At 42.5% G+C, this 144,179-nt stretch overlaps 1 protein-coding gene across 5 annotated transcripts; it reads left to right on the forward strand.

Moving 5' to 3' along the window:
• The first annotated feature begins 2,372 nt into the window (after window positions 1–2,372).
• On the forward strand, window positions 2,373–100,279 carry LOC149281173 (mediator of RNA polymerase II transcription subunit 13-like). Of its 5 annotated transcripts, XM_089499707.1 has the most exons (31): window positions 2,373–2,695; window positions 19,067–19,304; window positions 37,020–37,104; window positions 40,562–40,645; window positions 54,857–55,002; window positions 55,976–56,170; window positions 56,834–57,019; window positions 58,877–59,042; window positions 59,941–60,045; window positions 61,106–61,831; window positions 64,285–64,507; window positions 65,661–65,766; window positions 66,073–66,197; window positions 67,271–67,370; window positions 73,332–73,552; window positions 74,849–75,054; window positions 79,667–80,613; window positions 80,920–81,099; window positions 81,537–81,760; window positions 82,540–82,732; window positions 83,435–83,885; window positions 84,363–84,582; window positions 85,751–85,939; window positions 86,306–86,529; window positions 86,671–86,813; window positions 87,415–87,573; window positions 87,752–87,928; window positions 93,248–93,399; window positions 96,177–96,338; window positions 97,094–97,206; window positions 98,223–100,279. In XM_089499707.1, exons 1-31 carry the CDS (start codon window positions 2,624–2,626, stop codon window positions 98,353–98,355), a joined length of 6,651 nt encoding a protein of 2,216 aa, XP_089355833.1. In that variant the 5' UTR covers window positions 2,373–2,623; the 3' UTR covers window positions 98,356–100,279. The 5 variants fall into 5 exon arrangements, 4 of the variants coding, with proteins under 4 accessions (XP_089355833.1, XP_089355835.1, XP_089355834.1 ...); XM_089499709.1 differs by lacking the exon at window positions 73,332–73,552 and having other exon boundaries at window positions 67,302–67,370; XM_089499708.1 differs by lacking the exon at window positions 40,562–40,645.
• The last annotated feature ends 43,900 nt before the right edge of the window (window positions 100,280–144,179 follow it).

The raw sequence follows: 144,179 nt of genomic DNA on the forward strand, positions 1-144,179 counted from the left end.
CTGGGTCCACATCTAACCAAAATAGATTCCATGAGCGTAATCTGCCCACCTTTGCCATAATGGAAATTTGGTACCCAGGACACTAATCCTCTTCAGACTGGAAAGAAAGATCAGAGCTTGATGATCATGTGCGGAAAGTGAGACCAGAAGAGGCTAAAATAGAGAGGGCTAGGTTGGAACAGCAGAAAAAATACTGAATATCAATAATAAGAAAAGTGAAGCAGATAGGAAGAGGAGTCATGATCTCAGGAGGATTTGTAAAAAGAAGAGCCAGAAAGCTCTAGAGTAGTGGTTCTCAACCTTTCTAATGCCGCAACCCTTTATTACAGTTCCTCATGTTGTGGTGGACCCCAATCACAAAATTATTTTCTGAGCGGTGTCTCAGTTCCTAAGACCCTTGGAAATATGTGGGCCTGAACAGACAGGCCAAAATAAAGCTGCTTTGGTCACTTTGGTGGTGTGCTGTTTAAATGACACACGCATCTTAAGAGGCCAGAAGCTGCGCCAAAGCCGTGCTCCACTCCTTAGGACTGGAGCGTGGCTTTGGCACAGCTTCTGGCCTCTTAGGATGCATGCATCATTTAAACAGCACACCACCAAAGTGACCAAAGCAGCTTTATTTTGGCCTGTCTGTTCAGGCCCATGTGTTTTCCGATGGTCTTAGGTGACCCCTATGAGGTGACCCTCAGGTTGAGAATCGCTGCTCTCGAAAATTTTGTTAAGAGTAATACAGTTGCTGGGAGGAGGACCAGGTGAGTTGTGTCGGAAAAGAATGTCAAAGGGGGTGACACAATGTTAGCTCAGATGGGAAATGTCAGAAATCTGTCTCACCGTTTGCCACAATCAATTCCTTTTTTGCCCAGGCTGCCTGGGTTTTTCCCCCTCCCTGGATCGATCTACTCTCTCTGCGCAAAGGAAGAACCTTGCATTGGTAACGTGCCATGCCAAAACCTTGTTAAACACACATATGTATTGTGTGTTTGTATTGCAAAAAACATGGGACTCTCCAACAGTTTCCCATATGGCTGTCAGTGATGATTTGCTGTCAATTGCTTTGCTCCAAGAGGAGCATTCTGCCTGCCACCACCTGCCTCTTTCTTGTGGGGTTGGGATGTGTGTGTTTGTGTGTCTCTCTGTGTGTAGGGGAACATAAGGCAAGCAATGTTTGTTTGGGGGAGGGGGTTGCACCAAAATCTCATCAATTCACCCACCCCATTGTTTGTGTGTGTGTATGTGTGTATATATATATATCTTTGTAGGGTTTGGGGGCTCTGCGGCCATGTTCTAGGAGAGTCTGTTTTTGAGGTTTTGCCAGCATCTGTGGCTGGCATCTCCAGAGAATGCTGGCATGGAAGAGAGTTGGGAAAGTCGAAGGCTTTCATGGCTGGCATTCATAGTTTTTTGTGGGTTTTTCGGGCTCTGTGGCCATGTTCTTGAAGAGTTTCTTCCTGCCTTTTCACCAACATCTGTAGCTGGCATCTTCAGAGAATGATGGCATGGAAGACAGTTGGGTGTATGTGTGTGTGTGTATATATATATATATATATATATATATCTACTGTGTGACTCCAGGTTGAGAGGGTCTTGGCCTTGCCATTCAGCAACAGAACAGTATACAGATTAACATGGAAATTGCTTCCTCTCAACCAATATATATACATACATACATACATATATATATATATATGCCCCACTCTCTTCCATGCCAGCATTCTCTGAAGATGCCAGCCACAGATGCTGGCGAAATGTCAGGAAGAAACTCTTCTAGGACATGGCCACAGAGACTGAAAAACCCACCCAAAGAACCCATATCAGGAATAAACCCTTCTAGAACAAGGCCCCAAGCCCCCCCCCCCCCATATCAGGAATAAACCATCCCAGACCCAGGCCTCAGGGCCCCCCAAAAGCCCCAAACAGAATGTGGTCCAACGCACCACGCCGAAATATTCCAATTGGAGAGCGCTTTAACTGCGGGGAATTCTGGGAAGTGTAGTTTGGCGAGGCATTTCGCCTTCTCCGTCACAGAGAGAGAGAGAGAGAGCTCTGAGGCCTCAATGAACTCCAACTCCCAGCATGCTTGAGCATTGAGCCAGGGCAGTCCCGAAGCTACGTTTCTCTCGTGGGTTTGCCGGGAACTGTGTGTCAGAGCAAGGCCTCAGTCAGAGCCCCAGTTTGAGTGCCTCGCTTCATCCCTTCAGGCCTCTTGCTGCTGCTGCTGCTCCCACGTGACGCGAGGCGGACCAATAGCGGGCGGCGTGGGCGGGGCTTCGGGCGGGCGCCATCGCTGTCAAGCCTAGCGGCGAGGCGGGCGAAAGGCAGGGCTGCGGGGAGGGAGGGAGGAGGAGGAGGAGGAGGAGGGGGCGGCGAAGGCAAGGACCGAACGCGGAATGCGGAGGGAGGCCGTTGCTTCCGCCCGCCCCTCGCGAGCCCCTCAGGCGACGACGGCGACGGCGAGGGCGAGGGCCGCTTCTGCCCGGAGCCCAACCGCCTCCCTTTCGGAAGAAGGAGAAGAAGAAGCCGAAGAAGCAGGGCTTGAGCCCCGGCCTCGCCCGCCTTTTCTGTGGCGGACTCGGACTGACTGGCCGCCGCCCTCCGCCTCAGACATGCCCCGCCGAGGAGGACCATGACGGCGGCGGCGGCGGCGGCGGCGAACGGGGCGAGCCTGGAGGACTGTCACTCCAACCTCTTCTCCTTGGTGAGCCACCCAGGGGCCTTGGGGGCTGCCTCCCGGCTCTTCTAGTTCGCCTCCGAGTCCCAACTTCTCTTCCCCTGCCCAGGCGAAGCCAGGACCGTCCCAAAGCCGCCTTGAGGCGGCCCTGGCTCAGGGCTTTGGAGTTTGCTGGGGCTCCCACAGAACTCCAGCTCCCAGGATGCCCTGGCGTTGAGGCCCTGGGCTGTTCAAAGGGGGTGCCTTGGGACATAGCCCTGTTAGTCTCTGGGAGCAGCCTCTTTGAGACTCGGTGGAAGGAAGAACTGGGCAGCAGGAGCTCCCCTAGACTTGGGGCTACTTCCTCAGGTGCATTTGGATGCAGTGAGAAGAATGGATCTTGTAGACCCTTTGAGACCCACTGGAAGAAAGAACTGGGCAGCAGGGGCTTTCCCAGGCTTCAGTCTCCTTCCTCCAAATGCACTGGGATATTCCCATAAGCAGAATGCTCTAGACAGCTCTTGCAGCCCCCTTTGAGCCTGGCTGCAAGGAAGAAGTTGGCAGCAGCAGCAGCAGCTGCGTTTGGTGGAGCAGACGCCAGGCACAGACCCATCTCTCTCTGCCATTGGGATGTGAGAAGGGCAATCCAGATGGCAGATCCTTTGTTGTGGAGGACCCGGAGCAGCCAGCTTCCAGGAGCCCTTGGCCCCCTTTGGCCCCCTCTCTCTCAGGCTCAGGGCGGGACGCAGGGCATATCCTGTTATGTCCAGTGTGGCACAACCATGGCAGAGTCTGCCTTGTATTATGGCCGGTGTGTTCTGGAGTATACGCTGGATTGTGGCTGGTATATTACAGAGCATGCCAGTGCATTATGGAGTACACTCTTTATTATGTCCAGTGTATTGCAGACTATGCGATGGATTATGCCCAGTGTATTCCGGAGTAGACACTGGATTATGTGAGGGGTATTATGGAATACACACTGGGCTACGTTCAGGTTATTAGGGAGCCTACACTGTATTGTGTCCAGTGTATTGCAGAGTATACACTTGTCATGTCCAGTGTATTGTGATTACAGACATAATAATTACAGAGTATACACTGCATTATGTCCGGTGTATTACAGAGTCCAGTATATTGCAGAGTACATGCTGTATTATGTCCGTTGTATTACACAGTATATGCTGTATTATGTCTGATGTATTATGCTCAGTGTATTATGAGCTATACACTGTATTATGTCTAGTGTATTGTGGAGTATACACTGTATTATGTCTGGTATATTACAGAGTATACGCTGTATTATGTCCAGTGTATTACAGAGTATACACTCTATGATATCCAGCGTCTTGTGTAGTATACACTTTATGATGTCCAGTGTATTGTGGAGTATACACTGTATTATGTTCAGTGTATTATAATTATGGACATAATAATTATGGAGTGTACACTATATTATGTCCAGTTTATTAGGGAGCGTACACTGCATTGTGTCCAGTGTATAATGAAGTATGTGCCGTATTTATATCCAGTGTATTATAGGGTATACACTGTGTTCTGTTCAGTGTATTACAGGTTATACACGGTATTATGTGCCCTGTATTATGTCCGTGTATTATGGTTATGGACATAATAATTATGGAGTATTATGTCCACTGCATCCAGGATGGCTTCTTTAGGTCCCCAGCTGGGTCCAAATGGGCACCAAAAAAGGCCATGGCTAACTCTTGGGGTGAGCCCTCCTCCCTTTTCTTGGTCTACAGAGATCAGAGGTTGGGAAAAACACCCCAGTGAGCTTAGCATCCATCCCCTCCCTCAAAAATAGGTGGTATTTTGCCCATGGAAGCTCTGTGAAGCAAACTTTTCTATGGAAATATTAATTCCCCCCCCCCCCCCTGCAATGTTTGATATTGACTTCCATCCTTCGAGGGAGAGCTAAATAGATGCTGCCCCAGATTATCTCTGAGTTGAATGTTGGCAGCCCTCCCTCAGCAAAGCCTTGGAGGAGTCTCCTGATCCCTCCTTGCATAGCTGTCCCTGCGAAGAAGAAGAAGAAGAAGAATCCACGCTGAACCTTTGAGAAAATGAAAGCCTGTGACTCACATCCTGGTTTGATCATTTTCTTCCCCCTCCTGTATGATTTTCATCCCCTCGATGAAGAAGCCAGTGGAGCTTTGAAAGCTGGCGTTGTGTATTTTATGCATGTTGGTTGGCCCCATAAATGGGGTTCTAATTTGTGGATTTGGGATGCCCTTGTACTTTGCTAGAGGGCCAACACTGCTAGAAGTTTCCAAGATCCCTTGGTTGGCTGCTGTCCCATGAGAGAGTGGATTCCCCAGGAATGCCTCTTCTCTCCCTCCCCCTTGCCAGCTCCTTGTCCTGTGCCTTTTCTTCAGACTTTCAGGGCAGGGGGGTCACTTGGATGGGCCAGGCCTTACATGCCTACATCCCTCATTCTAGGGGAGAGACCATCCAGGTTGCCCCTTGGGCACCAGCAAAGCCCCAGCTGCTTGCAAAGGAGCCAGGCTTGATTCTGGGGTAAGCAAGCCTCGTGAAAGGGAGGGCTGAGCCAGTGTCTGGCCTGCCACAGGGAGCAACTTGCTCAGCCCTTTTCTGAGGCTTGACCCCCTTCTCCTTTCCTTCACCCCCCTTCCCCCCTCCCGATCCCTACCTCTCTGGCCTACTGAGAGATTGTGCCCTATAGGGACTCACACAGGTGGAGCTGCCACTTTGCTGCCACCCCCAGCCACCATCTCTGCTTTCTCTTGCCAGAAAAAGAGGGTGATAAAAAGAAAGCAAACCCCAGCACTGCAGTCTCCCTTGCTATCTCAACTTGGAGCTCTGTTGATTTTTCTCCCTTCACAGACTGATCATGTACCCTGAGCAGGATTTACATGTGGCACACAATGGGGTAACTGTGGCAAGCAGCTCCCTTTGCCATGGCAGCTAAGGCAGCCTTGTGCCTCCCATCGTGGGCAGAGTATGTGTGTGAGGAGGTGTGGAACAAGACACCCCCCCTTTCCAGCTTTGGTATGAATTTCAGAAGCAGCAGCACCAAACTCCCCCCCCCCCTTTCATCTTAGGCTGGCAGTTGACAACTTCCATTCTTAGCTTTTTGTGGGTTTTTGGGGCTCTGTGGCCATGTTCTGGGAGAGTTTATTCCTGACATTTCACCAGCATCTGTGGCTGGCATCTTCAGAGAATGCTGGCATGGAAGTGAGTGGGGTATATATAATGGATCACTGATTAAATGGTCCCCCGGAGGCCTTGCCATTCAACACCAGACCAACACATAGATTAACATGTAAACCACTTCTTCTCAACCAAAGGTCACACGATATATATACCCCACTCACTTCCATGCCAGCGTTCTCTGAAGATGCCAGCTGCAGGTTCTGGCGAAACACCAGGAATAAACTCCTCCAGAATATGGCCCCAGAGCCTGAAAAACCCCACCAACAAACTATGGATGCTGGCCATGAAAGCTTTTGATGCGCAACTTTCATTCTGTACTTGGATTGCATGCCGCGCTTTGAATGGCGCTCTGTGGGTCAGCTATTCAGACTTACAGCTACCTAGGGATCTTTTCAAAGAAGGTCAACTGAACTTGAGGAAGACCAACAATGATTTTCTGACTAGATCCTCCATGCTTTCACTTTTCTCCTTCTCTGGCAGGCAGGCTGGGGTTGAAGCTTTGCCTTGTCAACCTCCTGTCGAGCGGGTTTATTTAGAGCATTGTTTTGTTTAGATCTGAAATGAAAAGGAATAGCGCAGGTTACACAAGTTCCAACCCAGTGTTGAGGAATTGGAGCCTCCAGAGCACTTGATTCTTTGTGGGGTAGGTTTGGTAAAGGAGTGACTTTTAATGCTGCTGGATCAAAATGAAAATGCACCCCTGCGTGATGCGTCCCAGCAACAGCGCCACAGACTGTTCCCCTTTGAATAAGAAAGTGGGATGGGGAGAATTAGAACAAAAGGCCTAGAGAGACATTGTGAGGGTCCCATGTTGCGTTTGGGTTTAGAAGGGGGTTGTGGAACTGAAGGTAGAAAGCTCCTCTAGAGAGAGAATTCAAAGCTGTAGTCTGTAGAATCAGTACGTTGAGAGATCTTGTAGCACCTCTGAGAGTCTTTTTGTTGAAATTTGTCCTCTCGCTAATTTCCCTACTTTTCTTTATCATTGCTGGGCTGCAGGTACAGCTCCTGATGCCTTGGTTAGACCGTGCTTTCCATTTGAAAAGTGATTGTGGTCACACACAGACTAATAGAAATGGAATGAATTTGGTCAGGACCTGAAGGATCAGCACTTAACTTCAGACTGGTAGATGTGTGTGCGTGTGCCAGGGTGCTTTTGGTATGAAGCCTGACTTACTAGCTTTTAAAACGGTTAATGATTTAATATAAAGCAGGCCAATTTATTTTAAAAAATGTTCTTGCTCCCAACTGCAGTGTTCCATGTTAGACTGAAACAGGATTTATGCTTAAACACAGTTCTGCAATGACCCATAGTTACAGAAAAGGCAGTTCATGGGATTGTTACAGTATTAAATATTTTGCACTTTTCTCTCTGTCTTTCTATTCATTCCAAGGCTCCTGCTTAAATTTCCAAAGTTTGCCGGCGCCACCCAAAAAGTTGCATGTGGGATTGCTGTGCATATATGCTGGAGGTGTTCGTTTTCTAATAAATGTTCAAATTGGAATAGCTTTCCAGAAACCTCTCTTTGAAGAAAACTCAGTGAGGGCTAATAAATGCTTTATGTTGTGTTCCTGGTGCAGACGCAGGGTTCTGTGTGATGGTTTGTTGTATCATTGATACATTCAAAGCCACTCACATAGGGGCAGCGAAGCATATCCTGTGGGGTATGAAACTGCTGCCATCCAGATGTTTTGTGCTTACCCCTGCTATACTCATATTACATACATATATTAAAGTGGGCTATCTGGGTATATGGTAAGGCCTATTGCGTCCTTGTTTTTTTGGCTTTAACCCAGTCTTTATATATTTCTACACAAATAGAAACTGAGACCCTGTACACAATTACTAAGATGCAAGCCCCGCTGAATAAATTGGGATTTGCTTATGAGTAACAGTGCATAGGGTTGTCCTGCATAGCCTTCAGATCTTGAAATAGCTGTTGCCAAGCCTACTGTAATATTCATTGTGGCCTAAACAAGGAAATGTTTTAATTTTATTTTTATTGCTTCTTTTATTAGCATCGCAGTAGTGTTACTCTGTAAAAGATTTGCCTTGATGGTAGCATTTCTGTCAAGATATTGGTGTACACATTCTTGATTTTTAAGAGAGGGTTAGACACTTGTATCTCAAGAGGCTTAAAAATCTTATTTGCTAGTATGCTTATCTGTTAGATGCCTCTGGCATCTGGAATTCCCCCGGGATGTAGCAGGTATTGAATAGCCTCAGTTCCCTTTTGTCATTCTTTCAACCACAACACTTGCTAGTTTTCTTTCTCTACTTTGCTCCCTTTTTTGCTGATAGTTTCGAGGCGTGGGTGCTGGCTCGCATTTCTTTTACCAGATTTATTTGATATAACAGATACTCTTTAACTCATTAACAAATTAAAATAAGATTTTTTTCTGGAAAGATATGCTGGGAAGCTGTGGCATCTTTGCTTCAGAATCCAGTTCTGAGCACTGGAGTGCATGTCACAACAGCTTCTTGGGTATTATGACCATTGTAGCAAGTAATGTTTGCCTTCAAGGCTTACCGCTAGTATTTTATACAGCTGATGCTTTACAGGTCATTTTTCTTGTACTGTCAGCCCTTCATATCTATTGTTTCTTTAGCCATGACTTTAGCCATCCATGGCTTGGCAATATTAAAAAAAGATACATGTTCCAGAAAGCAAACCTTGATTTTACCATTTTGTATAAGGGACAACATTTCACTGCGCCTTGAGGATCCACGGATTTTGGTATCCACAGGGCATCTGGGAACCAAAGGGCCCACTGTATGTAGCCTCAAAATGCATACCGAGGGACATCCCAGCATCCATTGGCTCTTGTGTGGAAAGCTTATGCAGTAGTAAGATCGGTTGGGTTTGTCTGTTTTGACATTATGCATGGGAATAAATGGGTCTTATGTGCACCTTGAAGCACCTAACCTTTGTTACATTGCTCTGTTGTCCTTTCTGTGACAGGTGGATGCTAGTCATCATTGTGCATTTCTTGGTACTGTTTCTGATGATGAGATGACTGCGAGTGTTTCAGAAGGTTGGCATACCCTAACAGTTGTGTAACAATGAGACATTTTGCTTCTCAGCATTTAGAAGGAAGTGGAGGTGTAGGAATTCTCTGGAGACTAAGCACTGAGCCAGTAGAATTACCAGTAGAAATCATTGGGATGAATCTGTATAATGAAAGGGTGGCTGTGAATGTAAAGAACTTGTTTGCGGACCTTGAGGTGTAGATGTAATGGAAGAACAACAACTGTGACTACTTACATAAAACTTGAGGGGAACTAATATCTCATTATAAATGGGGCCCGTATGGTGGTTTTGGAGAAATAATTGGGACAGATCCATGGATTTGGAAAGACGTCTGTGGAAGCTGGAAATGGTTTGTTATGATGAATGATCTAACTTTATTGGATTTTCAGTTGAAAATAAAATAAATCAGTTTAGTTAAGCCTGACACCACTGGAAATATAAATAGTACTCTCAGCTTACAGTAGTGGACATAAATGTCTGTACTAGGATACAACGTTTTATGTTTCCAGAAAGGAAGGCGGAATGATAGCTAATCCATAATCTTTTTGGCATTGTATGGTTCCTCTATGGAATAGTTGGGCTTTAAGTACTCTTGCTAGAGGTGTGGAGGCTTGCCAGGCCCTGCTTTTCATAGGTGCTGACTGGTTTGCCTTATAAATTTATTGTTTAAAAACCCTGTAAAGCTGCTATTAAGGGTAGAATCCTACATACTAGATAAAAACAGTATAAAACAAATCCATTATAACAGGAATGCCATAAAAGCAACAGAAATTAGCAGCGAAACTAGTAGCCCCCAAAGCCAAAGAAAGACATTTTTGTCTTGCTGTGTCTCCTAGCTTTATTAGAATTAGTATGCAGATGGTACTTACAATGAAGTCTTTGTATGTCAACTGCAAAAGTACATATATGTATGTGAAATTGCATTTATAACACAGCCCTATTAAGGCATTATGGAGTTAGGTAGAATAAACATATAAGGAGGGTTCCCAGTGTTTTGGCTAAGGCTGCTGGGGATTGCAGTCCAGCAACCTCTGGGTGGGGAGGGGGCTGGATGATTCTCATTCCACATCTACAACTCTTCTCAAGCCCTTGTAATGGGAAGATGCCATGCACCGAACCTGCAACCTTTCCCATGCAAACTGCTGAGCCGTGGCACTTCCCCTACTGCAGTCCTTTTGCTGTGTGTCCTCTTGCTTATCTTTCAAGGTGACATGTGCTGTTGGTATTATAAAGTTTGTGCAGTCTTTTTCTTTCTCTCCAAAAAACAGGGTAGATTGAGGACTAGGAAAGCATGCACAAATCCTTTTCCGCTTGTGTACAGTAAAAACGTTAAAATGCAAATAGAAATACTTTTCAGTGACTTCTTTAAATCCAGGGTAGAGAATCAAATGGCAAAGCCAGGAGTCCACAGATGCCCCTTGGTGGGTAACCATTCTTTCTTATTTGCCAGCTGTGAAACCTTGATTCACTGGACTTTGTAACAATGCAACGTATGCTTTAAAACAGATAGCAGTTTTATTTAACTCAATGAATTAATAAATAATGTGAACGCCATCTAAGCTAAAGTGAGCTCTTTAACTTTGTGATTGATTTCATGGTGTTTACTTTTTCACTTTCTTTCTTCTAAGCCTGATTTCGTTCTTCACCACAGATATATTGTGTAAGATTGCAAAATAATACATCTTTACATTTTGGGGTATTAAATTAATTATATGGGGAAAAGTCTTGTGGTACTCTGCGTGAAACGGGAGGTGACTAGATGCACTATAAGACCCTTTCCAAATCTACAATTATTAAAGATTGGCAGTGTTACATTTTCATTGGCTAGGGCTTACTTTTCCATACAGCCAATTTTTAAGTCTAGATCACTGAAACTCTTTGCCTAGAGGGTTTAGAAAAAAATAGCTGTTGGAGATTATTCAGTATTCCTGTACAAATTAGATTTTAAGAGACTTCAAGCCTCTTAAAACTGTCTCAGGTTTTTTTAAATGAATTACTCTTACTATTCAAAAGGGACATTGAAGTATGCTGTATGATGAAGTGTCTTAATGTTCAGTTGTTCTTAAAGACAAACTTGGGGTGAATCCACACTGCAGTTTGGCACCACTCTAACTGTCATAACAATATCCTACACAGTCCTGAGATTTGTAGTTTAGTGAGGCACCAGAGCTCTCTGGCAGACAAGGTGGAATACCTCACCAAACCTCAAATCGTAAGTTTCCACAGGATGAAGCCATGGCACTTAAAGTGGTGTCAGACTGTTTTCATTTTCCAGTGTGGATGCATCACTTGACTCCTCAGCACACTTTCATAAGGCTGTAGTACTGTAAACTTATCGAGGAGTAAGCTGTGCCGTACTGGTGGAACTACCTTTGCATTAGCAGACACAGGATCATGTTGTAAAACATATTAAACATTTGCTTAACAAAAGCTTTTCCTGTGGCTGTAATGAGGTTTTAGCATTTCTAACAACAAATTAAATTAGTCTGCAAAGAAATCTTTGGCCTGATACAGACAGGCCAAAATAAAGCTGCTTCGAGTCACTTTGGAGGTATGCTGTTTTTCAATGATACATGCGTCCTAAGAGTCCAGAAGCTGCACCAAAGTCATGCTCCAGTCCTAAGGACTGGAGTGCAGCTTTGGTGCAGCTTCCAGAGTCTTAGGACGCATGCATCATTGAAACACCATACCTCCAAAGTGACCTGAAGCAGCTTTATTTTGGCCTGTCTGGGGCCATACCATTTCAAATTGCTTGTCCCAGCCTTAAACCACTCTGTCAGAGGAAGGGGAATAAATCGCCAGCCTGGACTTGTATGTTCTTTACCTTCCTTAAATGTTTCTTTACCTTCCTTGCTTGATCTGCAAATCTTTACAGTCAGTATATGCTGAGAAGAATCTTAGCTGGTCATGCTCTCCTTCTCCCTTTTGTTTTTAGCCTGGAATGCTACTTGTTCCAATAGCTGAGATAATCCTGCTTCTGCCTGATCACAGTGACTTGCTCAGTTTTCTGTTTCCTCACACCTGTAGAATTATGCAGATGATCCAGACAACAGTAAACTCGATGGGCTGCTTGTGCCTTATCTATATCTTTTCATTCTCATCGAAAGGGACACTTATTTAATAAAACATTTTTTTTAAAGAAAGAGACACTTCATGCATTTGGGAGAGCCAATTGCTATGGTGCCCATGGGGAATGCATTTGTGGATTCCAGGGCAAAGCATTGGTTTGTATTACATGCAAACCATGTGCTTTATTGGGCCTTTAAACATAACCCTACAGAGGCCAAATACGCCCACAGCCACAGCAGAGAACATGCTCTCTGGACTCTGAGAAGTACAGTACTCTGTTGTTGTGGACTCACAGTCAGAGGTTGTAGCCCATGCAGGAAGACCCTTTGGACACCCACTTATGTTTTTCAGAACTGTCAGTACTGCAAAGGCCTTGTATGCTATCCTGTATATATGTTTATATTATTGCCTGCTGAAGTCACAGTCATAAATGTGCACTTTCTGGACATGATAGATCCAAGTTGGGAAATCCATGACCTTCCAGAGGTTGTTGGATTGTAACTCTCATTTGTTCTACCCAGCATAGCTGCAGTGAGGCTGAAAGAAAATGCAGTCCAAAAACACCTGGAAAAACCTCATATTCCCCATCTTTGTGATAGATGCGACTTCATTGCCTGCATCTGAGCTTGTAACCTCAAATATTCCCTAGCAGAAGGATTAAACTATAACTTTAATTGTTTGCTTTTCCCCAGTCCATGTTTAATTCTGAGAGCCAGTGCAGCACAGTGCTTTGGGCCTTGGTCTGCAACTCTGGAGATGAGGGTTTGAATCCCTGCTAGGTCATGGAAACCCACTGAGTGACCATAGGAAAATCACACTCTCTCAGACTCAAACGAAGGCAAAGACAAAAATGCTCCAAACAAATCTTGGCAAGAAAAAAAAATCCTGTTTATATTGTTTCTTGCTGAAGTCTTATTTAAAAACAAAACAAAAGTATGTTACAGAACCTGAAGAACCCAAACCCTGGCTTACAGAATTCACACACTTGGAGATAGTGTCTTCAACTTATAAAAGGCTGACCAAATCTTCAGTTGTTTTGGTGGCTGCTGGATTTTAGCTAGCTTTGAGAAATTGCTGCATGCTTTTGTAGCTGAGGTTGTGGTTAGTTCATGAGTTAGTTGTATTAGTGTGAAATTTACTTCCCTGATGTGACATTTTGGTATCCAGATAGCTATTTGAATCAATATTTCTTTGGAAATATTTCAGTTCTGTTGGAGGATTAAATAAAATGCTTCGGGTAATTATGGATGAAATTTTGAATGCCGGCTGCCTTGTAAAATAACTGCTTGGCTCTTATTCCCTGTGGGTTTTCTACTTCTCATTTTCATACCTATTTCCTGGCATACCAACCAGTTCTTGCTAGAATTCCAAATTTGACAACCATTTTGAACTTAAGTACTCTTACAAGCACTTACAGAGCACTGACAGATTATTTGTCATTATGCCAAACATGTTAAATACTTTGTCGCTTGAAAGGCATCTTGGTGCTAACAGGCACTTAAAGCACTTTGTCAGGTACACTGATAATTTAACAGACCCTGAAACACTTATTTGTGCTTGCTCTGGGGCTGAGCATTGCTTTCTAGAAATGGTAGGCAAACAGTTCTGTCATAGCAGTCCAGAAGCCAATGCTACTACATTTGGATTTTTTTGTTACTGTTTTGCAGCAACACAAGAGACCCCTTGCTTTCCCTTCTTCATCTTTTTCCTTCTGAAACAAAATACCACCAGTTTCAACACACCGTCTTGGATCCAGCGAACTATGAATGAAACGAGAAAGTGTATTATTAACTTCTGGTGAAATACAGGCACAGCTTGTACTCTGGTGCCACAGTGTATTGGGGTCATGTTGTGGTGTGAACAAAGAAGATGAAGCCTATAGCATATAATGTCTGGTGGGCCATAACATGATCTGGAAAAGTTCTTGTGCAAATGGAAGCACCTATCTATATTTTGGGCCACTTCTCTAATGCAATGCTCTTCTAGGTTGGAAACAGCCCTTACATGAGGAAAATAAGCAATCCACTATCTTCCGGGACATGATATTCAAGGGCTTTGTTGCTGTGAAACTGTAGGTACTCTTGAGTGAGACGGATACTTAGGGTGGTAATCCACCTTGTGGAGGTTCTGCCCTCATACTTAAGCACTGCCCATCTGATTCCAGGCAGCCTGTTGGGATTCAACTGGATCCTGGCAGTGCTTTGCTCTTCCTGCCCTTATGTGCAACTCTTAACTGGCAATAGTAAGTTATAAGGAGTCTGAGGTCCCCTCTTTCTGCTTCTGCTTAGCAGAATGGGACATCCAGGGAGCACTTATGTCAATGAACTGCCAACGCTCATGGATTTGAATTCCCTTTGTATAGCAACACAGTGGGATGTTGCTGGGATTCTACTTGCCCTTTCCATTTCTGCAGAGACTTTCCTTCCCCCAACCCTGGTGAGAGGATGGAACTGAGCAAGGGCACATGAAAGAAGAGTGTGAGAGATAGTAGTGCACAGGACATGGGTGGGTCATGGAGTGATCGCCACTCTCCCCATGCATTTGCTCCATATTTTTTGTCCGCAACATACATTATAAAACATTGGCCAGTATCCTATTAATGTCTTACATATGTGTGAGTCCCCTTATTAAAGCTGTTGAACTTTTTTGTCCCACGCAGAATGACCATTCAAGGTTGCAGAACCAGAGTTGCACATGTGGTGCCATTGCACATGCATTGCAATTTATGAATGAAATGACATTGCACACTCAGGATGTAGCCCTTGTGTGTGTAAAGTTATGCTCTGCCTCTTCAGTAAAGTGTCTTGGGTCACGGTCTTAGTCTTGTTACTAAGACACTTTGTGATCAATAACAATGTCTGCTTTTACTGCTGTATATAAACTTTATTATTTTTTTCACATATAAGGTTATGGCTTCTTTTTTAGTGTGATGATGAATTTCTTCACCTATTCCAGTTTCGTGACTTCAGCGTTGAGAATCGAATTATTGCAACTAAACGAAGGACTATATTTCTTTGTTGCCAATTTTGCACAATGTACACAAACCATTCTAAGCTCATTTGGTTGGTGAAAGTTAAATGGGACTCTGACTCTTAGAGCTGCGTTCTCTGGGAATTTAATAGGTTTCTTTCCAGTCAGATGGGACTTTCTTACTCTTTGTTACTTGACAAGGAAATGTTTAGGATAGTGTGCTTTTGCCCTTTGGCGTACCACCTGTCTCTTGGAAAAATGCCAGGGTTGTTGCTAAAACATTAAGGCTGGTTGGATTATATCTCTGTGTGCTGATGTGATTATGCTGCAGCCTGCAGTTAAGCAATGAGTGCTGTTGGATCACATTACAAATTACAAATACTGCCCCTTTCTTAGTACAGTGTCACACACAAATACAAATCTTACTGACACTGCATTTGACCTGAGAGTTGCCTTACCTACATCCATGATTTTTTAAAAATATTCTTTGTTAAAAACAGAAGTGTGTCTTCCACAACCCAGTCTTTGATTTCTTTAGAATGTTTTACTATGCCATTTTACCAGGCCTTTGCATGTAATGGGACTTGAGCATACACGGATTTTGGTATCCAAGGGGGGTCTTGAAACCAAACCCCATCAGATACTAAGGGCCCACTGTACTAATCCTGAGGTCTTTGAAGCTGATTTGATAGGCACTAGTATAGTTTCTCCCCTAGCCTTAAATCCTATAGGGATTTCCAACTTATGGTGACCCTAGCAAAAAACGTATCACAGGGTTTTCTTGGCAAGATTTCTTCAGAGTGGTTTTGCTTTTGCCTTCTTCAGAGGCGGAGAGAGTGTGACTTGACCAAGGTCAGACAGTGTGTTTCCATGGTTGAGCAGGGATTTGAACCCTGGTTTTCAAAGTCATAGTCGCATGCACTAGCTCGGACTCTTCCACTATTCCCCCCTCATCTATAATATGGCCTATAATGACGCATTCGGTGCACATGTGCATTTAAGACACTGGATATCTGGGGGCCCTGCAGTGTGTGTGTATAGAGATTTAGCCTTGAGCCTGGTACAATGGTATAATCACAGTTCAGTCATAAGTAAGCAATGATAAGGAATCCTAAGTAGTTTCATGTGCTTACCTCCTAGTATGTGTGCTTAAGATTATAGTCTCCGGCTCCCTCAGGTGAGGCATGTTGGCTCGCTCTCTATTTAGCACATAGCAAATGTATAAGCTTGCTTCATTTTTCAGTGCGTGGAACAAACCAGATGGAGGTCAAAATGCTATGCTTCCAAATTACCATAATGCATGGAATGTATGACATATTCAGAGGTGCAGCCAACTAACTCAACTTGGGTTAAAATTTACAGTAACATTTTAAAGGTGCTTTCATAGTGTGTGGTGGGGCCTGTCTGTTGGTTAGGAAGCCATTTTCTTTGTAAGCTATATGACCGCAGCTAGAGGACTGAATTTTTGGCATTCATATGGTATCTGTTAAAAGGAGATGCCATCAATAACATTCAGTGGAGGTGATTTAACTGGCTGCTATTAGACAGCTGTAGGCGTGTTTCATACTGCAGTTCTGGGAACCTCATAAAGTGAGAGAAAGGGGTTTTTAACCACAACGATGACTTGTGAAAATTATTTCATGAAGCAGTGTAATGACGTTAATTAAATCAATGAGTAACGTAATTATTTTATAAAATAATGCAATTTAATAAAATTAATTTGTCATATAATAATTGGATATAATACCAGACAGAGGGCTAAATCCCATTTTAGTCCCTGCTGAAGTAGGCCTATTGAAAATCAGTTGAACTTATAGAAGTTGCGACTATGTAGTTCTAGTGGCTCTATTCTATTTGGGACTAAAATTGGATTTTGCCTAGGAAGAAGGTGTAAGAAGTTGTAACTAACCATTTTGAGGAGACTGTCCCAAAGAACAGAGATCCAATGTCCAAAGTTCATACGTATTTGAACATCTATGTGTTTGCTAAGAACCTGGAATAGAAATGTTGAGTATTTGGTAGAAGTTATGAGAGGTTTTCTTGATGGGCTGAGCATCCAGAAAGGATGTAAGACATGAGAGGGAGGTCTTGTTTAATAGCCTTGTTTAAATTCATGTTCCTTTGCTTCTTTTACTCGCACATGCGAGACAGAAAGTCCCTTTATGCTCCTTTTTATATTGCTTCCATTTTATTGTTTCTTATGTATGCAGCTTGGTCTCCACCTGGGAAAGGAGGAAGCACCAGGTGCTTAGTTTATTAAGATGCCTCCAAATGTGAAGCTTCTGCTGACAAATGATTTCTTTCTCGTCTTTTATTTTCATAATATGTTGATGCCTCCAGTCCGGAAATCTGTTCTGAATCCTGCCTCCTTGCATGGTACTGTGCCTGCCTCTTCATTTGAAAGGTTGGGGTCCGATACCATGCCAGCTAAGGTGTAACAACCTCTGTTTTTCCCCATTGTGTTGTGTTGCAGTGTAGAACGGAACTTTCTGCGTTCACTATTGATAGCAGAAGTGCTCTCGTTTCTTTGGTTTAGGACTACTGTATTGTTTTAACTATTTGTTTTCACCCTGTCTTGGTAAAACAAGTGCGATTCAGTATAGTGGCAGTTAACAAAGCAGCTGCTTTCAAGATGTGGTTGTGCGCGCGCCCATATGTTGGCATGAGGAAGCAGCACCACTGGATGCACCAGTTTAATAAGTCCCATAATAAATTAGGATGACTGTGGTAGAGTTTCCACTCGCATTTCTTGTAGACTTGTCTGTGGAAATCGAATACAGATGCCTGCAATGTGAGCTCCGAAGTAAGCTGTTAGTTGCTGAAAGAGAATTACTTTTTGTTTTCCCTCATTTGCTTAATTAATTTTTAAATACTGTATGTATTTATCTATTCAAACTATTGACTGTGTAGGTTGTAATGATTAAGATTTGTAGCTCTGCCTTTCTGTAATGTGAACAGGCTGTGCTATAATCCTTTCTCTTTTTTTAATCTTGTGTTTGTCAGTAGCGGCTCCGTATTTGCATGGATTGAAGCAAAATCATCTGAAGCCACGCTGATTTAAAAGTATAATTTCAGAATAGGGCACATACTGAGCTAAAATGAACAATGTTTCTATTTTTCGACCCATCATTAACATAAAGAAAAATATCTTGAGATAAGAGAGGTTGAGTAAAGACCAAAAATTATGTTCCTTTTAAAAGCTTTATTTATGGAATCTTAAAACATGATGACAGTTGAAAATAAACCCCCAGTGTAGCCCCCATGCAACTATTAATATGATAACAAAAATAAGAAATAATAATGATAATGTTTATTTATAACACTCTTTTCACCAAGGGGTGGTACATCAGAACATATACAATCAAAAATGAATGATAAAACACAACAGCCTAAAATGCTAAATACTAAAATAATATACTAATATGCTAAAAACAAAATTCTCATCATAGAATCATAGAGTTGGAAGAGACCGCAAGGGCAATCTAGTCCAACCCCATTCTGCCATGCAGGAACTCTCAATCAAAGCACTCTGCTTAAAGACCTCCGAAGAAGGAGACTCCACCACAGTCTCAGAGGAAGGAGTGTGTTCCACTGTCAAACAGCCCTTACTCTCAGGAAGGTCCTCCTAATGTTGAGGTGGAATCTCTTTTCTTGTAGCTTGCATCCATTGCTCCAGGTCCTGTTCTCTGGAGCAGCAGAAAACAAGCTTGCTCCCTCCTCAGTATGACATCCCTTCAAGTATTTAAACAGGTCTATCATATCACCTCTTAACTTTCTCTTCTCCAGGCTAAACATCCCCAGCTCCCTAAGTCATTCCTCATAGGGCATGGTTTCCAGACCCTTCACCATCATTCGCTAACCATCTTGGACACCTTAGGCACACTCAGCATAAATTGGAAATGACTTGAAGGCACACAACAACAACAACAACAACAACCTGAGCACTGACAGTTTAAATAACAGAAATGATGGAGTGTATTCCTTAATTCTAAACTATTTGAGACACAGTCCATTCTCATTTTTTAAGTTTCATTGATGATGCTTCTATTTTCTATCTAAATTAAGATTTCAAAATTAGTAGGCAAATGTGCGTATCAGTCGGTTATAAAACCAAGTGGATTCAGTAATGTATTTTTATTTTGCTTGTTTCCTGCAGGCGGAACTCACAGGCATCAAGTGGCGCAGGTATAACTTTGAGGGCCATGGAGATTGTGGCCCTATTATTTCGGCCCCTGCGCAGGACGATCCGATTCTTCTGAGCTTCATCCGCTGTCTTCAGGCCAATCTGCTGTGTGTCTGGCGCCGGGATGTCAAACCAAATTGTAAGGAGTTATGGATATTCTGGTGGGGAGATGAGCCAAATTTAGTGGATGTGATACACCGTGAACTGCAGAGTAAGTATTTTTCTCTTCCCTCAGTCCCTCTTTTCCACTTCAATTTACACTGATTCTACATGAAAGGTTATTTTCCTGCATTTTGTGATCAATGTAATTTAATGACCATCCAGTTGCCCTCAGTAATTTTTAGTGCATTTCTTCTCTGAATTCCTGCTTTCTCTCTCTCTGTTTCTTTCACACTATATAGCAAATTCAGTCAGATTTCTGAGACAATGAGCATATTATAGACTTTATATCAGATTGCGCTGGATGAACTTGGGGTAATCCTGCCATTAGCAGTCAGCGTTCCTGGGCCAGTGGAATTTGCTGGGCTGGACGTTCTGCTTGGCGTTGTGGGGGCCCTCTGCTTGGCTGCATCCTAGGCTGTTGCATAGTACTACACCTGCTGTGTCCTTGTTGCAGTTTTTAGCATGCCTTCTTCGTTGACAACTTGTGCAGCTGGCCCTGGGCCTGTTTTGCACGGAGGCCTCTTCTTCTCTGCCTTCCTCCTTCTAAAATCATGTGGCTGATTTGAGCCCGCTATTTTTAATACTCATTTGTTTGAATGGACTCAGCAGTAGCACTGAGTGGAATCTGGGGATTGGTGAGGGTATGCTTGGATAATATGCCTTAGCTTCCTACTTTTTTCAGTTTTGGTGCTAATGTTTTATATGTATACCTTTGTAAAACTGTGTGAAGCAGGTGAATATTGCAGAGAAGAGTGCAAACCTCCTTGCTGGTGAAGGGATGGGGCAGTTTTGCTCACTCCAGTCTTATCAAAAAGGTCTTTCTTGACTCTCTCAGTGCTTGTATCTTTTGCAGTTTCCTTGAATCTCTTTATAGGAAGCTAGCCCCCCCTTCCCCCCTTGAGCTTTACTTTCCCTTTTTTAGTTTTCAACTTTTGCATCCTTTTCCTTCTTCACAGAGGGATATGGTTCACCTCAGTAGACCTATGGAATACCTGTTTTCACATCTCTGTTTAGCCAAAATAATGCTGCTTCATCCACTTTGCCCTGGGGACCAATTCAGAGTTCAGAAGCTCAGCTTATTTGCTGCCCCCAGGTTTTTTTGTGAAGTGGATGGCACTTCTTACTACACATCTGTTAACAGGAAATCTGTTTTCCTGTATGTAGACCACTAGTCGCTTATTATACTTATGAGTCATCCTCTGTTGGCTTACATTGCCTTGACACTTTAGCTGCTCAATAGTTTGGGCACCTGTGCCACTGCATTGAAGTCTCACTGTATACCAACTTGTCACCAAGCATTCATAGATGCTTCTCTAGATTCTGTGGCTGTTTCACACTTACCTGTTCAGTGGAAGTTCCTGAACCCTCCTAGGTTTAGCACTTACACAGATATTTGTTCTGACTGGTCTGCTTTTCAGATCCAGAAGATGTTGGGGCTGATGTTATTCACAACAGCTGTCACTTAATTTGCATGTTGGAGGATCCCCCCGCCCCCAGTACTATATTTCTCATTCTTACAGATTCTTCAAGCAATGCATTTTCACATCCTTCTGGAAGTCCAGCACTTTCTATACTGGAGAGTGCTCTTCTGTATATTCTTTTATGGAGTCTATATTCTGCTTTGGTCAGGCCCCACCTGGAATATTGTGTCCAGTTCTGGGCAACACAATTCAAAAAGGACATTGAGAAACTAGAGTGTGTCCAAAGGAGGGCGACTAAAATGGTGAAGGGTCTGGAAACCATGTCCTATGAGGAACGACTTAGGGAGTTGGGGATGTTTAGCCTGGAGAAAAGAAAGTTAAGAGGTGATATGATAGCCCTGTTTAAATATTTGAAGGGATGTCATATTGAGGAGGGAGCAAGCTCGTTTTCTGCTGCTCCAGAGAACAGGACCCGGAGTAATGGATGCAAGCTGCAGGAAAAGAGATTCCAGCTCAACATTAGGAGGAACTTCCTGATAGTAAGGGCTGTTCGACAGTGGAACAAACTCCCTCGGAGAGTGGTGGAGTCTCCTTCCTTGGAGGTCTTTAAACAGAGGCTGGATGGCCATCTGTCAGGGATGCTTTGATTGAGAGTTCCTGCATGGCAGGGGTTTGGACTGGATGGCCCTGGTGATCTCTTCCAACTCTACAATTCTGTGAGTCTGTGAATCCTGTTCCGTCCCCATCAACACTTTCCACCAGGTTGAGAAGCTCACTCACAACTCCACTGTGCTCTTAAGAAGAATTTTGACTCCGTAGAAATGTCCTCAAGCTACTTTCAGTCTTAAAATTATGCAGGGCATTTAACACTGTCCTGCAGGGCTAAGCTTTTCTGATAGCTGCTGCCAACATGGTCATAAGCAGGATGGCATGGTCTTCAGAATTTATTTAATTTGTGTCTTGCTTTTCTGGCAGAACTGAGCCTCAAGACAACCAACAGTGAAATTAAAACAGGTACAGACAACAACAACAAAATAACAAATACAAGACAACATACAAAAGATTAACATGTTAAAACAACAATCAGTTGATAGTATTTTAAACATGGTTGAGTTTAAAAACACATCAATTTACAAAAGTACGTCACCAATATTTAAAGCACATGTTCCTCTCAGCTAACAAGCCCCCCTCCAAAATCCTGACTGCATGTGCCTTCATGCTTGCTTCCTTTCTTTCTGGGTTGCCTTTTCCCTCTGTGACATATGCTGGTGAGCTTTGGTCTCTTTACTCAGATCCATCCCATTCAGTCCTTTGTAGGGTTAAAACAGTGGTCAAGCCAGATCTGCTGAATAGTGGCACATGAACCAAGACGCTGCCTCCCAGTGTTCTGGGATTCAGTGTTCTGCATTCTTTGTCAAGCGTGGCGTCCTCACTGCATGTAATGCATGTGCATTGAGCCTTGGCGTTTTACATCTGCAGAATGAGTGGCCACAGCTTTGCTCTGCTAGTCCCCTCTGAGGGCCCCCAGAAAATCTGGCCAGTGTTGGATTGTGCTTTGCTTGTTGGATCTTGTTGACCGTTGAACTGTGTTAATGGCTAGCCTGGGATCTATGCTGACTCGGTTAGGGCTATTGTATTTCTCAAAGGGAGAGGGGGGTCCCTTCCTGAACTGTCTTTGGCTGACATCTGATTGTGAAAAATTGAGTACTGGAAGTTTGAATTTGAGCAGATTTGTCCTTTAGAGCTCAGGATCTATGTAATGCTTCCTGGCCTAGCTTCCCATAAAGTCCTGCTTTTTGTGTAGAATGCCACAGGAGCCACAGAGAAGTCAGACAGAACTCTCACTGAATAGTTACCATTGTAGTCACACTATCTGCCCTTCTAGCTGCGGATGCGTCTTTGAAGGCGGCCTGTTTTGTCGGCCTGTTTAAAAACTGAGTGGGAAGGTTGCTTTTTAAGTGGGCACCTTCAGGGCTTAAGTGGTCCTCCTATAATAAATAATTTCATTTCCCATTTTTCATTTGTTACACCCCATATATAAAACACCCTTCTCAGGCAGATTATTATTCTGGTGAAATAGGTGTCGCATGTTGCAGTGGCTGGCTGGTTGTATTGCACTGGCTTGTGGTCATCAAAACGTAGAGCGGTTGCTTTCTTTCTTCCTTTTTTTAACCCTGGTCTGTAACATACCAGTGTTATGACTAGGTCTTTGCAAAACGCATGTCTTCACAAATCCCAGATTGTTGACTTGGCATGGAACCTGAGACTTCTCAGTGCAGGGATGATTTTGGTGTGCCTCTTGGCCTATTTTATGCAGGTAGTGATGTGTTCATGTATAATTAAAGCGATGGCTCCGAAGTGCTGCATCAAGCAATTCCAAGGATGTTTAATTTTTAATGAGGCACCTGTAGGGAGTGGAGGCACGGGTGACATTCCTACTTACCCAGCTAAGCTTTAATAATACGTTTTCTGTTCCCGAAATCTAGTTTGTTTGTTTTTGAGTGTAGTTTGCGGCTCGTGTTCAGCGATCAGGCAAAGGTGCTGCAGTTTTACCATTTCCTTTATTGCTATAAAAAGGTGTCTGTGGCTTATATGTGATGCTTTTAAGTAACCAAATTATACAACTTGCTGTTTCTGGGGTTAACAGTAAACTGAAAAAAAAACCCCAACATCTGTGGAGCTGCGTTTGTCATTGTCTTTGTATCTCTGCACTTCATATGCTGGAATGTAATTCTTCTCGAGGAAACGATCACAGCACCGGTTGGTTGCGATTTATGTAAGATAACACAAATTTGCTACTAAGCATGTCTCTTAGGAAAGAGGACATGGCCCTAAGTCTGCAGGGGTTGATCAGGGCCATTGAGGCCAGGATGACTTGGAGATGCTTCATTCACAGGGTTGCCACAGGTCAAGGTTGACGTGAGGGCAGATCATGATGATGAAGATGATAATAATGATAATAATAATAATGGTAATGATAATAGAAAGCAAGGTAAGGCTATCATCGTATTTTCTACTTTTGAAGGGCTGTAATAGGAATCTTGTTTATGGTATATCATACCTGTAGGTTTTTCTTCTGTTCTGTTTGTCTGAACATCCTTACTAAACTGAAAATAAAACCAAGTTACTGTTTTCAATATGATGTTGAGTTTCAACGCAACCATGTGAAAAATCCAATGTGAACTCTCACTTGGAGGTCCCAGAAGTCTGAGGGCAGGCTCACAAGACTCACCTTTTGCAGATCATTTATGTTATGACCTCCTTTAAACGCCTTCAACCTCTGCTTCATAGTTTGAATGCAGAATAAGCAGAATTATTCTACCATGGCAAAAGTCTCCGTTGTCTTGGTGGGCATTTCCTGGACATCTTATTTACTTGCCATCTGTAGCACAGTTTTTGTACATTCCGATACATGCATGTTTAACTTCCTCAGAAAATGAGAACAGGGCATTTACAAAGGAATTACTGCTGCCTGTTAAGAGGCACTAACTCATAAAAACTCCACCATGATATTTGAAATTGTTGACCTTAGACAGTGTGTGTCTTTGACTGTGCATGTATGTGTGTGCAGCACATTCCTTTGTCCTGGTTATAGTGCACTTCTGCAGCTGCCATCCATGTTGATCAGGATGGATTAATTTTAATCAAGGCAATTTAAATCACAAAGAAAAAAACTGCTGATTTAAATCATGTTTCTAACTTTCCAGTTAATATATTTCCTGATCAAGCATGCCTGTAATTGGCTGCTGTAACAATTCAACATGAATAAATAAGGGTACCTTCTGCATCAGTAAAGCTCTGTTTCGTCTTAATAAAGGTTTTACCTTACTGTGGCTTTTGGATTTATGCTATCAGTCCATTTATCCGCTAAACCTGAAACATGATCTATTCTGACTGGCAGCTGCACTCAGGTATGGGGTCTTTCCTAGTCCCATTGCCTGCAGTCTCTTTAACTGGACATGCTGGGAATTGAACCTGGGGTCTTCTGGTTGCAGAGTTGATACTTTGTCCCTGAGCTGTGGTCTCTGTCTAAAACTTATCTGTTGGTGAGTAAGCGAGCCTTTATATTATTCAGGAGCATAATCCAGAACCACTGGGTCTTGCATGCCTTTTCTTTTTAGCCACATAATGTATTCTTTCAAAGGAACAATTGCAAAATGAAGGTAACTCTCTTTACTGAAAAGTACACTAGGAAAGATTGATTAGCTTCCTTTTAAATGCCTTGAACTTTGCACAAGCAGGATCTGGTGTTTACTTAGGGTGTCTCTTCTATATGCTCTCTTGCTTGTATTGTTATATGTTCGGCTAGTCCCTGTAGTTCTGCTGGTGAAATACCGTTGGCGTCTCTTACAAAGGAGGCCTTCATGGGCCTCCCGCTTCAATCCTCTCACATAATCCTCATTAGCTTTCCTGGGCTCTGCCCTGTAGACTTTCATCCCAGCTCTCAGAGGGCATCAGATTTGATGATGCCACTCTGGATTTAATAGCATTTGCATGAAATCACGTTGTCTGAACTGCTTACTGAAGTGGTTACCAATGTTGTTGGTTAGTAAAGTGGAGGCATGTGTACCTGGATCATACATCTTTTTTCTCACCCTGACTTTCAGAACTGTTACTGTAGAAATCTTTCTCTCACTTTTACAGCCGTTCCCACAGTTCTGGGGCTCAAGTGTGACTTCTCAGTAGTTTTCTTTGGACTCAGACAGTGAGTCTGATGACAATACATCAGTTTCTCAGTTTGTGGAAACGTTTCATCTCTGGATTGCCAACTGAGGATCAAGTCATGTTAGAACTAGGAACTGAGAATAGTATCCATGTGATGATGATTCTTCTCGTGACTGCTTAGAAGATCACCTTATTTTATTTCCCCACCACCTTTTGCTTTCATATTTACCATGCCATGTGGCTGCATAGATTGTATCTTGGGCTCCAGTTTCAATCCCACTTAGCATGTTTCATGCTGTAGGCTTTGATACCCTCTGAGCAGAGGGTCCCAATGACCTATCTTGTGTTGGGTCAGAGTAAAGAGTGTTTGCTTTAACTGTGCCTACCTCACTTACAGCTATGTTTCTAGTGGTGCCAGTGTTTATATTAACTGTGGTCTTGTAAGTGGGTCCAGTGGAGATGCCAGCTGTAGTTGCCTCCTTAGTCTTGTTGACTCCTGCATCCATATTGCTTGAAATTATCACACTAGATATTTCAATATTTTGGAAACATTTGGTTTGATTATTCCCAGATCTGAGCTTCCCATATCTGGTGATTTTCATATCCTCTTTCACCGCAGCTGTCCTGTTTCCATTGTAGCACTCAAACACCTCTACTGGGGACAAAAGTAGGTCTTTTTCTGGTAATACTGTGCAAGGCCTTGTAAAATGTACATATTATACGTACTGCTTTATAAATAGACTAATGCTATTTAAGGGCAACCTACGTAGCATACATTACATGCCTGTGTCCTGATGCAAGACTGTGGGAAGTGGACTAGGATTCATTGTGCTTGTCAGACGAGCAACACTCAGTGTATGAGCCTGGTTTATAACAGGGATCACTGTGGGATTTGGAAAGTATGCTAAATATCATCTCCCATTCTCCAGCGATCAAACTCTGTCTACAAAAACATGTGTCCACAGTATATCAGTGCAGGGCATCAGTTCCAATGTTTGGTTGTGTTATAAACCAGAGTTATCCTAAGAGAACTGCAAATTCTCATTCACATCAATCTGTCAGTCTTGTGCTCTCTTCCTTGTATTTGGAAGTTGGAACTTCCTCCACTTAGAAGTGTGGTGACATTTTTCCTTTTATTGTCGTTTGACTCAATTGTTCATTCTTTATGAACTGCACACTTGGGTTTTGATGAATGTAGCCTGTAATGGCTGCTTCTAGAATAGTTTTAGATGGTGTATGTTACAGCGCATGCCCCTGCCTTTACAAAACAAATAGTTGGATCCCTTGTGTTATGTCAATTTACATACAGCCGAAAAAGGAGCAAATTCATCCCCACCATTTAAATTACATTCTCTCTGTTGCCTCCTAGGATCGGATTAACCTCCATTTTTAAGCCCCTCTTGTGCCAGGGCTAGAATAACAAATGTGATGTGAACTGACATCTGGGAAAACAGCGCTGAAGAAATTTCACCTACATTCTGAAATTTGGTTGTTATATGTAAAGGCCTGCTCCATTCAGGTTTCCTTTCTTCTACTGAAATCATTGCGCTATGTGCCAAACATGCATGCAGATGGGTGAAGTCAGTGAGAGTCTTTTGTTTTCTTTGTAAGAATCCTTGACTTGGGAATGTTAGAATAAACCTGATGCTGCAGCCCATGTGTCTTCACTAATGTCACAGACTAATATATATATTTGTATGTAAGTGTGTATGTGAGCGATCTTAGGGTTAGAAGAATGTCCTAAAATGAAACTTTTACATTATTGAGATGTTATCCTGAACGTGGTTGATTTCAAGAAACTGCAGGGTCTTTTTAACTTGATGTTTTATACAGTTGATATTGATTTTTGACTAAATACGAATAGCAAATGATAAGAGAAGACTCAGTATGCGTTTTCAAGGTTATTGGGACTGTTTTCAGTGTTTAATCAATCAATCTAAGGAAGTTATATTCCTGAAACATACACAGTTTGTATTTGACTCGGTGGAAACCGCTTCAGCCCCCCCCCCCCCCCGAAATCCTTTCTCAAAACATCAGCAGTGCCTCGGTGAGAAACCTTACTACAGTTGTAGTAAATATGATTGCGTAGCTGTCGCTACTGAAATAAATTGAAATTAGAGTACTTTTAACCACTTTTTCAAAATGTCATTCTGATACCTTCCAGACCCATCTGGTTACTGAGTCCAAAAGGTCTTCTGATGTTTGTTTTCTAGGTCAGTGACAGTGTGTAAGTGGCAAATCTTCATTGCCACTTGGCTTCTGATTCAGTTGTGACCCGATCTATTGGGAAGCTCATCCGCACTCTTGCTTTCTGTGTTGCAAAACAGATACTGTTTCCTCTCTCAGTGTCCCACAGGTAACTTTCATGCTTCCAGATACTTTTAAGCACACTGAGTTCTGTGGCGATGTTGCTGGAATTTTCTGTGCCTTGCTTTTCTGAATCTCTGCAAAAGGCCAAGATTAAGTGTGTCTGTGTAAATCATTTGATTTGAACAGATCCACATGAATAATGGCAATAGCAGTAGGTTGTTGGAGTAGCTTTTTGTGGCTTCATAATATGCTTAACAGTTTGTGTAAAAGGGCGTTTAAATTGGAAGCAGTGGCGTTGCTCAGATTATTGCAAGCATGAGAAACTCAAAAGAATCTTGTGAATGGGGGAGAAATGTGACCCTTTTGTTGGCATTCGGTTGCTCTGCAGAGGCTTGCATTGTAGGCAGAGCAGACTCTTGTCTTGCTGTGTTCAAGAGGCATTTCATTGATTTCTGTCAAGAAGAAAAGCTTTTTCTAAAGTCCTTCTCTTCAAGTCCTCTGGATTATTAAGATCTGTTAGTAGCAAGTTGCTCTTTCTTTGGGAAACTGACAACACTTAGACTTTACCAGTTCACTTGGCTTCTGATGAAGTGGAACAGTTGGGTCAGTAACACATTTTTATCTAGCATTTTCCAGTGTTTTGTGCACTTCCTGGAGTAACAAAAGCGCCTGAGACTTGTCCACTTCTTTCGCTGCACATTGACAAAAACAATGATGTTGCAAGAGTCATGGTCTAGGAATTCTTCCCAGTGATATCGTAACTTGTCACACTCCAAAGCCATTCATGCATCCTTAGAGGAAGCGCTCCTGGGCATTAACTTGCCTGTGCACCCGTTCATATTTGAATTTCCAACTTATGGCAACCCTAAGGTGACCTTATCACAGCATTTCCTTGGCAAAATTTTGTTCAGGGAGAATTGGCCACCATGGCCTTCCTCTGAGGCTGAGAGAGTGTGACTTGCCCAAGGCCACTCAGTGAGTTTACAAGGCTGAGCAGGGAGCCGAACATTGGTGTTCTGAAGTCCTAGGCTGCATCTGCACTGTAGAAACAATGCAGTTTGACACTACTTTAACAGCCATGGCTCCATCCTGTGGAATCCTGGGATCTGTAGTTTGGTGGGAGCACCAGTGATCTCTGACAGGGAAGGCTCCGTGTCTCAACTACAAGTTGTAGAATTTCTTAGCATTGAGCCACAGCAGTTAAAGTGATGTCAAACTGCATTATTTCTGCAGAACAGATTGGGTCCTGGACTGGTTAGGGCACCTCAAGGAGCTCAAATTATGGTTTTGGTTAGATCCTATTGTGTCTCATAAAAGTGAGTTGACGCCTCGTTTTGAAGCCCTTTCCCAATCCAGATTGGTTTTAACCTAGTTATTTCAAAAAAGATTTACATCTAGAGAGTAAAAGTTCCCTGAATGCTTGCTGCGAAAAATATACCATCCCTCTGGGCACATGCCATTAAATAAAGATGTGTTTGCTAGTGCACAGGAAAGAAAGGTTTTAAACAAACTGGCACACATGACAGACAAAAGAATTACTCTGATACTAATAAAAGAGCGCAGTGTGTAGGGCAGGGAGGCAGATAAGCTTTTAAAAGTCTTTTAAGCTAGACTTGCCCTATCCTTTGTGTCAAAATTGCCTTTTTCTTGGTTTTTTTATGAATGCACTATACATCTCCTTTTAAGTGAAAAGCTCTTCTTTTCAGATGACTCTTAATAAGCTTAAGAGGAGGGTTCTGAAATGTTCCTAATGTGTAGATGAACGCTATTTTAAGTCATCCCAAATCTAGTGAAGACAAAACTGAAATTACTGAATTATTAGATTAAATACAATCTGCAGAATTCATGCCCATTTTGTGCCTCCCATTTATTTGTGTACCTTTTCTTTTGGGTGAATCTACATAACAGGTTTGCATGAAATACACAGGGTTAGTATGACAAAAGACAATCAGATTTTATATTGTATTCTTGTTTCTTTTTCCTCCTCTGCCAAGCATACAATACCTGTCATTCTGTTGGTTTGTCCCAACTAGAGTGGACCCATTCAATCAGTTGTTGACAAGCAGGTAAATCCTATAGATTCAATGGTTCTACTCTAGAAAGGACTAACAATAGGATTTAAACCAGTATGAGACGCTTGTGTCTTAGGCTGTCATGCATATACATTTTGATAGCTGCTTTGCGTGATCGGATGAACTGCACAGATACAAGACTGTACTTCAGCTGTCTTTACAACTGCATCTGTAACTCACTTACCAAACATTCGAACCATGCTCTAGTGGTGCAGTGCCATTGGATCCCCCTGTTTCCACCAGAGTTGCCTACCTGCCATCTTTCTGCACTCTAAAATCTTGCCCTAGAGGGGTGAGGTACTCTCTATGGCAGGTTTTTGGTGTCATGGATGGTTGTGTGTGAGGCTTTTTCTGTTTTCCCCCTTGCCTTTATATCTCCATTCCTGTGCTAAGCAAGTTATTGTTCCACCTTCCCGATGGCAGTTTCTCTGAACAGACAACTAGATTTAAATAATGACTGCTGTTCAAGGGAGTGCTTGTGTTGAAATGTGAAAGTGCTACAGCAATCATACTTTTATGTGAAACAAAGTGCCCTCCCCCTTTTGCACGCAATCTAAATGGAATCCTCTTAAAACTTGCCGTTAGCTTTTCAGTAGCTCTTTCCAAACAGAAAGTTTGCTTGATTTAAATTTCATCAAGTGTGAAAGCTTTTTCAGTCGCTTGGTTAGGAACACGCATTGAGGAGGGGTATGTACATTTGAGTTAATATAGCATGATTCTAAGTATACTACAAGGCGATCCCTCGCCCACCTTTTCATAGTTTGAACTTTCATGCAGGGTTCTGACAGTGTAGTCCTCTGCATGTTTGCATTTTGTGAGGATAAGGATGTCTAGGACTTTTGGCTAAATGGCTGAATACTGTATGGATACATTATCCTTCATAGTACAGTGCTGACTTGGAGTTAACTGTCCACACAGCTGACTTGCCTGGTTTTCATTTCTCTGTATTAATGTGGTCTCAAGAATGGCATGCAAGTAGAGCGCATATTTCTTCTTGTACATGGAGTTAGGGATCAGCTAGCTAAAGTTTTGCCCGCGACACACTTACTTGGAAGGGACATTCCATTTACTTAAACAAAGGCGTGTAAGATTACTGCTAGGTTGTGGAAGATATTTTTTCTGCCTTTTCAGTGGGGTATTTAATCTGTATTTGCTGAACTGCATGCTTAAAAGCTCTCCTTGGGTAATAAATTTGATACAAGTAAAATATGCCACATATATCCTTGCCAAAAAAAAAGTGTCAGCAGTAGTTAAACTCTCATCTGCTTCATGTAGCACTGATGTGCAAGGGAGGAATTGGCTGAGTGGAGGAAGGAGATCTTCCTGTCTAGCAAAAGACATGGCAAACCTGATGACTGTTAGGCATTAGCACCTTAGTCATGATACTAGAAGTGTGACAGTCCAGAGGCATCCAGCACTCTGCATTGCTACCAGTTTAGCCATCTGCCTTAGAGTGCAAGGCCGGAGGGAGCTGTTCATGATCAGGATACAGTGGAACCTCGCCATAGGCGGGCGCGCCATACGCGGCCTTGAGCATACGTGCTCAAGCTGCGGCGCGTGCGTGGGGCGGAAGGGGCGGCGCGTCCCATTCAGTTGAATGGGTGTGCACGCGCCCGTTGCGCCCCGTGCACCTCCGCGCCGCCGTGCACGAGCCCCATTGTTTACAATGGGGCTCAAGCATAGGCGGAAATCGCCATACGCGGTGGGATCCGGAACGGATCCCCCGCGTATGGCGAGGTTCCACTGTATTTCCTTAGTTGTATATGAAGCCTGGAAATGGTATGAAAAAGGCCAAGTAAAATTAAGTTTATTAACCAGTGTTTCAGTAGATCTCAATTCACTGTTGTTTTGTGGTTTGTGCTAACTGTTATTGACATGATGCTTGAACTGAGAAACAACAGAGGTGTTGCGCTACCTCCAGAGGTCCTTTCAGTACAGAAATGAGAATGCCAAGCACATGGAAGTGAAAGCAATAAACTGGCAGCTGTGAATTACGGTACATTTGGAATCTCAGAAGCATGGTTTGTGGTGTTAACTTGTGGCCAAGTTCTGTACAATGTTAGAACTGAGATATTTCAATTAATGTGTACTAGAAAGCAGAATGCCATAAAATGCATACAGAATACCTTTCTGAAAGCTAATTCTTGATTACTTTTTTGGTTTAGTTACTCCACTGATTAAGTTTGGTTCAGATATCTGACGGTGAGTGTTTTATCTAGATGCAAGGTATTTGTTTTGTAGATAAGAAATTATTTCACAGATCCGGTGTTACACTTGGTCAGTAAAAATGTAGGTGTGTCTACCCAAGAGAATCAGTTTGACTGTGAGCAAAAGCAAGCTTTAGCCCCGGGGAAATGCAAAAGGATGAGATGCTTGCTGGCTGAGTTATCTGAAGCTAATGTGCAATGACATGGGCTGCATGGTCATCCAGAACAAAAATATCAGCTTAGGGCTACACCAGGACAGCAGAGATGGCAGTGTCAGTTCTGATTCCAATTAAGTCCTTGTAAAGATTGTTGCAGATAAAGCTTTCTGCTTGACCGTTAAGGTCTATATTTTATATATATGGCAAGGATGTAGTGTACATTGGGGAAAATAAGGTGAACTTTGCTCTTCACATTTGTTGTCAGTTGCTACACAATTGGCATGAATAGTATTGTAAGCAATACTTACAATGCCAGGTTAATGAGATAGAGTATCGTACTGGGCCTATTTTCACTAGGATATGTTGGTCCAGGGAACCATTCGTTTGGTCTAACTTGGTGTCATTACACACATGCTTCAAAAGAGGTGGCAAGATGGCTTGGAATAAATATTTTAGAATCCATATTTTAGAAATTATGGACACTTAGGTACAGAGGCCAGGAATTAGGGAACTTTGTGGAGTTTTCAAGTAGTTGGAAGCAGAAGAAAGATAACTGCTTCTTCAGGGTCTGTCAAAGTGGCATGCAATGAGCTTTAAGTGCACATCCCTTTCATTGCATTGCATTGCATTGCAATGCATACACATTTTGCATTGGGCATCTATACTTGAGTGTAAAACCTACCATGTGAACCTGTCCTACGGACCGTAAATCTAAACCACTGTTTATATGCGATGCAGTTTCTTATGCAGTCAAAACATAGAAGTTGATATCCTGACAGTACACCTCTGCCTGCAGATAGCATGTTATCGTTACATGCTGGTGACTACTTTAGATTATGTGCATTTTACCATGTGATACGGTAGAACAGGGCGGCTCTGTTCAGGGGTTTGCCTGAACATTTGGAGGGTTAAAAGTGTGGGTGATGTGGACACACATAAGGCCCAGCCCCAATGTCCTCATGTAACCAGCAGCATCAAAAACCATTGAGCTGAGTGTGCAAAAGTCTAAAGAGAGCCTAGCAACCACATTCATCTGATTGCAGTTGCAAAGCTCTTGTGATTGGAACCCTTATACTTTTACTTGTGAGGTTTTATCTTGCTTTGATTTTTATTTTTTCCTGCCATTACTGGTTGTGAGCAGTGTCCCTGAGGCTCCTGCCTGCTGAGTCTTAGTGGCTTCCACAATTTCTGGAGGCATTGGCCACACACTTCCTAACAGACCTTTAGCGCTCTGCGGATTTTAGAGTCTCAGCTTTCATCTTCTAAGGGAACGCTGCCAAATTCTGCATTGTGGCTTTTCTGTGCTTGTGCAGAATAATAACATGTGTGAAACTCTGATAGCACAGCAAATCTGTGTGTGTGCTGACCCTCTGTCAAAGAAATGCACCCCCCAAAAAAAACCCCACTTGTTTCCTTCTATTGACTCTCTCAGATTTTTTTGATTATGAAGTGATCTTACTTTATATTTTATTGGATGTCAGTAGATGCACTTTCCCACCTGTCATCGTACTAATCCTGAGTACTGCTTCAGAGAGTGAAAGATGTAGAAATGAAATCTGTTCTAGTGCAGCCAGGGGGATAAAAGCTCTTGCTCTTTCCACCCACAGGTCCTGGTTTATTTTCCTCATGAAAGGTATCTTGCTTATCTCTGAGCTTAATAGTACACGGCACACATTCCACTACTAGTGATCTGGTCTTTTGGTTGGTTTTTAAAAAGACACTGCTAGGCAGATGGTTTCAGGTTGTGGAAGACAGATTCTTACCTTTGGCCTGATACATGAAGAATGACAAAGAAACACAGAAACACATCAAGGGAAATAAATAGGAGAAGGCAGAGCCCCTTGAAATTTCTTTACCAGCTTAAACACTGAGAAATAGACCCCAAAACTTCCTTTTTGGGACCGATAATAGCAATGTGTGGAAATCATCTTCAGATGTGCCTTGCTTTTAACAACCAAGACAAATTAGCCTTAAAGGACAGTGTGTGACGTTCCCTCTGTATACTTGATGTGTGTACTCTGACGTGTGTACTTTGCTAGAGAGATGGCACAGTTTTGCACAACCACTTCTGCTGCTTCAGTGCTTGCCATACAGTTATTTGTGTTTGTTTGTGCAGATACTGAGCATTTTAGTTATTGCACTTTACATTGGTCCTATCTGCTATTCTTTTCAAGGAAAAGAAAAAATATATATCAGTAAAATAAAGCTGTGAATGAGCACCAATTCAGACTCCGGTGGATTAAATTGGCCAGCTGATTCTGGCTATATTTACATTATGCTTTCACATAATGTGGTTCCTTAAGAATAAAGAAGAACAAATGAAGGCGAATGAAGTGTGATGTGGTGCCCAGTGTCTTAGACTAGGAGGGCATTTACACTTATTTTTTTGTCCTGATGAGATGTGGATTGCCGCGCTGATGCATATTGAGTTTGTTGTTCCCATTATGTTTTGGGTTTGTGAATGTCTTTGAGTCATTTTAACCCTTGTGTTATTCACACGTGACATCGTTTTGGGTTAAAATGGAACTGCCTCTCTTCTTTTAGTGATACAGATAAATCCAAATCGATTTGGAACTCGGGACATTTGTGAAAAAACAAGGATTCAAACCGGATTCATCCCAGATTATTTTTGTAGTGTGAATGGGGCCAAGGAGAGAGGAGACAGGCTCTGATCGCTACCTAGCCATGAAACACATAGGGTGGCTTTAAGTAAGTCGCTGCCTCTCAGGCACTGGAAGAAGTTGGGATAAACCAGTAGTAAAAATAGAAACCATTCTGTCCTGATTATACTTAGATAGTGCCCCTTGGGAGAGTAGACTCATTGCTTCTAATAAAAGAGGCTATGTTTTGTTTCAAACAGTACAGGCAAAAATCTTGGATGCTTTCAGCATGTATGTTGTCCCTGTTATCTTTCCACAATCAACTGTTGGTCCTAAGTGCTGCAGAAGTGATGAAATATTACTTGGGTCCAGTTTTTCACCCCCTGCTGTATCTTAACAGTTCAACAGAAAGCACCCTCTCAGATGGCTGCGCATGAAAATGCATATTAGGTGTCATAAAAATGGATGGTTTTGTGTTAACACTGATAAAAGCAAGAGGAACAGATAAATAGAAATGGAGGCCTAGGATGATACAGAGCTGAAAGCAAGTGGAAAAAGCAAGCAGGAGGCATTGTTTTGAAGAGTTGCGCAGACAACATTTCAAGGGCAGCCAATTACTGCCAAACGTGAAAAATATTGGGGTAAATCAAGAGAATTGCGAGACTGCAGAACTCTGTTTTTAAATGGAGAGCCGGTTAAAGATAAATGAGACGGAGGAGAGCCTCCAACAGAAGCTTCGTAACACACCTATTAAGAAGCATTTTATTTTTGGTCTCAGGGAATGTTGCGCCTGTGGGTCATCTACAGATTTAAAAGCCTCTTTTAAATACATATTTAAAAGGCAATCTTGGGCCTGATACAGACAGCCAAAATAAAGCTGCTTTGAGTAACATTGGAGGTATGGTGTTTCAATGATACATGCATCCTAAGAGTCCAGAAGCCGCACCAAAGCCATGCTCCAGTCCTAAGGACTGGCATGCAGCTTTGGTGCAGCTTCCAGACTCTTAGGACGCATGCATCATTGAAACACCATACCTCCAGTATGACTCGAAGCAGCTTTATTTTGGCTGTCTGTATAGGGCGCTACCTTTCCAGTGTAGTGAAGTTCTCTCTTAAAGGTGAATATAGTTTTCCTCTCTGTACAGATTTGCTTGGGAGAATGCACATTACATTTGGCGCTCTATGGGAAAATGAAAGGCAGCAAAAAGGAGCTCTGCTGGTATCACTCTAAGCATGCCTAATGGATTGTGTTTCTGTGTTCTCTCGATCAGTCTGTAGAGTGCCCTTAGTGAGGGCTAAGTCTTCTGTAAAATGCTCCTTAAGATTATTGTTGCAAGTATAGAGCTGCTGGATGAGTGTTTTGTTGGTGGGAGAATGCTAATGAGGCCATTCCTTTTCAGCCAGTACAGCTGCTGGGGATTTCTTCCTATTGCTCCAATAGTGGTGATGGACAACTGCTCTGTCTTGTGGTGTAAAACGCTTTTCTTACGGACATGGGTTGTCAAATACTCGGTTGACGACTCTAACTATCCCATTGTACAAACAAGCTTGGGGAAGGAAAAAAAATACAGCCTTTGGCCAAGAAGGGTCCGCTGCTCAGAAGATCAGCAACGATGTAGACATATTTGTGCACGAACCTAAAAGCACAAAAGGTTGCTTTTGAACACTTTTTGCGGATTAAAAACGAACCCGTTAAATTTTGTACGTTTTAATGTAACGTGCATTTTTAGTACTGGCGACCTGATGGTGAAGTACTTCCTTTCCTCTCAACTATCTTACGCAACTGCGAAGCCTTGCGAGGACTATGGAGAGCCAAGTATCTGATGTGATGGCAACCCCATTTCCCCACTAAGGAATTAAAACCCAGATTTTACAGAGGCATCACAGACAACACAACAACAGACAATCACTTAATTAATTGCTTAAGTGTTGTGTTTAATTAGATAGTTAATGGACTTAATGCAGTTTTCCAGAACCAGTGTAGGACTGTGTTCCTTTTCTACTGTTTTGCATGTCACTTTCCGAGTAACATCGATAGGTCTGCATTTCCCACGAAATGTGTAACTTTAATCAAAAATGAAATGAAAGCTCCAGTACGTATCTATGATAAATTAATTTTCTGATATATTTAACACAGATGTTTGCCATCAAGTCTAATTTTTTAAGTAGACCTCTTTTATCCAGGAAGAAATTTAGTAGCTGCTTTGCTTAGCTAGCTTGATCAAAATGATATTTAAAGACGTCTCCTGTTATTTCGAGGATACAGTGCTTTAATTGTCTTGAATTATTCCCCCCTCCCTTGAATATTCTAACTTTTCCCTGTTTTTGCAGTGGTGGAAGAAGGACTTTGGGAGAATGGGCTTTCCTATGAGTGCAGAACCCTGCTTTTCAAGGCAATCCATAACCTGCTGGAAAGGTAAGAGCTCAGATGATGCTGTATATAGTGTTATATCTCTGCAGGGGTCTATTAATGTGTTTTTGGTTTACCTCTCACTAATTTCTTCCCCTCGTTCAAGCCTTCTGGTTTGTACAGAGGACTTGTTTTGAAGATGTGGAAGAGGAAGTATCTTCTCATTGCAGGGAGATATGGGAAAGGTCAGATGCAAGAGGAGAGCTTTCAAACCTTAGTATGTTATGAGAGAAGATATTGTCTCTCACCAAAGCCCTCTTAGATTGCTGAGGCTTTGGAAGAGGGGATTTTTGTGGTGCATGAGTGTGTTAGTCATTATGGGAGACTTTAGAATAGTGTTTGTGGGGCCATTTTTAGGGAAACATCACCGGACCCTCAACTTGTCTAACCCAGTAAATAACTTTCCCCACGGATCACTGTTGTATGTTGTATTCACAAAGACCTTAAAATCTACAATTGTGGTGCTGCAGGGACAACAGCAGAAGGAGAGATGAAGACATAGTTAAAGTCAGTGGTCTCACCGTACTAAGTTACCAAGTGAAGAACAGTGTATCTGTACAAACATTATCCTATACTGTGATATAGTCTTGGGGATGATAATACTCTGTGAGAGTGACTTGTATTACTTTCCTGAGCGTGACCTAACTGCTTCAATATCTTGTTTGTGGGGAGGGAAGGAGGAATTAGTTAAAAGAGTAGTATAAAATATTCTAGGCTGCCATTTCCATCCTTGCAGTCAGGAAAGATCAGCTGTATGCTCTTCTCTTGTAGACACTCTTTTTATTTCTTTGCTACTTGCAAAAGGGATATGAGATAGAAGCCACAAAAGGCATGAGCAAACACAGACCTAATATAATTAGGCGATTCTTGTTGAAAGGCTCTTTACAGGCTTTAGCTGTTAAGAACTTTCTCTTCAAGTTCCAATAACCAGGCAAATGTTATTGAAGGCTTGAAATCCAATAATATCAACCTTCCGGAATTCTTCTTGAGCATCTTAAACTCTGCTACTTAATTGCTCATACCATTGTGCCTCAAGTCATGTAAAGAGACAATAGTTGGCGTCACTGTACTAAATACAAAGAGATTAAAAGTAATATATTGAATTTTGTACTAAATGATTAGAACAAAGGTAACATTTTGAAACAAAAAAACAAAAACCAAATAAGATGTATGTTCCCAAAGAGCAAAATAAATCAGTTTAAAACAAAATGAGTTTATTGTTTTCTTAACTGTTGTTGTTAATTACCTACAGATTGACTTCAACTTATGTCAGCCCTAAGAATGAGACCTCCAAGTCACCCTATTGTCAACAGCCCTGCTCAGGTCTTGCAGACTCAGTGGTTCCAATTGGGAACCATTCTGTTTCTCCATAGTCTATTCGAATGGCAGCCTCTTGTCCTGAATACACCAGGACAATAAACTATAGTGGCACATCCAATTCATAGCTTTTCATGATCTATGTTGTCAAAGGCTTTGCTATGGTCTATAAAACACATGCTGATTTTCTGCTGGTGCGCTCTATTATCCAACATATGTTTGCAGTGTAGTCTCTAGTGCCTCTTTCTTTAATTAAACCAGCTTGTATCTCTGGAATTTCTTGCTCCAGATATGGTATTAGTCTTTGCTGTATAATTTTGAGCATGACTTTGCTTGCATAGGAAATTAATCTAGTGGCTCTGTGGTTACTGCAGTCTTTTGAGTCTCCTTTTTTGGGGTTAGGGATGTATATTGGTAGCTTCCAGTCTGCTGGCCATTACAGTGGACCCTTGTTATACGCTGGGGGTTGGTTCCAGGATCCCCCGTGTATAACAAAATCCGTGTATGCTCAAGTCCCATTAAATATAATGACATAGCAAAATGGTGTCCCATATAAAAATGGAAAATCAAGGTTTGATATTTGAAATTTATACTTTTTTTGAACATTTTCAAACCGTGTATTCTTGAATCCGTGTATAAGAAATCCGTGTATAAGAAGGGCCGACTGTATTTTGTTTTCTGTGTTAGTTGGCAGATTTTAGTTAGAACAATTAGTTAGGTGATCTGATTTTGTAGACTGCAGCAGTTCTATCGGTCTGCCATCTGTTCCTAGTGATTTATTCCTCCCAACTGTTCTGAGTGCAGCTTCTCAAAATTGTGGGTTCATTTTTGTACGATTATTCTTCCCATGTGTCAGTCATCCATTCATCTATTTTATATATCTCTTCTGTGTATTTCTTCTATTGTCTTTTTATTTTATCTTGGTCTGCTGATTGTGGAGCATCCCCGCCTTGGTTTAAATTTCCCTTTGATTTTACAGATCTTGCTGAAGAGGTCTCTTGTTCTTCCCTTTTTCGCTGTCGGCTTCTATTTCTCTGCAGTGATTATTATCGTAGTTTTTTATCCTTGAGCACTAATCATTGAACAGTTGCATTCATGGTTTTGACACTACTCCTGCCTCTCCTGGCCTTTTTTCTTTTCTTTTTTGGTTCTTGTTTGTTCTTACTGTTTGAAGTGTCTGTTATCCATAGATTCTTCTCTTTCTTTTTGACTAGAGATAGTGTCTTTCTATCAGTTTGTCCCTGGCTTCCGTCCATAGTTCATCTGTCAGTTAGGTTAAATAGTACAAATCAGAAAGGTCATTTCTGATCTGCACAAAATGTTTGTGCTCTTTCTCTTTTCTTCCCCTCTTTACTCTTTTTCTTGGCCTTTCTCTCCATCTACCTCAGTATTCATTCAGCCTTTCCCTCTGCTCATTCTCATTCTTCCCACTTATCAGACAGAAGCTCTCTCTTTCTGAATTGCTTAAATAGTTTAGTGGCATTCAATACACGGAGCTTCCTAGAAGCTCTGTAGGAGAAATGGATCTTCCAATCTTACTCTCAGCTTTGTTTCTAGTTAGGGTAGGCCTGGCACCCAGTGGTTTAAGATATTACTGCAGACTGCAAAAATATTTTGAGTATGGGTGGGAATAAGTGAATACTTCATTCCTCACCCTTCATATTTTTTAGCCCAGAAGGGACTTTATCCCACCAGAAGGGGACTGTTTCGTCAATACCAATAGCAAATAATAAAATAAAGGCACTCTACCATGCTTGTTAAAAATAAGTAAAATCTGTTTTTCTGAAACATTTTGCATCAATGAGGGCAATAATCTTGGACAAGGTTGGTTTGGAAATAAATCCCCTTGAGGATGACTACATCTCAGTTTCAACTTGATCCAATAAGTACTAGAGCACTGAAAGTGGAGAGAGACCAGTTATTTTAAGTAGTTCCACAGTCAGATAGCTTGGGGGCAGGATACAGGAAAGCAAATGAGGCACTAGGTTGCTGTCATTATTGCAAAAGAGCAGAACAGGCAAGGATGTGAAGAGCTTGGCATGTGAAATGTACAGTAGAAGCTTGGTACAGTGGAGATGATGGCCTATTAATATTTTCAGCACTTATGATTTGTGTGTATGTATGTGTGTGTCCTTTTTTTTCCCAGATGCCTAATGGAAAAGAACTTTGTAAGGATTGGGAAATGGTTCATCCGGCCATATGAGAAAAATGAAAAGCCCATTAACAAAAGGTAAGGATCCCATGTGCCTTGACATAAGCTGCCAGTGTTGATGGCACAATTCTGATTCTTAAATCATTACGGTATTTTTTTCTCTTCGTATATTGTATCATATATTCTGTTCCCTGGTAGCATGTAGCTGTTATTTGTATTCCCTGCTGGGAAGAAAGGTGTGAGCGTGTTCTGGATTCAGGGATTCTGTTAGCCTAGCATTTTACTATACATAGCGCTTGTTCAGTTTAAAAGCAGAGCTTTGCCCCTGAGACCGGCATTTCTCCGTTACCCTTTTGACTCCTGCATTGCATCCTTGGCAGTAAAAGCTGCAGCAACATACTTGGTGATTTTAACGTCCTTTGTTGAGAGAGGACTTTCCCACTAGTTTAGGAATGGTCAGGCAAAGCTTGTGGAGGCTTTTGATGCGCTGCTGAGCAGACACATGGTTCTGGAATATCAGAATATGTTCGCCAGAGGACTTTGGCGTGCGTTCATACTTGTTCCATTCTTTAGCTGATATGTCACTTCCTTAAGCAAGTTGATGCATATTTTTGTAAATGGCTGTAACATTTAGAGGTAGTTTAGTGTGGATGTGTGCTTTTTTTTTAACCATTAGTTTGAGAGCTGCTCTTTACCTTTGGCTGTTAAGACAATGTGAAACCTCCACTTTAGAATGAGAGAATGATGTGGCCCCAGGACTCCAAAAATGGCCATTACATTTCTTTTCCTTCTCTTGGTGGTAGTTATGTCCCCTCCTCATCTGTTATATGCCTGTGATTGTTGATATTTCCATGGATGGTGCAATAGCTGTTCTTTTTGCTCCTGTCTAACACAAGTGGGCCTAAATACCCCGAGGATCTCATCTGATTTTGAAAGCTAAGCAGGGTCAGCTCTAGTTATTACTTGCATGGAAAACAGTGTGGAACTTCACTGGGTGCTGTAGGCCAGATTTCAGAGGAAGGCAGTGGCAAACCATCTCAGTATTCCTTGCCTAAGAAAGCTGTATGATGTTCATACGGTTACCATAAGCTGACAGTTGACATCAAGCCACATACACACATGCAACCAAGTGGCTAAGTTTAGTAGAGATTTTCCTTTATAGAGATGTGAAACTCCAAAAATTTGGGTGAGTGTATTTTAGACGTTTTAGAATCCAGTTGAAGTAGGCCATATCAAGAAGCCAGCGAAAGATCTGTTCTAATTTCCTCAGTTGTTTTTATTCAGGGAGCCCTGACTATCACTGAGATACTGAATTACAAGCTTCACAAGCTTTGTGCTATTCCTACTAGGAGAAGTGAAACGTGTCCACAGTGTGCGGGGTTTATTCCCTTTCTAGAACTTCTCTCTTTGTCAGTATTATACAGAACTGCTCTAGTTGCCTTGACAGGAATGCCTCTGTTTACCCAAATATGTGAAGCATCTGAACATTGGCGATCCTAAGGGGAGGACTGGTTGTAAGCTCTGTTGTCCAGCTACTGAAGTTCTAGGAATGTTTAAGCTGCTTTCTTCCTTAGACACTCAAAGCTGGCAGAGTATATAAAGGATAAGCAGAATACCCCGATGTGCTGTTAATTAGATTTGTCAGGAGTCCCAGTTGTGCATCCTGCCACACTGTGTTGTCACTTGCTGTATCCATAATGAATTGTCTTAAGGGCATCAGTAAACACCGAGACGCTCCTTTTTAGTTTCTGAATGGCTATTCTAATATGGTTGCTTTGGCATGGCGACCTAAATTGTACACCGGGGGGGGGGGGGGGGACTTTGCTTTGAGAATAAGCATCTTCTCTTAAAAGTATAAAACAAAGGCCTGAATCCCATTAGTAGTCTTGCCTAATGTAAATCATTGACTCATTTGTGAAATAGTGACTCAACGCTTACATAAATCCCATTGATTCAGTGGGTTTACTCTAGTTAAGACTAACAAAAGGATTAGAACAAACATAGTGTAAAAGGCTCCTCTGGAACAAGCTGCAGAGCAAGGATATTGCCCCTTTAGTTCACTTTGGCTGCTTCCGCATTGCAGAAATAATCCAGTTTGACCCCATTTTAACTGCCATGGGGCTCAGTACTGTGGAATTCTGGGAATTTTAGTTTGTCGTGTCACCAGAGCTCCCTGCTACCATTTCATGCTTTGCATTGAGCCTCTATAGTTATGGCGTGACCTGCATGTTAGTGACATTCTCCTCCAGATCCTCAGATGACACGTCCCAGTGGCTTCATGGAGGGTAGTAAAAAGAGAGAAGAAAGCCTATCAAGTTGTTCCCTTTTTTTAATCTTAGGAAGGTCCACATGACGCCAACTTTATCACCTTTTTGATGCCAGGTTCAGATATTTCTCTGATATTTCTTATCACAAGAGGAAGGACTGTAGTTTTGAGCATTTTTTTGCTGCTGAAAGTTGCAAAATTCAGCCTGTGACCCTTCCAGGGAGGACTGCGAAAGACCCCTATCTAAAGAGCTGACCTAGGCTTGGTCCACTGCAGATACCTAAACAGTTATGCTTGGAGTCCTGCAAAAGATAACAGGCAAAGATAAATAGGGCGATTCCTGCTCCCACAGAGTAGCTTCTGGCATATTAGTGCAGTTGTCCATGGTGTACTGAGCAGTCAGCTCACTTACTTAGGGAACCATTTGAGCGTGTAATAAAACCCAGCCATGTCCTGATTACCATTAAATCATGTGAGTTGTAGAAAATGCAAACTCTGGCAAGTTAATTGCCTGATTTGAAGGAAGCCCTTTCTAAAGAAGAGGTGAATTACAGCATCATCTGAAGGTTTTTACAGCTTTGGCGGCTTTGATTTACACATTCAAGGGAACACCACAACACCATGTAGACGTTGCTGGCGCTTAGTATTAAATATTAATTGCTAAGGGTTTCAAAGAACGGGAACCTCAATCGGGGTTGCCTGTCTCAAGATAAACAAGATCATAGGTACCATCTTTTCTTTGTAGCGATAGTCGAGATATGAAAGCCTGAGGAAATTTGGCAGGGGGACACATTTTCAGTTTTTTACATTGAAAAAATTGGAAACTTTGAGGACTATAGGGAAAACAAAACCTCACTTTCTTTTTTTGAAACGATTCAAGTGTTTTTCTAAAAACAAGATTGGGGTGATCCTGAATGCCAAGAACATCGTAGTGTGAAGTTTATGGTTGTATAGTTAAAGGATGATCATTCCTATTCCTATTGTAGACATAGGCCCCTCTTAAGGCCACATATGGTCCATCCTTATGAGAGGAGCCTATTGAGATGCCTTCATTGCTCTAGGGATATAGCTTACCACCATCTTGGTAACTTTTGTTCTATTTGGTGGAGACAGTCACAGTAGAAGAAAGTACCCTGTATCCTGTCCACAATTAAAGTGTTATTTAAAAACACACACACACACCAAGCCTTTTTGCTCACATACCATATAGCTATATTACTTTTTGCTGTTGCTGCTCCTTCTCCTCCTTCTGGCCTCCTTCCCATTGTGTCTCTTGCCTTCTGTAGTTTCCCCATTGGCTATTTTAGATTGGAAACTCCTTGGAGGCAGGGTATTTTCTTTGTTGTTGCTGTAAATATCTGTGATACAGTGCACATTAGTTATGTACTGAAGGTGAAGGATGATGATGGTAGTAGTCTGATTTATGGTAAACCGATGAGATAAACTGCCACCGAATGACTTGCAACACATAACAGAATACTGTATGTTGGTTTCATTCTGGCTACGGTTGGTTCCTTTGAATATGCCTCAGTTACATGGCAGGAGTCTATTTGAAAACTTGACCCTTGCAGTTCCTGTTTGTCTTAGAGATGATTCAACACGGAGAGAAATACGGAGAGATGCATCTTTGTGGGTAGATAACATCCAGATACTGGGACAGCACATAACTGATTTTATTACAGTTAGACCTTTCTTTACGCTGGAGATTCATTCCGGACTCCCCCCGCATAAAGCAAATACCGCCTATGCTCAAGCCCCATTTAAATGAATGGGGCTTGTACATGTGGCAGCATGCGTGCGCCATGGGCATACGCCCCATTCATTGCTATGGGACGTGCCGCCCCTTCTCCCCAAGTGCACTGTATTGTTACTATTTTCTTTTTCTTTTTATGGTCTGCATATTGCTATTGAGTCCTTTTAATTTTTTAAATTTTATTAGTCAGATTACAATATTTATAACATTTGTAACAAAGGACTGTTACAAAAATGCAAATATATTCATCAATTACATCAGTGAATGCGTTTTCAAAAATTAAAAGGCGGATATTCTTTTTTATGTGTTATGCATCAATTCTGTCTACAAGTTGCTATGCAATATGGGTATCCCTCTCCAGTCTGGGTTCTTGTGGTTCATATGGTAGATAAGGCCCAACCACACAGTTTTAAAAGATGTATTGTCTCTTTGTCTTTAACCTGTCTAATACGGTATGTCAGTTTCCAAACTTTGTTGTGGCAGTTATTTATAGATATTATTGAATTCCCTTTCTACTTGCTTGTGGTGACATCTCACTGCCATCTGCTATCAATGCTAAACATGCTTTTACAGGGACATCACTCATTAATGATCTTTGTATTAGATAAATGATTGATTTATTATTACACAGATTGACTAATTAATGCCTTCAAGCCCTTGCATAGGGGCTATTTCTCTAAACAGCCTAACATTCCTATAGAGCTAGGGCTGAATTCAGTTTTAGGTCTAAATGGAGTGGAACCATTCAAATGAATGGGGCTTGCTTACAACCTATGTAAGTCCCATCTATTTTAGTGGGTCTGTGGAATTTGGAACTCAAATCAGTTTTAGCCCCTCTAAATTTGGTTTCTGAGTTCTTTCACTTACATGGACACATACCCTGGTTACCTATACAGTCTTTGTGTAATGATTATGTCCTCGTAGCACAGCCTTTTTAAAGGTTCTGTTGAATCTAGGAGATGAAAAAATCTACTCATGTGGATCTCTGGCAAGCTGGCAGTGGCGCAGCTGTCGCTCTTTGTTCCACTTTGCTTTCTCTGTATACTGGCCTGTGGCACTTGTGCTCATTCTTCTTCTCTCAGGGGTATTGTCAACTCTAAATTAATGTATCTGACTGTATGGTGCTTCTCTAGGGAAGGCGGCCTAATGACAAACCACTTTTGCTGTGTATTTTTTGCCCACTGTGCCGACTTTTTCTTATTTGTATGATTAGAAAATGATTTCCAATTCCTAGGCACTGAGGTTGACTGTTGCTGTTGTTATCAAAGTGTCTGGCTTTCACAGGGTTGGTTTTTCTTTCTCTTTCTTGCACTAGCACTACATTTTAAGCTGCTGAGCCATCAGCTTTATCCTTTTGAACAAAGCTTTTAACTTGATTGGATATTCATGTACCAGAATGGCGGTCCGTACACTGTCTAGATGTGGGTGCAAATAGGATTAAAGCACAGCACCCACCCCTCAAGCATCGGAGGAGAAAATTACTTCTGTGACACCTTGTTTGGACTTGTGCTTCATAATCCACTTGTAATTTACAGTGACCTTGCCTAGGAGTTTATTACACTGAAACAAGTGTAGACATTGTAAAAATAGTAGGCTTTGTTCTGTGGTTCCAGATGTCAGGAATTCTAGCGGTGACACTGATGCCAATAATACATTGTGGTACGAAATAATTCATGGGTTCTGGAATGGAAATTAAATGGTCTTTAAAGATGTTAATCTGACTGATCATTAAAAATATGAAGGAGAACAAATTGTACCAGTCTCATTAGACATAATGGCTTATGTGCTTGTCATATAAGGACAGTAAGCAGCCTGCATATGCCATCAACGATTATTGCTGTAGAGGATAAAATATAATTGGAACTAGTAAAGGATGTAATGACAGACTGTAGTCCTTTTTTACAGCTTGATCACCTAGCTGAACAGGCAGATCGGTTTTAAACAGAAAAACACTTTGCTTATTCTGTCCAGAGATTGGCTGCTGTAGAAACCATGCCTTGCCGAAACTCATGCATATGCCTCTTGTGAGAAGGAACACTTCTATGAACAAGCCTTTAGGCTGCAATTGCTACCTGGTCAACACTCCACATCATTTGCTGTAGAACCAGCAGAGAGAGCTTCCACTGCAGTATCTACAGCTGGTTCTTCTATTATCTCTGCTCCACCTAAGAGTGTGTGGTCCACCTCTGAACAGTCGGGCCACAAGTTTGTGGCCTTCAGTCAATAGAGGTGGAGATGGAGTTTGAAGCTAGACCACACAACAATAAGAAGTACTCCAAAGATAAAGACTTATCTCCCCCTCAGCCTTAGGCACTCATCATAACAGATGTTCACTGACGGGATTGGGAGCCTGTTCTGTCTTGGAAGCTGGCCAGGAGCAAAGTACTAAGCGGAGTCCATCAGACAAATGAGATAGTAGCAGCCCTAGTTGTGTACAGGAGCTTACCAGCCAGGCATATACAATACTCAGAGTCCAGGCAGTCTAGGTCAGTAGCATAGCAATCTGAAGTATCAATCCAAGGGAGTGTTGAGCTTATGATGCAGGGTCTGAAGTTTTTCAGAAACGCAAGCCAGAAGTCAAGAGATGAAAGTGATGCTTCCTCCAGAATGCTTGGTAGTCAGCAATGACCTCCTGGGGGAATTGCTGGAATATTTATGGCCTAGATGTCTCCCTCAATGGTTGCCTGATCAATGAGCATTTCCAGTTTAAGCTCTCTCACAGCCCTTCCCTTTCTCGGCTGCATTCGGCTGCAGTGGCAAATTTCAAGCCCACGTCTATGTGCCATGGCTGCTGAGGAGTGTCTCTGTTTGGCTCAAGTACTAGATTGTTCTTCTGTGCTTCTGTTTCGCTGTCTGTGTCATAGTCTGAACTTGGGTCCCAGCAATGAGGCATGACACTCTGTCCTTCTGTTTCACTGTCTCTGTCATAGTCTGAACTTCGATCCTGGGAACGAGGCATGACAGAGCCCACCTCAACAACTTCTTCATAGAGTGCACATGGTTCCTGAAAGAAAAGCCCCTCCACATCAACACCCTGGAACTCTTAGTGGTAGAGAAGACATTCCACTCCTTTGAATCTTTCCTGCATGGCAAGATGGTGTAGGTGCTGACAGACAACACTATGGTCCTGTAATAGCTCAACATGCAAGGAGGTATACAACTGAGGACTCTCCTTGGCCTAGCACAACAGCTCTGGGATTGGTGCACCACTAGAGACATTGTGGTCATAGCTTTCCATCTTCCAGGAGAAGACAACATACTATCAGATGCACTCATCAGGACATTGAATTTATTACATGAATGGATGCCCCATCCCAAGGTTCTGGTACTGATCTTTCACCTGGAGCACACTATACTGGACCACTTCACATCCAAGACAGATGCTTTGTGCAGGGAGTTTTGTTCTCAGACTCAGTGTTCTTTTTTACATTGTATTGGTATTGTATTTTTGCACTGTGCAATGCAAGATGTAGAATTTTGAGCATGACTTTACTTGCATGAGAAATTAATGCAATGGTCCTGTGGTTGTTTTATTCTTTTGTGTGTAGCTACACTACTCTTCCCATTCGGGTAAAATGGGTGCATTTCCTTTGCAGGGCATTTCCTTTGCCTGGAGGATGACTGGGAAATGTTGCTTTTAAAAAAATGATTCAACCTGAGCTACATTTTCAATCCAGATCATGCTTCTGGATGCTGTTGCATTAAAAAAAACCAGTTTGTGCATCTGCATGGCTTTAGCTTCATTCTTTGAACGAAAAGACTTGCAGAAGCGTGCCAGACCCTAACAGTACCTTGAGTCAAGGAGAGATATTACACTTTGGTGTAATGGAAGGCAGAAAAACCTGTCCATAACTGCATTGTTTTGAGAGTTTTTTGATAGATATTTGGGACATGGAAGTCATCGTGAATGTGTTCCTTTGTATGCATGCCACACGTTGCGGAGCGTGTGGAACTTGTCATTAATTGAAAAGGACAAAATGCCAGCACTCAGACGTTGCCCGTGAATTGTATATAGTTGCACTTCCCAGACACGAAGCGGCTGTAGTATTTCCACTATTCCTTCCTTGGGAGACGCGCACGTTCAAGACAAAAGGCGCCTGTTTTGCTTTGTTCTTGGGTACCATAAATGCCACTGTAACTTAAACATTTGACTTTTAATGTCAAGAAGAACACAAGTCTCTCTTTATTTTTTTCCTCCCCTTTGAATATGGAAACTGTTGTGATTGTCGCGCTCTTCATTTTTCAACTGGCAATTATTCGTCGTGTGACATTGAGACATTAGCTGTTGCCATGGGAACTGGCTCTGAGTAGCAACGATACAGGCGTGATGGCAGGGGACGCGTCTTGCCTCAAAGCCACCGGGTGTCCAGGTGTTTAATAAAATAACATAAAATAAAATGCATATTAAAGTTGGGATCTACTTCTTTCCCCCTTTCCCTGCCTTGCCTGAGTGAATATGGATGATTCTTTAGGCTTTACCACTGTTCGCTTCATGCTACCCCCCCCCCCCCTTTTAAAGAGGAGTGTTGAGTTATTCTGGCACGATGGCTTTGGAATATAATTGGGAGTATGGTGTCATGTGGAGAGCTGGACTTGGTTTGCTTGGATGCAGAGCTCATCTCGGAGGGATCTGTGGGTACTTGCCTGTAGGTGCACATAAATGTAAGCAGAGAGAAACATTAGCAGTGCATTGTCATTCACTTCAAGGACATAGGCATGTCTGTCTATGGTCTGTGTATGTGAGAGAGAAAGAAAGAAAGAGAAAATATGGGGAAGTATCAAGCCACTTGCTCCTCTACTATACAGACAGGCACCTTTCATTCTACTCATTCAATCAGTATGACCATAATCCAAGTTTATGCTACAACTACAGAGGTAGAGGAAGAAATAATAATAATAATAATAATAATAATAATAATAATAATAATAATAATAATGCTACCACCTAATTGAAGGTAAGCTGGTCTGAGGCTGGTCAGTGCCTGGGTGGGAGACTGCTTGGTAAATTTCTGTCTGTCTTCTTGAAAAATTGAGAGAGAGATATATAAAAGGGAGCAATGTAGAATTTCCATCTGGCCTGCCTTTAAGATACTGTAAAGAGGTTTCTCACACAATCCTATCAATTTATGTAGTCACTTGCAACATCCTGAAGTGAGTTTTAGTAGACTCGCTGTACTTGATCAATTCTGTGGATATTTTCAGAGGCATCCTAGTCCAGATGCTCCAGTGCATACCTGTAGATCTTGCATGTACAAAAAAAACGTTCCTGTTCACTTAATGCCGGCTTTGCAGAAGTATTTTTCACTCTTCATTGCCACAGATGGTACAGTAAGCAGAGAATTGTTTTGACTGAGTTAGATTCTTTTGTCCAAATGGTGGAATGAGTCAGAAGTAGAACAAGATGCCCAGGGGATTTTGCAGTGAGTCCTCCAATGGAGGCTTTCCAGAACCATTGCCTTTCCAAAGTGAGGTGGTGACCATTACAAGGCCGTTGGACTCGGCCATACATCTAAATTTTAACTTCTTAGTGTGATGCTAGGTATGGCGGTTATAAAAAGGAGTAGTCAGATGGTGCCAGTCAGTGTCAGCCATTTGCGGTCAGAAGGTATGCAAATCTGTCTCAGCCAGAAATATGGCTGCATTGCACTAATTTATACACTGACAGCTGTTAAGAGTTTAATTGCCAACCCTAGTTAGATGTCACACTCCAGTCAGCTAAAATGGCTTGTCATTCCTACCAGTGTGAGGTGGGGAAGTTAAGAGGATTGCATTGCCGCAGCTAATTGGATCACGTTGACCTCAAAACTTCAGCTGTTAATGTAGATTTTGCTGTAACACAGTATTGGCAGTGTTTTATGTCCAATAAAATGCTTTGAGGGCCGAGGTCCTGAGTTGGCAGTTCGCTCCATTCTGTGCCGAAACACTTAGTGTCCTGTCTAAATCTGACCCTCTTTGGGTTCTGCTTGAGCATTTCAGGCTCTTACAGAATACCTGTTGTTGTCACTGAAGTCTCTGACCATAGCTTATACTCTAATAAATAAGCAAAGAATGCAAATTTGTATGCACCAGGGTCCTGCTTATTTGTCGCAGTGTGCCTTCAAGTCATTTCTGACTTATGGAGACCCTATGGTGATCCTATCATGGGATTTTCTTGGCAAGATTTGTTCAGAGGGGTTTTGCCATTGCCTTCCCCTGGAGCTGAGACAGTGTGACTTGCCCATTGGTCACCTTGCAGCTTTCCATGGTTGGGCAAAGATTCAAACCCAGTTCTCCAGACTCATAGTCTAACACTCACCTTAAAGAAATTGGCATCAATTTAAGGTAAGCTGTTTAAGTAGAACCCTGTTACTTACGGTTTTTGAGTTTTTCATGCTTATGTGTCTTTGCACTTTGTTTATTTGTGTGGAAATGCAGACATTTCCTTTTATGCTATGTTTTTAACATTCCTATTGTTTTGGGAGATTATTTGTTTTGCATTAACAAGGGAGAGAGTAGAGAATATTTAGTAGGGATAGTATAATAAGGGAGAGAGTAAACATGAACATGGCCCTTATCCAAGAAAAATTCCTGCGGCTGGTTCTTGCTTTTATTATCCATTATACTAGCCTTGTACAGTTAAGCTCTGAAACATTTCGAAGAGAGTCTTCTGCCCGTGAATCCCTCATACCCAAATCCCATGCCTTTGTTCTTGGAAGCTATTCTAGTTTAACACTACACTGTGGCTATTCAGCCTGAGGAGTACGCATTTCATCCATGAATGTACTGAGAGTTTTGTCTGCCAGTTTTATGGGGAGCGGGTGGAAAATACTGTTACTGGAATTCCTTGTTCAGAGTTCCAAGCATACTCTTGGTTTTCTTGCTGCTAGAATTACTCAGCTTTGGTAGGCTGGTGTTATGAAAAACACATTCTGGTTCCAACATGTGACTGGATCATCTCCAGAGTGTTACCAGCACTTTCCTCATGTTCTCACCAATGTGGGAGCCACTCAGGTGTGGTGCATTTCCATGCTGCAGGGACCGCTGTGTGAATAATCTGCCCATAGAGATTACAGTTCCATGGGAAAGACCAAATGGATTAACTCTGTTAATTTTCACATATCAACTGTGCGATTACACTAGGGTTCCTTCGCTGGAGTATATGTGAAGATCATCACTCACTGCTTAGATCTGATGGACCATGTTTGCTCCCATATAGGCCTTTCTTAGTTTAATAAGAGGATGTGTCCTCAGCTCACTTTTTTGTGGGAGCCAGGGGTCATTATTTTTGTTTTCTTTAAACCTGCTTTTGCATTTTCTTCTTTTCCTTCCTTAGTAACTGTTCCAAGTCAGTGATGTTTTCTGCTAGTAGTACAGTGTCATCCACATATCTTAGATTGTTGATGTTCCTCCATCCTATCTTCCCTCCTCCTCCTCCTGAGTCTAACCCTGCATTTCATATATGTTCTGCATACAGGTTGAACAAGTAAGGTGATAGAATGCAACCTTGCCTGACCCCTTTGCCAATTGGGAGCCATTCTGTTTCTCCATATTCTGTTCTAACAGTAGCCTCTTGCCCTAAGGACAGATTTCTCATCAGGACTATTGGATGTGGTGGTGCTTCTATGTTTTAAAGTGCATTCCTTAGTTTTTCGTGATCTACACACGTTACATAACTCACATTACAGTGATCCAAATGGGATGTCTTCAAGGCATGGGTCGCTGCAGTTAGAACTGATAGCTCCAGGAATGTGTCCAGCTGGCAGCACTAGTTTTAATTGTGCAAACACACTCCTGGACACCTCAGAAACCAGGCTCTGGACTGAGTCTAGGAGTACACTATTTTAACATCCAAACAGCTTCCTTTGAATTAGGTGGAAAAGAGATAGAGCTGGGTGTCATCAGTATATTGGCAATACTTTCTTCAGACTGAAAAGTAAGGTGAGGAGATTGCTATTAGAGAGAGAGAGAGAGACTCTTGCCAAATTCAACTAAATGCAGGGAAGGAAAAATTAAATTTTGGAGTATGTACACCCAGAACAACCTGTTCCTTCTTGCATCTATTCCAGCAGCTGTTCAGTGAGAGCTACATCAGAAGTGATGTGGAAATCACTGGCTCCTATCCAGAAATATGTTTAACTCAATATATGCTGAGTGATCGAAGGAAACAGAATTGGTTATGTATGACAAGATAAACCAAAGGGACAAAATGTTCTCGCTAGGGAAGCTCATTGCCACAAAGAGAAGAATGCTGCGGTTACTGATAAATTACCAGAAGTGGAAGAAGCATGGCTCCAATCTAGAAAGCTGTTGAGTTCACATTTTGCATACTACTTAGTGTTTATTGGGGACAGAAAACACATTCCAAGGGCATCTTATTATCATTACTGACAAAATGACTTACAATTGAAATTTAAGGCATGACACAGAAGGGAAAAGGGATGGAGAGGAAAGAGGCTAAATAAAGTTCATTTTGTATCATTGAATATTTTTTTAAAAAAATAGTTAAATTCCTAAGTTTAGTTCTTACAAGTGGAAGTAGTTCAAGCTGCTTTCCCCCCAAAAAACAAAAAGGCAGATATGATGATAAAAGTGAGTTTGTTTCACAAAAATGGATAAATATAATTAAAGGGCAAGAAGGGTTGTTTTCGTTTGAACTGCACTGTTTTTGGCATTGAAAGCTGTGTTTAGAATAGTGAGTGCTTTGTCAGAGGGCTCTTAAGAGCTCAGTCTGTACAAGATATGAACAAATCTTTTTAAATGCATACCCCCATCACTCCTTCCTTCTTAGTAAAACCAGGCAAAACTAACCACAGTTCGCCATTTCATCTGAACCAGGCACCTCTTGTTACCAGCTTTGGAACAAACCAGGAAATTTGCAAACTTCAGACTACTCTTTAGCATCCTGGCTTGTTCTGAAGCTGTGAACTTTAGATGAGATGGAAAACCTTGGTTAATTTGGGACCTCCTTCCTTTATTATGTATATTGCAAAGGACTGTTTACAGGCTTATGTTTCATCTTGCAACAGGTCTGTTATTCATCTGAGCTTATAAAATGACATTATGATCTTTGGAATGTGTTTAATTGTATCCTGCACTTTATTTCCATACGAAATACTGCAACGGAACCACCTGGAGGAAGGCTAAGGGAGCTATAACTGTGGACCAATGAATGGTTTATCAGAAGTAGTCTGGCTCAGGTAGTGTGAGCTGAAGGCAACTGCAACCTTGACTGGAGAAAAATTTCTTCACTCACTCAGACATGTTATGGGCTGACAGCAGTTTGGTTCACACACAGATTACTTTGAGGGATGCATATTTACTGAGGGGTGTTGCCTTGCCTGTCCTTTATGCCCGTTTCTCGCCCATTTAAGGACTCTTGAAGGTACTTTTGGATATTTCTAAACAGGAGTGTGTCTGGATCCCAACCAATATATATGCAGCCCTGAAATGCTACAGCTGTACAGTATTATTTTGGGTAGCCTCAAAACAGTGTGAGCACAAAGACGGCTTGCTGGAGGTACTTGGAATTTCAGTCTAAAACATTTGCGGAAGATAGGACTAGAAAGTCGATCTTCCCTTGCCTGATCAGCCACCAGTTTCCAGTGGCTTTTGTCACTGATTCTATCTCAGCTTAAGGGAACTGGATATCAGGGAACTTCTCTTGGGATACTGGAATCACAAGCACCTTGGCACTCTGGTGAAATGGTGAAGCTGGAGACACCAGATGCCTGCAGCTAAATCCCCAACTGCTAAAGATGGGCTTGAATGCTTTGGGGCGAAAACTTCCTTTGTTAAAAAATGTAACGCGGAAGGTTGATAGGAAGAGCATGGTTATTTGAAGGTGCTTTTAATGAATGGGTCAAGGTGTTTGTTCCCCGTTCTGTGGCTTGCCTAACTTTTCCTGTGAATATGTAGATGCTTTGATTGTAGTCAGAAAGTGAACACATTTTTCATGTCGTTCTGTATTGTAGTTTATTGCAAAGCACAAGCTTTGGTATGTGATGTGTTCTCTAAATGTGTGATGCTCTGCTTAGTATACAGACTCTTTCTGCTATCTTTTTCCTTTTTCCTTTCTTTCCTATGCCTGCTGATCTTGAGAGAGAGCTTGATATTGATATATACATTTTTTTTGCTACTTTCATTGGGGGTGAAAATGTAGATATGGCCACACATACACATTATGTATTACAAATGCTGTTTTAGTGAGCCCCTTAAACTGTCAAATACTCAGATCTCTGAAGGATTGAAGTCATTATTAAATGGGTTGTTATCTTCTTTTCTCCTCCTCCAGTGAGCATTTGTCCTGTGCCTTCACATTTTTCCTTCATGGGGAAAGTAATGTGTGTACAAGTGTGGAGATTGCCCAGCACCTGCCAATATATCTAATAAGCGAGGAGCACCTCCGCATGGCTCAGGTTTCCCCGGTGCCATTTCAAGGTAGGGTTGTTTGCATTTCCATGTACTATCCATGTTAGCAGTGGGAACAAAGTGGGACCACTGGTTCATTTTTGGAGCCCCAAGAATTACTGCCACCATTCTTTTAATGAGTGGGTGTGCCATCATTCCTGTTGTGTGCCTTCAAGTTTTTTCCAACGTACAGCAATCGTAAGGTATCATGGCATTTTCTTGGCAGGATTTGTTCAGAGTGGGTTTGCCTTTGCCTTCCTCTGAGATTGAGAGAGTAGGACTTGACCAAGGTCACCAGCAGGTTTCCACAGGGATTCAGATCATGTCTCCCAGTATCCTAGTCCAATGCTCAAATCACTACACTACATTGGCTTTCAGCCTCAAGATGAGCTCACAGCAATTACTCCAACCACCTATAGATAGAGTTGTGCTGTATAATCCTCAGGATGTTTAGTCAGAAATCTTTCCATTGTTTTCAGTGGGCCTTACTCCAAGGGAACTTTGAACAAGATTGCAACCCAAGCCACAGAACCATAGAGTTGGAAGGGATCCCAAGAGCCATTTAATCCAGTCTCTTCCAGTGCAGAAATCCACAGCTAATGCATTCCTGACATGTGACCATCCTACCCCTGTTTTTTGAGGAGTGGCAATGTTTATTTTATTTTAAAAATCTCTCTCTCTCTTTCTATTTATTTTATATCCTGTCTTTCTTCTAACACCTAAGCCCAAGCAAAAATTAAAAATAAAGTATAGCTGAAAACAATGATAAAAATAACTTTAAAACTATTAAATCAACTGTCCTGTTAAAACACCATTTAAAACAGTATGGTATGAGAACTGTGTACTGTGCTACTGTACTAGGACTCCAGGAGGCAAAAGTTGAATTGCCCACTCAGCTATCAGTTGGAAAGGACTTGAAGGCACACAACAACAACATGTTGATGCTGCATACTAATGAATGGTCAGGAGTTTTATTATTATTATTTTGTTTTCTTTTTATCAGTGCTGATAAGCCCATATGGTTTGAGTGGTACTTTAACGGGGCAAGCATACAAGATGTCAGATCCAGCAACCCAGAAACTAATTGAGGAGTGGCAATATTTTTATCCAATGGTGCTGAAGAAGAAAGAGAGCTTGAAGGAAGAAAAGGAACTGGGATACGACGATGATTTTCCGGTGGCAGTAGAAGTCATAGTTGGTGAGGTTCAGTATTTCACTTGAAAAAGATCTTGCCTTTTTGCCTCTCCAGTTAAAATTTGAGAACCTACAATCATGATAACGAAGAATCTCTTTTTACTGTGGATCTATTCATAGTAGAGTGCTTGGGGAAAATAGCTTATTTTAAGAAGATGCTCTCTTTTACTCACAATTTATGACAGTTTCATGCTCTTTGTGTTTCCTGATAGTAGTTATAAAAACAATGGGCTGAGGCCTTGCTTTGAGGAGACATAGCACAACTTTACACTTGGTTGCAGTAAGCCAGTATGTCACAGAATTATGGTGTTGCACAGCCAAATGTGCATTGTGTATTGATGAGCCTCGCACAACTGTGCAATCTATATACAAGGGTTCAGTGATACACAGTGGAACAACATGCACATTTCTGTTTTCATACCCTTCAACTGAATGTTATGACTTGGCCAAAAATGTCCATCCAATTGTGTAACACAACATATGCATGTGTAAGACACCAACATTATGCCAGCGAGCTATTTCAAATATACAATCAATACCTTTGTTACGTAGTTATGTAGTACAGTAACACAAATAAAATATTGCTCCTGTTAATGAATTAGAAATATTAAAATGAACACACAGCCGTTTCCTGATTCTTCTTTCTTCTTTACTTCCCTCTTAACAGGTGGTGTCCGAATGGTGTATCCTTCAGCTTTTGTTCTCATTGCTCAAAATGACATTCCTGTCTCTCTGAGCACTTCTGCACCTGGAGCCCACAACAACATGGTACAGCAGGGAACCGGAAACATGAAAGATGCCAGCTGTGGAATGTTACTTACACCACCCATCTCTCCAGAGCAGACAGTCATAGGTGAGCAAAGCACCGGAATGGGGAATGGGGAAATCCCCTCCTTTGCATGCCTCCCACCGCACCTTAAAAGCCTGCTCCAGAGGACTAAGAATCTCTCCAGAGGAGGCTTCTATCACTGGAGACAGAAGCAGCGAGGAGGGGCTGAAAATCCAAACACTGCCTGACACAAAATCCCAATGCATGTTGACTTTAGGCCTTTCTTTCTAGCCTTCAGCTGCAGCTACTTGGAAAGACCACTCACCTTTCCACATTTTTAATGGTTACTGGATCGAGAGTGAGTTTAATAGCCAAAAGAAGAGACAGAGTGAACGTTTCCAGCATAAGTATCCAATTAAAAAATGTAAATAGAAAGCCTCAAATATACCTTTGAATGTGACGGTGTCTATGTATTTAGGAATCTGTTCATAAACAATATTAATTTTATGGATATTCTTAGTAACATGTGAAGCTGCTTTCTGTATGCAATCTTAGGACCAGCAACATGCATGGATAAAACTACTCATGTGATTGCGTTGAATTCATACAGTGTTTTAAAGGTGAGAGACAGTGGGTGGTATTGCTAGACGAATGTTTCCCCTATTTACCGTGATTTGTATTGATATCTCTCCCCCCTCCACCATCTTGTTTCTTCTGGTAGAACTGATTCTGGTTGATAAGCAAGGAGGTGTCTTCCAATGGATTCTGTGTGGATGGCTTTTCACTATTTATTTAAAAACAGAATATGTGCACGTTCCATAAGAGATATGTTAAGATTTAAGACTGGGTGAATGGATCAGTCAATACAGTCAGTGATAGGACTGGTAAAGCCTAAGAAATCATTATACTAGACAGTTGTTTCTTCAGTCTTTTGTGAAGAAGTACTGTCTCCAGTTGTGATGTTAACACCCAGGAATTTGAAATACTGTACTTCTTTCCTGCAGAATATTCCATAGAGATTATTGAAAATGCATCTGCAGAGACACTTAATGGGCATTTCAACCATGACTTATAGATAGGAAATATGACTGAAAGTGCCCATTGTGGAGAGAGGCTGTGTGCTGACAGTAGCGTAGCAAGAAGTGGGTGAGAGCAAGGTTCATTGTTCAGCTTGGTGTGCAGCCATGTGAAGCTGGTAGAAATAATGGCAAAACCTCTGATACAGAAGTCCTTTTACAGCAGGGGTAGTTCTCAATGAAACCCACTTTAGTTTTGGCTCTTTTCAGCGTTTTAAGGGATTTGGGGTCATTGCAGACACGAGAACAAGGTGTTCTGTAAACATGTTTGACTTTGTTGAGAATTAATACTACTACTGTCTTTTTCAGCTTAAGTACAGTCTCCGACAAAAAAGTACAAAGCAAAGCAAACTAAAAGCTCCCTCTGCTGTCTCAGTTGACATTTAGATCTACGGCTATGCTTTGCCTTACAGTTGCTTTACCAGCAGCCTTCGTAATGCGCAACAGCACTGTGACTGGGGCCACCGACAACTGTTTTGATTATTTTTCTTTATTTAACTTTTGTGCCACAATAAAAATATTTTGGTTACATATCTGGTAACACAACAAAATGGGGAAAAGTCGAATGAGTTGTGGTTTGAATACTTCTGCAAGGCAGTGTAGATTGAACAGAAGTAATGCATTATTGTCCTTGCAGGTTCTCTTTCTGGTAGCTGCTAAACTGGTCAAATTCTGCTGTCTTTGATACAGTCTACTGATTCTATCCCTGCCGCCGGGTTTGTGATAAATTCAAATAGAAAGTTCTGAGATGGTGTCTTTTTGGAGGGATGCAGATAGCAAACATCTAAAGAGCATTCCCCCCCCCCCCCCCGGCAAATAACTCTTTGGGTTGCTCTTTCCTATGGTGTTGACTATTATCTTTCAGGTGAAAGTGGAGGCATTCCTAGCACTGTCGGCCATACAGCACCAGCGCCAGATGGGATGGCCACTGTGCAGAGTCCAAAGAAATCAGAGAAGATTCCTCCAAAATTGCAGAATCATATGGTTAACAAGGTTTGGAAGGAATGTATCCTCAACAGGTCACAGTCCAAGTAAGAGAATAGTTCTGCCTGAACCCACTGCTAGGAGCTTCAGCAGGCATCCCATTCACACAATTACTGCCTAGGCCATGTTTTTTTACTTGTATTTTAAAAGTTTTCAGAATGAAATGCATAGGTATTGACTCTTGTTACTGGGAAGGCAAGCATTTGGGTCAGTTCTGGAGCAGATTTGAAGCAATCACTTGAGTTGGCGGAGGGCTTAAATAGAGGATATATGAAGAGAGTTTACTTAGGATTTTGTTAGACAAGTTCAGTCATTAGACAGCTTCCTTTTCCTTAATGCAGGGAAGAATTGCCCACTTTTTTTGCTGTCCAGGGCCCCCCAGAACCGAACCCCCTGGGATGGGAAGGGTCCACCGTACAGGTATCCTATGAGAGAAAGTTGACACTTGACACTCAAAAAGTGTAGATGTACCATTATGATTTTAAGTATTTAAATGCATTTCTGTCTGTTATATTGTTTGGGATAGTTTCAATTCCTGTCCTTGAACTTTCATCCTCAATTGAAATGTGGTATGTTTTGAATGGGATGTCATTTCCTGTAAAGAAGAAAAAAGGCCCACGACTTAGAAGTTTCCCATGGTCCAGCAGGCTGATCAGAAAACCATTGTGGCTCAGAATATCTTTGCCTAGCCACAGTCTTCTCTGGAAATGATGAAGCTGAATAGTACCATAGATGCTTTAGTCATATCATGCGTATTACAAACAAATTTGCAGGCCTGGCGATGTAAAAATATGCAGCCAAGGAAAGGAGAAGTTGCACATTTTAATGGATGTACATCACTTAACTAGAAGTCATTTATCAGTGCCCACTTGCCCTCTTTAGTTTATGAGATCATATGAGGTTTCCTAGCACACTGACACTTTTAAATATTTTTCTTTCTATCAGAAGGGCTCAGATTACTGCGAGAAATGCGGAGAAAAAAGCCCCTATCAACTGTGCTTCTTGGGATTTTGTTGATCCTATCCAAAGAGTTCGCTGCTCTTGCTCTAGGTCAGTAGAATAATTTCAGTAATGTTTTCATGTCTTTATTTGTATTATTGGTGGGGAGAGCTTTTGAAGATATTTAGTAAATAGCTGTAAAACATGTTTTCGAGTGTCAAGAAACTGGTGAGAAGAATCCTGGACTGAAGACTTCAGGACCTATTCTGCACAAAATTCACATAAGACTGTTTTACTCAGAAAACAGAGTTTTCTGTGCAGGACACAATGTATTTTGTGCAGAAAATGATAGCACAGTGGTCTCCTGAATCCACAAGGGTTTGGTTCCAGGACACCCCGCCCCCCCACAAGTGAATACCCAAATCCATAGATGCTCAGATCCCATTAAATACAATGACCAGTCTCCCTTATATAAAAATGGCAAAGTCTGGGTTTACGTTTTGGAATATATATATATATATATATATATATATGAAAATATTTTCAAGCCATGGATGCTTGAATCTATGAATAAGGAATCAGTGGATACAGAAGGCCAACAGTACTACAAAGCAATATTATTTTCTATTAAAAAAAAAAGGTTTTAATTGGGGATTTGTTTTGCACAAAATTTGCACGTTGGTAATTTGCATAGAAAACAATTTTCTATGCAGGAAACGATACTAGAAATGTTGTTTTCTGCACAACAAACCTATGTGCCAATTTTTCACAGAGTAAGTTCTGAATTGTGAATAGGCAGACTTACTGAGTCTATGTAGACCCTGTATGAATGGGAACAGGGACAAGGGTAGGGATCCTCCTTCTCTCCTGAGACTGGTAGGTATAGCAAATGGCATGGCAGGTATCAACTCTCCTCTGTTTCTCTTGTATTTCTTTGACTACCTGTTCAATGGGGAAGTCTCTAACTGTGCGTGGGCTGTATGATGTCAAAGGGCTTGACCACACTCCTGAGGTCATGGGTATGATCACACTCTCTGATTCCCTGCTATAGTTGCTATAGTTGCAAGGTCCATTTTAAATTAGATAAAGAGGAGAAATAGAGATAGATCAGCAGATGATCTGACCCTTTGCACTCTTTACTTGATAAATTCTTCCTCTTTCTCTTTTCCAGGCATAGGTTCCTTAGGCAACGCTTTGGTTTGGGTTTCGGTCGACCATCATCATTATCACAATCTGGGATTGGCATGGGATCCTCCTCTTCTTCCACTTTGCTGCCATCTGCCTCTAAGCACAAAACCACAGAGAGGCAGGAGAAAGTGGAGAAATTTCAAAAGAGATCGTTACTACCGTTTCACCATCGGCCCTCACTTACTGAAGAGCTCTGTATGGAACAGGCCCCTCCGGGGCAGAAGATGGCCTTGGTGGGTATGGAGCCTTCCTTGGAAGCCCCTGGCAGCCGGAAATATGAGAAACAGCTCTCTCTACCACCACCACACTCAACCAAACAAAAAAATTTGAATCCTGTGGATTCTCCCCATTCCCCCACATCCCCTCTGCCTCCCACTCTTAGTCCCCAGCCAAGAGGGCGGGAATCTGAGAGTTTAAACCCATCATCAGTTCCTGTGAATCCAGCCCTCTGCAACAGTGGATTAGAGCTCCAGCCACTGCCTAGCACAGAGGACAGGACAGTTCTTGGAGGACAGAGGCTACCTCTTATGGAAGAAGTCGGTGGTATGGTTTTGTATTGCGGGATTATACACAACCAAAAGTCACTGAGTATGTGGCAGGGATATACTCTTCCCTCCAGTGGAAATCCAGAGTTCAGGCCTCCGGAACTCCATTGTGAGAGATATGACACCAAGGTGGATATGGCATTTGAAAGCACTGCACTGAAAAGGTAAGAACAATCCCTAAGGGCTTGTTGACTGTCCCAAATGTTGCCATTTGGGTTTGGTCCAGGTGATGATGGTGGGTGGGACTGCCTCCATCCCTGAAAAAAAAAAATGCTGACAAATTCAACATATGTGGAAATGACTGAAAATGTCATGTAAGAACCATATATAAAACACAGGACTGGACCGCTTGTGAGAGTTTCTGTAGATGGGACTTTTTAATAAAAAGTGTGAACATTTTATCAAAGGATGACAGGACAAGCGTAATGGGGGTGAGAATTTTGTTTTGGATCGTTTTTGATAATTTATCAGAATTCACAATTTGTTTATATTTGGGATAGAAAGAAATGGAGATTAAAACATTTGGCAAGTGCGAGAAATGGCAACTGACTTATTTGTCCATTTAGGAACCATATGAGTACTTAGCTGTCAGTGCTTATCTCCAGTTATGTACTTTGTCATGTTTGTGGTAATGCATTGTGTACTTTGTCTCAAAGGGCTCAAGGATGGGGAAAGCTGCTTTAAGTGCTTGTGAAACAATTGAAATAAAATACTACTTTTGCAGGGCATTAGTAGACCATGGGGAGAGACTATGAAGGTTTGGTTGTATTACATGGAATTTTGGAAAGTACTCAGCAAAGGGAAGAATCGTTTCCAAGATATGGTTATCTGTGTAGAGATTGTTGTGGTGAAATGTACCATTTTTTTATATCATTGCTAGTGTAGTTATCAGTGTTGATGCCTTTTAATAGAACTGGAGAAGCTCCAAAAGGAACTTACTGGGTGGCAACAGTAGTGGGATGGTGACACTGATGGAGTGTCTCTTAGAAACCATAGCGGTGGCACTTTAGCTAACACTTGTTAGTACTGCACAGAAGAAGGCACTGGCTAACCACTTCTAACAGTCTTTTACTTTGAAAACCAAAATGAAGCAAGAACGACAAAGCCTATCTCCCACTGTGATGGCTGCTGCAGGGTTCAACATTTACTCAACATAGTCAAAGCAATTTCATCACAGATGTTGTCACTGAATAATTGTATGGAATGTTCAAGGAGAGTTATATTGTTGAGCCTTGTGAGCATTCAAAACATTTGCCTCCTTTGAGGATATGTTGTGACTGCCTGTCTACAAACTTAGAATGGTAACAGAGGATGTTCAGAGTCAGGGTGTCTTGTACCAGTGTTTTGTCTCTAAGGTTGAAAGGAGACATTTCAGAGATTCCAATCTGCCATTGCCTTCTCCACCTCCTCCTTAGTCAGATATGTTTAGTAATACAAAAGTGGATGACAAGCCATACTATACATTTCCCACTTTGAGTTAACTTTTTGGTGGGGGAGTTAGAGTACAGTCATATCATGGTAACTGGGGACAGAGGCAGCAGCAAAGGAGAAGCAGCAGCACCGATTCTAGGTAGCAACTATGCCTACCTCAAATGAGGAGTAGATTTTGCTTAAGATGTTGATGTCAACCTGCAGGCACACCTGTTAGGTCCCTATGAAAGAGAGGTGGAGATTGGTGTCTCCAGTCTGTTTCAGGATTTTGTGTGTGTATGTGACTTCAAGTTGCTTGTCGATTTAGAATCATAGAGTTGGAAGGGACCACAAGGGCCATCTAGTCCAACCCCCTGCCATGCAGGAACTCTCAGTCAGCATCCCCGATAGATGGCCATCCAGCCTCTGTTTAAAGACCTGCAAGGAGGGAGACTCTCTCTGAGGAAGTGTGTTCCACTGTCGAACAGCCCTTACTGTCAGGAAGTTCCTCCTAATGTTGAGCTGGAATCTCTTTTCCTGGAGCTTGCATCCATTGCTCCATTGGGTCCTGTTCTCTGGAGCAGCAGAAAACAAGCTTGCTCCCTCCTCAATATGACATCCCTTCAAGTATTTAAACAAAGCTGTCATATCACCTCTTAACCTTCTCTTCTCCAGACTAAACATCCCCAGTTCCCTAAGGCGTTCCTCATAGGGCTTTATGGTTTCAAGACCCTTCACCATTCTAGTCACCCTCCTTTGGACATTTATGGTGACCTACATGAACTTCATAGCAGTAGCAATAGCATTTATATTTCTGTACCACTTCATAGATGCTTTGATATACTGTAATGTTTTTTTGATATACTTCACTTGCAGATGCTTTGATATACTGTAATGTTTCTGTCTCTTGAAGGGATTTTGATTATTTGTGATGTGCCATTAAGATTCTAGTCTTCGAGTGGCTGGCTGCGAAAGTACAAATCAGCTAGAGGATGCTTATTGCTAGTACAAGAGAAAAACTTTATGGTCGGCCCTCCGCATTTGTGGCTTTGACTTATGTGGAAAGGATTGTGCACAGATTTGATTGATATATTCTCTCTGGGAAGGTGGATTCTATTGGCTGTGTTTATGTGAGAAGAATAATACCTCTGTCTACAAGACAGGTTTTACTGAATGTTTCCACTGTTTCTTAATTTTTTCCCTCTAGGCTCTTAGCACAACCTAATAAAAGATTTAAAATTTTGGGAGAAACCTCCTCTGGGCCAGCAATGAATTATTTTGACCCATTCCCTCTACTACGGCGGCCTGGTGAATGTTTGGGAGATGTCAGTGATCCTTACACGTTTCAGGATGGGGACATCAAATACAGCTTCACTGGAACTAGAAAGTGTAAACTTGGAATTGATAGAGAATTGCTGAAGAAGAATAAGGTATCATTGCCAAATCAGAGCACAGTCCCCCCCCTTTTTTTTTTGTATGAAAGCATCTCATCTGGTTTACTTACATCCAGGGGCTTGATGTAGCTTAAATTTCATCTCAGGCTGTCACCTGCATTGGATTTGAGGCTATTATCCTATTCAAACCTACTTGAGAGTGTGATTGAACAGATGTGCATAGGATTGGGCTATAAGGCAGAAAATCAAATGGACTTTAATTGATAAAGTTTAGAACTCTTTATGCACATTACCTGTGAGTGGGCTTTATTGAACGCAGTAGGACTCATTTTTGTCTAAATGTGTGCATTAAAGTATACAGTAAGTACATTTACTTTGTAAAAATACATTGGAAGGGGGAATAAAAGCTTCTTTAAATAATTATTTCTTTTCTTCAGACTGCGGTCCTCTGCTGAGAGGGACTCTGGATCTCTGCCTCAAATTTCTGCATTTGTGGCACCACTGGGCAAGTGACTTGAGGAAGGGAGTTCCACAGACAGGATACCACTAAATAGAAGCCATAGATCATGGGACATAATGTGGTGTGGGCTGCATATGGTCCCTGGACCCCAGTATCGTGGTCCCTGAAGCCTCCCAACTATAATGAAGCTCTCATTTTCCAATTGCCCTATACCACAAGAAAGCCATGATACCTCTACATTTTGCATTTGTCTGAGTACCTCTCTTTTCAGGCGTGATCTCTGCTTTTCTTTAATATCAGGCTTAAAGCTATCTCTCACATGTCAGGTTTTTAGTACCTGGCATGGTGTAGTGGTTTAAACATTGGACCATGATCCTGGATACCAGGGGTCAAATCCCAGCTTAACCATGTAAACTCATTGGGTAACCTTAGGCAAGTTACACTCTCTCAGCCTCAGTGGAAGGTGATGGCAAACCTCCTCTCAAGAAACTTGCCAAAAAAATACCCATGATAGGCTTGCCTTATAGTTGCCATAACTTGGAAATGAGTTGAAGGCACGCAACAACAACTATATATATATATATATATATATATATATATATAGAGAGAGAGAGAGAGAGAGAGAGAGATAAATGCTCTCTTCTTTTTGTGTTGTACTGGCCACCTGTTCCACTTGCCTTTCTCACTTTTTACGCGCATAGTGGTTGATCAAATGCTTTGTGTTTGCAGTCAGAAGATGGAACTGGGACTAAGGAGATTTCTGTATCGGGTCATCCTACCACTGTGCCAGATGGAAAAGATGCAATGTCCATTTTCAGTACAGCTCCTAAAACAGGTACGTAAGTGTCTATTGAATCCTCGATTTTAAATCTATTTTTGTAAATGTTTTTAATTTGTTGTTTCTGGAAGCTACCTTGGGTCCCACCCTGGAAGAAAAGTAGCATAGAAATGAAGTAAATAAATAAATACCCCCATGTGCACCAATTTTCAGTTGAATTATTTTTAGTGGTTAACGTTGCAACATAGGGATGTTGTTTTCTGAGTGGTTTTCTTGTTACTCCTATTCTCGGAGAATGTAGCTTAATATCACTTGTGTGTTTTGACCATTTCTAAAGTCCTTGATGATTTTTCCTCCCCCCAGACACACGGCAAGATAATGGTGCAAGTAGGGCTGGTTCTAGTAGCCTCATGCAAGTTACAGACTTGGCTCCCTCGCTACATGATTTAGACAACCTCTTTGATAATTCCGATGAAGATGAGTCTGGAGTAAGTGTGTGGTGAATTAAGATACACCATATGTGCATAGTATCATTTGATCTTTGAAATAATGTCTGCTACCTCCAAGACCGAGGACTGAGGAGGTCTCAGGCTTTTCTTCTGCTTTCTTTGATTTGGTCCAGAGGGGGATGTTTGTGGTGAAAGGTGTCAAAACTGTTGTAGTTCCATTTCTAATGATGTTGCTCATGAAACTGGAAGCTTTACTTTGTGCTTGGTACACAAACATTACATTAACTATAAAGGCACATAGACCTTGTTAATGGTTTCCTACTCTTCTCCTACCCTTGGATATGAGAGAGGGACCCTAGATTTCACTAACTTTCTTGTAGTTGCCACCACCCACCATTGGGACTCACAAGATTCAGTGACTTAGTGAGAAGTCACTGAGGGTTCTAACTTGCCTCTTTTGTTATCTCTGACCTTGCAGGGTTTCGCATTGAACCCAGCAACATGAGAGATCGTTGAGAAGAAAATCTGTTTAGAAAATCTCTTTATTCTAAGCAAGCAAGTTTTATATTAGCAAAGGCATCATACGTGAAGTCTTTTTCCTTCAGGCACAACATGGAAAGTTAGAACATTATTAAACCGTCTTAAATCTCATTCAGCCAAAATCCCCCAAAGAAACATAAACCCTAATGTGATGATTACACGTTCTACTCACAATGCATTTAGCAATCTGGGTCTTCAGGTGTTCAGCAGGTCATCTCATTGGATGATTGTCTCTTATGACTGTCCGCAGATCTTATGTGATGCTGTCCCTAAATAGAATCCAACTCTAATGTTATTAATCCTTGGAAGTGTGGCAATTCCCCCACAGTTGTTGCTCCAGATAACACCAGAGTGATATTATCATTAAACTGAGCTAGTCCTTACATCTGTTTAAACCAGAATAATAAAGAATTAATAAATGGCACAAAGTACATTTTCCATGGTTGTTTTTCAGTTAAAAGGCAAACTTTTGATTTTTTGAGTTCAAAATGGAATCAAAGATTTCTTTGCAAGAAGCAAGAGTCCTGAAGTTGCATTATGCGTTAACTGCTGGCTTTTCTTCTTACATCTAGCTTGTCTCTCCTTTTCCCCATTCATCCAAAGTGCCTCCAGTGGGGACTGAAGAACGCTCTTTGGGCAAGGATGGCAGGACAGCAGTGCCCTATCCCCCAAGTAAGTAGCAGATGTGACCACATCATTGTTGTCAGGTAAAGTCATTGCTGTTATGGCCTTCTCTTACAGAATGAAAATATAAAACTGGAAAGCAAGATTTCTCTCCTACCTTAAAACTAGAAACTTACTATTTAAAACATAATGTTGGTCCATTTTTGTCCTCACACATTTTGTGTGTTGTGGGATATTTTTGTCTCCAGTGAGAATTCCAGCAAATAATCAGGGTTGGGGTGAGGTTCATCATTGTTGTTAGGATTAAGACTGAACATTCCCAAATAGAATTCAACTCCCACCCAACAAAGAAATTTCAATTAACCCCCAAAAGGGGCCAACCAATTGATAACCAAAAGGCATTAGTTCTGCTTTGTTGCATCAAGATTCCTTGAAAAACACCCTGGGACTTCGTTTGTCTCCTTACGTTACACTGGTTTAGACAAAACAGCAACAATCAAAAAACAACAAACCAGTAGTAAATAGCATTGGGACAGTTTTTAAAAATCCTAGCTGTTTTTTGTTTGTAACTTCCCCAAACTACTACATGACAAGTAGCCAAAATTTTAATTAATGATTTATAGCTGGGCAAGTGGCATTGCCACAGAATGCCTAGATTGCAGGACTGCTTCTGTGTGGATTCTGCAACAAAATGTGGCTCTGGAGGACTACAAAGTCCTCCTTTAGGGCATTAGAGTTAAAATTGCCTTATAAATGGATAATTATTATGGTAATTGAAAGAGTAGGTAAAGTCAGAGAACGTATGGGTTGAGTGAAACTTTTGTACCACTGCCCATCTTTGGTGTTGTGGTCCTCTTCTATCATCCCAGAGTGACAGGGAATGTAGCATCCCTTGAGATTTGCGGAAGTTCTTTCCCCTTGCCTCTTTCACATACTGTGTTTTAGAAATGTTTTATGTTCATTTGAAAATAGTATTCTGCATGATAACAACAGGCATCCTTGTAAATTACAAGTTCCTTGGCTTCAGCAAGCGAGATACTGTGACCACTGTGAGCTGAACTTTCCTTCTGCTGCAAATCATTGTTGAACGTTATCTCATTAACTCTGGCTGGTAATGAGAACAAATTGAGGGGAAAAACCATGGTGTCACAAGGATGAGGCAGAAAGTTTTATGGGCTCATAAAAGCAGTGCTGATTTACTCAAATTGAGAAGTATGAAGTACACAGAGATTGGATTTTGACAGTTTTAGTGGATCTATCGCTACTTAAAATATGCAAGGCTTTCTCAAGCATGACACGTATGAAAATGAATAACGATACTTGGTCAGTTCTGTGGGTTTATTTAATTGAACTGTTTTCTTCTTCTTTTAAAAATGACTCTGCATTGCAGACATTTGCTGGGGGAATAGCCCCCCTGGAGGAAATGGAATAATGTGGAGCAGCTTGGGAAGGGTTAAATGGATAAGGCTTGGCTTTTTCAGATGGTTTTTCTTGAGGTAGCAACTTCCATAAAAGGTTGACAAGAAGAGTAGAAATGTGGATATGCATGAGAAAGATGCCAGATAGCCGGACAACAGAATCTGCTCCTCTACACAGATTGTGATGTACTAGAAGCTTAGTCTTTGAAATGTATTTCCCCACTGGATGCAAATGTGGTGCCTTCCCAAACCTTTTGCTACCAACAACAAGAGGAGTAGGTGAGAACATGAGGGTGCTGTACACCTTACAACCTGCAGGTATATCCTAAAGGAAATTCTGCCTCTAAGGTCTCAGTTGCCTCCATAGTCTTTGGCTGTTCCCAGATAATCTTTCTATTGTGCAATTGCCCTGCTTTATTTTCAGAATTTTACTTGGCATCCGTCCTATATCTTCCCATTCCTTTCCACGTCTTTTGTTTTTCTGCCGAAGAATATGTCAAGGAGGAAAAGACAGAATATTTGCTCAGTGCCGTTTATGTGGTACCATGAGGGGTTTTTTATACGAAAGCTTCCTGAATATATTACGGAAACTGCCTGTCCACAAAATGTTCATAGAGCAACTTGTAGCCCTACTGAATGTTTCCTGGCTTCTGGCCATAACTGTTAAATACAGTTAGCTTTATTTATTGACAGATTTATTTACTGTTTACAGCTGTGATATGGCTGGATTCTGGCAGTGTAGGCACCTGTGGTACTCTCACATCATGGTTCTTTCCAATGCATTTGCTTTAGGCTGTTGTCTTGGTAGCATCCTGGTGTCTTGCTGTGCCTTCAGGATTTGAGGATCCTGGATTGGAGATTGCCAGCAAATACCAGGTGCTGTAGGCTATATTTCAGAGGGAGGCAAACAACCTCTGAGTATTTCTTGCCCAAGAAAAGCCTATCAGATTCATGGATCAAATAAGTCGATAGGCAGTGTGAAGGCACATACGCACGGACAACAGTGAGTGTTTAAGACATTCCTTAGTTTTTGCCTAGCCTGTCACAAATATGGCCAGAATGAGATTCCCAGGATTGCTGTAATTCAGAAACTTGAAGGAACACAACAATGACAACAACAACCCTTGACTAAATCTGGATCCAGCCCACTGTTTCATAGGCAACACAAAATAAGGTTGCAGTACACTATAAAACATGATGTAAAGTTACAAAATCTTGCTTGCAAGGTTATTATCTGAACAAACTAGTGCATAACTGGAGAAAGAGCAAGAGAGCAAGCAAACAAGGAAGCTATAGATAATGAAGATAAAATCTAAGCAAATTAAAATAAAATCTAAGAAGGTCTGAGAAGAAAGGCCGTAAAGAGTGAATGGGAATGAATCTTTATCTTTTCCCGCTGTTTATTTTCTTGTAATGACCAGTAGGTGGATTATTTAGTGAATTGTGAATTCATAAGCTATGTTGGAAAATAAAATGTACAGACCCACAGTAAGACATCACAGACTTGGTTGAGAGATGAACCTAAACAGATTCTTGGCACACCTTACTTCAAAACCACTTTGTTCAGTGGAAGAAGGCAATATGTAGATTGAACGTAAATTACAATTCTTATTTTTAAATGCAGTTGTTCCAGCCTGGAGTATAGAGGTAGAAGTGTAAAACCATGTTAGCTCCTGCTACTGTAGACACATTAAATGTAGACTAGTAACCTTATCTCATATGCATGTATTTTATCCCCCTTCAAAGCCATCCAAGTTGTTAGTCAATACGACATTCTGTGACAGCAGATTTCATAGTTTTAACTGTCCTCTGCACCGTATGACACAGGAAGAAAAGCAATGGCTTTCTCTCAGGTTGTTGGCATGCCTACCAGCGAGAGATACCCCGGTGCTGACACTATTCTTCAAAGGTTAAAACTTTTAATTTACCCGGACATTGAACATTATAGCATGTTCATTTGATCGAATAGCTGCACTCCTCTTAACTTCATTGTAGTCTTGCTTAATGTTTTATGGTATTTCATATTCTACTGATTTTTAATTAGCCTTTGTGCTGCCAATGACGATCTGGTTTATAAATGTTTAAAATAAATAAGTGCATTTAGTTAGTCAGAAAAGTCCACCGTAGCAAATGCTTGTCCGTTATAAATATCTCCAGAGTGTTCTCAGTAGTCAAAAGTAGTTGTGTTCAGATAATTGATTGTGGAAAGTATTCATTGGAAACTGAAAAGTTATGGAAATGATTATCATACACCTCCATTATATTATTTAAATTGTGAGAAAGACGGTGTATTCACAATGTTACTAATTCGTGCAAGAAAACTGCATTTCTAGGGTCACCAGCGCGGCTTGGCCGTGTTTTTATCTCTTAACAGTTAATAGCAGCCACAGTGACTTGAACTTTTTCTTTCCAATGAAGTGCTCCACCCAGCTGTCATTTGACAAGCTGACTCGCATTCATGCAAATATTCTCTCTTGGTGCCAAAGAGCAGCCGAGGGTGAATCTTTATTGGGACAAAGCTACAAGAGGAAATAGTGAATTGACTCCAATCCTTGCATGCCACAATCCTGATACCATCGGGACCTCCAGCAGCTGCTGTTTATTCTTTGGAAAAGATAACTTGCCAGATTAAATTGTGTGGTTAGTGCTGCCTGTAATAAAGCCATCAGAAGTGGATTGTGGTTCTTCGTGGTTTCTGGGACTCAAACATCTGAGTTGTTTTGTGCCCACATTGAACTATCTAGAACCTGCTAAAACTAGTATGATACCCACTCCAAACTAGTGCTCTTGCCCAGGCAGGACTGCTACTATTCATTACAGTTCTTTTCTGCCTGATAGAGCTGCAGCGGCTTCTTCAAGAACCTTCTCTGACTTCCCCAGTTTTTCAGGTTTTTTCCACTGAGCTGTTTTTATCTTTCTTCTTGCTTCTTTGTAGTTTTCTTCTGTCTTCCTCCTCCTCCTCCTTCTCCTCCTCTTCTCTCTTTCTTGTTGCAGTGGGCCCTTGTTATCCGCTGGGGTTTGGTTCCAGGACCCCCCGTGGATAACAAAATCAGTGGATGCTCAGGTCCCATTCAATCCAATGTCATAACAAAATGGTGTCTCCTATATAAAATGGAAAATCAAGGTTTGCTATTTGGAATTTATGCTTTTTCTGAATATTTTCAAGCTGTGGATGCTTGAATCCATGGATAAAAAATCCGTGGATAAAGAGGGCCAACTGTATTCTCAGTAGTGAGATCATCAATAAGTTTTTTTATCCTATTTAGGAGCCTATGGCATTTAAAGGCATATTTCAAAAAAGATGTTGCTGTCCCAGTGTTTGAGAGGAATTCCTACTGCCTTTTCTGCTTAGGAGAGGCACACATGGTGGGAAAGTGTAGACATTGCCAGAATTTTGCAAAGAAGTCTTTGCATGTTAGAGTTTCCTGCTTGAAAGCTTTGTTTGGGAGTTGGTCATAGAATCATAGAGTTGGAAGAGACTGCAAGGGCCATCCGGTCCAACCCCCTGCCATGCAGGAAATGGCACCACAACATAGAAACTGCTTTTACATGCCACCTCTTTCCTCATCTATTTAAAGTCACCACCTTTGATGGCACAGCTTTGCTCCAGTTCTGTGACAACGAAGTTACTGAACCCAATGTGGCATCAAAGGGATTGCACAACCTGAAATCAGTACTATTGAAGGTAGTCTGCAAAGTTAGGGGATGGGAAGTCAGTAGTGTAGGTGTCGTTTGTGTGTGTGTGTACCTTAGATATATAGATAAAAATGTGTATGTGGTGGTTGTTTTTATGTGTAATAACAATTATTCTGTTTAAAAGAGTTGGAGCTTGGGGAGATGCACAATTTGGTACAGCTGTCTTATAGGTTATTCCATCACACCTTACCATTCGTCCATGCATCCATCCATCCATCCATCCATCCATCCATCCATCCATCCAGTCAGTCTGTCAATTCTTCTCTTATATGTGTGAGTCACAGATATCACAAAGTACAGTTTGCTTACCTGTCGCTGGTTCTTTGAGTGTTCCTCTGTGAACTTACACTACTGTACTTGCCCTCCTTCCCTTGTGGATGGTCACTTCTTTGCTTGCTTCTTGATTTTGTTGACTGTGACAGCCACAGAACTGAGAAGAGCAAGAATCCTGCTAGATGAACAGTAGTGTGGCAGATTTCCTGCCAAACATGTCACTCTGCTCTGGAAGGTTCTCAACAGTTCTGTGCAGGTGCAGAACAACTCAAGTTTGAGAGTTCACAGATGGCCAAATGAAGAACCAGTTACAGGTAAGCAACCTATTATTTTCTTCCAACAGTTATTATGGTGGGAAATGTTCTACTTTGCATCACAAGCAGTGACACATCACAAGCATAGAATTAATTGGATTTTGTTTCTTACTTTAGATATGGGTTTTCCATGGGATTTGGCCCTTCTGTGGGTAGAGTTTAGTGAAGCTAATTCTGAGACTAGTTGCAAGTCTGGTGTCTTTTAGGCCTCTTAATTTTGACCCCTCAGTTTTCTGTAGTATGCGTTCTATTTGAGCATCACAGAAAGCTTATTTTATAATTTTTCAACACTGGATTGTCTTCTATAGCTGTGGCAGATCTGCAGAGGATGTTTCCTACTCCACCATCCTTGGAGCAACACCCTGCTTTTTCTCCAGTGATGAATTATAAAGATGGTATCAGCTCAGAGACAGTGTCTACGCTGGGGCTGATGGAAAGTCCAGTGGTCAACAAGATTACAAATCAACTCACAGAGTTTAAAATGGAGGTGGAAGATGGATTAGGCAGTCCTAAGCCGGAAGAAATAAAGGTAGCAAGTCAAAGCTGTTAATACTGTAGAACTGCAACATGGTTTGGGTGGTATGTATAAGGAGGTTGTTCTAACTACATTTCACTCACATTCACTGCATCCAAGTTAGGGATTTGTAGATACTGCAGTGGTAACAAAACAAGATTAAATCAATATTAGAAATCTCAAATGCATCAAGGGTGTACAGTGTCCTGAACTTAGGAAAGGGCCATATTTAGCTCAGTGGTGTAGTGCATGTACAAAAGCTCTGAGATTCAGTGCTTGGTATGTGCAGTTTAGATAGTATGTGATGGGAAAAGTCTATATAAACCGTAAGAGTTCTTTGTTATTTCCCTGTCTTCTCTCCCTTTGGTTCCTTCTGTTTTGGTACAATTGTAAAAATTTGATATACTCCAATACACTGAAGGGGTGTATACATGGATACACACCTTGGATCTACCTTAAGCAAACCATCATTCCAGTAAAATAAAGGGAAGGGAGCATGTATACTGGCTATTGCTGTTTGGAAAAACTGAAAGATAATAACTGATAGATCTCCACAAGTAATTGGCCTAAATGTAATATGGTCTGATTTTGAAATATCTATCTTTTAGGCCTTTTGCTCATAATAAAACCATAAAAATACTTCACTCTCATTGATGCAAACACCATCTTTGATTCAGTTCTGTATCTGCAACTGGGACATTTGTCAACTGTAGTGCTAGCCCCAAATAAGTCTGTTATGCCAACTCAACAAGGATTGATTGTTTTTTCGTGAATAGGTTCTTAACTGATGTGATTATTATTGTTATCATGATGTGATCGTTACTCTTATTGGTGATCATTACTCTTTCAAATACAGTTTATTCACTTCCCATTCAGTATGTGTTTTGTAATTGTCAGAAAGGCATGGCTGTAGTATAGCTGTGGGTAGGAGACACTGCTCCCTTTTCCCTTGCTGTCATCTCACTGCTCCAACCTGTCTTCCTCTGTCCCACCTATACAATCACTTATTTTATTCATGTTTCCTCTGTTCTCTGTGGTCCTTGAAATCTCGTATCTTTTGATGTTAACCAAAATAGGAACAATGTATTTTTCCACCCCTGCTGACCATTAGCTGCTCCAGTTTGGAGGAGATGGAAGGGGGGCATTATTACTTGATGATACCACATTCTCAAAAAAGGGGGAGTTAGAGAAGGGGCCACTATTTTTGAAGACAGAGACATTGCCCAACCATTTGTATACACACACAGACTTTTTATAAGACATATAATGGACTTGACATAACATAAATAATGCATTTCCTTGGATTTGCAGGATTTTTCCTTTGTGCACAAGGTTTCAACCTTTCAGCCCTTTATGGGCTCTTCTGCGTTTGCACCTTTGAAGATGCTACCAAGCCAGTGCCTGCTACCTCTGAAGATTCCAGAGGCCTGTGTCTATCGGCCATCCTGGGCTATTCCTCCAAAAATTGAACAACTTCCTTTACCATCTAACGCTACTTTCATCAGGGATGGTTACAGGTAAGTATAGCAATGGAATTGGGAAATAGGTATACATGTTTTGTATGGTCCTACAGGAAAAGGTTTTGATTTCTGTGTTCACTACGTAAGAGTCATGAACTTTACTACTTGGCCTTGATATTTACTTTGCTCATAATGAAGTTGAGAGGTGCCTGTTTAGCTGTAAAAATTAACGATTATGATTAATTAAGGAGGGGATCTTATTTTTGTCCTGCTCTTTAACAGATGAGTCCCATTCTGTTTCCTTGTAGGCCATCAAGAGGGATGGATTCTCAAGGCCCTTTGGGAGTTAGTCCCCAACATCAGTGGAATGGGATGTTACTCTGTCCACCACTGCTGCTGTGAAATAAATCTAAGATTATCATTCTCATTATTTCCCATTTTTGTAGACTCAGATATGTGGCTAGTAGTTAACACTGGCATTAGGTGGCCTGTCTCTCAGATTTGCAGCGTATAGATGGAAGGGATGCCATTGTGCCGTCTTTCAACTTGGTACCTCTTCCTGATCCTTCCATAATAGTTTTTCCATTTGCTGTGTTCTAATCCTGTCTACACCGAAGTTATTGCCAGTGTCTTCACTGAATATGAACTGAAACCCACTTTATCACTTCTTATTCCATGCAAACCCCACAGCATGGATGGAATCTATTAAATGCATGAAACTCCTTCAGATCTAACATGCAGTGTAGGATTCTCCCACAGCAATTAATTAATTTTAGAGCAGAAACAACTTATATCTTCACCTCATTCCTGTATATCAGTCATTTTCCAGCTTCCAAAGGTCTTCAGGGCTCTCAAAGGAATTGACACCAAAAAAAGAAAGAGAGAACCATGAAGCCCATGACACTGTCTGGGCAGCGATTTAATTTCTGGGTTTTTTGTTACAGTAACTACCTTCTGATCCCTTAGCTGATTATTAATTGCAGGTATTTATTAGGATAAAAATCTTTTCTTTCCAGTTTAATCCAATTAGAGCAAAGACTATTACTGCAGGCATCTGACAAAGAAGTGATTGCTAATCAAGATTTCTAGGTCACCTTTTATTCCTTCTCCAAGGCACTCGCAGTGCTTCAGCTTCTTCTTTCTGAACCTGTAGACTGCTTTCTTCATTTCCTTTGGCTGCCACTCAAGTCTGTTAGCGATAACAAGAAAAGTATTCCAGTGAATCAGGTTGCACAGCACTACCTTCTCAAATACCTGGCAGAATGGGAGTTCAAAATGAATATTTAAAGTTTTCACATTAACTGAAAAGGAATGCCAAAGCAATAAATCTGCGGGTTTCCACTCCTTCATCAAAGAAGTGATTGCTATAATGGGGCCATTTGAAGAAAAGTGTTGTTGTTGTTGTTGTTATTATTATTATTATTATTATTATTAATAATAATAATAATAGTAGTTTATTTATACCTCCTGCCTCTCCCACGGATCGAGGCAGGATTACAAACTTAAAAGATACTTAGTACAATTTACAATCAATACAGCAATAAAATACTAACACTGAATTTACCAAGAATTCCTATTAGTTCTCTAAAAATTACAATTCGTCCATTAGCCAACAATCAGAGTCAAGGAAGAGCAGTCGTCATAACCTTTTAATATGGAATTCAGTGGATAAGCCCGCCGGAAGAGATCCGTTTTGAGTGCCCTCTTAAAGGCCTCTAAGGTAGTAATGAGATGGATCTCTTCCGGTAGGTCATTCCATAACCTTGGGGCTGCGGCAGTGAATGCCTTATGTGAAGTTGTCATTAACCTGGTATTATAATATTCTAGTAAGAACTTCCCAGATGTTATGAGAGTGCGGGGCGGATTATGTAGGGAGAAGCGCTCCCGCAAGTAACTTGGGCCCGAGCCATGTAGGGCTTTAAAGGTAATAACCAACACCTTGTATTGCACCTGGAAGCTAATTGGCAGCCAGTGAAGAGATTTCAGTATTGGTGTTATCTGGTCAAACCTAGATGTTTCGGTGACCAATTTGGCTGCTGCATTTTGAACCAATTGAAGCTTCCGAATTTGGTACAAGGGTAGCCCCAAGTAGAGCGCATTGCAGAAATCTAACCAAGAGATTATCAGTGCAAGTACTACTGCTTCAAGGTCCTTTCAGTCCAGGTAGGGATGCAGTTGGCATATCAACCGAAGCTGATACCAAGCAATCTTGGCCGTTGCATCTATTTGGGATGTCAATTGTAAGGACGGATCCAGGAGTACTCCCAAACTGCGAACCTCGTCCTTTAGGGGGAGTGTGACCCCATCCAGGACTGGGTGACAAAACTCCATCCCTGGACTTGGGGTACCTATCGCAAGTACCTCCGTTTTCTCTGGATTCAGTCTGAGTTTGTTTTCCCTCATCCAGCACATTACTGATTCAAGACAGGCATCCAGAGGAGAGATGCCAGCCCTAGTCACTGCAGTAGTCAGGGACATAGAGAAATAAATTTGGGTGTCATCAGTGTACTGATGACACCGCGCCCCATGTCTCCGGATGATCTCTCCCAGCGGCTTCATGTAAATGTTGAAAAGCATAGGGGACAGAAAGGCGTCCTGAGGGATGCCAGATGTCAGCTCTTTTGGAAGAGCAGCTGTCCCCAGCATCACCATCTGGAATCTGCCTGAGAGGTAGGAATGGAACCACTGGAGCGCAGTGCCCCCAATACCTAACTCCCTCAGGCATTCCAGAAGGATACCATGGTGTATGGTATCGAATGCCCCTGAGATGTTCCAAGAGCACCAGCAGGGTCACACTTCCCCTGCCGATGCCCAGACGGAGATCATCGACTAAGGCGACAATGGCGGTCTCAACTCTGTATCCCGCCCTGAAACCAGTTTGAAATGGGTCTAGATAATTGGCTTCATCCAAGACAGCTTGGAGCTGGAAGGTGACTGCCCTCTCGATCACCTTGCCCAAAAATTGTAAAAGAGAGACCGGTCTATAATTGTTTCTCACCAGGGGATCCAGGGAGGGTTTTTTCAAAAGCGGTCTAACGACACCTTGCTTTAATTGTGATGGAAATCTTCCCTCTCTGAGGGATGCATAGATTATAGATTGTAGTAATGTTTTTGTTGCATTTCCTCCCTGGGCGGTCAACCATGATGGGCAAGGATCGAGAGGGCACGTCGTCCCCCTGACACGTCCAAGAATCTTGTCCACTTCATCAGTATTTACAAACTCAAAATGATCCAGTCTAACAAGGTCCACAGAGATGCTGGATATCTCTCTTACCATCTCTGCCATAATGCTGGTGTCCAGATCAGCCCTTATCTGAGAGATTTTATCTGCGAAAAAGTTATTAAAAGCATCACAGCAGGCTTTAGTTGGTTCAAATAATATGTTTAGGGTCGGAGACGGTTGAGTTAGCTCTTTGACCGCCCTAAACAGCTCTGCTGGACGAGACTCAGCAGACGCAATACGTGCAGCATAGAAGGAATTCTTTGCTGCATCTATTGCCACCCCATAAGACTTCAATAGGATCTCATGGAGTGTCTTGTCGGATAAACGTTGATGTTACCGCCAGCGGCGCTCAAGTCATTGCGCAGTCTGCTTCATTTTACGAAGGTCTTCAGTGTACCATGGTTTTTTATTAGGAGTGGGCTGGAAAGGACGCTCAGGAGCGATGCTGTCTATAGCCCTGGTAAGATCATTATTCCAGGTATCAACCAAGGTATCAACAGGATCGCCGTCATTCCCAACCATATATCCCTCTAGGGCTTCCTGGAACCTTTTGGGTTCCATCAGCCTTTGAGTAGGAATTTGATTAGGAATTATTATGGCCATCTGGAGCCCTGGTGGCGCAGTGGTTAAATGCCTGTACTGCAGCCATTCACTCAAAACCACAAGGTTGCGAGTTCAAGACCAGCAAAAGGGTCCAAGCTTGACTCAGGCTTGCATCCTTCTGAGGTCGCTAAAATGAGTACCCAGACTGTTGGGTGCAAATTAGCTTAGTTGCTAATTAGCTTGCTTGCTGTTCGCCGCTATGATCTTTGGAATAGCGGTATATAAATAAAACAAATTATTATTATTATCTCTGTCTGTACCCTTTTTACTGTGAAAATCCATGACCACATGTGTATTGGAGGAAGATTACTGGTTTTGATGGCAAGGGACATGTTTTAATGCCAACTGTTGATGACTCTGTACAGTTGTGGTACAAGCTGGCAAAGTGTCCTTTGCAAGTGGGCAACTGACAGAAAAATGACTGAATACTACTAGTTTAGGAAATTTACTTGTGGTCCGGTAAGGTTCTAGTAGGCATCAGTCAGTCAAAATATACTGCTCATGTCCAGAAGCAAACAACTTAATTCACATTATTTGCAGCTGTTAAAAATATAGTGTTGGAAAAGCCTGCCCAATGAAGCATTATCTCTACACCTACTTCTCCCATTTGGTACTGAAGCAGTGGGGCTTTAGGTAGCAAGGGTTTACTGCAAGCTGCATACTGCCTCTTTTCTACATGGTCAGCAAAGTCTTCAGTCTGTGAGGTCCTCTGTGACATGCAGTGTTAATTACTTGACCTCAGTCAGAGGGGTTGATAGGTTTGTATCTACCTCACATTTAGACTAATGTGTTTAAAAATTATAAATGTAGTCAATATCTACTTTTCTTCTTATCTTCTTATAGCAATATACCCAGTGTTGGGAGCCTAGCAGACCAAGACTATCTTCAGATGAACACTCCCCAGATGAGCACTCCTGTGACACTAAACAGTGGTGCCCCAGCCAGCAACAGTGGAGCTGGGGTCTTGCCTTCCCCAGCCACCCCCCGTTTCTCCGTGCCTACACCACGCACACCCAGGACCCCAAGGACTCCTAGAGGTGGGGGCACTGCCAGTGGGCAAGGATCGGTAAAATATGACAGCACAGACCAAGGGTCACCAGCCTCAACACCCTCTACAACTCGTCCCCTTAATTCTGTGGAGCCACCTACCATTCAACCAGTCTTAGAGGCCCATAGCCTGTATGTCACGCTCATTCTTTCCGACTCGGTGCTGAATATCTTTAAAGATAGCAACTTTGATAGCTGCTGCATTTGTGCTTGCAACATGAATATCAAGGGTGCAGATGTGGGGCTTTATATTCCGGATTCATCGAACGAAGACCAGTATCGGTGTACTTGTGGATTTAGTGCAATTGTGAATCGCAAACTAGGGTACAACTCTGGGCTGTTCATTGAGGATGAATTGGATATTTTTGGCAGGACTTCGGACATTGGCCAAGTTGCAGAGAGGAGGCTGATGATGTGTCAGACCACCTTAATTCCTCAGCTAGGAGAGGGATCCAAAAAGATTCAGGAACCTCCAGTTAGCCTCCTCCTCCTCCTTCAGAATCAGTACACCCAGCCTTTCACCTCATTGAGCTGCTTGGATTACATGTCTGCAACCAGCCGGCAAACACTACCTTACACAGACTGGAATTATGACAGACTTCAAGCTGAAAGTAATGATTCCTGGATTGAGTGCTTCAATGCCCTGGAGCAAGGCAGGCAGTATGTGGATAATCCTATTGGTGGGAAAGTGGATGAAGCTCTTGTCAGAAGTGCTACGATTCACTCTTGGCCTCACAGTAATGGTATCATTTTTTTTTTTAATTTGGAAAATGTTTTGAGATGCTGAGAACTGATGTTATTCCTTTAAAAAATCCTTCCCCCACAAAAATGGCTAGTACCCCCAACTGCCCACCCTTGTTTGGAACAAGTCATACAGTGGGGTGAAAATGGGGTGTGTGGCTCTCCAGGGGTTGAATGCTCCCCTCCCCTGCTGGATGTTTCTCATCCTTGTTTTAATTGTATCTAGCCTCTGAAGTTTGCTTCTTATTTAAAACATTAGTTGAATTGCAGTTCTGTCACTGAATCCAACTGTTTATATTGTTTTGCAGTTCTAGACATCAGCACTCTATCTTCCCAGGATGTGGTGCGTATGCTGCTTTCTCTCCAGCCCTTTCTGCAGGATGCCATCCAGAAGAAGCGGACTGGCAGGACCTGGGAGAACATTCAGCATGTTCAAGGACCCCTCACTTGGCAACAGTTCCATAAAATGGCAGGACGTGGAACCTATGGTACAGTAAAAACACTTGTATAATTTATCAACTTTGCTTTGCATTAGTGCAGAATGTTACGGCTTTTCCAGTTTGTTTTAAAAGATCCCAAAATAATGCACATAAGAGGCTCAAAGCTGTGTTCCACATCATTTTAAGTAATCAAAGGAATTAACCAGGTTACAATCATATGCCATGCACCAGTCACTAAACTGCTTGTACTAGTTTGGGCGATGAGGGGAAAGAAGAATTGCATTTTCACAGCAACAAAATTATTATGGTTTCAGAGCTAAGAAGTCATGGTATCCTTTTGACTTATGGAAGTTCCAGCTCCATATGAATTTTCACAATTTTTTATTGTGTATAAACTAGTGGTTTGCAAAAGCCTTAGGAAGTCCAGTCTTTGATATCTGACATAATTCCATGATCAGAGTTCCATAATTGTCTTTTTTCTTCAGGTTCAGAAGAATCTCCCGAGCCTCTTCCAATCCCTACTTTGCTGGTTGGTTATGACAAGGACTTGCTGACAATCTCTCCATTCTCTTTGCCATTTTGGGAGAGGCTACTGTTGGATCCATATGGGGGTCATCGAGATGTTGCCTATATTGTGGTGTGTCCAGAAAATGAGGCCTTGCTTGATAGAGCCAAAACGTTCTTCAGAGACCTGAGCATTGTATATGAGGTAGGTGAGGAGAACCATTGCCCAAGATTAGGATACGACTTCCCTGCTGCAGTTGTGTAGTAGAAGACACTCTAGCAAAAATGTGCCTTGTTTTCATTGTCTGTATCCGTGGGAGTACAGTATCTACACACATTATTTGTGAATGGTATGCGGTGTGGCGAGGAATGAGAAAATAAATTATTTAAAACTACAGGTTCTCGTATGTAATACCTTGCTTCCTTGTGTAAGCAAAATTCTGTATTAGTTTCATCATTTGTGTTTTCCCCGTTACAGTTTAATATTGCTACTCCACTTACTTTCATGTGCATTCTCAGAGACATCTGCCCACCCACCCCTTTCCAAGACAGCAGTAATATTTTAATTATCCACTAGGAAGCAGTAATGATTAAGTAGTGAGATGAGGTGCGCAAGAGTAACACAAGCTCTGCTAATATTTGCCCAGTTTGCAGACATTTTGGAGAAAGAAAGCCTCTGATTTAATTGGCTTGCTATTCTGCTGTGGCATCCAAAGAAAGTTAAGCATTCCTGAATCTCACTGAAAAGCACATGGACACTCAAGTCCCACTGAACTAAAAGTAAACCCGCTAAGTAATTTGTGCCCGTTATTGTAAGTGGGAAATTGTCATCCAGTTTCCTTGCTTAATTTTAGATACACATAAAATATTTTTTTATATTTGTTGTGGAATAAACATTTGGATCCTTAGGTACATATAGATAAGTAGCAATAACATCTGCATATAGTCTGCTGCTGCCATTGGTTTACTTCCTTGTACCACTAGATGTGTCGGCTTGGGCAGCATAAACCAATCTGTAAAGTATTGCATGATGGGATCATGCAAGTGGGGAAGACGGTGGCCCAGAAGCTAACAGATGAGCTTGTGAGCGACTGGTTCAACGCACCTTGGGGCACTGAAGACTGTGACAATCATTCCAAGCTGAAACTTTATGCGCAAGTGTGTCGTCACCACCTAGGTAAGCATGCAGAGACTGCCTGTTTTCAGCAAGCATGTACTGTGTTTGATGGAGCTCCTTAACTCCTTAAAGGGGAAAGGCCCAGCATATGTAGGGTGGGTCTCCTCCAAGGATCCTATCACATCCTTGGCTTGTACAAATGAAAAGTGTCCCTTATCGTTGGACAACCAAGGGCCAAAGTTAGAACCAGCAGGATTGTATCCATTATACCATCCAAGTCAGAATGAATCTGGATAATTTTATTTTCAAAGTGTCATGGAGATTATTCATAATTGTTTGTGCAGTAAAGATGGGAAGGTGCCACTTTCTCCTACTGAATGGTGCCACGATGCCTTTCCCTTCCCCTTGCTAGGAATGGGTCTCAGCAGTCATGGGTCTGCTGGCTAATGAATAGGACTGTAGTATCTTGCTTCCTTGTGTAATCCCAGAGGAACAGGTAGGTTTGGAATTCTGTATGCTGAGTCAAGAATACATCCCATTAAATGTATCAGTAGTATAACCGTGATCCAGTTCCTGGAACATTGGGTAAACTTGGTAAGTCTGTTTCCTTCTCACCACTCTGCAGGTACTTTGCAAAAGCACTTGGCTCCTATTCAGTATTCATAATGCAAATTGTCCTGCCGACGTTTTGAAAGCCTAGACTTTTCAGCATTCTTCCTCCTCAGAGCCCTCTAATATCTTTACTTCTCTGTGTTCTTTCAGCACCTTACTTAGCTACTTTGCAACTTGATAGCAGCCTGCTGATGCCACCTAAACAGCCAAATGCACCATCAACATCATTGAGCAAGGAGCGAAGACTATCTGGGAGTGCAGCATCATTTACTCCCAGCTCAATCTTTCTTGCTCCATCTGGGACTCCTTCAATTGGCAGTTCTTTCTCTTCCGCATCCAGTGGTAGAACTACAAGCCTCCCAGTGGGCAGCACTTCAGCCTCAGGGTCTACAGTGCCACAGTTGTCAGTGTCGTCCTCAGCATCTAGTATTAAGCAGACAAACTCTACCTCTGCATCAGGGTTCAGCAGTGGCCTACCTCAAGGTCAAAACCCAATTCCTGGGGCAAATCCCATGGAGAGATCCCAAGGAAATTCATTCTCAGGAAGAGATGCAGAGTTGGGACATAACTCATCTCAGCAGCATCAAGAAGGGCTGGAAAGGTAAATCCTGTAAATGAGTATCATGGCAGTGGATGTGAGCTGTGACTGTATGTTTTACATTTTTTGTAGATTGTTTCAGTATATTAAGCTGAACATTAGTGATATTTTTCACCATGCTGGCCCCATTCCAAGACATTATTAAGCCTAGACAAGGCCATTGATTTTGGGAGGGTTAAGTGCACATAACACTGTGCTCATTTATGGGGTTTTAAGCGTACATGTAGACTTTGGGATAGATCGAGATAACTCTTATTGATAAGATGGCGTATTCTTATGATTCACTTTTACTTTGTTACGGGAAATGCATTTTGAGCAAGATAATTCTTTTTCTTGGGTCTTCAGAGCTCCCCTCTTAACCTTCCTCTGTTATTTTACCTATTTACTGAACTAGTCTCCAAGACATCATATCACCATACATTGTTTCTTAGTAAAGAAGTTTTTAGTAAACGTTTAATTCCACCCTTTTTTTTTAAATAGTTCTGCAGAGAGGGAAAGAATAGGAGTTCCTTCCGAGTCAGAGTCTGCAGATAGCCATGTCTACCCTCCTGCTGTCGTCATTTATATGGTAGATCCTTTCACCTACACTTCTGAGGAGGAATCTGCCTCAACCAACCACTGGCTCTTGAGTCTGATGCGATGTTACACAGAGATGCTGGACAGCCTTCCTGAAAACATGAGGAATTCTTTCATTCTTCAGGTATTCCTTCTTCCAGAGTTGCATAAGTGTGTAAAAGGCCAAGTTCAGTGTCTTCAGTTGGCAAGAGGAAAAGTCTGTGCTACTAGAGACCAATATTATTTTTAGTTTTCAGCCAAGCAGTACTCCTGCCAGCTCTTAATGTGTCTTGTTTTATGTCTGTGCATTGTAGTTTGGTTTTGAAGCACATGGAGTTTTGCCAGTGGAAGTCGAGGCAACAATACAAGATATTTTGAGTACAGCACATTTTCTTCTTGAAGATACTTCCTGGGAGCACAGTTTGTACTGATACATCAGGGATGACACATCTTTTATGAGTGTATTGTAGCTTTGGAACAGAAACTAAATTTATGGTGCAGCACATACACCTTAAATGGGCTACAGTGCTTACACTAAGCATACACTAAGTATCTCATGGGGCACCCACACAGTAATCATGTATAACAGTTGAAATGAGGTTTTTGAGCTAATCCCATTTGCTTTGACACTGAGTATATCTGTTCTCTTTGTGTAAGACAAGGTACAAAGCCCCCCCCCCCCCGCCCAAATAGCAGTGACAACTAAATTCACAGTGTTAAATTTATCATATAATTAGACTTCAGGATCTCATGTACACCTCACAGATGTCTCTATGTCAGAGCAGTTCCATAATATTGAATCCTTACCTATAGTTTGAATAGCACTGCTTTTTTACCACATCTTCCGTTTGTGAGAACTAGGCTTTAAAATGTACTGTTGCAGAGGCTCTCTTGAAGGCTTTGGAGTTGAGAGTGCATCGAGTGTCATGATGAACATTGCTTCTGAATAACTTTAGTGGCATAGCTTTAGTGGCTCTTTTCCCGACAGTGGATTGCCTCCTCATCTCTGTCATGACCGTGTCGGAAACATGCATGTGTAGGCTTTCCCAGGGTTGCTGAAGTCTGTGGCAAATGGCAGTGTTGTCTTGTTTTGAAGAAAAGAACCTCGCTTTGAACATTGCTTGCCCAAATTCACTACAAGCTGTAGCCAGCTCTTATTTCCCACAATAGTGTGAGGAGCTTCTTGCATTCCTACATTTTTGAGTATACATGTAAAACATTTTATAGGTGTGCCTTAAATATTTGATCTCTGGAGAAGTCCTAAGTTGTGAACCGTCTAATTTTGGCTTTGCTGTTTCTCTGTCACGTTCTAGATTGTGCCTTGCCAATACATGCTGCAAACCATGAAGGACGAGCAGGTCTTTTATATTCAGCACTTGAAGTCTCTGGCATTTTCAGTCTACTGCCAGTGCAGGCGACCACTGCCCACACAGATTCACATTAAGTCTCTGACGGGCTTTGGGCCAGCTGCCAGCATTGAAATGACTCTCAATAACCCTGAGGTAAGCATTTCATCATGCAGAAGTGCAGGAGTGTTTGTGTGTGTGTGTGTTTCACAGTCTCTCAGAAAGGGTAGAAAGACAGCTGATATTTGGTCTGAATACACACCACTGTTTTGGACTCACGTTGCCATGAGGAACAGACAGAAAGGGCAGAGGAAATAATCTGCACAGTTTTAAGTCACTGCTTGACAAATCGAAAATACTAAAGCTACCAAACCTGTTTCTGTGTGTGAAACAAGTTAACTCCATAGCTGGATTTGCAGAGGACAGTGGGATGCATTTTCCCCTCTGGATTTCAGATGCACCCAATACATCTCATACTTCTACTATTTCTAAAACCTCTGTGTGATATCCTTTTTTTTATAGCGGCCCAGTCCCATTCAGCTGTATTCTCCTCCATTTATCCTGGCACCCATCAAGGACAAACAGACGGAGCTGGGGGAGACCTTTGGAGAAGCCAGCCAAAAGTACAATGTACTTTTTGTTGGGTATTGTTTGTCTCATGATCAGCGCTGGCTCCTGGCTTCCTGCACTGACCTGCATGGCGAGTTGCTGGAAACATGCATTGTCAACATTGATCTGCCAAACAGGTAGGGTAAAAAACTAGCCATTGACAGCATGCACAAGTTTCAAGTTCAGTCCTTTAAGTTTTCATTTAAAATTACCTTGGGTACCAAGTGTTGCAGAAAGACTTTCCTTGCCTTTTCTTTGTCTCTTTTTTCTTCCCATAGGTCAAGGAGATGCAAAGTATCACCCCGTAAAATTGGCTTGCAGAAGCTATGGGAATGGTGCATTGGGATCATCCAAATGACATCACTCCCGTGGAGAGTTGTGATTGGCCGACTTGGTCGACTTGGCCATGGGGAACTAAAAGGTAATACATCCCATGTGGCTTTTAATAGACTGTTAAGCTTAGCTATTGCGCTTAGAAATTGTTATTGCTATTACATTATCTTTAAAGGCAACAGTCCTTGTCTTGCCGGATGTTTATATGCTTACCCACTTGTACTGTCAGAACAGAAAGCATGGGCAATTGTTAATTTTAGATATTAGTAAAGATATTAATAAAGCAGTATGAAAACCAGGTTTAGATTCTAGAATCACAAGGTTCTTGATGCCTGCTGTAATTATGTGGTTGTCTGCATTTTAGATTCCAAACAAATTTTATAGCAAATTAAGAAATAGGTAGATTTTACTGGCAAGTAATAATTTTGAGACAGTCATCAAAAATCCTACATTATAAGTACTACTTCACACAACGTTTTGGAGATTGTTGAGCAGTGCTGTGGTCTTTTTATGAATATGGATACCAGAGTGGTGAAAAATATTGGCCTTCAGCCCCTTAGATTGCAGTCACCCATGCTTCCTGGGTGGTGATCCCTCGCCAACAGTTTTGTGGTTTATTTCTTGAATAACAAACTTATCATCTTCCCTAAGGGAACAGCTGCATTTACCCCTTGCTCTCTCTTTTTCAGATTGGAGCATCTTGCTTGGAGAGTGTTCATTGCAGGCCATCAGCAAACAGTTGAAGGAGGTGTGTCGAATGTGTGGCATCTCCTCTGCAGACTCTCCTTCAATTCTTAGTGCCTGTTTAGTTGCAATGGAGCCCCAGGGGTCATTTGTGGTGATGCCAGGTAATTTATCCATGCTAGATTTAGTTGTACTAATGTTGCCTCCACTTTGCTGTCTCTTTGCTGTTTGGATTTGTTTTCCAAACACTTACTCTGCTTCTTGATACAGTGCGCCCGCATCATGCGTGGCTTTCCGCATACACTGAAATATAATGGCAACTCTTCTTTACTTCTGTCAAAGATGCTGTTACCATGGGATCTGTGTTTGGCCGCAGCACTGCTCTTAATTTGCAGTCATCCCAGCTGAATACTCCGCAGGATGCCTCTTGTACACACATCTTAGTTTTTCCAACCTCCTCAACCATCCAGGTCGCTCCTGCAAATTATCCAAATGAGGATGGATTCAGCCCTAATAATGGTAAGTCGCTAAACAGGGGGTGAGGATGAACTTGAAAAGTTACGTTTTGGACTAAAACTCCCAGAATCTCCAGGCACTGTTGCCAGTGCTCATCCTGGTTGGGGAATTCTGGGAGATTTGGTCCAAAAGACCACTTTTTCCAAGCTTTAATTCTGCACTGTCCTGTCCTGTGATACACAACCAAAATATTTCTACATTAATAGTCGTTGCCAAGTACCATTGCCTTTATGCTTCGTATATAGGGACATGAGAACCAAGATCTTGAAAATGGAACCTTGCTTTGTTATTTACTGTAAGGTGATCTCTGGAAATATTAATCTCCCTTTTCTGTCTAGCTGATCCTTTTGCTACATGTTCTTCAAGTTTAGGATGCAAAACCAGTATCTACCAATTCAGCCGCCTTCCTGGTTTGTTGCTGGTTGTAGTACTATCCCAGTCTTCATGTTTTTTGTCCAACTTTGATATGGCGCTGCTGGAATTTAGATGGCCTCACAGCAACTGTTCCCCTTAATACGTATGTGCTGCTGTCCTTTTTACAGCCCCTGAATCACTTCTGAACACGATGGCTACAAATATTTAACCTGCATTAACCTGCCCTTTAGGGTTTTGCATGCTAATTGGCGTAATGGTCCAAAGGCTGGTATTTCCCAAAAAGGGTGTTAGATTTAATTTTCTCAACTCTTGTTCTTTGTTTAATAATTAAAAAGCCTCTGGAGCTATTAGGCCTGCTTTATTTGCACCTTGGATGCAGTGCTTAACATAGCATTGCTTTTTATTTGCCCCATGCATGTGCAGGAGGGAAGCTTAATAAACCAAGGGAAACTACTGCTGCCTTCTTTAGGAGAAGAGGAAGAATGAGAGGCTTGTGGAGGTGAAGGAAAAGAAGGGTTTCAGGAAAGGTGGTAGTGAAAAGGGCAATCTTAAGTCCCACCTTCAGATCAATATCAAGCATGCTTTTGACTGCATGGATTCTTTTTTTTAGTAGTTATATGTCCACTGCTTTTGATTCCCCCCCCCCCCCCCCTGCATAATCTTAGGAAAGGGCAGAATTGTGTACCAAACATTGGGAACAACAGCTATGACCATACTAGAAAATGTTCTGGAGTGGTTATAGAGGAAGTGTTTACTGCTGCTGACATCCATTTCAGCAGTGACTGAGGGGAGGGAAAAATGTGAATTTATGCACATCATGCATAAAACCATCTGAAGCAACACAGTAAGGTGGTTGGAAAAACTGATGCTTCTGTGCCATTACGCAAGCATCTACTACATGATGTTTTTTACTGTCCTTCATTTGAAGGCCTGTATAATTCCATTCCAGAGAAGAATGGACATTTTGAGAGGAGAGCTGAAAAAAGGCTGAATTTTTAAAAAGTCAGTGTTTGGGAGGAGAGGAAAACAGAGAGGAGTAAGTAGTTTCAGCTCAGCCCTGGTTTTAATAAACTCCATATTGTTAAATTTAATATTTGCTGTTGCTCTTAAAGGACATCTGACAAAAATCCCAAGAGTCATTGTTTTTTTTGAGAGCCAGTGTGGTGTAGGGGTTTGAGCATTGGATTATAATAGGGTTGTTTTAGGGTTTGCCATAAGTCAAAAATGACTTGAAGGCACGCCACCATGAGAAATTGTTTTTTGTAGTGCTCCTTGATAGGGCTGAGCTGAAGCAAGGTGTTTGTGTGAATTAGGCTGGGTTGTTGTATGTATGTTGTGTGTCTTGGGGTGAGTTGTTATTCATAAGTATGTTCTGAAAATCCCTAAATTTTGGCTGACCTTTTAACCACTCTGAATGTGTGATCTCAGTACTACCTAAACATAAAAGCTGTAATCCCTGCCATCACACCATGGTTTGGAGAAACTCTTAACAATACAAAATCTGTTTCTTCCAACTCTATGATTCTATGATTCTATGATCTTTTCAAGGGTCTCCATGTGTCTTCACCTGAATGTGGAGATATGGGCTAGAGGTTGTCCTGTTTTTGTTTTGGTTTTTTGGTCAAATCAGAACAGATGTTCATCACCTTTTGTTAACTCTGCATCACACTGTCTTGGTGTTTCCTTCTTTGTAGTCGTGCTGAAGACACACTGTCTGGCTTTTTCCTACTTCTTTTTAACGTTAGGATCAGTTTTGCATTGCGCTTTATCCACTCTGGAAGTGAAATGAGGTAAACAGATCCAGACCTGATACAAATCAGTTTAAATCAGCCCAACTGGCTTTACGATTGAGCCAAATTGGTTGCACAGCCCTAGCTGAAAAGTCCTGTTAAGCCCATTTCTTTCATTGCTAGGCAATTTGATTTGAAAAGTGGTTACCGTTGAGAGATCAGATGAGCAGTAGTAATCCCAATGAATTTGATCAGACTGCGGCTTTGCGTGCAGATGTTATGGGCTCATAAGCACTTACCCTGAAATGATTGGGCTGTGCAAGTGATTCCATCAAATCCTGGACTGAATCAGTCAGATTTGAAATGATTGGTGTAAATTCAGATTGGCTCAGATTGGTCTGATCTGTTTCATTTCTAGAGTGGAATAGCGCAGACCTAAGCAATTTGGGTGAATTTTGAGATATAAATATCAAAAATGAGTGGGGACAAGGCACCATGACAATGTAAGGAAAATGACACAGTGGTGTATGTGGATGGGGATTGGGTTTTGCCTGTTGGCACATCTAATGTGCAACCTGGAGCAAGAATCTTACCTTCCTGCAGTAAGAGTGCTTATGTGGAGGGATTATCTTTGGACACTCACAGATCTAATTATCTCTTTTATCTTTCATTTCCTAGACTTAGTTCCTAGAAGCTGTGGTGAAGTGTTGAGTTGTCATCTGAACTTGTTCTCTTTGAGTGTTTTTCTTTTCATTTCACACTGTGTGAAAAAGCACACAGAAAAACTAGATGTTTTGGTTCCCCATTGCATGCCAAGATGAGTACCAGCGTTCCAGATTTCCGCATATCAATTTGGATTTGGGGTCTAGGTTAAGTCAAAGTGGATCTGATCCAGACCTAGTTAGGGCTATAGGTAAATTGCCAAATTGGGCTCTCAACTAATTTGGGGAATCCTTACATTGCACTACTGAAGTATATTAGTTATCAACAAATATTGTCTTAGATGACACATTACAAAGTAAACTACACATTTGATAGTTATTTACAAGTAGACTTGCATCTGCCTTGAGTCACATTGAGCTGCTCCTACTTTGTGTAGAAGTATGTCTGTCCAACTCCTTGTTACTTTCATTCCCAGTACAATTTACCAGGTCTAACTGGTTTTCCTTTCTGCTCCAAAGTGTAAAATGGAGATGGTTTCAAATAGGAGCCTACTTCATCAGTAACTGTCTGATAACTACACAGAATTGACCATATCTCTGTGTGAGAGATTCTGTTTGTATAGCTTTCTGTACTGTAAGCGGTTTAAATTGATAGAGCTGTATGAGATGTAATTTGTCTTAAAGGTTAAAAGAAGAGATTATCGTTCTGGATCTTTAACATTAAAGGTTGAAAGCCAGCTTTTTAAGCCTTAAGTAGCTGTTTCTCAGGCTATTTACTCAAAATGACATTTTGGATACTATGCTTATGGTTCAAAGACATAGCCATGCTAGTCTGGAAAATCAGTCTGCAAAGGATCTTGCAGCAGAGCTTTGAGACTGAGAGAAGTTGGTAGCATGAGCTTTCGTAGGTGAGCTTTTGTAGGTGAGCCCATGCTACAAGATCGCTTTGTATATGTTTATGTTTGTGAAAGTTTTTTTTAAAAAATCAAATGCACATTGATTTTGGTTGAGACTAACCATTGGATTTAGGCTGATATCAGCAAGTATCACCCTACAGTGTAAATCTTTTGTTCTCTGACAGTGAAGAAGGAGCTATCCAAGGATGGGTTAATTCCTCCTGCTGCCCAGGCTAGGTTAAGGGATCACATGACTTATTTTTGGAAGATTTTGAGACTAGATCCCTAACTGTTCCTTTCAGACCCGTTCCCCCCCCCCCCCGCCATAGCCCAGGACACTCCTCCATCCTCACTTCTTATCCATCTTCTTTATTTCTTCTCTCTTATCTTTTCCTCCCTTCCTCAATCTGTTTGCCTCTCTTATAGAAAGAAAGAACGTCTTGCCTATCCCTTCCTCTATAGCATTTTAACCTCTTCCTCCCAGTACTTGCAGTGGCCATCGTAAATATTAAGTCTTGGCTCATGCAGGTAAATATTCTTCAGATCAAGGCCCTAACTTGTGCAGGTACTGTGCCTGCATCATCAAAGACATGCCTATGCTCCTAACTGCCTCTTCGGGGAGTTGTAAGGAGCTGTGTGTTTGCAGCCCTGCTGTGGTGCTTCAACCAAAGCTTCAGCTGCTTCCTATAACACAGTGGGGTTGGGAGCTGCTGAGACTGGGGTTGCTTCTTTCAGCGTAGCGAAGTTTCAGGACACTGTAGTTGATCCCTCTGAGTCGTGAGCCGAGGAGATTGTCCTTGAAATGGATGAAGACCTGGACTCAGGCAAGATCAAACAGAGTATTGTTGTCCTAGAAAAGGAGATAGCAAGCAATATAGACAGAGAAAAGGAATGATCCAGATGCAGGAATGATCCCACTCCCTTGAGGCCATCCTAGTATGGGCAGTATACCATGTCCTATCCCTGTCCTCCCATCAAATTAAGAGGATCCTGAACAGAGAAGCCAGCTTCCTGAGTTGTCTGACTCCATGAGTTTTTCACCTGCCGGAACTGCTGAAGGATACTGTCCATACCACTAGGTCAGCCTCTACCGCTTTATCTTCTAATACGTCTTTGGATGAGATCCAAAGCCTGGTCCAACACTTCAGCTTTTACCAAACATTATAAGCTCAACAAGTATGCTTCAGCTCAGACTGAAGAGCCTTTGGCAGGAAGATTTTGCAACAGGTGGTTCCATCTTATTTTTACAGTCATTGCCTTCCTTAGGTAATACCACCACTAGGATAAATCCCATCCATGAATGGCTCCTTCTTTGTTGACAGAGAATGGCCCATTGGGACTCCTGTCCATTCTTGTCGGTGGAGAAGGAGAAATCCATACCCACCTTTGTAGTGGCTCTCTTTCCTTTCTATCTTCTCTTAGAGCTGTATTGGGAAATGAACTGATGGGAGGAGCTAGGGATCTAGTCTTAAAATCTTCACCAAAGATGTGATCCTTTGCCTGGCCTGGGCGGCAGGAGGCGCTAACTCAGCCATGGGTGTATCCTTAGCAGACAAAAGTGGACCTTCACAGTAAGTCCCAGTGTGCCATTTTCAAGGTAGTTACATCACACAAGGTAATATTACTGATCTTTTCTTTTGCTCTTCCCTCCCCTTTGAGATGACATGTTCGACCTTCCATTCCCGGATGATATGGATAATGACATTGGAATTCTAATGACTGGGAATCTTCACTCTTCTCCAACGTCATCTCCTGTCCCTTCTCCCTGCTCTCCTGGTATTGGAGTAGGTCCATCTTTCCATCATAGTCGGGTAAGTTCCTTCAACTTCCACACCCCACTTACGCAATACGTCACATTTGGAACAGAAACTCTCCAGGTGCTGAAATGCTGTGCAGAGCTTGTTTTCTTAGCCCAGGGTGCTTGAAGCTCAGCAGTTAGTGTTATGTAAAGTGGCTTTTAAGAAGCTGGTTTCAGCATCAAAGCTTATTTAACATGTAAATTAATTTTGTTAATTCCAGAAGGGAAAGGTTGCTTCTTCTTTTTTTTAACTGAAAAGGCTTAGCATAATGTTGAAGTGTTTAGCAGAGCTCCCCACTTGCAGTTTCTGTGGTGCAAGACACTTCATGGGGCTATTATGTATGTCCATCATCCTTCACTTGGAAAACTCACAGAGCCTACAGGCAATGCATTTTTAACATGATGGCAGCAGCTGGATGTGTAGAGTCCTCTACAAAAAGAAAAGAAAATATCTTTGCTCTGTCTTTTCCCTGTGAAAGAGAAAAGGGAGAATTAAGTTGTTGCAGAAGTTCTGATATGCTATTCTGATTAATAACACATCTTTAAGTTCCACTAAAGGCAAATGTCTATTTCATTCTTTTCACTAATAAAATGAATTTCTTAAAAAAAATCCTGATATGGTTTACTCCAGTTTTCATGTATTGAGGTAGTGCAGATTTACCCCTTTGCCTGGGTACTTTGCGTCCCCTGTACTTCCCTAAAGGTGCCTAACATACAGATATCCAAAGAGAAATGTCCTACAGTTCTGCTTGGTACTGTGTGATACTGAATGGAGAAAACAGGCACTGTAAGTTACCATAATAAAATATATACATTTTCCCCCACGGAGGATATTGCAAATCCCAGTTTCTGACATATACATTATCCTAAACATCTTCCAACCTGAACACCTGTTCCACAGGGTGCTCTTCGCTTCTTAAAAGTGTCAACTTTTTAGTATGTCATCCTTGGACACTTGCAGACTTCCCAGTCTACACTCAGTACACAAAGTCATCATCTGAACAGGGTATTAGTTGTTTCTACCAAATCATATCAGTTTTGGAAGATTATTTGCAACACTGCCTGCCGATTCTACTTGGCTTCAGTTTCTGTTACAAATGAGATGGGTAGTCAGGGAGTTTGGTAATATGAGGCACTCCTGCGTGAATGCCTTTTGGAGCAACTAGTTTAACCATTAACATGAGTCTGGTAATTGAGATGTAATTTTTGTTCTTACAAAAGCAGCAGCGTGTGATCGGTTCCCTTGGGTCAGAGGAGGGCACCCCTTCATCCATGGACCTTGTAATTGATTGCTGCAGTTGGCAAATGAGTGTTGCTTTCCTCACCTGCGGTTGAGTTTTCAGCTGAGCAAGCTATGATGCATTATGTGACCAGTTCTGATGACCTGATGAATAAAGAAATTCATTTAAGCTGGGTACTTTTAGTGGGCCTTTTAGATTCGGCGGTGCTTAAACTGTTAAAGTCGTTTCTTAAATCTCATGCACTTACAGAATTTGGTGCTTAAGCTGCTTTGTGAAGTCAATAAATTACACAAAATTCACTTGGAGATTATTAGAAATAAAGGCTTTGGCTGTATTACTAGCAGAACCTAGATCTGATCTACACTTTATGCCTAATGCATGCTGTTATTTTCACTTGATTTTTGTATAGATACTGTAAACATGATAATCAATACAAATATTTCTAATCATTACCTCTTACAGGAGAGGTAAAGCTGATGAATCCAAATCATAAGTAGCGCTGGTTCTTAATGATCTGAAGAAAAGTTGCTCCCTTTTCACTATTCATGGTTTCTTGTGGGGTAGCTCTATTAGTCTGTTGCAGCAAAAAGAGTTTCTTTTCTTTTCTTTAGCCTTTATGGTTCCATGAGATTCTTTGTTGTGTTTTGCTCATTTTTTATTTTCCATGCCAGAATTTTGGGATTACACATCCTGCCAATACTAAAAAAGGGGTTCTTGAAAAATGTGGTTGGGAAGATTATTCCCTTTCCTCCCTTCCTAGAAATCTAGTTTACTGCACTTCCTCCATCACCAAACTGCTGCCTCACTTTGGCCATAAATAAATGTGTGGATACATAATTCTTTAGAAAGACAAAAAGTGAAGGATCACATCTCCCTTTTGGCAGTGTCACCCCCTTTCTTTCTCTTAGTCATGGTTGATCTTTCTATTTTCCTATTAGTGAAACAGACAGAAGCTATTCACCATCCCATCTAGTCAAACCTGCTGTCTAGTGAAATACAAGCTGATAATGCAGAGCACTAGAATTTGGTCTAACTGTCCTGAATGTCCAGAATTACCCTTTAACTCCTATCATCAAAATGATACATGATATACGTTTCACTCAGCAGCATATTCTGCATAATAACCAAAACAATCTACTAAACCTGAAACCTGCAGTCAATCTTTTGTGAGAGGTTGATGGTCTTGAGGAAAGTATATTTGCTCCTATTACAGTCCATTGTAAAATACAGCTCAGCCTGACTATACACAAATATTGGCATCCTCTGCCTGCTGGCAATTGTCATACGCAACTAGCAAAGAAAAATATATCTTAGTATAGTTGTCTCCTGAGATTGGTGAGAATACTACAAGAACAAGAAGTGCAAGAAGATTTCAAGGGAGGTCAAGACTCATGGCCAATGCATGCCAACTTCTGTGTTTGTAAGAAGCACCCATTGGGTGTGTTCCCAACCAAAAGCTGAGTGCCCCTCACCTCCACCCCATAGGCCTATCCACAGTGCCTCGCTTTGATGTCTAACTTGTACTTCCTTGTCCTTCTTTTTTCTGCAGAGCCAAGGAGAACGTCTCCTCTCCCGGGAAGCACCTGAAGAACTCAAGCAACAGCCTCTTGCACTGGGGTACTTTGTCTCTACTGCCAAAGCTGAGAATCTTCCTCAGTGGTTCTGGTCATCTTGTCCGCACGCTCAGAACCAATGTCCCCTCTTTCTGAAGGTTTGTTGAACCTCTTGTTCCTGGCAGGGAAAAGGAAACCTCTTCTTTGGTGGCATCTGTAACCTGAACACAGCAACAGATTCAGCTGCCTACTAACACATTTGCATCTGTTTTGCATGTACCTGTTGCTATAGAGAGCTGGGCTCAGGGAAGTGTTGGATTTACAGTTGGTGCACCCACATAAACCTTGTCTCTGTACTACTGCTTGGTGGTTTTTGTAACTCAGCAGTCGCTGTCCGTTTGGGGTGAAGCCTAAGGAAAGCCTGGTAGCGGACTGTACGCAGAAGGTCTCCAGTTCATTCCCTGGCATTTCCGGTTAAAAAGGATTTCGGATAGCAGGGTTGAGAGAGAGCCTCTGCTTGAGACCTGCACCATTATGTCTGATAATACTGGGCTAGATGGATCAGTGGTGTTGTTTAATGTAAGGCAGCTTTATATGGAGGCAAGAGGTTTGCTTGGTGAAGATGTATAAGCAAAAGCAAACACCTGTTTTGATTTCTTGCATTTATGTTCAACTACCCACCCTTCCTCCAAGGAGCTGAGGGTTGCATACATGTTTGTACCCCCCCCCCCCCCCGGTTTTGTCTGAGAAACAGTCTCTATGCTGTTGGGAAAGTGTTTGAAGATACCTTTCAAGAAATCAATCTGGGATATGGCTTGCTGAGTCCAGGGTGGCTCTTTGCTTATATAGTGCTCATCATGAACTCTGAAGAAACTGCTTTCCAATGGCATGACGCCTGTCTTTCCCTGAACAGGCATCACTGCATCACCACATCTCTGTAGCACAGATGGATGAACTCCTCCCTGCCCGGAACTCGCAGAGGGTTCCTCATCCCTTGGACTCTAAAACCACGTCTGATGTCCTGAGGTAAATGATCTTCACGTTTTGTATTTCCATTTTTCTCCCGCAAGACCTAGAATCTCAGATGGTGGGCTTTGACCAGCCTTCTGCTCTTGAAAGAGCTTATTGAGACAGATATGTGTGCAGAGTAGTAAGGAGGGAGGGGATCGTTTATTTTATTTGGGGAAGCCACTACTACAGTACATACTACTGCAAGAATTTTCTCTCTTAGCTGCCAGGAAGGGGATTAGGAGGGTGATAAAAAAACATCTCTAACATTGTTTTTTGTGGGTTTTTCAGGCTATGTGGCCATGTTCTAGAAGAGTTTATTCCTGACGTTTCACCAGCATCTGTGGCTGGCATCTTCAGAGAACCTTTCTCTGAAGATGCCATATTTCTCTGAAGATGCCAGAGAAGAAACTCTTCTAAAACATGGCCACAGAGCCCGAAAAACCCACAAAAAACTATGGATGCCGGCCATGAAAGCCTTCGACTTCACATCTCTAACATTCCTGGTCAAGCTAGATTGGGGAAGACCTGAAATTATCCTTCCTTTCCTGCTAACGACTTCCTTGAGCCTTAGCGATAGACCATTTGTTGTCCATGCTTTCAGATTGGCTTAAACCGTTATTTTAGAGCCAAGAGAGATTTGCAAGCGCCTCCTAAATAAGAGACATCAAACTTATTATTATTATTATTATTATTATTATTATTATTTTAGAGTCAAGAGAGATTTGCAAACTCCTCCTAAATAAGAGACATCAAACGTATCTCATGGAGAAAGTACATTTTGACTATCATATTAAGGCACTGTATTTCTTCAGATAGGGCTGTGGCACACAGGCTCCAACGTCTGTTTTTTTACACGTAGCATGAGAAACTGGACTATTATTGGACTATGGGAGAAAATAAGTGCATTTATTTCATTGTAAAAGTCTAAGAACCCCCAGAGTATGGAATGGAAGAAACCGCTTATTTTGGCCAACAGCAGCTAAGTTGCTAATCCAGCATGCCTCTTTTTCTTTCTTTCTCTTCTCCTCTAGGTTTGTTTTGGAACAATACAATGCACTCTCCTGGCTTACATGCAATCCTGCAACTCAGGATCGCAGCTCCTGCCTTCCTGTCCACTTTGTGGTGCTCACACAGCTATACAATGCCATCATGAACATCCTTTAATGACTACGAAACACCTGGCAAATTGTCACCTTTAAACTGAGAAATGTGCCATGGCCTATAAATTCAAACTGTCCTCCTCTTGAGATCCAGTTTTCGAGCACCATGCAGCAATTTGCTTACTTTGGAGTCATGGGGGGCTTCTTCAGTGTTTGGAATATACCAGATGGAGCATGCCAGCACTTTGGACAAGCGTTTTGGACATTGGATGTATTAAAGCCTCAGAGCAGTGTTAAGTTGTTGGCTAGACATTATAGAACAACAGATTGCAGAAGACCGTGTCTTACTTTTTCAATGCACAGATATCTGCTTAAGCAACAAGGGTCTTGTCATTCTGAAGCAAAACACTGTCATGGTCTGTGCACATGGCCCAGAACTATCCCTGAAAACCATAGGATGGACTTGGCTGCATGGAAGAACCCATTCGATTCCTTCAAAAACAGTGGGAGTTTCTGTCTATCAGGAATAAAGTGGATTGTTGAAGTGTTTATTACCTGTCCACATAGGTATGAAAGGTCTGGAGATCATCTTAAGTTTGCTTGTTGTTTTGTTGTTTGTTTGTTTATTTATTTATAGGGGCTATTAACTTATAGAGCACCAGGTACAGTACAGCTCTATTCTGAGAACTATTTAATGACATACCTCTCACTGTTCAGACCTGGGGCAAAATATGTGAAAAATCCAGGTATTGGTTAGGAAGAGCAAATCAGTACGAACAACACGGATTACCTTTTTAGCGCGTGGGCCCTATGAATTAAGCGGAAGGAAGAAGCATTGATTTGGAAAGAAGTTTGACAAATTTAGGAACTTATTCTTGAAGCTCAAGTCACCCATCAGCTGGGACAGGCTTCTCCACCAGCGACATACATATCAAAATATGATATAAGATACACACGTCTTTGTTTGCACTCTTGTCAGTGTCAGTTCCGGTGTCTGCAAAAAGAAATATTATTTCAACAAAGCGATTTCATTCCACGAGTACTTAAAAAACCTGCTGGGACAGGGAAAGAACCTAGTTGAAAACGTTGGCTTCAAAAACGTTGCAAGCAAATCACATTATTTCTATGACTCCTGGACTGTAAGATTGGCGAGGTCTATAGTGTAAACTCATGTTTCTAATGTTTGCTGTTGCGCAGCGCGACAGGCAAAGACATGGGTTACTTTGAAGAAGAAGAACCAAGTAGGTAAGAATTGGTTAGTTGTTCCCAATTTTTTTTGAAGTTCTTCCAAAAGTCTGTCTTGTTCTGGTTAAAGAAAAAATTTTAAATTTCTATGAAATGAAAGAAATATTTTTCTCGAAATGATAGTGTAATGTTTAAATCAAATTTATTATTGAAAAAAAAATAATCATCCCATGCAAGATGGGGAAGGATTTGTCACAAAAAAAGGACCATCGAAATGGATCACTCTCTGCCTCAACTCACCCACCTGGGAGAACCTTTGTATTGTACAGAAGGAAAATCAGATATATTAAAACCATTTGTATCTAATGTATACAGTGTAAATCTGGTTTTTAAAATATTGCATATTTTTTCTTAATCAGAAAGGAAAATTGTGAAGGCCTTTTGAAGAGCATTAAAAGAATAAAAAAAGATTGTAAACTTGTATTTAAAGATGTTGAGAGGAAAACTGTGTAAAGGTGTCTTTTACCACTTTGGGGTTTTCCACGTTCACCTGACCCTTGGGTTATTGTTGGGTTGACTTTTTAATGTGATGTTTTTAGCAAAGGGGTTATTTTCTTCCCCCAGAGATCCAGTTTTAATGCAAAAATGAACATATCCCCCCAACTTAGAAGTAAGGGGAGGGGGGTAGCAAGACGTACTTTTCATCTAGTGTTGTTTTTATTTAATTTTTTTTAAGTTAAGAGAAACTGTTGGCATATTTATACATTTTTGTGCAAAATAAATGAACGGCAATAGATTTTAAAAGAAAAAAAATGTTATGTACTTCCGTGTGAAAAACGTGTCTAATATTTCCCTTTAAATATGCATTATTTTACTTGTGAGTTTGTGGACTTGTGCCGAAAGACAAGGGACACAACAATAGTGATCTGTGCTATCATTTGGTGGCAATTTCTCTTTTATGGTCATGCTCTTGCAGGGCTTTTGCTTGTGACGTCTAGAAACTGAAGGCACTCAACATGTTCTCTTTCCACAGAGGACTTGGTAATATCTGTGATCTTTTCCAAATTTTGTCTTGCCCCAGGTCCAAAATACACTGCAAAAATAATCCGGTTTGAGATCGCTTTAACCGCCCTGGCTCAGTGCTAGGGAATCCTGGCAATTGGAGTGTACTGTGGCACCAGAGAAGGCTAAACGTCTCACAAAACTAGTTCCCTGAATTCCCTAGCATTGAGCCAGGGCAGTTCCAGCCGTCTCACACTGGATTATTCCTGCAGTGTGATTCAGTATAAATTCAGTATGGAATACACAAAAGCTAAGGGGAGTTTCTACCTGGAGCAAATAGGTGCTTGGGTTACCCAGTTCAGCTATGTGCAATATGAAAAGGAAAGCCTGGATCCACAGAGTATTGCCTGACGATGGATTTTGGTTTTGGTTTTTCATTGACTGACATAATTTATTTTATATGCAACTTGGAAAATAACATACTTGAGCCTTTCAGAAGCTGGCTTCTACAACAGAGAGATGAATTCCTTGCACCTGAAGGTGAAACTTTATTCTTTCGCATCTATTTTCCCTCCTGCCTCTAGCAAATCCTATATAATTAAGTTTCTATTGGTTTTTGCCCTTTTGTACCTCTACAAACACACAGAAAAGACTGGATTTTAAAAGAAAATCATTTTTGTTCTCAGACCTCCAAGGAACCAGTGTGTTTCCCTGCAGGGTTGGAAAAAAAACTATAGTTGCAAGAGAACTTTATGGTTTCCAAAGTGGAAGAATCGGCCATTCTGTGGCTTTTTAAAATCCCATCTCACCCTGTTAAGTGGATCAATTTAAGCGATCCACAGATCCTCCAAACATGCTTGCGCTCACGATTTTGTACATCTTTGGCCCCGATTAAAAAAAAATAATCACTGGCCATGGATGTTGCACCGATGGACCATGAAACCCAAGTAGTGTTCTTGTTTGTCCACCAGGAGTCAGGGTTTCATGGCAAATAAGAAAAGTACTTGTAGATACGGAGTTGGTGGCGCCGACCTCTGCCACCGCGACCACCTCTTGTAGAAAACGCTAGTTAACATACTTATTGGGTAAATCAGTTACAATGGTAATCACATTAGTGCCTGGGGAAAGGCAGGGTGTAGCATGCGCAAGAGTAGAGTGAACCGGGGATGCTGGCGGGTGAGAAGCTACTCCTTGCAGCTTACTTGGCTGTGCTTAAGGAGCAGCAGCACGCAGCAATGCTTTGCATGGTAGCAGATGAATAATAATCAATGAATTACGGCAGGAGGTATACATGTTTGCATTGGTAGGAACAGCAAATTTCACTGTGAAAGCATTGTGTATATCAGCAGTGTAGAATCTGGCCTGTAGATGTTGTCCGCATCTCTCTCATTTCCTTTCCCCATTTCCAATCATTTTTTATTCAAACCTGAAAGCTTGCCTTTTTATCATGGCATAAGGTGCTCTAAGAGGAGCCAGCCTGATGTTGTGGTTTGAGTGTGGCGCTATGGCTCTGGAGGCCATGGTTCGATTACCTTCTCGGAAATAGTATCCACTGGGCGATCTTGGGTAAGTCTCATTCTTAGCCTCAACAGAAGGCAATGGTAAACCTCTGAACAAATTTTGCCAAGCAAACCCCACGAAAGGCTCAGCTTAGGGTTTTCCAAACCTTATCAGGGAACGCTTGGAATCAAACGTGGGACCTTTTGCATGCAGCTTTGCCTCTGAACTAGAACTCTTCTGGTCTTCTGCTATTGATCTGATATAGAACTGATAACAACACTTGAAGAAAAAATTAAGTCTTGCCTAAGCCATGTTTTTCTTTGATAAAAGATGTTAAAAGCTTGTGCGTCATTAGATCTGTATATTTATAAATATTTGCCTGCCTGCATGCGCATGCACCTCATTGCCTTTCTTGCCGCCTCGTTCGTTCATTCGAGGGGCAAAAGCAGAGGCAGGCAATAAAATTATACTGAAAAGCTCAGAGCGGAAGCACTGCGCCTTCTGTCTTATCCCAGTCTTCCAAATCCTGATGCTATCCAGACAGTTGGGATAGAACTCCCATCATCATGGGATGATGGGAGTTATAGTTCAACACCTTTGGATGGTCCCAGAGTGGGAACAACTGTCTCGACCAAAGAAGAGACAATCGGAAGCTGGTTTAGCCTTTGAAATGTCATGCTTAGTCACTGCGTTTGGGGATCTCTTAATCCTTTCTTGCACAGCGAGGTCTTTTCTCGCTTTCTGTCTCTCACACACAGTGCATGCACACTTGTTCAAGCTGATCTCCCTGTCAAATTTGCCCTGGCTTGTGTCATTGTACCAAAGGCCTTTCCTGCTTCTTTTGCCGAATGATTCCCAGCTCACATGTGTCTCAGGAAGGCCCAGGGGCATCAAAGTCATTCTAAATGGGCACTTTACCAGGAGGTACTTACCTTTAATGGCTTCTTTGTATAGCTGCAGCTTGGCTTTTAGGCCGTTTTTGCTAAATTGTTACTTAATCCATATAGAGTTCATTGGCCTCCTGTTGGACAAAGAGGCCTGGCCTTTGGGTTTTGTGATGGAACAGTCAAAGTGGCTTTTAACAACAGCAGCAGCAACAACAACAAGCCTGAAAAAGAAGGGAGAAAAAAGTCATCTTTTTCTGTCCCTAGTGGATGCACCTTACTCAAGAAAGTGGTGCAGACACTAGCATGCACAATGAATCAGATAAAAATGTGCAACCTCAGGGGACATGCACAAAGCACAATACAGTTTTTGTGTGTGAAGAGGAGCACCAAGGAAAGCACACACAGAGAATTGTGCACAAAGCAGAATGCAGGTGGAGCACATCAACGTATGTATCGGATATAAGGATGGGAAAATTAGTCTAGAGAGGTGGACTCAGGATCCAAGTTCAAATCCCATTTCAGCTGAGACACTCATTGGGTGACTGAAACGGTTCTTCTCCCATAGTCTACTTACAGTGGACCCTTGTTATACGCTGGGGTTTGGTTCCAAGATCCCCCGTGTATAACAAAATCCGTGTATGCTCAAGTCCCATTAAATATAATGACATAGCAAAATGGTGTCCCTTATAAAAAATGGAAAATCAAGGTAAATTTATACTTTTTTGGAACATTTTCAAACCGTGTATGCTTGAATCCGTGTATAAAAAATCCGTGTATAAGAAGGGCCGACTGTACTACCTTACAAGATTGTTCTGAAGATAAAATGTGGAGAGTAATGTGTGTGTGTGTGTATATATATATATATATATATATATATATATATATATATAATTTATATCCCGCCCTTTCCCTAAAACGGACTCAGGCGGCTTACAATGTTAAAAAACAGTACAGTTAAAAGCATGCAGAAATGGTACATAATACAAAAATGTAAGGCCAAAGTTTTTTTCACTGCATACACATTCTTCAACATAACAATGGTCCACCCATTGGAAATGCCCAATATCCATTCCAAACGCCAAGAAAGGTGACACCATGGTTTGCAGTATCCACAGGACCACTGCATGAACCCCCTCTGAAAGCCAAGTGATGCTCAAAATTCTGAAACAAAGACTTTTTCCATATACAGAGCAAGAAATACCAGATGTCCAAGCTGGTCGCAGGGAAGGAAGCAACACTAGGGATCATATTGCAAGCTTATGATGGATAAGGGAGTGCGCTGAAGAATTTCGGAAGAAAATTGGACTGTGCTTTATGGATTACAGCAAAACGTTTGGCAGATCATGAAAAACTTTCAATCACTCTTGAAGAAATGGGTGTTACACATTTGATTGTCCTGATATGTAGATAAGAGGCTACTATCAGGACAGAATATGGAGAAATGGAATGGTTTCCAACTGGTAAAGGAGGCAGGCAAGGCTGCATTTTTTCACCCCATCTATTTAACTTATGTGCTGAACATATCATATGTAATGCAGGGTTAGACTCAGAGGAAGGAGACATGAACATTGGGGGAAAGAACATCAATTGAAGATATACAGATGACACCATACTACTAGCAACAGGTAGCAAAGACATGGAATGGTGACTGAAGAAAAGCAAGGAAGAAAGTGGAAAAGTGTTGCAAAACAAACACACAATAACATTGATTACAGACTACCAAAAGTGTGACTTTGTCAAATACACAATTAAGAACTGCACTGCCCAGATAAAAGACAGAATCTGCACAGTAGTGCCAACACATCCTTGCAAGAAGGCGACTAACTGCAGCCTTTCTCCTGTCCCCGCTTCCCTCTCCCATCCAATTATTATGGCAAAAGGAAATGAAGGAGCACATTGCCAAACACTAATGGACCCGATGTTTTCATAATCTCAAGTGGCCAACAATTGGAGCTGTTTATTTTGCAGAGGAGATGGCAATCGGGGAGGTGGAGAAGGACTACAAAGAGGTTCCAGGACTTTTGTGCCAACTCTATATTCAGACCTTGCTCCAGCCAATGGGCTGATGTTTATCATCTCCTATCTGTGGCCTTAAACGCCCTGGAAAGTTGCCAAAGTGGGTGAGATTCCAAGCCGGCGGAAAGGAGGGGAGACATGGCTTTGATCTTGGTTCCTGACGATGAGACCCGATGGAACAAAGGGAAGAGGCTACCCAGAAACTTCCTTGTGGACAATAATGCAAAACCTTTGCCTACGTAGATCGTGAAAAACTATAGCTCGGCTGTGAGCAGGATGAATGTGCCACAACGTTTGAATCTCTTGACCTATATGCGGGTACTCTGGATAAGAGGCCTCTTCCAGGAGAGAATACGAAGGAACAGAATCATTTTTTCAATTGCCAACGGGGTCAGATAAGGGTGCCACTTTACACCCTGTACTTGAACCTGTTGTTGTTGTGAGCCTTCAAGTTGTTTCCAGCTGATGGCGGCGACCCTAAGGTGAACCTGTCGCAGAGGCTTTCTTGGCAGGATTTGTCCAGAGGATGTTTGCCTTTGCTTTTCTCCAAGGCTGAGAAAGTGTGACTCGCCCAGGGTTGCCCGGTGGGTTTCCAAATGAGGATCTGAACCCATAGTCCTTGTCTAACACCATGTTGTGTCAAACTAGGCTTCAGAGGTCCCTAGCCAACCCTTGTCAAGTAGGGATTCAGAGCCTGGTCTCATAGTCCAATACTCAAACCATGCAGGCTGTTCCCAACTAGAATAGCTCCACCGAATCAATTGTTGAATGCCAATACACGGGTAAATGTGATCAGTTTAATGAGTCTACTCTAGTTGGGACAAATAATAAGATTTAGGATCATGTCCCTTGCTCAGGCATCTTTCCTGTCGATCATAAAAAGCCATGAACAGTGATGGCGAACCTATGGCATGTGTGCCAGAGGTGGCACTCAGAGCCCTCTCTGTGGGCACATGTGCCATTGCCCCAGCACAGAGTTTGCCAGAGTTTCTTACTAGAAAGCCAGAGGGACATGGCACTTTGCAATAAATAAGTGGGTTTTGGGTTACAGTTTGGGCACTCGGCCTCTAAAAGGTTCACCATCACTGGCCACGAATGTTTCAACCATTCCTTGTAGGGAAGACACGTCACACACACACACACACACACACACACACACACACACACACACACCGATCTTTTTGGTTGTCCGTTTCCATCCCTTTTCCAGATTTACAATACTCCATTTTTGCAGCGGGTTTTCACCGCCTCTTAAGTCAGCTTGAGTTCCGTCTGCTGGAGACCCACAAGTCGAAATACGGCTTCAACAGTTAGGTGCTGCATCCCACCACAGATGGGAAAGATGTCCTTCTGGGGACTACCAATGAAATTCACAGGAATTCCATCACAAAGTGGGATGTGTTTGGCTCAGAGTGGGTCACACACATTTTCCGTTCCCTGACGCCGGACTTTTCACTCTTAATGGCTTCTGCAACCTGAATAGACCAAGAACCGAGAAGTGGGCTATTCCCATAACTTAGTGCTTTCTCCCAGTTTGTGATTATTCATTACTAGCATATTGATTGGGACATATACAAACAGTGCATTACGGAGTGCCTAGTCAGGGCACTTAGGTGCTGTTTGCCATGTATTAAAAATACAAAGCACCTTTGCAAAAAATAGCAAACGCTAATGCAGAGTCAGACGCATTGCCCAGCAATTTGGGACTGGCTCCCAAGCATCTTTGCCCGTGGCGCAGAGGTCGCATGGTGCCCTTGGATACATCTTTTCTGTTGTTTTTTTTTTTTTTTTAAATGTGGATGAGAAGAACATTTTCAGACAGACTTTGTGTGTAGGGCAAGGCCCAAAATTCAAGCGGCGTTGCATGCCTTGATAACAGCCTGGTGTAGCAAGGTAGAGGTGAATGAGGAGAGAGTTGGGGGAGGAGGGAGCGATCAGGTGGAGGAATTAAGGAGAGGGTGTTTTCACACTCCAGGTCTCTCTGCCTCCAGAGAGAGCTGCAGTTCTTTGGCCTTGTTGCCAGGCACCTGGGCATATTGTTTGGCCTGATCCCTTCATAGATGTGCCACCTTCTCTCCCATCATCCCCCCACTTGCCCACTTGCAATGCTTTCTAATGGATTGGATCCAGAACTGGGGAAGCAGGGGGTGTCTTCTGTCACAACCCAGCTCTCCGCCTCTCCTCATTTCGTTGGAATTAAATCTTCCACCCGAGACGACAAGGTTTAAATGCGCTTAATCTCCCGGCTTAAGCGACGGCATTTTTAATATTTTTAAAACGTTTGCTTTCAGAAAAGGGAGGAATGAGGCAGGTTTTTGAATAATGCACCAAAGCCCATCTCATTAAATGGCCGGCACGAAACCCTTTCCGTCAGCTTTGCTTTGGCACCAGCGGTGTTCAAGGTGGCAGGACTTTCCGATTCAGCACGAAATCCAAGTCAGGGAGGCAAGAAGAGCCATTTCCTCATACAAGACCCACACGTTTTTAATTTTATGCATGCTTCATAGTCCTGCTCAAAATGAAGGACATTTTGACATTCCTCCTGGACCGCAGGTTGAAATGTAGGACCTGTCTGGGAAAAAGGGGATGCTGGGTCATCTTGAACCTTTGCTCCATTCCCCTTCCATCTCTGTAAATTGCCATGGACCCAGATGGCACGGCATAATGCACAATAATGGGAGCACAAAGTGTGATGGTTGGGAGTGGATCCCTCAAGATCATTTAGGAAGAGGAAAGATGGCGGTTGTCCTGTTTCATCTAGTTATAGGTGTTCCCATATCTCAGTCCCGTGCACCAACCAAAGGAGTAACACTCTTTTTGGAAACGCACCACTGAAAACACGAACCAGACTTCCATGTATGATGTGAGATTGATCAGAGGAGGACAACGCTCGAAAGAGGATGCGCTCTTATCACAGACGCTCTTGTGTGAGTATTAAAAAACCCAGCCTCGAGATATAGCTGAATAAGGTATTAGCCTGACAGCAGATAATGCAGTAAGCTCCAGTGATTGAAACCTTGAGAAGATGAAATATGCAAAGCCATAGTGTTACGGCATCCAATATTCATGAAATTGTCTAGGCCAGGAGTTGGGCTGAACTTTAGGACTCTGGCTGCTGTTTTCGAGGGCAGTCCTCGAGGGGATCATAAGGCCCTCCAGTTTTCGGCTCTTCGGAGAATAGGCCCCAAAGCTATGGATTTGAATGATAAGGAAGGAAATTCCCATTAAATGTCAGGGAAAACTACCTAATGTCCAGCACCTGAAGGAATTGCCTTGGAAGATAGTAGATTCTCTTCATTGGGGTTTTTTATGCAGAGATAGGAAGGCCACCTGACATGGCTGCTCTAATAATAATAATAATAATAATAATAATAATAATAATTATTATTATTATTATTATTATTATTATTATTTATATGTATCCCGCCTCCCCCTACGGATTGAGGCAGTTACAATAGCACAAAAATAACATTAAAATACATAATACGTATAAAACCAAATCTACATAACCTGGATGATCAACATATGATGTCTCAAACCTTTGGGGCAGAGGCCTCACCTCAAACATATATATGCCTGACAGAACCCTGCCACAAAAAATTGCTGGCTGGCTTCTTTTGCTTTCCTTTCTCCTATAATGCACCTGGATTGTCCTTTAGGTTGCACCAATCTGTTTTGGTTGAAATAAAATACAAGTGGGGGAGCATTTTTCTCCAGCCCTAGTTATATTGCTTTATGCACTCATCGGCAGCATGGCGGAGTGGTTTGAGCGTCCGAATATGACGCCGCAGTCCAGGGTTCGGATCCTGGCTCAGCCATGGAAGCCCACTGGGTGATCTTGGGCAAATCACACTCTCTTGGCCTCAAGGGGACGTCCGGCAGTGGCAAACCCCCTCCGAAGAAGACATGACAAATTGGAAACAATGACAATGCTTGCTAAAATGAAAGGCGCTCGGAAAAGAGGAGGACTGTATTACGGGTGAATTGACCCAAATTGTACTGTTTTAACTTGTAAGCCGCCCTGGTTGTGTTGTACAGAGAGGCGGAATGATGATGATAATGATGATGATGATGATGATGATGATGATAATAATAATAATAATAATAATAATAATAATAATAATAATATAAGGAAGCCAGTATGGCCCTGTGTCTGCAAGACCTGAGCAGGGCTGTTGAGAACAAGGTTACTGGGTTATGCTCACTCGTCTACAGCGGATTTTCTTATAAATGCCTTCCCCAGAGTATCTATATTTTATGAATAAACCCGAATCCACAAGCCAGGCTTTCTTCCTCCCGGAAGACCCCTTCTATCTTACTTAGAGGTCTCTCATTCATGGGTTCACCATATGTCGAAGTTGACTTTATAGCTATTAACAACAACAAAAATGCATGTGGAGCTCTTTGAAACTTGAAAATGCTATGGTTGTTGCATGCATGCCTTTAAGTGGTTTCCGACTCCAACGGCAACCTATCTTGGGTTTTTTTTTTGGCAAGTTTCCTCAGAGGGGGTTAGCCCCAGCCATCCTCTGAGGCTGAGAGAATGTGGCTCGCCTGAGGTCACCCAGTGGATTTCCATGGCTGAGCCAGGATTCGAACCCTGGTCCTAGTCCAACGCTCAAACTGCTTACACCACCTTGGCTCTCGAAAGGGTCATATGTAAATGAAATATGAACACTTTAAAAAAGTGAGGCAGTGGGAGTGACAACCATGCGGCGCGGAGGATCTTTTTGGCTCCGCAGTTTCACCTTTCACTTCTTCACCTTTTGGCCCCAGAAGGTGCAAACTCTCCAAAGCCCAGCTATCAAAGGAAATGACTTTCCTTGGGAACAATTATTAAAAGAAAACTGTCGGTGGTGCAAAGGACAACCGGGCTTAATAAGGCTTTAAAATGTGTCCTAACATGAGAAAATCACAGGTTGTCATTCAAGGTGGAAAGATAATAACAGACACATCTCACATCCAAACAGTTGTAACCGTAACACGGCGAAATCTGCATTTACATGTCCTGCCTTATGAGAGGAGATTAAAAAACGGATTGTAGAACGGCAAGGAAGCCTGAGCCTCGTTGAACGAACCCCGAAGAATTGGCACCAAATTAGGGCTTCATAATGCTTGTCCAGCGCCTCTCACTCCGTTTGGCAAGAACTGGTTAAGTTAAAGCAAATCACAGTGAAAGCAAGGCATGGTGCAAAAGTTTTTAAAAATAGACAGGATGACTGAAAATAAAACTTGAATTTCAAAGCCTAAAAATTGAAGGCCAGACCAGCTCAAAGGTCAGATTTGGATCGTAAATAATATTTTCATATTATATATTGCTATGTTGAGACCCTCTAAAGAGACTCTTTCGTTTGGCCTTGAATTTTGCTGGCATGGTTCCCTCTCTCTGGAAGGAGGGGACCTATTAATTTGCAAATAATAATAATAATAATAATAGTAGTAGTAGTAGTAGTAGTAATTTTTATCCTGCCCCTCTGTGCAACACAACTGGGATGGCTTACATTAAAATATACATTCCATACCCTCCAATCCCACCCCCCCTTAAAATGCAGTTGAACAATTTACCATATAAAATATCATATAATTGCCAGTTTGCCCTCTGTGCCCGAGTGCCAACCTGGAGGTTCTGCTTTTAACTTCTCCAGTTGCCCAACATACATTGGTTTGGGGAAGGAAGGTGTGCCGGGAGGGGAACCCTTGAGAAAGATGAGTTCTTTCATGAACCTGTTCCAAGTTTTTTGGATGGAAGCATCAAAGCATGGCCCCTGTGGCTCAGAGGTGATAGAAGGATCCCCCCAGGCACAGCTTCTGTGTCGGGAAGACAGTAAGCACCAGGCTCATAAACCACTATTTGCAGAGGGGGGAATGCAGCAAAAGACTCCTATTAGCTGCAAAATACGTCTTTTTGATCACAATCTCTGACAGGAAACAGCGCTATTTGGACAGTAAATCACCGGGGCTCTATTGAAATACCTGCACTGATAAAAGGGCGCCTTTGACAGACAGGAGCGGCAAGACATTCAGGTCAGCTTGTAGGGAAAAACCTTTCATTCCAGGCAAAACACACATACAAACCCCCCGTACAAATGGAGGCTTCGCAGGAGCAGGTACGGACAAGCCGCCCCGACGTGCCGAGCGCCGGCTTGTGATGGCGATGGGCGAAGTCGGGTCTCGGGCATCCAAGATGGATGGGAGAGCTTTGGGCTGCGAGCCTCCATTTTGAGAGAAAGAGATCCTCTCCCGTTTGTTTGCTAATCTATTATTTCTGGTTCCATCACATCAAGGCAAAAGCTCCACATTGAGCGGAGAGGAGCGCAAAGACAGACCCATGGAGGGGGACCTTCTCATGTTCTCATGCAACAGATTCCCAAGTGGATCGCAAGCCATGGCCCTTGTGTGTGTGTATATGTGTGTGTGTGTGTGTGTAGGTACGATGTGGATTTTCTGCCTCAAGCACCAAACTGTCTTGTGTCAGACCTGAATATGTCTTCTAAGGATTTCTTGCCTCCTAAATTCCTGCATTCCTGCCCTCTAGGCCTGGAGGATTTTTAGTCCCGGTTCTTGCCAATGTGGTAAATCTAAGCCATTTCACAAGCCCTTCCATCTATAAATTCACTCTACATGGGAAAATGGGATGTCAAGGTTCTGGCCTTAGTTTTCTTCTGGAGACACTAATTTTCTCTACATTTGATATGGAAGAGCAGTGTTATATTGGTCCTCTCCTTTTGTTTTTTTTGTGGGGTTTGGGGGCTGTGTTGTCATGTTCTAGAAGAGTTTCTTCCTGACATTTTGTCAGCAGCATATGTGGCTGGCATCTTCAGAGAATGATGGCATGAAAGAGAGTGGGGTATATATACTGTTCCACTCTCTTCCATGCCATCATTCTCTGAAGATGCCAGTCACAGATGCTGGCGAAATGTCGGGAAGAAAATTTTCTAGAACATGGCCACATAGCCTGAAAAACCCACAAAAAAACTATGGATGCCAGCCATGAAAGCCTTCGACTCCTCTCCTTTTGTTGGCCAGAATGACCTATTGCATTTAATAGTTGCTGCGTGCCTTCAAACTGTTTCCAAAGGTTAATAATTTTAACCTTCTACCTTCGGTATAACAAAAAGGTGGACCCGGCATTATACTATGGCCCAGTTCTAGGTACTATCATGGTATGAAGTCAGACTTGCCCACTTTATTGTTCAGACAGGCAAAATCTGCAGATGAGATGAGTTTGAAACACACTGAGTTTGATGCCGAGTTTGAAACACTGAATGGTTATGAAAATTATAATCACATCTGGGGAACTCAGGTTTTTTAACAGGTTGAATGGAGGCGATGGAAATAAAGAAAGAATCTGATTTACAGGGGAAAAAAATCATTGATGATTTTCTGGCAGAGTGGAAAGAATGAAAGGGGAATTCCTTTCTTTATCCACCGGTGATAAATCAGCGATGCAAGGGGGAAAAAAATGAATCATTCAGACAGATGGGGACTTTCCCTCCCAAAATTACGAGATCATTAGGTCCCTTGGAACGCTTGAAATCTAAGGCACAACGGGCACCAGTCCTTTCCAGAAATTCTTAGGATGTATGATGTACGATGAGCAATGCAAGGAGAATACAAACCAATCACAAATGCCTAACTCTAGTTTATACATTTGTAACTGCAGATTCCAGCCGGTTCCTTCTGTGCAGGAAACAGGCTTTTGCAATGCAACCTCCCCCAACACCCACCCAGAATAATTCCTCTGCAACATTTGGGGATATTGGTCAAATCCGTGGATGTCTACGGACAGACTTCCGTATGGAGGTAAACACTAGTGCATTCAATGTTTCTCACAAAGGCCAATAGTGCACCGTACAATCCATCCTGATGTCTATTCACTGCTGCTATAAAAGGACCAGTTTCAAGGGCAGCCATCGCCGGTCACTTGCCAAGGCTCCTATCCCTGCAATAGGCCATAACCATTCTCTCAAGTATCCTGCTTCTTCGTCTTCTTGCTACCTGATCCCTCCCCAAGCTAGTAATGTTGAGAATATATAGAGAAAGTAACCATTCCATTTCCCTTATGCTGTCCTTCTGTAGAGTTAGAATTCAAAGACCTAGCCATGTTAGTGTGGAAAACCAGTCTGCCAAGGGATCTTGTTGCCCCTCTGAGACTAACAGAAAGAAAGGAGCTGGGAGTATGAGCTTTCGCAATAGGCTTGAGCCAAATTCCTTCGCCCCGTACATCCGAGGGAGTAGGCCCACGTCTACGAAAGCCCATGCTCCCAGCTTCTTTCTTTCCATTTGTCTCAAAGGTCTCAAAGGTCCAACAAGATTCCTTTTGTATTCTGTAGAGTTAGGTCACGCGTTTTCCCTGGAGGATCCGATGGAACCCACTGGGAAAGAACTTCAGTATTGCCACATTTGGTGCATAGTAAATAATAATGATAATAATGATAATTTTATTTATACTCCACCTCTCCAATGAGGCGGCTATAATTATATAATTGCTCATAACCCTTTGGCTCTCTAAATATCAAGGCCAAGATCCTGTTGGGACATGATGCCATCTTAACTCCTGGTTGTGCCAGCAGTTGCGCTTCTTACAAGCCTGCCTAAGGAGGTATCCAATACCCCCTTTCGCAAGCAGTACCCTACTTACATGCCCCAACTGGCAGAGCTTTCAGGGCAGTAACCACCCGACCGCAGCTCTATGCCCATTCACCTGCATGGCACTGTCTGACTATGGGGTGTGCTGGGAGGTTACCAGGCAGACTGTTCTCCCTGCTGCCAGGCTATCGGCTTCTATCTTCTGCCTTTCAGTTCGGGGGCAGAGTCTGCCACTCCCCAGCCTTAAAAGGGATCTAAGCCACAGGAATTCCTTTTAGACACCCACCCATCCAGGAGAGACGCATTCAATAGAGCCAATCATTCTTCCTATTCAGGATCATTTCGATTGCAAGCGCTTTAGTGGAATGACCTTCCAGCCCTGTGTGCACTTGTTCTCTTAATACTTGTCATTATAAGAGCCAAATAAAGGCTCTTATAATAACAGCAATAATTATAGTATTTTTTGAGCATAAAGCCTGGGCTCCTGGTTATCAAGGTCACAGCTCTTTAGATGAACGGATCTCATTGCCAGCCTCCAGTCAGCCACGCTAGTTGGACTTTGGAGTGTATAAAGCACACACATACACAAACACACACCACAGCCGAAATCTGTAGGGAAGGGAAGGGAATTCAGTGGGGTCAAAAGAAATCAAAGCTTAGAAAAGTTACTTTAGGGGACTCAAGTGGCCATCCTGGCTGGGCATTCTGGGAGTCGTAGCGACATTTCCGAGCACTGACGGCAAAAGAGCAGCTCAAGTGTATAGATTTTATTAGAGGATTGTAAGGATGTCTCATCTTAAAAATCTGCTAAGCTCATCCCAGACCTAGGCCCCTTTCCTAAGCCTTCAGATATGTTGGCCCACAACTCCCATCGTCCCTTGGCACCCTCCATTGGTTCTGCTTCCTGGTTTATCCTGACTTCTATCTCTAGTCCTGTCTTCAGCCTTTATTCCTTTACTGTCACCGCCTGTCTCCTTCTCCCAGCTCCATCTTGGCCTACTGCATGACTGAGCGATGGATGGTTTCTGAAAAGCTGACATCTAACTTTTTGGAAGCCATCCAAGCCCACCTCCCGTTTCCCAATGCCTTCCTCTGTTAATAGAGATGGGATGCAAAGTCACAAAACCATAGAATCCTAGAGTTGGAAGGGGCCTCATGGGCCATCAAATCCGACAGGGTCTCCAGCTAAAGCATCCCCAGCCTCTTTTTTGAAGGCATCCAGAGATGGAGACCCCACCATCTCTCTAGACCAGCGATTCCCAAAGTTTTGTCCTCCAGATGTTTTGGACTTCAACTCCTAGAAGCCCCAGCCACCTTGGCCGACAGTCAAGAATTCTGGGAGCTGAGGTCCCAAACACCTTGAGGTTCCGAAAGTTTGGGAATCACTGCTCTAGACTGTTGGTTCCATTGCCAAACTTCTCTTGCTGTCAAGAAGTTCCTCAGAAGGTTCAGTTGGAGTCTTCTCCCCTGTACATGGCCGTAGTGTTCTTCTCTCCCTCCTTTTGTGCACACATGCACCCCACACCTCCTGTTGATCTGTCTGTGCCACAGGTTTGCAAAGCTCTGCTTGGAGTGAAGTTGAAGGCTTTCATGGCCGGCATCCATAGTTTGTTGTGAGTTTTTTGGGCTATGGGGCCATGTTCTAAAAGAGTTTACTCCTGATGTTTCGCCAGCATCTGTGGTTGGCATTTTCAGAGAATGCAGGCAAGGAAGAGAGTGGAACAGTATATATACCCCAATCTCTTCCATGCCAGCATTCTCTGAAGATGCCAGCCACAGATGCTGGGGAAATGTCAGGAATAAACTCTTCTAGAACATGGCCACAGAGCCCAAAAAAACCACAAAAAAACTCTGCTTGGAGCCTGCCAAGATCAGAGCCCAAGCCCAGCAGCGCTTCTTCCCTTTCCCTTGAGGTAGCCTTCCTGTGTCTTTTTGGCAAGATGCTCCACCACCCTTCTGACAAGCTGGCAGTTCATCACCCAGATAAAAGGCTCCTATCCCCCCATCCCACCCTCTGTTTATTGGAAGAGCTGTCACAGGTGAGATTTTGCAGGTTTCTGAAGGCAGGTGAATGCCAGAGTCAAACGTGACTCCGGGGCAAGTTGCAGAAGGTTGGGAAAAGAAGGGACAAGGGGATGTGTGTTTTTCGGGTTCCTTCTCAAAGGGTTCAAAAATGCCTTTGGAATGACAACTTAATTCTGACAGCTGGAGAGTGATCGGCAATCCCTTGCCCCTTAGCAGCAGCTTTCTTTAGCCTCTAACTGATGGGTCCATTTAACCTCTGCCGTTACAAGAACCTTTCTAGCCATTACATTTCACAACGTAAATCAGACAGAGATTCCAATACTGTTTGTTTCAAAGTTGGGGAATGTGACGGAGACAGACAGCAAGCTTTGAAAACTGTTTCATACCCACATCCATCTACACAGTACTTTATGTCAGGGATGAGGAACCTGGATACTAAGGGTCCCCCTCCCCCAAGCACAAAATGGACTTTCTGTTACTCCAGCTCTTTATGGTCCCAGCTTGAAGCAATGCCGGGATCTGCAACACTGTTTATGTTTAGGTTTGGCGTGGAGAGCCTGCCCCGAATATCTCCAGTGGCAACTCTTGGAAGGGGGCATCTGTTGCTGTTTTTATGGGCCGAGGAGAAGCAAGGCCCCTCAGAAAGGGTCTCTCCCCGAACCCCCCCCCCCCCCTGCCTTGCCTTGTTCTGATCTTTATTGGGCCGTCTGCCGGGGAGCATCAAAGGCAAAAGGGGGGCAGTGATTTGTCCCACGACAGCTCTATAAAAAATATAATTGCCCAGTAACCTTCTGTCTGCAAAATAAACCATCTTCCTGTTTCTTTGCCCCACGCAGGCTAATGGACAAGGCTGCTTCATCAAGGGACTCGAGCGGGCGGCTGGGTGTTACTATAAACCTCGAGAGGATCGCTTGGGCCGGCCTTAAGCTTTTGGTTGAAAACCCCCTAGGAGTCCAAAGCAAGATGGACAGGAAAAAACCTGGGTTGCAAAAAACAGAATTGTCACAAGCCCATGTTGTACAAGTGCATGGAAAAGAAATGGAAAACAAAGCTCTTTCCAATTCCATGGCCAGTGGGATAACACAAAGTACAGGCTCAGTCTCCTTTTATCAGGAATTCCAAAATTCAGGCTCCAAAATCCGAGATTGTCTGAAAGAGTGCCACCTTTGCTTTTTGTTGGTTCACTGTACACAAACCTTGTTGCATGACACTGGCCAAGAAGACCCCAGGATTGCCTTAGTGGTCCCCGTAAGTTGAAAACGACTTGAAGGCACACGACAGCCAACCAAGGTATCAAATTTGCTTGCATCTGGCCATGTTGCATCCATGCACATGTGCCAAATTTGCCAGTACAAATTGTTCCAAGTCCTGACGTTTCCCTGCCCAAACCTGAAACTGTCTGGTCTTCTGCAATGCAGGAATAAAGCAGTTTGACACTGCTTTAACTCTCATGGGCACCATTCTGTGGATTCCGGAGATTTGTAGTTTGGTGAAATATTCAGCCTGATCTGTCAGAGAGCTCTGGTGCCTCACCAAGCTACAAATTCCAGAATACTGTAGGATAGAGTCGTGGCAGTTAAAGTGGTGTCAAACTGCTTTATTCCTGCAGTGCAGAAGGCCAGGCAGTTTCAGGTAGCTACTCCTCTGGATCTTGGCCAGTGAATTGACATGTTCCTTTCTTTTGCATGTTTTCTAGTTCCTTATAAAGCACTTTAAAAAGTATTTCAAGCAGACGTTTTCAAGTTTTAAGGCAGCCTCTTATCAAATCCCCCCAAAGATGAAGAAAAAATAAGTCACAGAATGAGCACTGTGATGAGTTATTAAATTATTTGCAATTGGAATGAATTACTTTGCAGGGAGGGAGCCATTATGAGTTACTCAATACATTCCTGTTTAAAAGTAACTTTCCAGGCACCGAGCCTCTTCCTCTACATGTCTACTTGGGAACAATCATGCTCCCATCTCTCCGAACCAAGCAGTATCTGTTTCAAACACTTGTCTCTGGAGAAACAGATGGGAAAAAATAATTAAGTCTTTTATTAAATGCTCCTTGGACTGCCAGGGACTCAATTAAAATGGCCACTATAAACTTCACCGGGGAAAACAAAACACACATAAGGGGATGGACAGAAATTGTGCAGGTCAGGAAGCAACTTAAGGAGGTGTTTGGAGTGTAGTCCAGGCCCTGGCAGAAAAAAAAAGTGACAAGACAATCTTTTGAAAGGAACCAAACACTGGACAGAGAGCAGAGGCCTGGTAATCCCAGCCACTGACTGGCAAAGGCTGGCAAAGGGCACCTGCCAGAAGAGATCAATTCAGCCAGTCCCTCGAAAGTGGAAATCAGTGCGTTCAGCTGGAATTTGCAAAGGCAGTTACAAATTTGTGACTGGTTCATATTTATGATGTGAATGCATTGTTATCATTGTATGCCTTCAAGTCATTTCTGGTGTATGGTAACCCTAAGGTGAACCTATAATGGGTTTTTCTTGCCAGTATTGGCTCAGAGGAGGTTTGCCATTGCATTCCCCCTGGGACGAAGAGTATGTGGGTTTCGTGGCCAAGTGGGTAATCGATCTCTGGTCTCCAGAGTTGTAATCCAACAGTCAGACCACTATGCCATGCTGGCAACACACAAATACATAGTGTGAAATCCCCCAATCTCCATTTACTGGGCAGTGGCATCATTGGGAGAGTGCGGGGGGTATGGAATGCATCAAGTGACACCACAGAAGAGTGGTGACATCTGGTCGGACCTTCCTTCCGCTGCAGGGTGAGAAGGGCTGAGTGGGTCCCTCCTGACTTTGCTGTGGCAGTGTCGGTGTCGGTCTCCTCATGAGGAAGTTGATGCTGCAGCAGTGTAGGGGAGGGCCGACCTTGCCCTTTTGGCAACCCTCCTACTGCCTCCCCCCGGCAGTCCCCTCTGCACTGGGTGACACCAGGGCTGAGAATGCCACTGTTACTGGGTAGCAGCCACTGCAAGTGACAGGAGTCTGTCCCCCTGTCGATTAGGACGGGGCTGACTGATACTTTTGCACATGCACACACATCTCCATGAGCGATCTCTGGTGCAAGGAGGAATTGCAGCAAGGGCTCTGCTGCTGGGAATGTCAGTGATTTGCTTCCAGGTCAATAGGGGAGCAGAGCTCTGGTGCTTGCAGAGGCTGCTGCCTTGTAAGTGCAGGTTGAGGGAGTAAGGCCAGGAGACACTACTTTGCTACATAACTAAGTTGATGATATAGGATTGCAGCCTTCATCTTTAGCAACTGGGACTCCCAATGGAGCTGGGACTCACAGGTTTGAAATGCTGGGATGTTTTGGTTTGCAAGGGTGACCCCATCATCTGTCATCCTTCTCAAATTTCCTTTGCCCCTTGAAGTTTAGCTGCAATACCTATAGTTCCTGGGGATGGATTTTCAGAGCAGCAATGTATTGCATGCTGTTCCTATTGTCCTGTGATGTATTGATGTGTGTGTGTATTTCTGTGTTGGTCATAGGATCATAGATTCATAGAGTTTGAAAACACCCCAAGGGTTATCCAGTCCAAACCTATTCTGCCATTCAGGAAAATACCACCAAAGCATTACCTTTGACAGATGGCCATCCAGCTTTTGTTTAAAAACCTCCAAAGGAGGAGACTCCATCATACTCAGAAGCAGCCTGTTCCACTGTTGGACAGACTTCAAGCTTGGGCCTTCAAGCTGGTAAAGATCAATTGGCTTTGCAAAGTGTGGATAGTGGTTCGTGTGTTGGACTAGGACTTTGGGAGACTGTAGCTTCAAATCTTGCCAGGACATCACCAACCCTCAGTGGTAAAGTTGGCAATATTGACATACATGGATCACGGTGACTTAAATCCAAATGTTAATCTTAAGTGGAGAAGGCACAATGGGAACTTGGTAAGGTGATATTTATGTACACTTAATTGATCCATCAGATTTACTCTAGGCCATGAATTTAGGTCATTGTGTTTTCTTTTTCTTCTTCTAAAATGAATGGGAAAATGTAAAAGGTCCCTGCTGATTCAGCAAACAATCTGTACCCATATATTGGCTGCAATCCAATATCCACTCAATTTAGCATAAATATCCACCTGCTGAGATAAACCACGCTGGCACTACGCAAGACCCATGCAGAATAGCAACATTGTACAATACATGACTGGATGCCGCTCTGCAATGTGCATTGTGCAATGTGCAATTGTAATGCACAGTGCATAAACACAGTGCACAATATGGCTGCCTGGACAACTTGGCTTCTGCTGCTATTAGTAGAACACTAAATACAGTGTACTGTTACTTATGCATGCATATCTTACTAACAGGATGCTAGCCATTCTGGGATTTAAGGTCAAAAGTCCTGTAGGGACCCATTTGGACTCCTGTAGGGACCTATTTAGACACCTTGGGGACCCTGAAACATGAGAAGATATGAGCTCAGTGCAGGAACCAGAGCAGTAGCTCTCCAACTTTTTACCCTTATGACCCCCTTTACACCTACATGAGAGAACCACTAGACTAGAGTGTATTTTGCAAAAAGACCTCCGCTTTGAAGTCAAAGTAATGCATTGCCCATGCCTCCCCCTCCCCAACAATGTGGGAGAACATATTGGGTTATAAAACAGCCACAACTTTATTGAACAACAGCAATATGCAATATAGCTAAGTGCTGGGGCTGCAAATCTTAGAATGTCAGACCTGGAAAGGAATTCAGGGGCCATCGACTCCCAGACCCCAGGCTCAGTGCAAGAATTTGACACTTCGGACAGCCAAGGACCATCCAGCCAACGGATTTTTAAAGTAATAATTGCTTGTTCAAATGGACACCCAGTCTTGGCTTAGGTGGAGGCAAAACGGACACATACAACTTAAATCAGCAAACTGTATGACTCCTTTCTCTGTAATGCCTTCTGAACATTACTGAAAACCACAAATAAAAATAATCCCCAGATATGCTTTTTTTTTTTTTTTGCTGTCCTCACTGAGCAGAGTTTTGAGCCACATTCAATACATAGTCTTCCCCAAACTGGAGCATTGCCTTTGCAACCAGTAAAGTATTGCCCTGCCTTCCAAGTCGCTATCAGCTACCACCCTTTCCATCATTCGTTCTATGTGTACGTGTTCTTGTGTGAAAGTTGATTTCCCTTTTACTGTACAAATGAAACTACATTTGGAACCTGCACTCTGGTGTTCTGGTAGTTTGGAACTGATATACATAGATGAAAGCTCCAAGTTACCAAAGCCCTTATTAGTAGAATCTTATTAGAATCCCAGACTTTATTCGGATGGGAAAGTACCTGTCGAGTTCAGCGAGTCTGTGTCTCCTTTAGAATTAAATAGCCAAGTTAGGCAAAGCAAGCGAGAGAACCATAATAATTTTTAAAACGGCATCTTTAAAAGAAAGTCACATTCCGCGTCCTAATCGCGCGTTTCTGGGAACGGCATCGGTGTGTTTTAGAGAACGCTTTTGCTTTTGGACAGGTAAAGTCCGTGATGAAGGACGCTTGAAAAGACCCTTGCTCCTAAGAATGGGGTACTATGTTTTAAAAAGGCCGCTTACAAATTAGACTTTTGTTTTGCACTGTTTTTTGCTTTTAGCAAAATCTTTTAGCCCCCTCCCCAACCCACCAGTGTCCAAAGCGTCAGAAGAACAACTGTTCTTTCTTTCGAACGAAAGGACCATCCAGAAATATAAACTGCTCTGAAACTCTTTGTGGGTGCAAGTTCTCCTTCCAATTATAACCAAGCCTCGGCCCTCCCTGTTTTCCCTTCGACTCCCCCTTTCCATTCCCTTGGGCAGCGCTGCGGTGGGGCACCATCACCATTTTATTAGTTGTGATATACTGTGGCTAATTCCCTTAATCGGGACCTTGCTTTCCTATAAAGCTCAGACCTCACGTATTGAGTTTCTCTGATCAAAGTGCAACCAGTGTGGGACCCTGCCATTGCCACTAAACAAGGGAACTTGGGAAAACTTGTTAAAAAAGAAGAAGGAGGGGAAGAAAAAAGAGAGAAGGCCCCTCCATGCACACACTCCCTGGACCAACCCAACCGTTTGGGAGAACAATCATGTGTGAAATATGACTGGCTCCTTAAAGTGCCCAGTCCTGGGATTTACTGCAGCATATTAATCTCCTATGCTTAATGCATTGACCTCTCACCCTGAGCAATTCAGTAGATGGGGCTCTGATAGCCAGAAGCTAATACAACAGATTAGGAGCAGAAGGAACCCCTGCCATCGCAAGAGATGGAGAGATGACCCAGGCCTCGGTGGGATAGCTTTGTGACTCCATCAACATTCGGTGTGTGTATGTGTGCGTTTGCAGCAGCACGCCCAGTGCTAGACTTGCAGATACACCTCAGTTGCCCAAGTAGATATGGTCCTAGGCATCACTTCTTGAACAGAGAATTGGAAACCATAAGCAGAAATAACGTGGAAAGAACAGGGACAGGTCCCCTACATCACAAAAGTGTTACTAACTTGTTGTCAACAGCTAATCCAGCTTGTTGTCATCATTGTTACTCACTGACTTCACACTTTTCCTGTGCACAGTCCTTTACCTCCATACGTCATCATTTAAACTTGTAAACCTTGTCCTTCTAATATCGTAATTTAACCTAATGTAACTGCACCATTGCAAGCAGGGAGAAGCTGAGCATAGCAGGTCCAGAGGCCACATACCTCCAACAGGCAATTACTTGTTACTCTTACTGCAGCCCTGAAAGTAGCTTGCAGGATCACTTGTGGTTCACGTTCAAAGAGCTAGCCATGTTAGTTTGGAAAATCAGTCTGCAAAGGGATCTTGTAGCGCCTTTGAAGCTAACTGAAAGAAAGAAGTTGGTAGCAGGAGCTTTTGTAGAGGCATGCAACCCCATGCAGTGCAGGGCTTTTCACGACTAACCCTCTTGGAAGTCTCTCCTTCATAGGGTCATCAGAAATCAAAGCCAGCTTGATGGCACACAACAACTCAATAGCACTACTGTATTCTAACTAGAGTTTGGAGATGTTACACTTTTGGACTACAACGTCCAGAATACTCCTTAAAAAGCCAATGAGATTCTAGGCATCAGTAGACGTATAGTGTCTAGACTGAGGTAATAGTCCCACTCTATTCTGCTTTGGTGAGGCCTCACCTGGAATATTGTGTCCAGTTCTGGGCACCATAATTCAAAAAGCTTGTTGAGAAGCTGGGATGTGTCCAAAGGAGGGTGACTAAAATGGTGAAGGGTCTGGAAACCATAAAGCCCTATGAGGAGCAATTTAGGGAGCTGGGGATGTTTAATAATAATAATAAATAATAATATGTTTTATTTATAGACCGCTATTCCGCGATGATCATAGCGGTGTACAGTAAAATCGTAATACAATACAAAATACAGTTAAAGGAGGGAGAAGTCTCGTCCTTCAGGCAGTCCAAGATGTTGCTGGGTCTGCCTGATGGCTCCCTCTGAGGCCGAGATGACAGTTGAGGAGGGAGGGGCCTCTTCCTTCAGGCAGTCCAAGATGTTGCTGGTCTGCCTGATGGCTCCCTCTGAGGCCGAGATGACAGTTGAGGAGGGAGGGGCCTCTTCCTTCAGGCAGTCCCTGAAGTTTAGCCTGGAGAAGAGAAGGTTAAGAGGTGATATGATAGCCCTGTTTAAATACTTGAAGGGATGTCATACTGAGGAGGGAGCAAGCTTGTTCTCTGCTGCTCCAGAGACTAGGACCTGGAGCAATGGATGCAAGCTGCAGGAGAAGAGGTTCCACCTCAACATTAGAAAGAACTTCATGACGGTAAGAAATGCTTTTAATTTGATGGCCCTTGAGGTCTCTTCCAACTCTATGATTCTATTAAAGATGTAGTCTCCAACTATAACTTTCTAAAGTGCTGGTTGTTGCTCAAGTCCCAAATAATTTTGACATGCTCTGTCAAAAGGAGTGTCCTTTGGGTTGTCTACCTTGGGGGGTCAGAATACCTGAAGGCCAGAGACTTGTTTCATTTGTCCTGGCGGGTTGTTGACCTGCCTGGCTCTTGGTATGCCAGTAATGTAACACCCTCGCGACACTCGATGCTCAGGCCAGAGCATTTTATTACCCCGCTTCCACTCTTTCTGGTTTATATCGGATTGTGTTTTCCATAGACAGGTAATAAAGAGAGGAGGAGGGAAGGCTGGATTTATAGTCTGCTAGGCATAGTTTTCCTGGGCTGCTGTCCATCATCCTAGCCCTGCTTTGTTCTTCCAGGGCCAGGCTACTGCTGGCGGCGGTGGGCCATACCCTAACAAAACAGAGAAGGCCAGGAAAGCCATGATGTACGTACAACCATTTTGAAAGGAATAAAATAAAATCTCAAACGTGATGCAACCACAAATAACTTCTCAAACAGTGATTTCAATTGACCTTGTTTTTCAGATCAATAAAAGCAGAGACAGCTAGACAACACATATCAGTGATCTTTAGTGAATCTTTACCTTATAATGACCACCAAACAACTCTGCTTCCAAAATCCACCTAACAAAGGCCCTGGATGTGCCTTTTTCCAGCAACAAGAATTGGGGAAGGGATCCTGTGTTGTTCATTGTGTGGGGCCCTGGCCCATTTACCAAAATGAACCTCTGCTTTTCCTGTCTTTTTGAAAAACAAACTCCAGGCCACGCAAAACGTTTGCGGCTTCTCCGAAAGGCTGAGAGCCCTCTGGAAAGCTTCTCAGAAATGCTAATGGTATAATTCTGAGAATGTCGTGCAGCGCTATCTGGAGCTATAGGACCAATTACACCATTATCTGTCTTGGAAACTGTGGCCTCCCTCATGCGGACATATCCAGCAGCGTTACACAACCCCTGTGCAGCATGCCCAACATATGCCATCAGCTGGGTGCCACTGAGCAATGAATGTGCAAGACATGAAGTACAGCCACAATGCAAAGTCTAGGATGCACCACCACAGGGCATGATGCACAACTTGCACAGTGAAGGCAGAGAGGAACATACTGTCTGTGCAACTCTGCTTCTGCTGCTGTCGGCAGAGAATGCATTCTCTGAAGATGCCAGCCACAGATGCTGGTGAAACGTCGGGAACAAACTCTCTTAGAACATGGCCACAGAGCCCAAAAAACTCACAAAAATCTATGGATGCTGGCCATGAAAGCCTTCAACTTCAAATTGCATCCCTGTTTCCAAGGGACTAAAGCTCACGAAGAGTGACCAGGGGGCCGTTGCAAGCTCAGTCACCTGGGACATGGGTTTTTTAAACACCTTGGTTGGGTACCCTTGACCCTGGGAAGGTCAATGCTGCCAGAAGGAAAGCATCCAAAGCTATGGACGCCTTCCTCACGTTAGCTAGGGACCGTGAGGTGAAGCACCTGGCAGGTGCCACTCTTCCATCCTCTTTGGTTATGGGTATGTGTGTCTTGGCTCCAGCTGGAGACAGGTGGCCCTCACTCTGCATCTCCATCTCCCCCAACTTTGGCATCACCTTTAACGGGTTTTTGGAAGAGAAGGCCTTGAGGGACATACCCAGCTCAGGAACTGTTGGACCCGTTTCAGTCTTAACACTTAGCAGAACCACGTAGTGTCCATGGTGTCCACACTTGTGTCCATGCACAACCCCACAGCCTGCCATGCTGGATTTTGCCTTCCACCAAATGACGCGATTTGTAGATCAGCAGGTGGCTTGTCCAATGTTGGGATCTCTTCTCTGTGATGTGAAAGCCTCTCCCCCTCTGCTGTAACCAATACAGTTGTGGCTGTTCTTCATGTTTAGAAATGGCATCTGATGTGATACATTTTCTCTCCCCCTGCCCTCCTCCCCGGTCTCCATTTCCCTTCCTTGCTAGGATCACAAGCTGCTGTTTGTATAAACCGATCCAGAGTTAGTGGCCTGTTTCATTTTCTTGGCCTTGTGCAATTGATTTCTTCATTGCCCTCCAGTGTATCTGATATATTTCATGGTGACCTCATCCGAAACATTTCTGATGGAGTAATGAAAATTAAAACTGGATTCCCCCCTTTCCTCTTCCTCCTTTGCTTCTTCCATACCTGCCTATTAACCCAAATGATTTAGAGCACCCTCAAACCTTATATCAAATAAAGCATATTTCAGGAGCTCCACGCTCTGGGACATATGGAAGAGGTTATTCATGCTAAAGAGGCCTTGAACAGCAGTGATGCCATAGGAGACACTGGAAAACCATATCACCTTGGTTTAGCCGGGTACCAAATCACGGCCTTCCTTTTTCCTGTGACGGCACCCACTGATTTATAGAGTGCCAGGATACAGTCAGTGTGGATACCATGTTATTTTTTTTGCAGATCTTTATAGGTTTCAAAAAAAAAGAGGAGAAAAGCAATACGTTTGTATCCTTTGTTGGTTTTTCTTCTTCCTTTTCAAGCCCTGCCTAAGGGCCCCTTCGGCTGTTACCTTGTTCTGACCTGCAACAGGCATACACCCACCATTAATAACGTCGAAACTCAATTCGATGTGAAATGTAATTCCCTTCTGCCAACCCACTTACTTTCCATTTCATTCATTGCCTGACGCTACAGGAAGGGGACTTTCTGGTTTACCAAAAAACGAATATGAAAGACTTGTGAATGAGGAAAGAAAGAAAGAAAGAAAGAAAGAAAGAAAGAAAGAAAGAAATCTCAGTAATTATACTATAATTGCCTATAAAGTCCTGCCCAGAAATGGCCTCATACGGCAAGTCATATACAGGAGGCTGTTTTCTCGAACCAAAATGTGAACGTGGTTTGTCCTATCACATATAAAACAAGATGGGGATCAGAAATACTTTTTCTGGTGCAAAAAGAGCCGGTACACGGAAGCGATGGAGTATAAGACAAATCTATTGACCTGGCTACAGCAGTACCCCTGGCTGCCAATCTGTTTCCAAACACAATGCAAAATTCAAATTATAACCTATGAAGACGATGTGAGGGTTGATGCCTTCCCACCTCAGCCTACTGAAACTATGAGACCTTTGAGGGAGGCCCATCTCTCAGTCCCATATTAGCTCGAAGAAGAAGGACTTGAAATATGAGAATTAAAATAAAAATATAAATTCAATTAAGCCTCCGGATTCTAATAGCACCCCAATGGATTAACAGGCAGGTGGAATATACAAAACCGTGCAGATAAAATAAACATAATGTGGAAGTCAGAGATAGCTAATCCCAGGATGATGTTCCTAGAAAATTGGAGATGTTTTCCAGTTGTTAAGAATCCCTTAATCTTTTCTGCACTCCTGTCTGGCTCTGTCAGTTTCCTCCGCCACACGTATCAGATTTCTGGATTGCTATCGACAGAAATCATCCTAATCTAAATCCCACGAAGGTGGGAAAATGGTCCTCTAGGTAACCGTTTCTCCACTTACGCAAAGCTTTGCTTTGCAAAGGTTAGGGAGTGCTTTGAGAATGGTGGAGATAATTTCCAAAGTGTCTGTTAAAGCAGAAACAATGCATAACGTCTAAGACATTTATTATAGCATGGGATTTCATGGGCCGTAGTGCACTTCATGAAACATATGAAGAATTATCTAAAGTTCCATGCTGGATCCAGGTAAGTCAATGAGGGCAAGTGGTGATAAACAGGATTTTCCTTCTGGAAATGTCTGGGCATGGATTCAGGCAGTCCTGTGGCCTTGTGACGCTTGCCAGTCTTCATCATCACCTCACAGTGGTCAAGCATCATGGACATTGGAAAATGTACCCCTGGTACTGGCTCATGATCAAGCTTCGGCATTGTTGCTGTTATTTGCCATCAAGCTAACGTCGACTTATAGTGACCCTGTGGTTGAGAGAACTCCAAGAGCCCTAGATTTAAACTGCCCTGCTCAGGTCATGGGCATGTCTTCTCACGATGTGGCCAAAGTACGGCAGCCTCAGTTTAGCCATCTTGGCTTCTAGGGAGAGTTTGAGCCTGATTTGCTCCACGACTCAACCCTTGGTTTTTTGAGCAGTTGATGGTATTCTGAGATGATTTCCCCACCCATCAACTTTCTTCACTGTCCAGTGATCACAACCGTACGTAGAAACGGGAACAAGGATGGTACAGACAATCCCAACTTTAGTATTTAATGGTATAACTTTGCACTGCAGGATCTTGCCTAGTTCCTTCGTAGCCGCCCTTCTAAGTCCTAGTCTTCTAATTTCTTGTATTCTTCACTCTGATTGACGATTGGGCCCAAGTATGCTAATACACTCATCCCTCCATATTTACAGATTTGATACTGGCCGATTTGATTATTCATGGATTTGATTAATATGTTCTCTCTAGGAATCTCAAGGCCCTCCCGTGCAACTCTATGGTCAACGTAACCAAATGTCGCACTGAAAGACCTAGAGATTCCTAAAAAGAATACTCTACTAGGCCTTTGTAGCTCCTCCAGGTCAGTGTCTGTTGGACGTTGACCACAGAGTTCCATGGGAGGACCTAGAGATTCCTAGAGAGGACACTCCACTAGGCCTTTGTAGCTCCTCCAGCGCAGTTCTATGGTCAGTGTCTGTCGGACATTGACCACAGAGTTCCACTGGAGGACCTAGAGATTCCTAGAGAGGACACTCCACTAGGCCTTTGTAGCTCCTCCAGCGCAGTTCTATGGTCAGTGTCTGTCGGACATTGACCACAGAGTTCCACTGGAGGACCTAGAGATTCCTAGAGAGGACACTCTACTCAACATTTGTAGCTCCTCCAGTGCAACTCTTTGGTCAGTGTCTGTCGGACATTGACCACAGAGTTGCCCTGGAGGGCCTAGAGATTCCTAGAGAGGTGTCCTCTCAGGTAAATACGTGGTGTTTTTGTTAGCTGCGGTTCTTCCATATTCATAGGGGTCTTGTGCCCCTAACCCTAGGGGATATGGAGGGACAAGTGTATAGCTCTCCCAAATCTGAACCATTGCCAGCTTGATTTTTTAAAGATCCTCACACCAACATTCACCTTGCTGACCTTTTCCCGTTTTCTGGCTCTGTCCTGATCTGAAATGAACCACAAAGTACACGTGTTCTGTGGCCGAACCGAAGCCCGGCTAGAGGCACTCTTTCCTCCTGCTCCGCGCCGGTTTCCAAGATTGTTGGCCTGAAATAATTAGATTTCCACCGAGAGTGCCCTAATTGGCCTTCTAGATGATTGGGTTGTCTGCGAGGTAATAGCAAAATGACCGGGTTCATTTTACTTGGCTGTATCAGGCAATATATCACGGTCCTTTTCCCTCCTCCGCCTCCGCCTCCCCCCCGAGCTCTTCAAATAAGATTGCCTCACTCTTATTTTTGGTCCCATATTATAGATTATAAATTTCACTGCCCTCCTCTTCTCTTTTTAATTTGACCCCCCCGCCAACCGTTGAAACTTTGCTTCGAGTAACCGCGCCAGCCCCACGCCCGCTAATGGGGTTCCTATGAAATACATGCTTTCAAAAGGTTTGACATTTTCACAGCCCAGCTGCATCCAATAAGGGGCCGACCCCCACCTGTCCCGGAATGAAATGATAGAACATTTGTCAGAATACATTAGATCAGATACATGGAACAGGGGCGAGGAGGGGGCCCTAATGTGCAGCTTCCATGTTGTTGTTGGCGGCATTGCTGCCTTTAAGGGCTGGATCTAGAAAGAGAGGCTTCAACGACACGGTCGGCTTAAAATGTCCACTAAGCATTGACCCAGAACTTAGAGAAGTTACTTTTTGGGACTCTTAAGTCCTCGAATTCCCCAGTCATCCTGGGAAGGATCCCCAGAATCCTGGGAAGGACACCTCAAAGTCTGGATCTTCTTAGTAGTTCTTAGCTGAGTGGACCCATTGAGTCAATTGTTTCCTAGTAGGTCAACATTTATGCAAATCTCATTTATTCAATAGGTTTACTCACCTTAGGTTCCTCCAACGTAACTTTTTTAACATTTGTATTAACCTTGCCCAATTTTCTGTCCTATGTTCAGGATTTCCTAAAGAGCCCAGTTGCCTGAGATGCCATTTCAGATCAGGTCAGCTCTAGGCCTGAGACTTTGCATGTTCATAAATATGCTGTGATACTGCTTGAGAGAGCCAGCATGGTTTGAATGTTGGACAACGGCTCTGGAGACCAGGGTTCAGCTCCGCACTTGGCCATGGAAACCTATGGGGGTCCTTGGGCAAGTCACACTCTCTTAACCTGAGAAGAAGGCAATGGCAAACCTCTTCTGAACAAATCTCACCAAGAAAATCCCTCAGGGTTGCCATAAGTCAGAAACAACTTGAAGGCGCACAACAATGGCTCATCTTGCGCCGCACCAAGAGAGTGTCTGTCTGAAACAAATGTGGGACTTTACTGCGTGAAGAGGACATGTTTTAGCGGAAGGTGTTGAGACATCAACCCTTGGCGTCCAAATGCTTGCTACAGTTAAACAGTGCCTGGGAGAAAACAGATATGACAGATCTGTCCCTCCTTGGAAAGGAGCAAGAGCAAGTTTGCTGCAACTCCTGAACCTTAGGCCTGCAAACGTATGACATTTGGGAAGCTGCGCCCAGCAGTCAATAGAAGGGGCAAAAGGTAAGAGCAATAGAATTGTGCGTATTCAGCTGACTCTCACTGTGATCCAACAACAGCTGCACCTGAAGTATACTTTTCTCCAGCATGCTTTGCTGTTACCTAGAAACGAGAACCGCGTCCTTCAGAGCAAAGCTGGCCTTGGACATTTTGGCATCAGAGCCAGAAAATCCAAATGGCATCGCAGCTCCCAGGTTAGTCTTGGGCACAATTCCCCAGGATCATTGTCTCCCGAAGCCCTCTTCCAAGTCAATGGGAGCTGCGTGCAACCTGTAGCTTTCCTGAAGAGCAGAGAAGGAGGTTGTCTTCTCTTGAACCAGCCCTATCTGGAGATGTGAAGGATCAAAGCTGGCAGATCCATTGCGATAGGGATGGGACCCTTGAAGCCATCACCCAAGATCACCAGCTTTTGCAATCTTATGGAACTGCAATCCCAGGTAGGATGGAGTCATGGCATTGAAAGACCAGGCCTGTCTACACTGTTGCTATCTGCTCACTTCATACATCTTTTGGTCTCCACTTCTTTCCCTTTTCCCCAAGCTAAAGGACCTCAGACCTGCCCTCAGAGGAGAGCTGAACTCCGTAGGCCGGTTTCTCCTGTTTCCCATCTCGCCATGCAAGCCCAAATCTATTGCCTGCGATGGGCAAAATTGCTCCACCAAGCTTCTCCAGAACTACATTTGCCTTTGGAAGGTGCTATAAATCACTTGGCTAGGAAAAAGATCTGTGACATCATTGGAAATACATGCCGCTGGCGAAGCGTGAGTTTTAATTTGGGTTGAAATGTCACACATAATCTAGTCGACCTCGAAAATATAACTTTATATTTCCATATGGGTCACGTTAAGGGAAAGTGGGTTGTTTTCTTTCTTTCTTTCTTTCTTTCTTTCTTTCTTTCTTTTTGTCTTTCTTTTATTTTGGAAAAAGTAAAAAAAAGCAACTCCATTAGAGAAGGTCTGGAAAAGTTTAGCCAATTTTCAGGCGATACATCTTAATCTTTCGGAATGGAGGAAAGAAGGGAAGTAAGTGAAGCTGAAGTAAAGGATGAGGCAAGGAACCCGTTGCAAAAAGTGGCACTGCATGCATGTTTACTCTGAAGTAAACCCAACTGGGTTGAATGGCGTTTACTCTTATGTGTACTTGCAAGGGATGGCAGCCTGGAAACGGGACTATGTTTCCCAAATTGCTACACCTTTGTGTTCGTGTGTTTTCACACACATTGCATGAGTGTAGCACTGTTAGTGCAATGGGATTGCCCAACACAGAGAAGGGAAAATGGCCGATGGGTTGTAGGTAGCATCCCTTCCAGTATTGATTGGTGGCCATTTTAAATTCAATACCGGTGGTATTGAGTATGACGTCTGAGTTGTGTAGTCAAAGTTGTGTAGTTATTTCACTTCTCCCCTTCTATCCTTGGCACTGTGGGACCATCCTTGGGGTGCACACCCATGGAGTCCCTTAATACGCATGCAAAATTTCAGGTTTCGAGGTTTCACGAGAAGATCGACAGACACATCGAAGCTCTTTCATGCTGATGGAGAATAGGTCTCATTTAAACAAGAAGCCTAGATCAGTAAAACTTTACCTATGGGGAATTCTATGTAGCTGCCCCCTATTTAAACTGGGCTTTCAGTTGGGCTAGCATTGCCACTGCAGTGCCAACCTTCCTTCCTTCCTTCCTTCCTTCCTTCCTTCCTTCCTTCCTTTAACCTTTATTAGGCATACAACATCATACATTTACAATAAAACTTCAGGATCATTATTATGAAATTGAAGCCATCAATGTGTTGCCTCCGCCAGAAAATTAGCCATTAACCTGGTAATGTGTGGGTTACGATGGTCTCATAAATATTCCACCGATAACCCACCCAAACAAATATTCATTTTCTTAACAATTTCCCCATAGGAATTATATACAGCTGACAAAACAATACAATAGGAAGAAGAACTTCAGGAACTGGTGCACCATAACATGTACAGTTCAAAAATGAGGTCTGTAAATAATAATAATAATAATAATAATAATAATAATAATGTTTTATTTATATGCCACCTTTCCCATAGGATCAAGGCGGATCACAACATCAGATAAAATGCAACATACCGTTAAATATCTGCCCCTAGTCACATTTGACGGTTGTACATTCAGCCTTGCAAATAGAAAGGCCGGACCTCTACCCTGCAAGGGGGGGATACCAAGCCAGTGCCAACCTAAGCCCTGGAACTCTTGGAAGCGAACAATGCTCATAGGTAAAATGAGCAAACCCATTTGAAAAGATGCTAGCCAGATGGTCTTGCAAGTTACCTAAGAATGTTATGAATCTTTTTGTCTTGCAAGCCTAGGTCAACATGCACGTTGCCATTTTCTGTGTGTACCTGGTGATTTTAGGATTCAAGCAGGTGTGTTTGAGCGGCGCCTTTATTAATGTGGAGATTACGACCCTGGCACTGACTTGCAACATGCCTGCGCCATGAAATTATAGGATTAAACAGGTGTGGAGGGCGAAACAATGGCAATTTGGCAACATAGAGGTTTAAGAGTCCCAAGAAAAGTGTGCAAGCTTTGTTTGCAAAGCTTGGAATTGGCAAAGCTCGGAGGACCAAGCAAAATTATGGTTGCCTTTGGACATTTGCCCTAGAATCGCAGTGGCCCCAGGAGGAAAAAAAAAATTTATATTCAGGGTTGGTTCTGGAAAACTCTGAACCTGAACAGACAGGCCCAAATAAAGCTGCTTTGGGTCACTTTGGAGATATGCTGTTTAAATGATGCATGCGTCCTAAGGGGCCGGAAGCTGCGCCAAAGCCATGATCCAGTCCCAAAGACTGGACCACAGCTTTGGCACAGCTTTTGGCCTCTTAGGACGCATGCATCATTTAAACAACATACCTCCAAAGTGACCCAAAGCAGCTTTTTTGGCCTGTCTGTTCAGGCCCTCTGTCATGCATAGCGTCAGAGACTGACCAATGAAGCCTGAAACTGTTTGTCCCTGATCATAGTGCTGTTGACTGTTATAGTACCAGTGCACAGAAAGTGTTTGTCTGTGACAGCTTCCAAATCGTAGTTTTTTGTGGTTTTTTCGGGCTCTGTGGCCATGTTCTAGAAGAGTTTATTCCTGACATTTCACCTGCATCTGCAGCTGGCATCTTCCGAGAATGCCGGCCTCCGAATCCTCCAGTCAACCTGGCTAGTGGCCAGGCTGGGTGGGGAATGCTGGGAATTGTAGTCCAACCAGTAACTTTCCCACGCTGGGGTTCTGAGTGGCAACGGCACTCATTCAGGTAGAAGAAAGTCTTGCCCATCATTGCTTGTCGCCCGATTTGTCCAGCCAGAGGTTGTGGGCAGAACAAACCTGGACCCCTCTGCCTTCCCATTATGGCCCATAGCCCTGAACTGGTTCAGCTTTTAACTTTCAGAGGACTCCTTCTCCTCCTCCTCCTCCTCCTCCTGTCTTTCCTTCCCAGAGTCTGCTTTTGATTTGGTTTTATTGGCTAGTGAAAGGAATCATTTACTAGTCCAAGCTCAACAGTGACAAAGGAATGCAGGTGAAATTAGTCTCAGCTCCTCATTTCACCCAGTCTTTTTTTTCTCTTTGGAATTTGAGCTTTGTGGGAAGGGAGGCTATACCTTTTTTTTGCCCTTCCTAAACCCCTTTTAAAAGGACTTTCCCACTTCCTAAATGTTTCTTTCGGAGAAGAGTCTCCTGCTCCTGTCTCTCCTTCCCTTGTCTACTCCCAGTCAAAGGTTTTAAAAAGTCTAGCAGAATAATGGAAGAACAAATGAAACACGTTATTCAAAACCCTCTTTGCCAGAATATAGAAGCTATGCTTCCAGTTGCTCCAAATCCCATTTTAAGGAGCAGCTATTAGTATGAAATATGCAGGGCTATGATGATGATGATGAGTTTTAAAATTCAAGTTTGCTGCAGAAACCCTGTATGTCTGTTTCAAACAGTACTGAGAGGAAGGCATATGTTTCCCAAAAATCTATATTGTGGAACTGTTTTATGCTTGCATTGGGAAACTTCAGGGGCTTATGAATGAATCGGGGGGAGCTTTGTGGAGGAAAGGAGTGAATACCAACCCTAGCTGTACCCAAAAAAAGACATCCACATGCATAAGGGAAGCTTGCAAATGTGGATGTCCCTTACAAAATTCCAGGCCCAGGTCACCAAGCACCTAACATGGGGTACATCTACATGGTAGAAATAATGCAGTTCAACGGCACTTTAACTGCCATGGCTCCATCCTACAGAAACCTGGGATCTGTAGTTTGGAGAGGCACTGGTACTCTGGGGCAGAGTAGGCTAAAGACCTTGTAAAGCCACAATCCCAGGATGCCAGAATTCCTACAGTGCATTATTTCTACAGTGCAGATGTCCCCATGATGAGTATGGCTGGCAATGCGCTGTTTAAGAAGAAGGAACAGAAAATGGGATTGGGTTCCCCACGTCAACCTCACATGCGTGAGCAACCATCCAACTAGCCTTTCAGATCTAGTTTGGCATGCTGTGCGCATGAAGACATGAAAAAACATAACAGCCTGTGCTTAGGTAATAATGACATGCCAGGCCCAAGCTGATGGATGTGGAGAAATACACATTACTGCTGAAATGCCCTCCGTATGATGCTTCATGCTATGTGGCTGCGTAATATGGGGGAAACACAGACTCATGCAAACATGAGGATAGAGCCAAGGGTAGCGTGCTTAGCATTTCTGACATCTTTCGTTGGTTGGTCTGCCACAGCTTTTCTTTTCACAGTGCCTTAATGATCTTGAAAAGAAACATTTTTCCACCCAGAATGTTATAAAAGGGACTCAGAAGCGCAAGGCCTTTCTGTCTTGCTCTCGCTCTTGCTCTCTTTCTCTTTAAAAAGTGCTTCCAGTACAATGACTTGGAAAGCTGCATCAGGCACTGAAGTAGGTGAAGCATTAGGGATAAGAGTGGGAACAGGGCCTGCGCAAGATGTTTGCTGAAGGAATCAAAGGACAACAAGTCACCCCTTTGCATTCAAGGCAGAATCTTTCTTCAACACGGATGATAGGGCATCTTGTATCCAGCACTTTTCACCAGAAACCGTAGAGTCGCTGGGAACATTTCATGAAACGAAGTGACAAAACATTGGTCAAAGTGGGCGCGCAATGAAATGAGCACGCTACAAAACCAAAAACACACTTGCTTCTCGAATCGGTAGCAAAGCACTCCAAAAACACCTTCCTTTCTATTTGCGGATCCTCTCAGTGGTTATTAAAAATAAATAATCCCAAAATGATGAGATGAAATTGAAAATGGAAAGGTGATTCCTCTAGGCGGCGCTATTTAACCATGAACTCCTCCAATAGGAAAAAAAAGCATCCAAAACTAAAGGAAATCCCATTTTCAGATCCCTTCCCAAGTCCTGTTCCTCTTCAGGTGTTCCAAAATGATATTCCAGTGATGGAAATGAAAAAAGGAAACTAAACCAGGTGGATTTTTTTTGCTTGAACCGCCTTATTTTTGCTTTGCGTTTATACTTTGAAAGGGCGCATGAAAAGGTTATCTTGCGCCTCCGTCTTTGTGGTGTTAGATGCTTTTCGAAAGTGCGCATGCACATAAAACCCGCCTAGGATGCCTGGACATTCTTGTCCTGCTTTTTGGAGTTTTGGAAGGCTCCGTTTTTAAAATGTATTCCTCTCCTGGCCTTTTCGTGAGAATGAGGCTCAAGGCGGCGAATCACATATTTCAAACACAATGCGGATTAAAACTATACAAAAGCTCCAATAAAAGTACAGTGGGCCTCCTGTGGATGCCCAAATCCATGGACGCTCAATTCCCATTGGATACAATGGCATAGCAAAATGGTGACCCTTGTATAAAATGGCAAAATCACAGTTTGCTGTTTGGAATTTATACATTTCTTTGGAATATTTTCAAGCTGTGGATGCTTCAGTCTGTGGATAAAAACATCAGTGGATATGGAAAGCCGACTGTATACATATTAAACACTCTATATATATATATATATATATATATATATGATAAAGTTTTTAAAAACTAAGCATTAAAAGACAACGCACAATCCTTAAAAACAGCATTGAAATCCCACTTCGTCAGTTTCTAACAGCATAACAACGTTTTCACTTGCTTAAGGAAGGACAACAAGGATGGGACCATCCAGGCTTTTCTAGGGAGGGACTTTCAACGTCTGGGAGGAGCCACCAAGAAGGTCTTCTTCTCATTTCCACCAAAGGCACCTGAGAATTTTATGGGACAGAGAGAAGGGCCTTTCCAGATGATCTCCAGTTGGGCTCATAAAGAAAGATAAAGTTTTTCAAATAGCCTGGACCCAAGTTGTATAGGACTTTATAGGTCATATTTTCAATGTAAAATTCTTGCCGGAAGAGAAATGCCCGAACGTCACTCTTGGAGTTGCCAAATTTCTCTCGGAGGCAGCCACTAGGTATAAAGGGACAGTTGGAGTTAGAATTAGTTAAGAGTTACATTTAGCAACTTCCGCTCCTCTTGTTTTACTGTGGGGAGTTTTTATTGCGGGGGACTTGTATATTTGAAGAACTTGTATATCTTGATTGAACTTACGTACCTTGACTGAATGCCTAAATTTTGGGTCTGCGGACCGTAATAAATTATGACTGACTTTATAGGTCACCACCAGCACTCTGAATATACCAGAGTGCTGGTGATGCCTTAATATAATATATCAATCTATTATAATATAATATATTCTTTAATTTGTTTATATTCTGCCCCTCTATAAATTGAAACCAACCTGGATTATTTCTGCAGTGCAGATGCAGCCTAAATCCAACATTTGGTCAATTTCTGTAACTCACCAAATTTCTCCATGAGTCCAGGGCAAAGGCTGGGCTTGTGGTGTTATACGTATTCATCCGTTTATTGCTTTACGGGATCTAGGCCGATGCTGTTTAAAAAAGCCCACGCCAAACACAAGAAAATGGTGATGGCGATAAGCATGACAACAGCAACCGTTTCACATCTGAATCTGGATTTCCATTTAGAGTGTCCCGTCATGCATGTTCAGGCATGTTTCTGATCCTGCCGTTTGAAGAAAGCGGCGTAAAATGAAAACCCTACCAAATGCCAAGTGCGTATGGAAGCACGGCATGTGGCCAAAGGATCTGTTTGGATCTTGACTGTCAGGTTTTGGCTTTGGCTGGAAAACTGTGTGCATTTTCCTGGGAGTAAGCCCAACTGAAAGCAAATGATTTATCCCTGAGTTGAGGTCTCAGAGGCTCTTGACGGTAGGTTTGCGATGGAGTTGCAAATATTGCAAAAGCAAGAATTAGGACGCGGCAAGATTTATCACCGGGAGAGGTCCGCCTCAATGGAAAGAACAAAGGGAAACGACGCTGGATTCATTTGTCTTTAATTAAAAGATTTATCCGACATCTATCTACAACATGGCTGCATGAGAAACACATTTTATCTGCTGCGCCCGTTTGGACGATGGCTTGTTTAAAACCATTGGCTCAATAAAGGCAAACTAATATAAAACAGTCCAGGGTGGGCTTGGATGTCTTTTTATATATCTGTTATTGTGTCTCTTACTCTGCAGGAAAGAGCCATTCATTAAATTAAGAGAGGAAAGGAAAGGCGGGGGGGAACCCGGTGAGACTTGGGCTTTCATTGAAGAAAGCTTTCTTCTGATCCAAGCATTTGCTGGATGGATTGTCTTACAAAGAAAATAAACAAAAGGGATTTTCCTTGTTTTTTAAAAACGAAAGAACGGAATATACTAAGGAGAAATGCGGCCCGAGGAGGAAATAATGGGAAAGAATGATTAACTCCAAGCCTTCCAGAATATTGCAGTTTGGCGAGAGTTTGGATAAACCTGCACATTTTAGCAACTGGGTCCGTATCCGTCCAGGTTGATCTAATAGCTAGTTGTCAAAAATCAAATACGATGCCTGAGTTTTTAGCATATAGAAGGAAAGCTGGGGAATGGGAGGGGGGACCCTAAAGAAAGAATAAATAAATAATTTTAAATTTCAAATTTTAAAATTTAAAACTCCATCCAGATAGTTACGTCTAGCGCTTGCCAGTTGGCGGAATGGTTTCTGCCACAATTTGAACTGAAAGGCAGCCAAAACGGTACCGATACCCGAGCGTTAAGTTAGGCTTGGTAGGTTTTCTGTGCATATATATATATATATCAGTGAAAAATCCGTGCTAACTTTGTGTTTTTGGTGGGGTGTTTTTTTGCATATGCGCCGAACAAAATCCTTCTCCGTCTTCCCAGACATCAAGTCTGGTGGATTTCAAACAACGTTCCCTTTGCAAATTCTGCTCCTCCTTTGAAATCATGCCCGACTCCTTGTAAATCTTCGCGGCAGAAATCCATGATGAAAGACAGTGCAGAAACCGAGATGCTTTGTCAGACGAATCGCTTACAAAATGCAAGGTTAAAAGGTAAAGCAACAATCCCAAGGACCCTAGCCCCTCCGCCGTCTCTCATAGATGATTTGTCAGCTCTTGAATACCCCTAGCTATGGAGGGATTAAAGCATTTCATTTTTAAAAAGTACATTTTGTTTTGGAGAGCATAAATTATGCAAAAAGTCCCGAACGGGAGAGAATGAAAAAGGGGAAATGAAAAAGGATTTTTGACATGCTGCGGTTAGAAAAGATCCTGGGATACTCAGCAATTGCTTGCAACTTTCGGGATCTCAGGTTTTCAATCCTTCACTGGAGGCACCTGCAACAAACCTGGATTGCCGAAAGTTTCCTTTTCAAAGAGAAGAGAACAAAAGTGTGCGTCTACTTTCAGTGTGCGGCATGGATCTTGGTTGCCTTGGCTAATTCTGGAACATGTCCTTATTGACGTATTTTTAGTACAGGAAGGCCCACTGGGTGCAAGATCTTTGAATCAAAAAGTCAAAGCAGGAGATCATTTGTAAGAATCACAAAACACCAGGGACTCGTTCACACTAGAAAATTATAGCGCTATAATTCCACTTTAACTGCAATGGCAACGTCCCATGGAAACCCGGGATTTGCAGTTTAGGGAGCGCTATTTAGAGTGCTCAGCTGGACTGAACTCAGCAAAATGACAAACCCCAGGTTTGTCGTCTTTTCATGCTAAGGTTATAGCACTATGATTCCACAGCTTCATTGTCATGGCTGGGATTGGTAGTTTGGTGAGGCACTAGTGCTGAGAATTCTAATTCCCCTCCCTCAACTACAAATCCCAGGATTCAATAGGACACAGCCATGGCCATTAAAATGTAATCATCGTGCTACAACTGTGTAGTGTCAAAGGGCCCCTGGTTACACAGAGCCTTCTCTGCCATGGCTCCATCCTACAGAAGTTTGGGTTTTGTAGTCATGTGAGGCACCATCGCTCTTTGGCAGAGAAGGCTCAAGACCTTGTAAAACTATAAATCCTAGGAGTCCATAGGCTGAAGCTCGGGTCAAACTGCATTATTTTCAAACTGCAACTCCAAGCCCATGAGAGTGTCTGCTACAATGCCTTTTGCTCAAAGGTGCTGCAAGATCCATTGGCATATGCATAGGCAAAACTATAAAATATGTAAAACTACAAATCCCAGGATTCCATAGGCCGGAGCTGCATCCCTTAAAAAGTGGCGTCCAACTGCATTGTTTTCAAACTGCGGCTCCAAGCCCATGAAAGCTTCTGCTACAATGTCTTTTGCTCAGAAAGTCTCCAAGTCTTTTGCTCAAAGGTGCTGCGAGATCCTTTTGCATATGCATAGGCAAAACTACAAAATATGTCAAACTACAAATCCCAGGATTCCATAGGCTAAAGCTCCAGCCCTTAAAATGGTGTCAAACTGCATTATTTCTACAGCGTGGAGAAGATTTTAAGTTTCTAGACAGGTCTGAGATGACACTTTCACCTCCAAGTTTGAGATCTGACTTGGAACCGCCATGTCTTCCTTTCTTTTCTTTCTCCTTCCCAGCGTTGTTACTTATTCTCATTTAAGCTTCTAACCTTCAAGGATTACTAAGAGAGAAAAAAAATTAATCAGCTTTGATGATCCTATTTATCTTGATTAAATGGCAAATGATGCCATTTCTTACTAATAGATTTCCTCCTGTGCGTGGACTTGAATCTCTCCTCTTCGCACAAAATAGCCCGCACAATACGAAATGAGTCTGATCCGTTCCAATTATATTCTGCAACTTCTCATTAACCGTTGCTGTGCTTTTTAGGGACATTCACTTTTGTGTTCTTGCAAGCCCTTGGACAAAAGGGTCGGGAGCCGCGTCCCCAGAGAAACACACCAATTCTCCCATAATTGAAACATCAAGAGAATCCTTGAGGGTTCTCAGAATTACAGACAAACCTGATCTGAAAAATCCTTCAAAGCTGGGGTTTTATTTGCACTCCTGCTCAAAGCCAGCCCTTATCTGAAGGAACAAGGGAGCTTAGCAATAACAATTATCTGCCCGCTTGGAGCGTTTGTTGCTGTTTTTGGACCTAGGCAAAAACACAAACGCATGCTTTAAAATAAAATTAATTCTTCTGTTGCTTTAAAGTCCAAACTCTTGCCAGACAGATATTACGTATGCCTGAGTTGTGATCTTGGTCCTAATAGTGGTATTGACTAGTTATGGATGATATTTTTAAATAAGGGACCACTATGGCTACCTTTTGTTTTAAAAGAATTGACTTTTTAAACAATAACTTTCCTTGACAAAGCCTCACGGCGGTATAGTGATGACCCTGGGCTCTCAAAAGTTGTGCCAATGGACAATACCATCTTGCCGGTTTTGCCATGTTGGTAAAGCTTCAAGGGCTAGGGAAATTTTATTATTGTCTGTATATCTGTTTTATTGGACTGTTATTATCCGCCTAGATCCCGGAAGGGAGAGGCAGGATATAAATAATAATAATAATAATAATAATAATAATAATTAAGGATGGCCCCAGTGGAAGATTGAATACCTGTTGTTGGAGGACCACTTTACATAAGAACATTGATGATGATGATGATGATGATGATGATGACGATGATGATGATGATATTTGTACCCCGCTTCCCCCCAAAATTGGGAATCGACGCAGCTTAGAGTCTACAAGTGTAGTACACTTACTGAGTGAGTGCTATTCAGCATAACTGAATAGGGCGCAGTTCCGCACCTGTAACTCTAGGTTACGGATCCATAACTGCAATGACAAAATGTCCGCCAAAGAATCCTACAGATCACCTTTACAGTTCTCCTTAGGGGGAAAAAAAAGAATTGTGAAGTCGAAGGCTTTCATGGCCGACATCCATAGATTTTTTGTGGGTTTTTTGAGCTATGTAGCCATGTTCTAGAAGAGTTTATTCCTGGCGTTTTGCCAGCATCTGTGGCTGGCATCTTCAGAGAATGCTGGCATGGAGGAGAGCTGGGTATCACACAGTATCCAAAGTCACCTTGCGTCTGTCTTTTTCTTGTTTCAATAATAATATTTATTTTAATAATAATAATAATATTTATTTATATTCCGCCTAATCACTTGGAATCCAAGTGGATTACAACAATAAAAGAGGATACAGTTAAAATTTTCCTTTGGCCTCCCCATCTCTTGCTCTTCTGGTATCGTGTTTTTCAATTGTAAGCCCGAAGGCGAGGGTTGTCATCTTTGCTGTTGTTTTTAATTGGTACGAAAGCCAAGCTGATAGACTTTCCAAGTGTATAGTATGAGGCTATCATTCCTGTAAACAAACAAGCAATCCGATACTCACATTTTTACAGGAAGGTAGCTGTGTTCATCTTCTGCTGAGAAGAAATAGTTAGCATAAAGTCAGCTACAGCAGAGAACTTGAAGCTTGCAGTTTTTACTCTGGAACTAGTCTGGATAGAACATTATGCCACAACAGCACTATGCAAACCTTATGCCAAATAGCAACATTGTGCAAAAACATGTCAATGACTGGGTGCCATTGCACAATGTACAATCCGGGATACACAACCACAATGGAAACGATAAAACCCAAGCTGCAATGCATAATTACAAGGGGAAGTACAGGCTGCACAACCACAATGGAAAGTATGGGATGCACAACCACAATGCCTAAAGGCAATGCAAAGGTAAAAGATGTACAGCCACAGTGCAAAAGCACAATGAAAAATGTAGAATGCGTGACCAAAATGCAATGTATCGGATGCACAAACACAGTGCACATTGCACAAAATGCACAGATGAACATGGGGTCTACACCACTCCGCTGCTTCTGCTCTGAATATGTCCATTCCACAGTTGTGACCTTTTTGGCTGTCATAGCGTAACCTAAGTGGTCACATTTCCCTAAGTAAATTCCTGCAATGGTTTGGAAATAGCGCTCGCTCCTTATGGGAGCTTGTATGTCAGTTGCATGTTTTTGTAAGACGTCTATATAAAGTCGGTTTTACTGCTTGTTTGGTGTGAGACCTTAGGCTTTCAAACCAGAATCCATCACCGTATTGAAATAAACCACTGAATTCAATCTACTGCTCGACTCTATCCATGAACTTGAAAGGGTTTTAAAAAATCCCCCTTCACATCCTTTCCCAAACTGTGGGTGAATTTCTCCCCTTCTTGAGGATATTTTGCAAAGATGTCTCCCCTCTGTCCCTCGGTTCCGATTACGGTGAAGAGTTTGGCCAGGCCATGTTTGCTCAGCCCTATTTAAAAAAGTCTGAGATCCTCTGTTTTTAAAAGAAAAAAGTCATTGATTTAGATATTTCTGGGTTTTTTGGAATCCCTTCCACCTAAGCCATATGGTTTCCCTATTCATTTCTCCAGCCTTAGGAGCTTTCCTCTTGGCTCGTGCCTGTCACACATTCGGAGAAACCATTTCTGCGGAGCATTAAATGGAAGCCAGTAGGGACTCCTTAAAGGACTCGTTGGGAGAAAAAGAAAACGGCGGAGCCAGCGAGTGCAAACTTGGTCTCTCCTTAAATGCGCGAGAAACCGTTCTATTTTCTCTTCTCCTGCCAAACCTCATCTGGTCTGCCTGAACCTTGCTACTAATGGGCCAAAGAAGGTTTTCAGCCAAAAAGGATTTTCTTCCTTGGCAGCGTAACTCACACATCGGCTACACGGCCATAGAGTCTGACTCTTCTTATCCAAGTTTGTCTGCAGGAATTTCCTTGTGCTCTGCTACTGTTCAAAGGTCTTTTCCTAATAATAATAATAATAATAATAATTGTCATTTGTTACACAGGGTGCATCTGCACTGTAGAAATTATGCGGTTTGACACCGCTTTAACTGCCATGGCTCCACCCTACCGAACCCTGGGATTTGTAGTTTGGTGAGGCAGCAGCACTCTTTGGCAGGAGGAGGCGGAAAACCTCATAAAGCTACAAATTCCAGCATTCTATAGGCTGGAGCTATAGCAATGAAAGTGGTGTCAAACTACATTATTTCTGCTGTGTAGATGCTCCCAGAGTCATCATATCTGTCCAGTATGTTAGTGGATACAGCCTTTTTATTAAGAAGCAGGAAGAGTCTATTTTCTTGGGCATTTGCCTTCCAAATATATCTGGCCTTCAATGAAATTTTCCTTCCCTTTCCAAATTTCCAAATTTCTTACATTGCAAGAGACACTAAAAATCCTTCACACCTAGGGCTGCTGCCACACTGCAGAATTTAATGCAGTTTGACTCTGCTTTAACTGCCATGGCTCCATCCTATGCGATTTGTAGTTTGTTGGGACACCAGAGCTCTCTGGCAGAGAAGGCCAAATATCTCCCAAAACTACAGATCCCAGGATCCCATAACGTTGTGTCATGGCAGTAAAAGCAATGTCAAACTGCATTATTTTTGCAGTACAGATGTAGCCTGAAGCTACTCACTCCCCAGCATTTCTTCACTAATATCACAGTGTGATCCGAGCCGATCAGGGATCAATGAAGTCGAAGGCTTACGTGGTTGGCATCCATATTTTTTTGTGGGGTTTTTGGGCTATGTGACCATGTTCTAGAAGAGTTTATTCCTGACGTTTCACCAGCATCTGTGGTTGGCATCTTGAGAGAACGCTGACATGGGAAGAGAGTGGAACAATATATATACCCCACTCTCTTCCATGCCAGCATTCTCTGAAGATGCCAGCCACAGATGCTGGCGAAACGTCAGGAATAAACTCTTCTAGAACATGGCCACAGAGCCCGAAAAACCCACAAAAAGATCCAGATACGATAAGGCCATAACGTCTAATACACTTGAGATGGCTTCTGCTCTGGGCCCCT

Source organism: Sceloporus occidentalis, unplaced genomic scaffold (assembly GCF_023333645.1).
Source record: "Sceloporus occidentalis isolate IW3139 unplaced genomic scaffold, rSceOcc1.0.p SCAF_138, whole genome shotgun sequence".
NCBI lineage: Eukaryota > Metazoa > Chordata > Lepidosauria > Squamata > Phrynosomatidae > Sceloporus > Sceloporus occidentalis.

Excerpts from the sequence above, each read along its gene's own strand:
- LOC149281173 (XM_089499707.1), top strand. The coding sequence starts at position 2,624 with ATGACGGCGGCGGCGGCGGCGGCGGCGAACGGGGCGAGCCTGGAGGAC. Across the intron at positions 81,100-81,536 it reads GGCAGGACGTGGAACCTATG|GTTCAGAAGAATCTCCCGAG; the intron begins GTACAGTAAAAA and ends TTTTTTCTTCAG. Across the intron at positions 93,400-96,176 it reads CATCTTTCCATCATAGTCGG|AGCCAAGGAGAACGTCTCCT; the intron begins GTAAGTTCCTTC and ends TTTTTTCTGCAG.